At 44.4% G+C, this 131692-nt stretch overlaps 2 protein-coding genes across 8 annotated transcripts; one reads left to right on the forward strand and one right to left on the reverse strand.

Moving 5' to 3' along the window:
• Nucleotides 1–19575: 19575 nt before the first annotated feature.
• Nucleotides 19576–99807, forward strand: arhgap44a (Rho GTPase activating protein 44a). 7 transcript variants are annotated; one of them, XM_058049668.2, is made up of 23 exons: nt 19576–19926; nt 60657–60696; nt 60782–60901; nt 60982–61061; nt 68537–68648; nt 68742–68818; nt 69325–69439; nt 71215–71283; nt 71415–71496; nt 74531–74658; nt 75489–75600; nt 75828–75909; nt 76091–76171; nt 76253–76366; nt 76438–76529; nt 78154–78343; nt 85747–85764; nt 85869–86057; nt 86710–87219; nt 89174–89319; nt 89398–89805; nt 93157–93207; nt 95424–95564. In XM_058049668.2, the coding sequence occupies exons 1-22, from the start codon at nt 19874–19876 to the stop codon at nt 93162–93164; spliced, it is 2826 nt and encodes a 941-aa protein (XP_057905651.2). In that variant the 5' UTR covers nt 19576–19873; the 3' UTR covers nt 93165–93207; nt 95424–95564. The 7 variants fall into 7 exon arrangements, with proteins under 7 accessions (XP_057905651.2, XP_057905647.2, XP_057905648.2 ...); XM_058049664.2 differs by lacking the exon at nt 93157–93207 and having other exon boundaries at nt 95424–99807; XM_058049665.2 differs by lacking the exon at nt 93157–93207 and having other exon boundaries at nt 60985–61061; nt 95424–99807.
• Nucleotides 99808–126090: 26283 nt separating this feature from the next.
• Nucleotides 126091–128944, reverse strand: LOC131103406 (RING finger protein 222). Its single transcript, XM_058049686.2, has one exon. It carries the CDS (start codon nt 128874–128876, stop codon nt 128244–128246), a length of 633 nt encoding a protein of 210 aa, XP_057905669.1. The 5' UTR covers nt 128877–128944; the 3' UTR covers nt 126091–128243.
• Between the last annotated feature and the right edge of the window lie 2748 nt (nt 128945–131692).

Raw genomic sequence — 131692 nt, forward strand, 5'->3', positions numbered from 1 at the left:
ATCGGCTTTTTTTATTCCCATGCGCTGAACAAGCCATCGACAATGCTGCGTTGCCTGAACCCTTTGCTGTGAAGCAGCAGCAGCTCTATGTTTAGAGTCTGAAAGGCGTTTGTGATAACCATCATTTTGCTGCCATTTGATGTGTGTCAAAGCAGTCACTGTGTCGCCTAAGACCTGTAATATCTTGGCTCCTCAGAAGTCCTGTGGTTTCATTAGGCCTTGCCTCACTAGGTCTCATTATGTCCACAGATAAACCTTTAAAGACACACTGCAGAGTCTGGCCCAACACACAGAGCTTTTTACAATGACCCAGGCCAAGTGGAGCAGTGTCCTATCAAATGGTAGTTGGTGCTGTATTTCTGTTATTTCTTGCAGAATGATAATGATAAAGTGGTAATGGTTCATAATGATATTCTGCTGTGTGCATTAACTCTTGAAATATTTTTTCTTCTGTGTTGGTTTGTTGGCTAGTTTCAAATGCAACGGTAGTGGCATGTATGCCACGGTATGCCACGGAATGGAACATTGCCTAGTAAGTGGTTGAAAAAAACCCACAATCAATTCCGCAGACCACCAGTGGAACCAGTTTTTTTGTTATTAATCTGTTTCAAAAGGTAATGATTAGGGATGAGCCGGATACTCGTTATGAACGAGCCTCATTCACGTACACGGTGCAATTGGCAAGTTAAAAATGGCTTGTGTTGCGTTGGTCACACTACCTCCACTTTATTAGGTTTTCTTCCGTTCACCTCTAGTTCAGTTTGTATCTAAAGGTACTTGGTAAACTTGTCTTGTAATTTACGCGGTCTGTTATGCATCAGGGGTAGCATGACTGCTTTTTGTCTACAAAGTCATCATAAAACAGGCGTGCTACTTACAATATAAGAATTTAGTTAATTTTCAGTTGGCAGTACACAGACAGTGTTAACAAACGACTGACTGCCGCATTGACTGGCCACAACATTTGGTACACCTGCACTGTATCAAACACTGCCTCATGGCTATGGTCAAATAATACACTCTCAATACGTTGCAGTATGCACGTTGTAATCTTAAACTTGTTTCGTACGCGGTGCATTTCACAAGAATGCTGTATATGGCTCCTTGTGTCACTGCCATTTTTTTTCTTCCATGAAAGAAAAATATGAAAAAATATATGGCGATATGAAATCATTTGGGAAACTGTGCTTGAAATACTGAACGCTGTGATTTTTTTAATAGAAAAATGCAGTTTGCCATCATTTAATGTATCCATGAATTACCAACATCACACCGATAGTTAAAAAATGAAGTAAATAATAAAGTCTTACAAATCGGTCGCACGGTGACTCAGTGTTTAGCATGAAGGCCACACAGTCAGGAGATTAGGAAGATCTGGGTTCCATTCTCGGCTTGGACATCTCTGTGTGGACTTAATATATTCTCGACCATGAGTGCTTGGGTTTTCTCTCAAAATGCATATAAGGTTAATTGACCACTCCAAACTGTCCATAGGTATGAATGTGAGTGTGAATGGTTGTTTGTCTATATGTGCCCTGTGATTGCCTGGCGACCAGTCCAGGGTGTACCCTGCCTCTCTCCCGAAGACAGCTGGGATAGGCTCCAGCATACCCACGACCCTGTTGAGCATAAGCGGTAGAAAATGGATGGATGGAAGTCCTACAGATCACTTATTCACATTGACAATCTGTGTCAATTTCAGACTTATTGTAATGTAATGTGATGTCATGATAACAATGTAATGAAAGCGCCACCAATTTCCGGTTAAACCTGAAACTCCAAGTACAGATACGGATACAAATAATTTAGATCGGTGAACAGATACAGATAGTGGGCTACTGGCTCATCCCTAGTAATGATCATGGTAATGGTTTGGTTTATTTTGAATATTCAAAAAAAGGGGTTGTCTGTGTAGCATACAGGGAGCGCCATATCTGCATGCATGCACATTAAAAGCTCACCAATGTCTAGAGTTGCTAATAGCCTTTCCACCACGATCAGTGGGTCTACACAAGTTTTTTTGTAATGGGTAGTCCTGCAAATAACGTAAAATGACCACATTTCCATTACCAATGTTGTGCTAAGATTGTCTGCACTCAATAGACACTTACATCTTCATACACGTTAAGCCAGGGGTCCTCAACCAGTGGTTTGTGAGTTACCAGTAGCTCCTAACCACTTTTCAAGTAGCTCTCCAAAAGGGTTTGCGTGTGTACCTGTTCTATAGCAACACACTCAATACAAAGGGCCGAAAAATGAGCACAATAGGTCTCCTTTAAAAATGTAATGTGAATTAACTTACTATGTGGAACACATTTGTGTGGAAGTGTGGTTAAAGCATAAAAGTTTAGACATAAAAGTCTATTATTTATCATCAGAGCTACGGAAGGTTAGGATTAAAATCTATATTTTGCAATATTTTACAATATTTTTTATATGTTTAGCTTTTATACATAAATATATATATATATGTATTACTTAAATATTGTACATGATTAATATACAATGGAACCTTGGAATTATGTGTCTCACCTCAGTAACCCAAAATGGAGTTATGACTTCACGAGAGTCGCGAGGGTGCTGGAGCCTATCCTAGCTGTCTTCGGGGGAGAGGCGGGGTACACCTTGGACTGGTCGCTAGCCAATCACAGGACACATATAGACAAACAACCATTCACACTCACAATTAACCTGACATGTTTTTGGAATGTGGGACTGAGAAAACCCAGGCATGCACAGGGAGAACTTGTTGAATGAACATCTTTTTATTTAATGAGATCAGTATACAATATAACACAAAACAAAAAGTCTTAGTCTTCAGTCCAATCAATAATAAATAAATAGTGCAAAGCCCCTCAAGCAATAACAAATTTCTTTGAACGTAAAACGAAACGAAAAATAAATAACACCATTTGCTACATGGGTGCAATGAAAATTACATATGTGCAAGCTTGGAAAAATAAACAATCCCATACTCAACAGTAGACATTTCAGCCTGAGCATATAGAATTTCCAACACTCCAAGTACGTTAGAAAGTTACAAACCAAAAGTGCCCCAGTACACCGGGCACCATACTGTGTCACTTTTGTTGCGTGTTCCATCCTTAACTACTCCTACATCCTTAACTACTCCTACAATCCAAGGACATTCCAAACTTTAGATTTTTGTTTTGTGATTAATGTAATGATTTTCTATAAGTATCTCTTGTTTGTCACCAGATAACCGGCTCCATTGGTTTATAATTCATAATTTACCAGTTTGAAATGTAAATAAATGTAAATAAATCAATGAAGTACTGATGTGAGATAATGGTTCTGGGATCTTGAAGAACAGTTTTAATGGTTTCTGTGTCAATTCCATTAAAATCAGTTATTGGTTTTGATTTACATTTGTTCTGTGTATATGATCATTTGTTCAGTGTATATGATTTCCTTATCTCTAGCTTCTGTAAGAAACATCAAATTGAGGTTGATGTCTAGCAAAATCCAAATGTCCGACGAAAACCGAAACACACAAAAAGCCGAATACTTGTTTCCCATAAGAAATAATGTAAGCTTAATTAATTCATTCCAAAAATGTAACACATTTTAATGAGAATGATTATAGTTATATAGATATAGACACTAAATATAGTACATGCATACGTTTTGAACTTCCACTAATTACAGACCCTGGAGATAATTTGCTTCTGGTGAATACGCATCCAGTGACTTTTGGAGAATGATGTCAAATTGAATAGCAAGCATAGCATTAATTGGAATATTTACAGAATGCGTGTAACGGCACGAGATATTGTGTTCAGAAAAAACAGCACACTCACACCTCATTGTGGAACATGTCACACTTCTGCTTTAATGATAGACCGAAGGCTTGTCAGAACGCATCCCTTGCTCGCGCCCCTTGTCTGATGTAGGTAACGCGACGCTGCACATTTTGAGATAAAACGGCAGCATAACACATATTCTGTCCTCACGATGGTGTGACGTCTACCAAGGCTAGACAGATAGCGAACAACCAAAGAAATACTCCGTGGCCATGTATGTTCTTAAAGCTTTACTTGGCTTGCAGGCAGTAATCTCTTGTAACAAGTTGTAAAACTGTAATACACAAATAAAACAGTGTATCAGCAATGTGTACAGGCTTCATCAAAAATTAAAGAAAATGCAAAGTGAAAGTATAAAAAACTCAAAATGAAAAGGTTTAGCCTAGCTAACAGTCACATGTGCAAATCTAGCATAGCATTCACATTCAAATGTAGCTCAAAATGCTAGTTTACGTTTTATTAAACACTCATATTTGCAGAAACACATATAAAACTTCAAAACTTACGGACTAAGATACCCCAAGGCTGAAAACTGCAGATGAACCGTCACTGATGTGCACTGTGTGGTGGCTGTGTGCAGACTGAGTAGCTGGAACACGTTTGGGCAAAAACGAAAGCTATCTCAAGTTTGGCCACAAGGGGGCAGTGTGAGAGTGTGTGATTAACTAAGATTTGTCTTGAAAAATGATAACAGTACACTCCCCGTCTGGTATATTAAAAATATACCACTATTGTGATTTCAATTTTCAGCGCAAAGTAAGATTACATCTGTGATAGGCCTGGTATAAGTTTTAGCAGAACGTTGTTTTACGATTTTTACCTCCACCTTTCTAACTCTGTTATCGCGGCTAGGAATGGCCTTAACAACAGTACCAAGAGGCCATTCACTGCGTTTGACTTAATTGTCTTTTAACAAAACAATGTCACCCTCTTTCACATTAGGTTTCTCTCCCTTCCACTTGCGCCTAGTCTGCAGTGTAGCGAGGTACTCCTGCTTCCATCTTTTCCAGAAACAATCTGCGAGACCCTGAACTTGATGCCACTGGGCTCTGTATAAGTCTTTGAGTTCAAAGTTACCAGGGGGTGCTAACACTGGACTGGCCTTTTGAGTGAGAAGCATTCCAGGCGAGAGAACTTCAGGTGCTTCATGATCCGTTGATACAGGGACCAGTGGTCTGGTGTTCATTATGGCCATGACCTCAGCCATAAGAGTGACCAGTACCTCATGTGTGAGGCGAGTGGTTGGGCCTTTTAAAAGCAAGCCGTCAAGGATGTTACGAACAAGACCTATCATCCTCTCCCACACTCCTCCCATGTGAGAAGAGTGCGGAGCGTTGAAAGTCCAAGTGCAGCTTTGGTCCTGAAAGTATTCCTTTAACTCTGGATCATCCACATTGATTTGCAACTCATTGCAGGCGCCAATGAAATTACTACCTTGATCTGATCTCAGATTTTTAACTGGTCCTCTGATTGACAGGAAGCGGCGAAGAGCATTTATGAAGCTGGAGGTAGACATCGACTCGACAACTTCAATGTGAACAGCTCTTGTACAGAGACAAGTAAACATCACAGCCCACCTTTTGCTCTCAGCACTGTTTGCTCTTGTGCGACGTGACGTGACACTCCAAGGTCCGAAAACATCTAGACCTACGTGAGTAAATGGTGGGTCAACAGTAAGTCTATCAGAAGGAAGACTAGCCATTTTCTGTTCTTCAAAGCGGCCTCTTAACTTCCTACACAAGACACATTTGTGTATAAGGGTGGATATGAGTCTCTTAGCTCCTACAATCCACAGTCCTGCAGTGCGCAAGGCGCCTTCAGTGAACTGACGCCCCTGATGGGCTACCTCATTGTGATAATGTCTGACCAAGAGAACTGCTAAATGGTGAGAATTTGGTATTATCACAGGATGCTTTTCGATTTCGGAAAGATCTGCAGATTGCAAACGTCCCCCAACCCTTAGTAAGTCGTCCTCAAGCTTTCCGATGGGGCTGTGTGAGGGGAGTTCTTTCCCTTCTGACAGTATTTCAATCTCCTCTTGATAGATTTCTTGTTGCACACATTGGATTATGACAGCTTTCGTATGTGAATGTTTCACAACGTTTGCCTGAGATACTTTGGATTTTGACCTAACAACTTGTTGAAGAGTTTTTATTCCTCTGACCAAAGATTTCCATGTTGAAAAACGCTCAAATCTGTGAGAGCCAAGCTTGTTTTCGCTGACTTTTGTTGCAAGAGCTGTCACTTGGGGGCCTCCTCCATCCTTTCATGGATTCACAAGTGCAAACGTTTCTGTTTGTTCTGTCTCTGACCGTGCTAAGAACTGTGGACCAGTAAGCCAAGTAGTGTTTTGCAAGTGAGAAGCTTGAACTAGCCTGGTGCCATGGTCTGCTGGGTTTTGGTCTGTGGCTACATAATGCCACTGCTCAAGTTTGGTTGATTTACGAATCTGGGCAACTCGATTCGTCACATAGACATAAAATCTGCGAGTGCTGTTGTGAATATACCCAAGAACTATTCGACTGTCTGTGTAAAACTTAACTGCATCAAACTCTATGTCACATTCATCAACAATGATTTGAGCCAGTTCTACGGCAAGCACAGCCGCGCACAGTTCCAAGCGAGGAACTGTGTGAGCAGAAGACGGCGCTAGCTTTGACTTGCCCATGACAAAGCCAACATGACACTGTCCATCTCTGTCGGTCACTTTGAGATATGCAACAGCTGCTATTGCCATCGTCGAAGCATCTGAGAAGATGCAAAGCTCTCGTGTTTGTGTCTCAGATAATGAAATGGAAACAAAAGGTCTCTGAATCTGTAGACTTTCTAGTGCACTGAGTGATTCAGTCCATTTTGACCACTCTGCTTCTTTGTCTGTTGGTAGAGGGTCGTCCCAAGCTTGTTGCTCAAGTGTCAGCCCTCTGTACAATGCTTTGCCCTGAATTGTCACAGGTGCAACAAATCCGAGGGGATCATACAGGCTATTGGCAACTGAAAGTATGCCACGCCGGGTGAAAGGTTTAGTGTCTTTTGCAACTCGAAAGGTGAAACTGTCATTTTCTAGGTCCCAACTCACCCCAAGACTGCGCTGGAGAGGCAGAGGGTCCACATCCAAATCCAAATCTTTAAGATCTGTGGCTCTTTCCTCTGGAGGAAATGCATCCATGACATGACCAACATTAGACGCGATCTTGTGAAGCCTAATGTTTGACTCAGCCAGCATGTGTCTTGCATCCTCTAAAAGTTCAACGGCTTCGCTCTCCTTGGAGACAGAAGCGAGTCCATCATCCACATAGAAATTGCGGAAGACAAACTCTTTGGCCTTTGATCCATGCTCTTATTCTCCTAGCTCAGCTGCTCGTCTTAGACCATAGATAGCAATGGCTGGAGAAGGGCTGTTCCCAAAAACTGTGACTTTCATGCGAAACTCGGTGATGGCTTTGTTTGGATCATTGTCTTTGAACCAGAGAAACCTTAGATAGTTTCTGTGCGATTCTTTCACTCGAAAACAGTAAAACATCTGTTCTACATCGACAGTAACTGCAACTTGTTCTCTTCTGAAGCGCAGTAAAACACCAAGCAGCGTATTGTTCAAATCGGGCCCTCTGAGGAGAGTGTCATTTAGCGAGACACCGTCAAACTGGGCGCTTGAATCGAATACAACTCGGATTTTGCCCGGTTTCTGAGGATGATACACTCCAAATATTGGGAGGTACCAACACTCTTCACCTGGCGTTAAATCTGGAGCCACTTCAGCTTGGTCATTATCAAGGGTTCTCTGCATGAATTCAATGAACTGCTCTCTCATAGCTGTTTTTTTGTCTAAGGTCCGTTTCAAAACAGTGAGGCGTTTCAGAGCCTGCTCTCTGTTGTTGGGAAGGAGTGGGCGCGGGTCACGAAAGGGCAAAGGTGCTACCCAGTGGTTGTCATTGTCTATGTACATTTCTTTGTCCATTATTTCGATGAACTTTCTGTCTTCTATTGACAAACCTGGTTTGTCGTCATCAGCACTTCTTTGAAAGACATCGACACCCAGGGTATCAGTCTGTCTGAGTGGAGCAGTCTCGAAGTCACAGAAGGCATTAGTCTTTTGTCTTGACATGACAAATGTCTCTTTCACTTTAATTGTGTTTGTGCAAGGCTCAAGAAAAGAAGACCGGCCATTTGGTAAGATGTTTGTTTTGTACACGTTTACTTTTGTCTGTTGGTGTACTCCATTTAGACATATTTCGCCAACAATAACCCACCCCAAGTCTAAACGCTGGGCATAAGGTGTGTTGTGTGGGCCATTGTACTGTTCACGCACTTTATGTACACTCAAAACGTCTCGACCCAACAAAAGCAAAATAGGTGTGTCAGGCTCTAAAGGTGGTATCTTACCTGCAATGGGTGCGAGGTGCAGGAAGTACTGTACAATGTCAGGCGTGGGAATTTCACTGAGGTCATCTGGCATTGCATTGCACTCCAGCGGAGGTGGAAGAGTTACATTAAACAGCTCAAAAAACTCTGACTTTGCCAGAGACCGGTTGCTTTGGTCATCTAAGACAATGTACATTTTCTGAGATTGGTCAGGACGATCAGCAGGGTACACATTCACAAGTGAGATTTTAGAACATGACCTGAGTCCATGCACTTTGTCACAGATTTCAGTGCATTTTGAGGTCACTTCAGGGAAACTGTTTTCACACTCCCCGCCTTGCTCTTGCTCCGTTACTTGAGCCAAAGTTGACCAGGGAGCTGGACCGGGATGTAGCGCACTGATGTGCCTGTCGCTGCCACACTCTTTGCATTTCACAGCTATTTTACAGTCTTTGGCTACATGTTTTGTGGTGGCGCAACAGCGAAAACAGATTGAGTTTTCTTTTAGATAAGCTTTTCGGTTTGACCCTAAACCCACGACATTTTGATAAGGGGTGTGGCTTGTTATGTATTGGGCATTGATCTGCTGGCTCATCTATTTTCTTTTCTTTAACACTGTTACTTGTAGGTTTTGCTGTTACCTCTGTTTTTCTCACTGAAACTGTTTTGGGATTGTTATATTGTTTTGCATATCTTTCATGTTTTGTCTGAGTTACAGCGCAGTTCGATGAGAACGCAAAACTTGGATCGTTGCTTGCCTGGATATAAAACTTACAAAGTAAGTGAATGGTGGAAAGGAAACCCTGTGTTCTTCTTTGTACATAGACCCGAGTGATATCCAGCGTTCTTGCAGACCGTAGGGAAGCTTCTTGACAATAGGATTTACCCCCCTAGCTGTGTCAAGATAAGCTAGACCAGGCAGATATCCCTCTGACTTAGCTGCCTGAATCTCCAAAAGAATGTCCCCTAACTCTCTGAGACACTGATTATCTTTGTTCGAGATTTTAGGGAAGTTCTCTAGTTTTGACAAAAGAGCTTTCTCAATGACCTCTGGTGAGCCATATGTATCATCTAACCTCTCCCACACCAAAGCTACTCCTGCTGTAATGTTGTGAACATGTGCGGACCTGATACGCATAGCCTGTGTGGAAGACTCGGGGCCGAGCCACCTTAACAGTAAATCAAGCTCTTCTCTAGCTGTTAAATTAAGCCCTCTAATCACATCCTGGAAAGAGGTTTTCCAGGCCCAGTAGTTTTCTGGAAAGTCATCAAATTTCAAAAGTCCAGAGCTCACAAGTTCTCTTCTAACGAGATGTTTAGTAAGATCAGTCATTTGTGCTGGTTCACAAGGATAGTCTCTGAGGCTAGCTGTGTGAGACACTGGAGCAGGAGGACAATGTGAGGACCTATTTTGATTGTAATCAAACATAACCTCACCATTAACAAAGGTCTTGGGCTGGTTTGGGACGGTGCCGGGGAGCGGATACCACTGGACTGAAGATGGTGGTGCTGGTAATGATGCTTGTGGTGCTGGCGTGGATGTGGTGAGTGGCTGCTGTGGGACCGGAGCTGGCTGCTGAGCGTCGGGTGTCACGTGAGCCTTCACATACTCGCTGGTGCGTTGAGCGGTGTCCTCTGGAGGGATCTGTGCCAGGTCTTCGAGAGAGCTACCTTCCACTGCTGCTGCGCCTTCATAGACTGCTGCTTCAGCTGCGGCTGCCGTGGCACTTCTCTCGATCTTTAGCACATACAGACTGGCCTCCAGTTCTGCTTTGCGTTGTGCTGCTTCAGCCTCTATTTTAGCCTTTGCTTTCATCATTTCTGCTTCTCGGGCTGCATATTTCGCCTCCACCAGGGCTGCTTCGGCTCTAGCCCTTGCTTTGGTGGCTGCGGAGCTGGTTGAGGACCTGCTGGACCTTGAAGTCTTTGTTTTTGAGGCGACTGACCTGGTGTCGTAGAGCTTTTGCGGCTGGTGCGACTCGTTTTGCTGCTCCATCTTGTATCGTCTGGACACGTGCTTTAGTAACAGCAGATGGTGTTTTAGCCCGCTGTGTAACAGTCCTTTTACTATTCTGTCCTCACGATGGTGTGACGTCTACCAAGGCTAGACAGATAGCGAACAACCAAAGAAATACTCCGTGGCCATGTATGTTCTTAAAGCTTTACTTGGCTTGCAGGCAGTAATCTCTTGTAACAAGTTGTAAAACTGTAATACACAAATAAAACAGTGTATCAGCAATGTGTACAGGCTTCATCAAAAATGAAAGAAAATGCAAAGTGAAAGTATAAAAAACTCAAAATGAAAACGTTTAGCCTAGCTAACAGTCACATGTGCAAATCTAGCATAGCATTCACATTCAAATGTAGCTCAAAATGCTAGTTTACGTTTTATTAAACACTCATATTTGCAGAAACACATATAAAACTTCAAAACTTACGGACTAAAATACCCCAAGGCTGAAAACTGCAGATGAACCGTCACTGACGTGCACTGTGTGGTGGCTGTGTGCAGACTGAGTAGCTGGAACACGTTTGGGCAAAAACGAAAGCTATCTCAAGTTTGGCCACAAGGGGGCAGTGTGAGAGTGTGTGATTAACTAAGATTTGTCTTGAAAAATGCAAAAATAAATGTGATAACAGTACAACACACAATGGTCATTTCCCTCTGTTTAGCAGGTGGCTTTTAACCTGAGCTCATAACATGCCATTAAGGCACCTCGCCTCAACACCCTGCCTTTGTTTGTTTTATGGCAAATGAACGCTGCATCCTTTTGTTTGTAGCAAGGCCTGACAAGAAGAATGCACAGTGCCTCGCCTGCCATATCAGTGGCAACAATGGGACATCAGTTGGAGAGGTTATGACCTTTGAGGATCGGTGCAGGGATGAATCTGGATATTTTGTTGGCTGACAAGATGTGACAAAACGCCCAGCGCTGATTTATCAGAGTCCATTGACCATTCAGGAGTGTAGGAAGTGGGTTGTGGAAGACCTCTTGTGGTGCTTAAAGGGGTCAGGGTTTGTGTCTGACCAGCTAATGAAAGTAAATGATCTGACAGGGTCAAAAGGTGGAGCTCAAGGCTGAGGGATTCTCGCGGTTGATGAATGATGGCTGAAAAAAAAGCCATTTTGCTGTACTACTAACTCCCTGAGGCCTCTTCTTCATGGCAGTGGTGCATAGCCCACCTGTTGTTCCATTAAGAAGATGTGGAGCCGCAGGGTTTCCTGATTTGACTTGTGTTGCTCTCATATTGCATGCAAACACATTAACGTGACATTTTTGTACACTACTGCCTGTCATTAAAAGTGACAGTCCACAATCATTCCAAAAACACTTATATAATGTTGGCTGGTGATGTTGCTTCTGACCAGTATCTATAGTGTAACTAATAATGTGTTACTAATAGCAAGACTGCCCTCTTGTGGACACCTTTGTTCAACACCTTTCTATCATTTTTATGCCATGACATGACTGGAGGTCATCATAAGGAACATCCCCGAGTTGTTTTAATGTCATAATTCAACACAAGGCTTATAAATGAGAGAAGTGACTAAGATGAGCTCAACCAACTCATAATAGTGTATATAGGCTTGTAGTGGATATAGGCCATGTATACCAAGCCAGGATGAGTAGACTGATCAATCATGCCAGGGGAACCCCAGTCCTGAATCAGTGCGCATATGCGACTTCCTTAAATGGACCCCACCTCTTGATCACAGAGTCACCGATTCACCATAACAACTAGAGCGGCATACTTTTCCCCCAACAGAAGCAGAAATGCTCATAGACGCTTAGAGCCGGCAAAAGGGGAAAAAGGCGGAAAGACAACCCTAGCACAGGCATAAAATAGAAAGCATGGCAAAGATCTACAATACTGTAGCGTCGTTGCCGACGCTATGGAATGTGGTCAATAGCAAACTTTTTATTGCACAACAATAATGGCTACTGTCGGTTGTAACCACACCGCTAAAACCACAGCCAGCAACTCAACAGTGCTTCCTCAACAACAACACAACCCCACACCTGGTGCATTCCCAGTCACCCAGAACAGTCAGGCACTTAAGAGCACAACATGTCAACATGAACACGTCAGGGTCGCTACATTGCTCCCCTGTACAAAAACTCTCAAGGGGGTCACACAAAGTCCCTGAGGTGGCCCGGAGGCCTTCTCTCCCTCTGAGGCACCTGCAGTCTTGGGGAGACCTGCTGGGGGACAGGTGATAAGTCCCGGAATGGGGAAGAATGCAGGGAGCCCCCAGGGGAGTTTGGGCGTGGGGGTGTGGTTTCCTGGTGCTGCTGGGGAGGTGCCAGAGGCCTCTGGCGCTGCTGCGGGCCACCATTGCCCATGTACGAGGCCAACCTGTCCCTGTGGAGGACCACCCGTCTCCCCCTTGGTGGCAGTTGGACCCTATATACCACCTCCCCCAGCTTCTCCAAGGCCCCACCCAGTGGTTGTCCAATTTGGGGCACCTGCCCCTCTTCCTCTTTGGGCTGTACACCCAAACCAAGTCCCCGGCTTCAAAATCTTTGCCCATGACCCTCATGTCGTAATTCCTTTTCTGCCTTACACCCGCCTTTGCAGCTGGTCTCGAGTCCATCCTGTCCTACAGCCTCCTGGCATATTCAGGACCAGGCGGCACCCCCCGCGCATCAGGAGGCCTGCCAAAGACCATTTCTCCTGGCGTCCGCAGCTCACATCCCAGCATGAGCAAGGCAGGTGTGCATGATGTGGACTCCTGCACAGCTGATCTGTAGGCCCACAACACAAAAGGAAGGTGCGTGTCCCAGTCCCGCTGATGCTCTGCCGTGAGGATGGTGAGGACGGTTCTGTTGAACCGCTCAACCAGCCCATCACTCTGCGGGTGTAGGGGGGTGGTCTACGCCTTCTGAATTCCCATTCGCCTGCACATTGCTGAGAACAGAGCCCACTCAAAGTTCCTCCCTTGGTCGCTGTGCAGGACCTCCGCTGCGCCGAATCGTACGAACATGCCCTCCACCAGAGTGTCTGCAACAGTGCCTGCTTCCTGGTCCGGGATGGCATATGCCTCTGGTCACTTGGTGAAGTAGTCCATGGCGACCAGAACGTACCGTTGTCTGTGCGGGGGAACGAGTCCAGTATGTCCACCGCCACCCTCTCCATCGGGGCCCACACTGCCAGCTGCTAGAGTTGGGCACGTGACTGACCTGGGGGACCCTTGTGCGCCGTGCAGGGGTCACACTGTCGGCAGAAGTCCTCGACATCCCTTCTTAGCCATCCCCAGTAGAAACTTTGCCGGAGCCGACGAAGTGTCTTTGACACTTTGACTAAAGTGGTCTGCTCCAGTAGTCCCATGGGGGAAGTTCAGCACCTGTTGTGTCAGAGACCACCACCTGCTATCTTTCTTCTCCGGTGGCCGGCTCTTTCCAGGCCCTCTGGAGCACTCCATCCTTAATCCGAAGTGCTCAGAACTGTGCATACAGTCCTTTAGTGGTCAGGGAGTGCTGTGCCACCTCGTCCCATGACGGAGTCTGCCCTGACTCCACCCACTGCAGCACTGGAAGTATATCAGCATCCTTCTCCTGCTGCATCCTCCAATCAGGTGCGTCCACCATTTGTACCTCCCAACACGCAGTATCATCCCTGTCAAGCATGGGGCCTTGTTCCTCTCCACACAGTTCGTTCTCCCGGGCTTCTCTTTTTTCACAGTAACGGCAGCCAGCAGGAGCACAAGGGTGCTGTGACATGGCATTACCACGTAATTACCAGCGTTACGACGGCGAGGCCCAGCCCTGTACTCCACTTGGAAGTTCTTCAAGCCAACGTGCAGTCTGTCCTTCTGGCTCTTGAAAGGACGTGAGCGACTGGAGTGCAGCGTGGTCAGTTCGGACTACGAAGGGCTGCCCACACACGTAATATTTGCGTAATATTTGCAGCGCGTCGACGTGAGTAGGTGATGGGGTTGTGGAGGAGTTTATACTTGGAGGGTCTTGCCCCCGACAGGCCTCTACTGCCCTTGAGGTTGGGGGGTGTGGTCTTGGAGCCTGTGTGGGGTGCACCATTTCAACTGTGGGACCCCCTGGGAAGGTCCAACACACACCGGGCTGCCCGCAAGAAATCCAGTCCTAATATGCAGGGGTCTTGCACTGCTGCCACCCACACCCAAAAGTTCATCTTCAGTTCCCCCACCTGAACGGCTACCACTCCCCTTCCAAGCATAGGGGCATGCTCGCCAGTCACCGTTCTCAGCTTCACAGTGGTGGGCTCCAACAGCATCCCAGGTGGAACCACATCGGGTCTCATCAAAGTTGCTGTGGATCCGGTGTCGACAAGGGCTATGCATGGGCCTCACGCCAGGGGGGTGGGGACATGGCAAAAATTCCCCACATGGGTCCACCCTACCACTCTTGCCGACTCAATGCTGTCATCTGCTTCGGGGGGGAGTGGAGCCACGCTCTCCCGCCTGTGCAGCCGGACTCCGTCTTTGGGAAGCCAGGCTTCTGGACATAGGTGCAGAGGTCTGTGTCGTCCCCATTACCGGATGTGTTGTTTCCCACTCTGACAAACTGGGTTCTATTCATGAGGAAGTCAAACAACCAGTTGCACAGGGAGGTCTTGAGGCCCACCGTCGACCCACCGAGCCGTCATGCCGTTCGTTTTTTTTTTTTTTTTTACTTCTGACACCAATGTAGCATCGTTGCCGACGCTGTGGAAATGACACAACTGTGGTCGACAGCAAGCTTTTTATTGCACAACAATAATGGCTACTGTCGGCCGTGACCACGCCGCTAAAACCACAGCCAGCAACTCAACAACAACACGCCCCCCACACCTGGTGCATTCACAGTCACCTGGAACAGTCAGACACTCAAGAGCACAACATGTCAACATGAACACGTCAGGGTCGCTACAATACGTGCACAAATACACACTCAATGCTCCACTTAAACCATCACAATTAAAATCCAAATAGCTAGTTAATAATATGTTTGTTGTTTGTTTAGCAAATTAATACACTAATATCTATAAACTATTTGATTAATTAGCATATCACTATCAACGGAGCCACACATGGGAGGCGACAAGATATCCCGGCTTAATCCCTATTTTTGGCAATAGCCCCCTGAACTGTAGAAAAGATAGCCATCCCTAGCTTTATAAGTTGATGGTGTGTGTATGGTTAGACACCAAAATTAGTGGAACATTGGTCTGGAGCCCTGCAACGGCCTGCGTCACTGTTTGGCCTTACTATGACATAGTCTGTACACGAGGTGGCGACATTGTGTTTCAATAGTTAGTGTTTTCAAGTGCATTACTCTATTACAGAGGTAGGGAACCTATGGCTCAGGAGCCAGGTAGGGCTCTTTTGATGACTGTATCTGGCTCTCAAGCATTTCTTACCACAATAAAAATGTATTTTTGCTCACATTTTAAACATCACAGAAATGACTGTTAAAAATAATATTAAAAATCAACAACTTTTTTATGCATTTTAATTCGTCCATCTATTTTCTACTGCAATACGGCCGACCATATTTTCCAGGTCAAACACCAAAACTCGATTATTACTGGGTAATGCGGTAGTCTACCTCGGTCATTGAGATGTCAACATGTAAATATAAACTTTTCTCCTTTAGTCAAATAGTCACCTAGCTAAAGCTGCAGAACCAAGCCTTCTGGCAAAGATGGCCAAAAGAATGAAATATACTGAGTATGGTGCAAAACTATGCAGCAGCAGAAGTTGTATTAATGGCAACAAGTATTTGATTTATTATTAGACACTGCGCTGCTCACGAAAGTGTGCTGGCCACACCCCATTGGTGTGGAGTAGTGTGCCTGGTCTACGTAATTAGAGCCCATTATCTAAAATGTTGGTCTTACATAAAAATGCACACATTTTATTGCATTCAATGTTTAAAAAAATGTATATGACTCTCACAGATACACATTTTAAAATATCTGGCCTGCATGGCTCTCGTCGCCAAAAAGGTTCCCGACCCCTGCACTGAAAAACAATAAAATCTGCCTTGTATTTAAAATTTACCCTTTTTCAAATAAAACAATACTAATCACATTAGGTTATCACTGCTAACATTGTTTTTAATTCTTGCTATTTATGGTAATGGTAATGGTTTTAATTCATTTGAACATGCATCAGATTACAATTGAGTCCATCACATAATCAGTTCACAGTTCCACATGTCCAAAAGGAGTAGAAAAAAGCAAAGCAAAAAAAAAATTAACACTTCAAGCAGAAGGAGCAGGTGAAAGGCCAAGGCCGAGAGCTGAAGGGGACGGACTTCAGCGTGAACGACCAGTTTCCAAGGGAGATCCTCGACAGACGCTGTCGCCTGATCCCTGTCCAAAAAAAAGTTCATCAACGAGGGGTGCCGAGCTGTCATCACAGTGGATAAACTCTTTGTTAATGGACAGCTATATCACGACCGGGAAATTACACCATGGCTGTTTCGTGGTACCTTACCAAGCATTTTCACACTCTTAAAAATGCTGGGTTAAAAACTTGTTTCCCAACCCAACGCTGGTTAAATATTGGACCAACCTGGCGTTGGGTTATTTTTTTGACCCAATCGCTGGGTTGAGCCTGTTGGGTCATTTAATTGGGTAATTTTTATTGAATTGGGTATTCTGAGAACCCAATTCGCTGGGTTATCTCTGTTGGGTGCTGAGTTATTTGCTGCTGGGTTGTGATTTTCATTATATTGTGCTGGGTTATTTTGGACAACCCAAAGCGTTGGGTAGAATTTTGGACACGAGCAACAATGCCCCGCCCACAAACTTACTTCATTCGGACCGCACATTTCATCTGAGGAGACCAATTTCAGCACGGAGCAAGGTTTGTTACATTCCCACTATTGTTTTACCGTATAAATGACTTTATACATTATATATTTATATGATATTATTATATAACGCTTCATAAACGTGTTAAAATGTAAGTTCGTGAAGCACTGTTGAGTACTAGCTTCAGGAATCGATCGGTAACCTTAGCAAACTTCCATTCCCTCCAAAAGTGGCAAGCGAACACATTCGCTGGCGATCTATGTAGGAACCAAACTACGTATGTTGTTGAAGTTACAAGAGACATGCACTATGTGTGATAGTTATGAGGACAACGTCAGTTATCTCGTCAATTTGCAATTTTATGTGATATCAAGTTAAAGAATCTCATTAATTAATACGAGCGTGCTGATGAACCGGTGTTTTTTTTTAAGCTAGACTGCTGCATGCTAGCGGGCTTCCGTTAGCCACCAATAGTCCACTGTATACTTAGCAGTTTGAACTAGTTTGGGCGCGAATTCGACAACAGTTTTGTAAGTCGCATATAAATGTCGAGAATACGTTTGGACTACTGAATCTTATTTCATTTCATGGTATGTTTGTTCTTATGGACCCTCTTTGTGATGTTTCAGTTTGCTGAAAAGCATCTATGGATGAGTTTGTCAGTTCCAAATTGACTGAGTGGCAGCTACCGGGGCTGATTGAAAGGTAAGTCATCTTCATGCCTTCATTTTATGGGTATTGTTTTACAGTAGCTACTGTGCCTGCTATATGCTATAGACATAAGAAATGGCGGTGGGTCAGTCACTGTAGCTTGTACCAATACCCACATTTTTAACAGAGTGATCCATCATGTGATTCCAATATATATTGCTGTTATATCAGCCTGCGAGTCAAAAAGTTTGCTCACCACTGCTCTAGACAATGATGACAAACCCTCTATGGTACACATTATGATCCCAATTGGTAAAAAAAAATATGTTTGGGGTGTGTTTTTGTGTTTTAAAATAGACCAAGTAAACATAATTGAGCGTGGCGTCCTGCCGTGGTCTCGGTGACGCCGGAGGAGGAGGCGTGGCGTCCTGCCGTGGTCTCGGTGACGCCGGAGGAGGAGGCGTGGCGTCCTGCCGTGGTCTCGGTGACGCCGGAGGAGGAGGCGTGGCGTCCTGCCGTGGTCTCGGTGACGCCGGAGGAGGAGGCGTGGCGTCCTGCCGTGGTCTCGGTGACGCCGGAGGAGGAGGCGTGGCGTCCTGCCGTGGTCTCGGTGACGCCGGAGGAGGAGGGGCAGTCCCTCTGTCTTGGCTGGACTGTGGAACACAGGAAGAGTAATGTGAGTGCACCCAACTGTTCCCAATTAGCCCGTTCAGCTATGTGATGTTCCAAATAATAAGTGGTTGATGATCATTCCTCAACTTTCTGTGTTTTTGCCACTTTTGCTAGCTTTTTTTGAAACATGTTGTAGGCATCAAATTCCAAAGAAGCTAATATTTGCAAAAAATTACAAAGTTTACCTGTTTGAACATTAAGTAACTTGTCTTTGCAATGTATTCAATTGAATATAAATTGAACAGGATTTGCAAATCATTGTATTCTATTTTTATTTACGATTTACATAACATGCCAACTTCACTGGTTTTGTAGTAGAAATTAAATTAATAGATAGCAAATTATTGTCATGTATTTTTTTTATTGTACCTTTCTTAAAAGCAATTAATATATTTCTAGATCCAATCCCATATATCGTCTCAAGTATACGTATATATCGTGACACCCCTATTCATTACCATTCCAGTAATCCACTAATTACCACTCCAATATGTTGATTTTTTAAATCCTGGTTATTTCATGACTACGGGCTGTATAAACAACAGAAATCTGAATTAAAAGTTCTTCTATCAAATGGATAATTATCAATGGATAATTACACAATGTAAAAGTTACAGCGATATGAAAAGGTTTAACTCTTAACACTCATAATTACTGCACTTTCTGTAAATCCTATAAACTTCATTTCACTTCTCAAATATCGCTCTGTTTGTCTGCTATATGATATATTTAACTGAAATGGCTGATCCAACAACCAGTGATTTATAAAGGAAAATCTTATTTTACTATCCGGGGAGCCCAAACCACTGTATTTCATGAATGGCATTGATACACTAAATCATCATCATCATCACTGATTTGACATGAATTAAATTCCAAACAAAGCAGCTTGAAGATATCAAGTGTTGGCAATGTCCTGTTGATTTATAGCAATCAATGTTATAAATCCACAAAGTTTTTATGACAAACCGGGTCTTCTGGACAGTCTATGAGAGGAATTAATCGCTGAATATCTTAAGAATGCACTAGTTCTGGATTCTGCTTACCATCATGGCGACCAAACCGACGTAGGGCAAACGACGTCATGTAATGTGCCTTTGATTCACACAGTCCCCTTAATTATCCCACGGACATCGCAACGTCATGTTCTGACATCATGTCATATTTGCTAATAATATGAAATAGTATAAATATACGTAAGTTGTTTGTTTACGCCATACATCATTTGACTGTATTCCTTCTTCGGGCACGGACTCCATTTCCCACAATGCACTGCCGCAGAATCTCTTCTCGTGGTTTGTGTGTTAGATGTGAGGGTGTGTGCGAGTGGCGGAGTTGAGCATTTCCAGCATCCTTTCGCAGGCAGTGCGTATGTGTGTGTGTGTGTGTCTCATAGATACACTGGGTCCTTTTTGGAAAGATGTAACCGTGAAAATAAACGTTTTGGGCGTGAGCACGATGAGGCGATGAGGACAGGAAATGACTGCAGAGCTGGAGTTTGGGGCTCTCCTTTAGAGCATTTATTTAATTTCATTTTTAGTGAGATAATGCGGAATCCTTGTAGGCGTTAATTTTCAGCATTCAAGAAGATGAAGAAGCAGTTCAATCGGATGAGGCAGCTCGCCAACCAAACGGTGGGAAGGTAAGAAGGGGCTCATCTCTGTGTGCGCCATTCTGCAACCCCCAGTAAAGCCCCCCTTGCACTTCATTGCCTATTTAACCATTTCGTGCGGTGTTTATTAACACGATGGTGTTGTTATTAAATGCACGCCAGGATTAAATAAGCGCGTGTGCGTGGGGTCCATTGGTACAGGTTACCGCATTGGCAGCGTGTGGGAAGCGCACTGCCCCCACGCAGGCTCCCAGCCTGCCTGCCTGCCCACGGAAATGCGTACTATATGCACAAGAAGAGCAGGAACACATAAGATTGCTCTCCCATGCAAACAGAATGCATGCTTGTGGGGGGGTCATTTAGAGAGCACCAATGTAGAGCGGGCTGCGACATTAGAGCAAGTGCAGAGGAAAAGGCGCAATGTTTTCATTACGCAGTAATGTCAGCTGTTTGGAGGGGAACCACCCCCACTACCACCATGCGTGCAGCCTTGTCATAATTCCTAAAGGGCGTCTACTCCATCAAGCAATATTTTACTTCAATTTGGACTTTGCCTTTTTGCACATTATGACCTTTTTCCCACACCACTCACTTCTATTAAATATGTCGTCTCCTCAGTGTCACACCCAAAAGGTGCAGGTCAAAATTGATGGCAGTGTGTATGACTTGAGAATAAACACCTAGCATACATTTTGTGCTGTTTTTGAGTCATGCATGTGTGTGGGTGTGAATCTGACATGTGGTGATGAAGAGGCTTGTGAAAAAGAGGGAAAAAAGGGTGGGTCCTGGTTGTGTGTAGTGCCTGCAGCCTCCAGATTTATTTCAGGGTTCGGAGTCATAGCATGTTATAGAATACTATAGAATACTATGGAAGTGCATGTTCACAGGTCATAGTCTTCTGTTGCCTTTTGACCAATTAGGCCAGTAATTACCCCTAGTCCATTAGTGCGCTTTTAAGTATTGACTAAACATGAAGTACACTTGCACATTCCGTCTCTTTATGCTGCAGTGCACTTCTACACCAGTGCACATCACAGCAATAAATATTCATACAATAGCACTGGATATTCATGAGACATATTTACCATACATTAAATGTTTTGGATTGTAGCAGGTGTGTCTAAAGATATGTCTTCACCTCTGTTGACCTTGAGCTCCGCCCCTCCCTATGTCAGAAAGGGAAACATAAAATATTGTGAGATTTATTGAAACTGAGAGGATTGACAGTGAAAGGTTGACGTCCAAATGTCCTCTTGATGAGGGAGATAATGAATTTTCTCTGGGAATTCTAGTCTATTCTTAGGGAAGTGTTGATGATGTGAATGGCTTTTGCTGTTGTACACTGTAAAGGCGGACAGGGATACAGCATACAGTAGCTGTACAATCGCCACACACTAACTATACTTTCAGGCTAAGTGTCAAGTATACAAAAGCACTACAACTATTTCCTTTTTAAAAACTGTAATCATGTGTTTGGATGAACATTATTCAGAATATGTGTCTAAACATTAATGTAACAAAATAATTCAGTGTTTCATTTCATCTCACGCATCATTTAAGCACCTTTTTCCATTCGTCAGGGTGGGATGATGTCCCATGAAGACACTGTGAAACTATGATATCACAAGTCATTTGCTTCAGACTCGGCTATCGTCGTATTTTGTGTTAATAATAGTGCTTGTCTGTAAAATAAAACAAAAAAGCATTGACAAGTTTAAAGCAAACCTAATTGGATGTAGATAATGTCTTTCTGTGTTAGCCACACTTACTCTCTTGCTCAGCATTTTGAGAACTCAAAGTATCTTAAGTTCATCATGTTTTTAATTGCAAGTACGAAATCTTGATAATTTAAAAGGTTTTGCTATTGTACTCTTAATTATGATACCACCTCTGACCCGCTCCCAGCTAGATGAGCTCACGCTGTGTCTAAAAGGCTTTGCTACACATCTTAAAATAAAGCCTGGAGCTCTGCCAGCTAGAGACATGGGAGTTCCAATTTTGTTTTTCTTCAGTAAATAGGCTAACCCAGCATGATGTTGCTCTTAAAATGTGATTTGTAATGTTAGCAATGAAGCTCACCTAGCTCTGTTAGTGTTGCTAACATTTGTATCTTCCTGTCCCACTCCCTATTATGCTAATTTTTCCTGTATTGCGGTTCTACATGATAGCCAGCACACAAAGCCTTATGGTTCTTCCACAATATGCACTATTCAGCTGTATTTCTGAACGGTCTGTTTTAATGTATTCCACCCATGGCCCATTTCCAGACACGCCCACTCCGCTGTGTTTAGTCTAGCAAGTACGTAAAAGGAGTTCCGGTTTGTGCCGCTAGCTGCAAACGGTGTAGGAGTTAATAAACGGTGATTTATCTTATTAAAATTTCGGCTATTAACATACAGCCATATGTGTTGGATCCTGAATCCGATCTGAAAGTAGAGACTGGACAGTCCAAAGTTTCTCAAGAAAAGAGGTTGCATCAAGACGTTTCTCAATGGAAAGTGGCTTTAGCATTTTAGTATTTCCCTACAGCAGCGGTAACCAAATGTGGCCACTAATTGTGGTGGGAAATGGCTATTAGCAACATTCCTGTATACAAGCACATTTGCTTCATGACTTACACAAAATAAACAAAGTTGGGATAAATTGTTACTTAGGGCGTGCTCAGTCCACACAACCAAGTAACGTTGGAATGGCGTCGGCTAGTGCAGCTGCATACTGGTCCATGTTCACAAAACAGTCCAGAGTGAAATGCCATTGACAGACTAAAATCTATTCCTTCTGCTTCTGGAATCAGGAACCCCAACCACTTGTGCCTGACGGTGGTGTTGTTTGGAATTGTAAACAAATGTGTCTTTGCTAGCAAGTAAACAGAGTAGCAGAGCTTAGGGGGGGGTGGTGGAAGCAGAGCTTGGTGGAGGGCAGAGCGCTCATCTGCTTATAGGCACGCCCATATGAAGATGTCCACCCCTCTGTGACATCTCAAAAGGGGCAGTTTTATGACCGTTTTTGAAACCGAGTGTTTTGAGCAATCCCAAACTTCTTTCAGAGCTCACTTCCAAATGCGCAAACCTCATTATATGACACCTCATTATATGATCATTTAACACGAGAATACAACATTCTAACTACATTTATAGGTCAGAATAGTGGGAAAAAGCATAATAGGTCCCCCTTAATGTTATATATATATATATATATATATATATATATATATATATATATTTATGGCATATATACATATATATATAAACATATAAAAGTGCAGTTACAGTGTAACTAAGTATACAATAGAGCTTCTTGGAGCACACACAGGTGTGGACAAATACAGGTCATTAGCATTGAAGCTGCACACACAGATGGTGTACTTACTTAAAGCACTTTTCAATTCCAGTATAGAGCCTTGGACACCCATGCAAGACTGTGCATCCTGTGAGACATATAACGGCTTAGTCTGTTATGAGCCCTATGGATGCATTAGTACATTTTAAAGGGGAACTTTAATTTTGCCCATCATTCACACCTTTTCTGTCCATCCAAATGAGAGTGGACATGTTACGTGCTGTTGCTGTATATGTACGTATATTGTCACGAGCGGGCTTCACCCCCTCGTGACAGCTCTCTTAATTTCCTTCTTTGCCGCCGTTCTGGTTTCCATGCCCTTATTTTGTTAACCACTTCCTTTGGTGTTCTCTTCCGTTTTCCTTACCCCTGCGCTTTTCACACACCTGCTTCTAATTTCATTATCTCTATTTAGTTCAGGTGCGTGCTCTTTCTGTTGTGGTTTCATTGTGAATAGTCTTTGCTTTGTAGCGGTTGTTGTGTTTTCCTGCTGCTGCCATTTTCTGCATTAAATAACCTTTTATTTGCACTTTTGGTCTGGCTCTCTGCATCCTGGGGTCGTATCGCAACACCGTCAAGCGCAACCGTGACAGAATGAAACCACCAAACGACGACCTCGCGGAGAGCGACTTTTGGACCTGGCAGATCCTGAAGGCGATGGAAGAGGAGTGCACAAGGTTCACTCCGGAGGAACTGGAGGACATGGTGTGGGGGCCGGATGGCACGCTCGTACCCATGGCGTGGGTTCATCCGGGCCCCGTAGACGACACACCGGCCTGGCCGCGACACCGACGTACGTCTCGGCCGCCTCCAGCCAGGGCTCCACGGCGTCAAGAGGTGAAACCGCTCTCTTCCTCCTCGTCACGCCAAGCCAGGGCACAACCCTCAGCTCACGCCGACACTGAGTGCTGGCCCATCTCGCTGCTGCCGTTGACTCCCACGTCACGACTGCCCGCCGAGCCCCAGCTGCCCACCTCTTCGGCATCCCCGTTGCCTCCCATGCAACACGAAGAGGACCGCGGCGCACGTTCCCCTCCTGTGCCCAAGCCAAGCAGCCTCAAGGGTTCCCAAACCCCGGCTCCCGTGCCAAGCAGCGTGACAGCCCGGATTCCTCCTGTGCCCAAACCCCGCCTGAGGTCCCTTGTAGACCTGGTCCGGGCAGCTGAGCAGGCGGAACTAAAGACCCTCCTCCAGGTCCCCCTCCTCCCTTCCTCGGTTCCATGTCCAGCGGCATACGGCGTCTGGAATCCGCCTTCGGAAGGGAGGGCTAGTATGACCAGCAGTGCGTCGGAGGACGCACATCACTCCCTGTCCGAGAAGTGTGGGGATGATGCCCTCAGCTGGTCGCCTGAGGAGGAACAGCCCGCCAGACCGCCAGCGCAACTGTCCAGCCAAGACCGTGGGTCCGTTTCTTGTGTTCCGGTGCCCGCTATTCCACGGCGGGACGCCACGCCGCCGCCTCCTCCGGCGCCACCTCTTCCACGGCGGGACGCCACGCCGCCGCCTCCTCCGGCGCCACCTCTTCCACGGCGGGACGCCACGCCGCCGCCTCCTCCGGCGCCACCTCTTCCACAGCGGGACGCCACGCCGCCGCCTCCTCCGGCGCCACCTCTTCCACGGCAGGACGCCACGCCGCCGCCGCCTCCTCCGGCGCCACCTCTTCCACGGCGGGACGCCACGCCGTCGCCGCCTCCTCCGGCGCCACCTCTTCCACAGCGGGATGCCACGGCGCCGCCTCCTCCGGCGCCACCTCTTCCACGGCAGGACACCACGCCGCCGCCTCTTCCGGCGCCACCTCTTCCACGGCGGGACGCCACGCCGCCGCCTCTTCCGGCGCCACCTCTTCCACGGCAGGACGCCACGCCGCCGCCTCTTCCGGCGCCACCTCTTCCACGGCGGGCCTCCCCTGCCGGGTCCACCACCCTGGCCGACCTCCGGAGAGGTCCGGCCAGCAACCCACCTCCGGTCCCCCCGCCTCCCATCCCTCTTTGCCTGTGGAACTTTTGGGACGTCTGGGATCCGTCCTTGAGGGGGGGGTACTGTCACGAGCGGGCTTCACCCCCTCGTGACAGCTCTCTTAATTTCCTTCTTTGCCGCCGTTCTGGTTTCCATGCCCTTATTTTGTTAACCACTTCCTTTGGTGTTCTCTTCCGTTTTCCTTACCCCTGCACTTTTCACACACCTTCTAATTTCATTATCTCTATTTAGTTCAGGTGCGTGCTCTTTCTGTTGTGGTTTCATTGTGAATAGTCTTTGCTTTGTAGCGGTTGTTGTGTTTTCCTGCTGCTGCCATTTTCTGCATTAAATAACCTTTTATTTGCACTTTTGGTCTGGCTCTCTGCATCCTGGGGTCGTATCGCAACACCGTCAAGCGCAACAGTGACATATATGCTGCTGGTGTTGACGGAACTAGCATAAGTTCCATTAGTGTTTTAAATCATCAAAATAGGGCGAGATACTGCAACATTACATGTTATGACTGTACTTGTTAATGCATGATCACAGCATCTATATCAACTTATGCAAGGTTGTTAGTTTTTTTTAGAGGGCTTCGTAGCCGATATAGTAGGTGTGTTCCAATGACATGCATTGTTAGCTCCCTCATTAACTCATTTTCTCATGTTGTAATGCATAGAAAAGGAAATGTGTGTTCATGTTTCATGTTCCCTTTAAAGACCTCTAGTGTACTCATATTGCTGACAGTCCTGTGTCACTTAATATCAGTAAAAATATCAGTGCCCAAGTGATGCATGGCCTCACTCTTTTTATGAACTTTGTCTTTCCCTGGCAGAATTGACGGAGGTGATTTCCCAAGAATTCATTATATTGCTCCATTTTGTAATTACTGAAATTTAGGCTTGTGCTTATTCAAGCTTAAAACCAACATTTACAGGGCTCTACATTAAAAACAAAAATTACTTGCCCATGGGGAATCCTTAAGGTGAGAACTACTTGCCCGAACTTGCCCCATGTAAAATGAAAAGATTGCCATAATGATATCATCTAATTTTTGTGGCATCACATGAGAATCTCAAATAAAGATTAAATGATTATCATTTCTTGTGGTTGTTTTCCTACAAAGATCGTGACGCTGCATGGAAATCTGGATTGCCAAGAGACTTCGAGGCACTTTGCCTTGATAAATAAAAGTACATTCATGATTGAATAAACATTGTGCTTAAAAAAAAATGTGGAGATATATGTGAACATGGCATGCCATACTACCTTACACAGCGTAGTCCTAGTAAGCAGTGATAATTATAAGTTGTGCACCACAATGAAACATTATTGAATAGACACATTTGTGTACTAGTAAAGTGTTTTAATCCAGAAAAAAATGCTCAATGGTCAAACAATAATTTGTGAAGCAAAGGTGAGAAAAATACACAGAGAAATGGAAGCGCTAGATTTTGTAGCTTGTGCAAAATCAGCACTTGGTATTGGATCTAATCGGTGGTGTTTCATTGTGACCACTTCAAATTGTCACAGCAATGTGATTCACTCACCTGTGCCATCATTTGATTGGCTGCCGCTAATAAAATACTTGTTTAGGAGGCACATGATAGATGTTTTCGTAGTCAAAGGATCGCTGATTGGTTGATCGCGAACAAGAACGGGTGTGGGTAAAACGCGGACTGTGGATTACGGACCGCGGTCTAAATAAACGATTCCGATTGGTCCATTTCAAGATTTGCAAGGATTGGTTTGCAAAATATCACCGGAATTACGCAGTCCGTGTTTTACCAACACCCAACAAGAACCGCGTTTAAAAAAACTCTTCGCAGTATGGCATGCCAAAGTGCACTTGCCCGACAGGAATTTCACTGATTGGATTTACTTGCCCGAATTTTGTTTTAACTTGCCCCGGGCCATTGGTACATCGTTATTGTCGAGCCCTGATTTAGAGAGGGGGAGCTTTTAACCTTCTTGTTGCACCTATACTGTTGCAGCAGTTAAATTAGACAGATGTGTGTTTGGAGTGTTTTGTCATAGAATGATGGAGTTTTAAACCTTCCTGCTTCTTTTTGGCATGTAGCGTTGAGTAACTGCTATTTAGTCAGAGCTTGAAGGTCTTTTGGTATCAGGGGGTGTGTGTAAGAAGGGTATCAGGTGTGCTGTGTCAGCATCTCACCAGCCATCCAAGGCTACTGCTGCTGCTGCCTCCCAGGGTGACATCCATGTCATGTGATCACCCGTTTGACCAATGGCCTCTGTGGAGCAATGCTGAATGCCTGAGGATGTGCAGCCATGCATGCACTACAGCGTAAAGGAGATACATGAGGGTACAGTGGGAGAGGCAGTGCGCAAATTATTTCTGGCCTGCTTTTGTGCTCTCTACCCAACTGTAACTTTTTGAACACTTCCAATTTAGCTGAAGCAGGAGTTTGGAACCTTTTCTGTATTTTTTTTTACACTGAATACAGCTTAACGCATGCATTTTTAGATCATCAATCAATTTTCCTCTTCCAACATGACTATGCACCAGTGCACAAAGCAAGGTCCATAAAGACATGGATGACAGAGTCTGGTGTGGATGAACCTGACTGGCCTGCACAGAGTCCTGACCTGAACCCTATAGAACACCTTTGGGATGAATTAGAGCGGAGACTTAGCGCCAGGCCTTCTCCACCAACATCAATGTATGACTTCACCAATGTGTTTTTTGAAGAATGGTCAAAAATTCCGATAAATACACTCCTCAACCTTGTGGACAGCCTTCCCAGAAGAGTTGAAGCCAAAGCTGCAAAAGTTGAAGTTGAAAAAGGTGGGCCGACATCATATTGAACCCTATGGGTTAGGAATGGGATGGCACTTACGTAAGTTCATATGTGAGTCACAGCAGGTGAACAAATACTTTTGGTCATATAGTGTATGTCAATAGGGCCATATGGCAAGCCAAATAAAGAAAATGTTGTTCATTATCAACTCCTATAAAGTTAGCGGCACAAACTGTGTGACCAACCACAGCAGAGTATCCATGCTTGGTGGCGGGCTGTGGGTCGAATACATTAAAACAGACCGCTTTTGCAGGAACCACAAAATCCAAAGAAATACCACTGAATAGGTGCAGATTCTGGAAGAACTACAACGCTGTACTGGCTATCGTGTGTAGCTCCACAAATGCGATCTCTGGCTTTCCGCTCTTCACTATTGCTAAAAAAATGGCAAATCTGGCCATCCACAGAAATGCTGCTGATTAGCTTGAACTTTGGACAGTTGACATGCCGGTCTTCTTCCGGCTGTCCCTTGCTTGACATATAGATGCACTTGTAGCATGGCGTGTGTCAAAGTCCCGCTTAATATTTGACCATTTCATCGATGAAATGTTCTCACTGCATATTAGACACACCGCCAAACCTGCTCTCCCCATTCATGCTGAAATGTACAGTACTTTTCGCCATTCTGTTTGTCAGTCAGCTAGCTAATTCTGTAACGCAATTTTTGCGTTACTGACTGACTAAAGGCGGATGTTTACTTCTTGAGTCGTAGGCTACCGCATTATCGCAATTATAATGGTGTTTTGGCGTCTGACCAGGAAAAAGGATAGTTGGCATTGGCTATAGCCATACACATTGTGGTACAAAATGAATAAATGGATTTAAAATTAATTGTAATGTTTTATGTTTTGAACATTATGACCAAGTGGTTAGCGCGTTTGCCACACAGCTAGGAGACCCGGGTTCGTTCCCAGCTTGGGAATCTCTGTGTGGAGTTTGCATGCTATCACTGTGTGTGCGTGGGTCTTCTCCAGGGACTTCGGCTTCCTCCCACATTCCAAAAACATGTTAGGTTAATTGCTGACTCCAAATTGTCCATAGGTATGAACGTGAGTGTGAATGGTTGTTTGTCTATATGTGCACTGTGATTGGCTGGTGACCAGTCCAGGGTGTGCCCCGCCTCTCGCCCAAAGACAGCTGGGATAGGCTCCAGCAAGGCCGCAACCCTTGTGAGGATAAACGGTAGAAAATGAATGAATTGAATGAATTAGGGATCGACCCATATGTTTTTTTTTCGGGCCGATGCCGATACCGATTTTTTACCATCACCCTTAGCCGATGGCCGATTTTGCTTAGGCCGATATTTGTGGCCGATACTGCTTTCGCACCCTCAATTTACATGAAAAAATGATGAATATTATAGGTCTCAAGTTCAAACAAATATTTATTGAAATGTAAATCCTGAACACAGTAGGATTCAGCTTTCCGAAACATACATTTAAACGGCATCAACTTTAAAAGGAATAAATATTCAACCATGTGCAAAACATTTCTGTCATAGTTGAAGTTTTATCTAGCATCGATGTGATGACTGCTCCTCCGCCTCCACACACACAAACACATCACACTGACACAATTTAGTACGAGATATAAAACATTTCTCTCATCATTAAAGTTCGTGTTGTGCACGCTAAAGACCTCTGATAGCAGACACGGCTGCTCCAATTCGTTCTGTGTGTGTGTGTGCGTGCATGCTTGGAGAGAGCGCACACTCATAATGCGACACGCATTTAACTTCAGCCCGGCGTTCGCTGAATGAAACTCCTACACCATGGGACTGAATTGACAATGTTGACATTAAAACGGTGTTGGTAACAGCTGTACATATTAGCCTCCAACTACATCAACAGCTCCCTAATTACAACGGTAGGCACATTTAAAGACGAAGCATTCAGCTAGGGCTGGGTTAAACGATTATTACCATAATCGATTAATCTAGAAAATAGTTTTTGATAATAATTAATCCCTGAAAGTCCCTGATTAGTCCCAGAAAACATAAACCACAAACACATGCACAGGTTCATAAAAATATATACAGTAAAGTCTCGTTATATCGATATTCTCGGGAGTCGGAAAAAATACCGATATAACCGGACTATCCATATATCCGATCCTGCGCCGAACTGCATTAAAAGTGGGCAATACTATAGAACAATGTCGAGCAGCTTAAATCAATCTTTGCTTAAGGATTTCAATACCAAAAAAGAACACGGCGAATGGCTGCTTCCAGTCAACTTTATTCTTCACACCAGAGCACAGCACACACACCGATTCCCGCACTTCCTGGTTCACAGGTCATGCTCAACCCGCCCCACATAGCTGGCCAAACACATGCCTGCAACAGAAGAACCAACTGCGTTCGTGGTTTCTCTCGTGTGTATAGATTCTATACAGGCATGTGTTTGGCCAGCTATGTGGGGCGGGTTGAGCATGACCTGTGAACCAGGAAGTGCGGGAATCGGTGTGTGTGCTGCGCTCTGGTGGTGGAAGTGTGAAAAATAAAGTTGACTGGAAGCAGCCGTTCGCCGTGTTCTTTTTTGGTATTGAAATCCTTAAGCAAAGATTGATTTAAGCTGCTTTTGTATCGATATAAGCAGACCAAATTGGCTGGCGGGAGATGAAAAGGGCATCGTAGTAACCGGATTATCATAATAACCGGGTATCGTACTAACGGAACTAATTATATCATAAAAGACTAGAAATTTGCCGGGAAATGAAAATAGTATCGTAATAAGTAGTAAAAACCATTGACCAATTCTTAAACGTATCCGCTCCCCAAACATTATCCAAGTTGTACATTCTTTTGTCAAAGTGTGACAACACCGTTGGGGTTCCAGTCTCCAAATGGAACCTAGATTTATCTACAAGCTGTGACCCTGAGTTCTGGAAGCAAATATGCCTTAATTCGTCCCGTTTAATAAAAAATCCCAACCTACAGTTGGTTCAGTTCAAAACCATTCATAGAGTACACTACACAGGGCAGAGAATGTTTAAAATGGGTCTAACCGACTCTAACATCTGTGTACACTGCCCAGATCATGTAGTAGATGATTATTTACACTCCATGTGGGCATGTGCCCCCATTAGTAATTTCTGGCAAGCAGTGTGCGAGGACCTTTCTTTGGCACTTGGGACCTCTATTCCTTCCTCACCTGTATTATGCTTGTTGGGTGATCTTTCTACAGTCAACGTAGAAACAAATCACACACAACTCCTCATCACAGCGTTAAGCATTGCCAAAAAAACCATTCATACCAATTGGAAATCCAAAAAAAAACTGAACATAGCCTTTTACAAAAATCTTCTGTTAGATCATATAGCAATTGAGAGAATGTCTGCTGAATCCAAAGAACAACTGTCAGAATTTCAATCTATATGGGCTCCAATAATTAATCTCTTAAACTAATCTCTTAATCTAATTCTCGAAGGGCTGAGTGTGCCTGTCTCTGCCCCTGGCGGTCCCGTTCCTCTGGCTTGGGGCATGGTCTTGGTCGCCGGGTTGCCCTGGCGTCTGGGGGGTGGGCGGGTGGGTGCCGTGTATGTCTGTCCCTTCTTGCTGGGCTGACCCCCTGGAGGTTCTGGTGGGGGTTGGTGGGGGGCTGTCCGGATCTGGGGATGGGGCGTGGGTGGGGTGGTGGTGGTCGTCCCGGGGGTGGTGCAGGCCGTCCCTCGGGGTGGTGGGTAGACGGGGAGCCGCATCCTGTGGGTGGTGGGCGCCTGCTGCTGCTGGGGGGGGCCTGTGTGCGTCCGGTGGCGCTGGTTCCTCCACGGCCTCCCTCGCCCCTGGGGGTGGGCCGGGTTTGCCCTGGGTGCTCTGGCTTGGGTACTGTGTGGGACCGTGGGGTGTAGGCATGGGAGGCTTTGGCCCTGCCCTTGGTGTGGGCACGGGTGGTTATACCCTGCTGCCCTTGCAGAGCCTTCCCCCTTAGGTATGTATATGGCTATATATGTGTGTGTGTGTAGGTATGCATGTATATATTTATTATTATCATATCTAAAATAGCTAAAAGATCTAAATTATTAGAAAATATATAAAAATTATTATATATTAAGTATCAATAGTAGTATCATTATTATACATACATAACTATTATCAATAAATATTATTATTATTATTACTATTATTATTATTATTACCATTATTATTATTATTACTATTATTGTTATTATTATTATTACTATTATTATTATGATTACTATTATTATTATTATCAATTACTTTACTTTATTTTTATTTATTATTTTTATTCTCAATTTTTATTTTTGTGTATGGTAGGCATGTGTGAGTTATGGGGACTGTGTGCTATCGTCCCTCTGGCTGTGGCTGTTTCCCGGGTGGGGCGCCTGGTAAGCTCATACGGGAGAGGGGGTCTCGTTTGTGCAGCTTGGGCTCTGGGTGGGGAGGTGCGGTGCTGGGGTGGGGCATTACCTGCTTCTCTCCCTTTGGTAAGGGGGTGGCTGGGTTGTGGTGGATGTGGGGCGGGCAGGTGGGGGGGCTGGCTGGCTAGCGGTTGGGGTGGTGCCCTGCGCGGCGCGGGCCGGGATTAGTGGGGGGCTTGCTTGGGAGGCGGGGTGGAGGGCTCTGGGTTGTGGGGGGGCCTCGACCAAGGGTTGGGGGGTGGGACTGGCCGGTGGCTCACGGGCGGCCCCTGCTATTTGCCGGTGTCTGGTTGGCCCCTTCTGTCTCCGGTCTGGTGGCGGTCTTCCCGCCTCCGGGGTGTCCTACTCAGTGGGTCCGTGGGTGGATGGGAGATGTGGTGGAGACGGGTCGGCGCTGTGGCGGAGGGTGGGACTGGGGGGGGCATTCACTTTTTGCGGCTGTTGGGGTGTCATTTACCTGGTGGGCTCTGCTGCCTGGTGTGTGTGTCTCTGTCCCGCCCTGGCACTCTTGGCTCAAGTGCCCGGGGGGCGGGGTTGGGCTCTTCCCCATGCGGGTCCCGGTTCTCCTGCGGTCTCTGTGTCACTCCCTGGGCTGCCATGGTGACGGATGTGTTGCCGGGGCGCGGTTCCTGCTGTTCTGGTGGTTGTAGGAGTTGCCTCGGGGCGTGTGGTTTGTCCGCGGCTCCTGGTGGTCCGGGGGTGGCGTAGCTGGCACAATCTCTGGTGGGGCCCTCCGGGGGGGAGCTGGCAGGCCGGACTGGCTGCCACGATGGGCTGGGTGGGGCTCGTGGTTGGTCCTGTGGCCCAGGGCTTGCTCCGGGCGGCTGGCTTGCCCGGCTCGGTTGGTCGGTAGTGCGGGGTGGGCGTGTGTGGGGCCCCGGTCCTCCCTGCTGCACTGCACCACCTCACATACATGTAGGACTTTGGGGGGTGGCCTACAACTGGTTATGCCGGGGGCGAAGGGTTTCCTTGCGGATGCCCTTTTGTCCTCGGCATTCCTCTGGCTTGGTCACCCTTCAATTTTAACCGCACCTTAGACACTCAGTTCTGGGGGGGATCTGGGCAGGCATGGGACCCACCATTGCTCAGCTTCCCTCCACACACACACATACACATACACCACACACATAGGTCAGCCATATGGGGCAGGCCTATTTTTAATTGCACAATCTACACAATACCATCATCACACACACAGGTGTAGCGGGCTGGACCGGAGAGCCTTCTGCCTACCCCCGCGATTGGCCCGCTGGCTTGGCGGCTCGCTCGGGGTGCCTTGGGCTGCAGGATAGTTTGGTCTGGTCTGCCTGGCCTTCCCGGGGGCCCCGCTGGAACCAGCTGACGCCGGGGCTTGCCCTAGGGTCATGGTTGGCGCTACCTCCCTGGGTCTGTAGTGGGTCGCGGGCACAAACGTGCCCTTGGGGGGGCGTTCGCTGGCCTCCAGGCGGTGGGGTCCGCGCTGCTGGTGGCCTGAAGTCTACGGTGGTGGCCTGGGGTTTTTGCGCTGTGGTGGCTGCTGCGGGGACCGGGCTGTGTGTTGGGAGGGGGCCTGATCCTGCTCATGGGGACGGGGGCCTGGGTGGCGTGTGAGGATGGGGAGCATGCTCCTTGGAGTGGGGCCTGCTGGGCGTTTGGGTGTCTGCTGCCACTGGTCCTATGCTCTGCTGCATCGCTGTCCCTGTCTTTGGCCATCCCCAATCTTGCCTTAGGGCTCGTCGGGCATGGTTCTCCGGTACGTGGGTGGAGCGCTGCTGGTTCTGGGGGCGAGGGGCGGTTGGCCCTCCCGGTGGATGGTGGGGTCCGTCGGTGGCCTTGCGGCTACCTCCTCGGCTCTGGTGCCTGGCCTCCCCATGACTTGGAGCTATGGCTCTCCCTCACGGGGGTGAGCTGCCCGGCGGGTGTCGGCCGGCGCGGTGGAGCGCCTCACCACTCGCCTGCTCGCCCCCTCCGCTTGCTCATGTGCGGGCCTTCTCCCCTCGCCCGCTCCTTTGTCTGCCACACTGCCGTAGCCCTGATGCCGTGGTCGAGGGGAGTCTGGGGGTGCTGTGCTTGGCGGTCCGTACCTCCCTGGGCTCGGGGCCTGGTTGTGGGTCTGGGACCCCTGGGTCCCCCGCCCTGTGATGCCCCGGACGCCCCACCCGGGGACGTCCACAGTGTGTGCTTGCATGTGTGTGTATTGAGTGGATGGGGTGTGCGCGTGTGTCTGAGATTATTTTATGTATTTATTTTTTAAATACTTAGATAAATAATGATTAGTTTTATTATAATTATATATATATATATGTGTGTGTGTGTGTGTGTATAGGGCCATATAGATATACGGGGGGGGGCTCTGCGGGGGTCTTGTGCAGGGCGTTCCATCTATACCGCCCGGTCCTCCATGGGGCAGTGTGCCCGGGCCTCTCCTGTCCTGGCCGGGGCGGTCCTATGTCGGTGGTCAGGCCTGGGGTTACCTGGGGCGGGCCGGGTTCTGCTTCCTGGGGGTGTGTGGGGGGCGGTGCCTCCGGCCGTGGACGGGCTCCCTTCCGGCTGGCGGGGGCACTCCTGTGCCCACGGGTGTGTGGCCTTCGATGCCCTTCTGCCCTAGTGGGGTATGGTCTCCCGCTGGTCTCGGGGGTGCGGCTCTCCTCCGGCCTGCTGGCGCCCTGTTGCCGGTTGGGATTGCTCCTCTATGGCCTCTTGCTGGTCTCTTCGGGGAGTTGCTTTGGGGGCGGGTCTTGGGGAGTCGGCCCTGGCTTTGCCCACACCCACGGGGCCGGAGGATCTCTGGCGGTGGGGGCTTGGCCTGGCTGCACGGGGCGGGGCTTGCTGGGTGGTAGAAGGCAGTCTCTCTCCTTTTGTCATTCTCAGTGACAATTACACATTCACACACTCGCATTCACATACACAACACACCTCCATATGGACACTCACAGCACATGGGTGCTTCTCTGTACAATCTACCATTTTATCCCTGATGTTTATATGCTATTGGTATGCTATTATTACAGTAATAATGATGTCAAGCAGTGAGATTTTAATTACTGTAATCGTATGGCTGTAATTGTTTACTATCATGGTTCATGTCTTTATTGTTACTATTGCTACTGGTAAGTTGAACTGTTTCATTTCACTGATATCATCTCCATTATGACCCTTAGTCATCATTGACATTTAACTGTTCTGTTTGTCACTGGGAATTCTTGTTGCTGCTGTTTTTGTCTCTCCCTCTACTGCCCCCCCCACCCCACCTTTCTCTTCTTCTTTTCTGTTCTTCTTCTTGCTCCGGTCCAGTCGCTCCAAATGGCATAACAAAAACATCAAATAACGGCAAATAAAATTTCATGGTACAGGGAAGTTGTAGCCAACACCTTTCTGAACACAGGGCAAATCTGTCTAGCATGTAAGGGCATTTAGATCAACAATACTATATGCCCCAATAGCTGGACGGGACAAAAAAAAAAAATAAAATAAAAAAAAAAAAGTAGTCATTTGTTATAACCGATATCGATATAACGAGACTTTACTGTATTTCTAAATGATCTGCCCATATCAATAAAGTATAATAACATGAATAATACTAGTAACAATAATAATAATATAAATAAAACTATACCATGTATTTGAGGAGTGTGTGTCTGTGTCAGTTAAAAAAAGTGTCAGCAAGACGCCAGTGTGTGAGGAGTGTGTTTTTGTTTGGGCACATGCTCTGTGTGTGCGAGGCTGGAGCACAAGTTACGTGGTGCGGTTTGGATGAATGACGGGGTTAATCATTGCAAACAAGGAAATTAAAAAAAAGTTGAAAACGTACGGCATCTTCTCCTCACAAGCAGCTCCTGTGTGCTTCCTCAATAGGTGCTGGTGCATCGCCGTCGTGCTTTTGTGATATGCCATCTCAATTTTGCATAGGTCACAAACCATCACATCATTACCTTTTGGCGTGAAGTATTCCCATAGTTTGGATACTCTGGATACTCGATCTTTTCTTCTAGCCGGACTCACTGAAACTTGTTGCCGTGGCCGCCGCCATGTTTTGATTCTGAGTAGTGGTGTGGCGTTAGTGAACGAATGGGTCAAAAGAACTAGTTCTTTTTTGCGTACAAATGAACCGTCCATAAAATACCCGTTCAGTCTGCCGGCCGTTTTGTTCATGACCGACACAGCACTAGTTGGTGAGCTGTTGAGTCGGAAAGAACGTCAACATGAGTGAACGGACTGACTAGACACGACTGACCGGGGGAGATCACAGGCTAATGACCAACTGACCAATCTTTTTACTGAATGAAGCAGAATGATCCTGAAGCGGAATGTTCACTGAAATGAATGTTTTTTTCCACCACGAATTCTGAGTGAAGGCGCATCAACATGCAGTTCTTGTGTCAACGTATTTTTTGTGTCGATGTCATCGATGACCTAAGCATCAAAGCTGCCCGGCGGATGCCTGTCTGTAAATCATGCGGCGGAAAAAAACATCGGCGAACACACACGCGTATCGCCCGATACCGATTCAAGTAAAGAACGCAAATATCGGCCTGACCGATGTATCGGCCGATCCTTAGAATGAATGAATGCATTAGGGAACACTAATTCCATTCAATGTAAAGGTTTCTTCCTCTGCATGTTCAAACATTTTGTGGAGATATGTTCAGTAGTTTGTGCCAGATTTTGCCCGATTTTTTTTTCGACATGTGGTGTATGGCTTTGGTATGAGCTTCAGGCAAATTGATTAACTTTTGATTAGGTTCTGAATCCTGAACTCTGGGCCTGATCCCAAGTAAGTTGTGGTCTGCCAATAAGTGCCGTTCTAGTTGTCGTTTTGCCTTGCAGTGGTTGAGCTGTTGCCTTTGTGACTCAGCTTTTGTACTTTAGTAGATTTGCATTTTATTTTTTTGTCACTTTGAATTTTAGATGTATTTTTGCCCGCCCTCATTCAATACAGGAAGAGACAGCACGCTTTCACTTAACCTGTTTCTCCAGTCCCCAACTCACTGGCCTATATAGGTTCTCTGTGGCAACGCAACACATTCTTCCACATTCTTCCATTCTTTATGTGTTTTCACACATAAACCCCATCTGCCTGTGAGTATTCTCATTTATCCGGGTCATTATATACACAGGCATTCAATCGATGGCAACTGGACTGTTCAGGTTGTCTTAGAAGATATTTCACCTCTCATCCGAGCAGGCTTCATCAGTTCATGCTGAAAGACTAGGTGGGTGACTAGGTGACTAGGTGACTTGTGCATGTCCACCCACAAGAGGATAGGACAGCTGTGTCCAGACTAGTAGCTACACTAGAGTTCTATCTATCTAGTACATCTCTACACTAGAGCTGTCATGTATACTAGTAGCTAGACTTCAGTCGGTCTATCTAATGCATTGACTGATTGAATTGCCTTAAGAATGAACCCCTTTTTTTCTCCAACACCACATCTTCATGCACTCGCCTGTGTGACAACAGTGTATCGAAATAGCTTCCCCACCTTCCTCTTGCTTTTAGGATTACGCTCACCACCACTGAACAATGCTGTTATCAGAAAATGGCAGCCATTTGAGGGCTAGCTGTATAGTCGGAGATGCTTTTTTCTCTCGTGTTGGCTTTGCATGCATACAGTGCATCCGGAAAGTATTCACAGCGCTTCACTTTTTCTACATTTTGTCATGTTACAGCCTCATTCCAAACTGAATTAAATTAATCTCTTACCTCAAAATTCTACACAAAATACTCTATTATGACAATGTGAAAAATGTTTTTTTTGACATGTTTTGAATTTATTAAAAATAGAAAACAAAAAAATCACATTTACATAAGTATTCACAGCCTTTGCCATGAAGCTCAAAATTGAGCTCAGGTGCTTCTTTTTTCCACTGATCATCCTTGAGATCTTTCTACAGCTTAATTGGAGTCCACCTGCAGTAAATTCAGTTGATTGGACATGATTTGGAAATATAATAACTGTCTATATAAGGTCCCACAGTTGACTGTGCATGTCAGAGCACAAACACCAAGCATGAAGTCAAAAGAACTGTCTGTAGACCTGCGAGACAGGATTGTCTTGAGGCACAAATCTGGGGAAAGATACAGAAAAATTTCTGCTGCTTTGAAGGTCCCAATGAGCACAGTGGCCTCCATTATTCGTAAATGGAAGACGTTTGGAACCACCAGGACTCTTCCTAGAGCTGGCCGGCCTTCTAAACTGAGCGATCGGGGAAGAAGGGCCTTAGTCAGGGAGGTGACCAAGGCCCCGATGGTCACTCTGTCAGAGCTCCAGCGTTCCTCTGTGGAGAGAGGAGAGCCTTCCAGAAGGACAACCATCTCTGCAGCAATCCACCAATCAGGCCTGTATGGTAGAGTGGCCAGACGAAAGCCACTCCTTAGTAAAAGGAACATGGCAGCCCGTCTGGAATTTGCCAAAAAGCACCTGAATGACTCTCAGACCATGAGAAACAAAATTCTCTGGTCTGATGAGACAAAGATTGAACTCTTTGGTGTGAATGCCAGGCGCCATGTTTGGAGGAAACCAGGCACTGCTCATCACCAGGCCAATACCATCCCTACAGTGAAGCATGGTGGTGGCAGCATCATGCTGTGGGGATGTTTTTCAGCAGCAGGAACTGGCAGACTAGTCAGGATAGAAGGAAAATGAATGCAGCAATATATAGAGATATCCTGGATGAAAACCTGCTCCAGAGCGCTCTTGACCTCAGTAGACTGGTCATGTACCTTGACCATATAGACAGTAGACATTAGCACACAGCCAAGATCTCAAAAGATTGGCTTCAGAACCACTCCGTGAATGTCCTGGAGTGGCCCAGCCAGAGTCCAGACTTGAATCCGATCGAACATCTCTGGAGAGATCTGAAAATGGCTGTGCACAGACGTCTCCCATCCAACCTGATGGAGCTTGAGACTTATTGCAAAGAAGAATGGGCAAAACTGCCTAAAGGTAGGTGTGCTAAACTTGTGGGATCATATTCAAAAAGACTTAAGGCTGTAATTGCTGCCAAAGGTGGATCAACAAAGTATTAAGCAAAGGCTGTGAATACTCATGTAAATGTGATTTTTTTGTTTTCTATTTTTAATAAATTCAAAACATGTCAAAAAAACCTTTTTTCACATTGTCATAATGGAGTATTTTGTGTAATTTGAGGTAAGAGATTAATTTAATACAGTTTGGAATGAGGCTGTAACATGACAAAATGTAGAAAAAGTGAAGCGCTGTGAATACTTTCCGGATGCACTGTAAGTGCACTTGTAAGCAGTGTTTGGTCCACTTTGTTGAAACACTGCATGTGTGTACCCTTGGCTATTTTATTTGCATACATACACAATATGCTTTCATGTAAGCTGTCCTTGCCTGCCTTCCAATGTATTGCCATACAAGTGTGTCACACTCTCAAGGCGCATACGTCACCTGGCAGCTAGAATAAGCGTAGTTTGCCTTGCCGAGGTAGCAAATCAGGACACGTGCACACTTCTATAGTTTTCTTCAGTTTTGAGTCCACTGTCAGTGAGAAATTAAGCTGTTATTCTTAGTTTTATAACCATATCTGTGCCTTTCTGAGACAGCATGTTGCAGTAATGCATTAGCAATAAGGACCCTTTGTTAGGGCGCCATCAAGAGATGATGTAATATTGGACGCTTCCCTTTCCACACTTTCGAATCTCTTAAAGAGCCTGTGTTCCTGATTCTTTAAAAACTACAGCAAAGAAGAAGAGGCAATGTGGGAGGAACAGCATGACGCACAAATAAGCGGACATATGGCATCTCCATCACAGACTTTCATTCGCGCTATGATTTTGTCGAAAGCTGCCTGAAATTTGGCTAGAAGGAAAGCGAGTCCAATGCACATCACAGGTGTCGAGGTCGAGCTTTTAGCTGTGAGATCATTTGAACAGGAAGTGGCCTCAATGGCAGACAGAATAGATGCAAATTGTTAACAGGAAGTGGAAAGAAAGAATATCATATACTTCTCAAACACGTTGGCAATTGGGTGGTCAAAAATATATGTATATATGTGTTGGCTGATTGTTAAAGACAAGAACAGAGGCAAACAATGACTGTACTGTACGTATCTGTGTGAGCTAATTCTCCTACCCCTGAATCAGACCACACACAGGTTGGGCAAAACCTGACTGTGTATGTGGAAAATACACAGACAAAAATACACACACAATACATAACAAATATACATAACAAAATAGTCCAACATGACTAGTTCATAGGGGATCAGACACTATTGTGTTGCTATGTCTTTTACAGTGAAGAAAATAAGTATTTGAACACCCTGCTATTTTGCTATTTCTCCCACTTAGAAATCATGGAGGGGTCTGAAATTTTCATCGTAGGTGCATGTCCACTGTGAGAGAGATAAACTAAAAAGAAAAATCCAGAAATCACAATGCATGATTTTTTAACAATTTATTTGTGTGATACAGCTGCTAATAAGTATTTGAACACCTGAGAAAATGAATGTTAATATTTGGTACAGTAGCCTTTGTTTGCTATTACAGAGGTCAAACGTTTCCTGTAGTTTTTCACCAGGTTTGCACACACTGCAGGAGGGATCTTGGCCCACTCCTCCACACAGATCTTCTCTAGATCAGTCAGGTTTCTGGGCTGTCGCTGAGAAACACGGAGTTTGAGCTCCCTCCAAAGATTTTCGATTGGGTTCAGGTCTGGAGACTGGCTGGGCCATGCTAGAACCTCCAAACACGCTTATTGGAATTATGACCAAAAAGTTCTATTTTGGTCTCATCTGACCATAAAACTTTCTCCCATGACTCCTCTGTATCATCCAAATGGTCATATGCAAACTTAAGACGGGCCTTGACATGTGCTGGTTTAAGCAGGGGAACCTTTCGTGCCATGCATGATTTCACATCATGACGTCTTAGTGTATTACCTACAGTAACCTTGGAAACGGTGGTCCCAGCTCTTTTCAGGTCATTGACCAAGTCCTGTCGTGTAGTTCTGGGCTGATTCCTCACCTTTCTTAGAATCATTGAGACCCCACGAGGTGATATCTTGCATGGGGCTCCACTCCGATTGAGATTGACCGTCATGTTTAGCTTCTTCCATTTTCTAATGATAGCTCCAACAGTGGACCTTTTTTCACCAAGCTGCTTGGTAATTGCTCCGTAGCCCTTTCCAGCCTTGTGGAGGTGTACAATTTTGTCTCTGGTGTCTTTGGACAGCTCTTTGGTCTTCGCCATGTTACAAGTTAAAGTCTTACTGATTGTATGGGGTGGACAGGTGTCTTTATGCAGCTAACGACCTCAAACAGGTGCATCTGATTCAGGATGATACATGGAGTGCAGGTGGACTTCTAATGGGCAGACTAACAGGTCTTTCAGGGTCAGAATTCTAGATGATACACAGGTGTTCAAATACTTATTTGCAGCTGTATCACACAAATAAATTGTTAAAAAATCATGCATTGTGATTTCTGGATTTTTCTTTTTAGTTTATCTCTCTCACAGTGGACATGCACCTACGATTAAAATTTCAGACCCCTCCATGATTTCTAAGTGGGAGAAATAGCAAAATAGCAGGGTGTTCAAATACTTATTTTCTTCACTGTATATAAAGGGAAAAGAATTTTGGAAATATGGGGCATCATTTGGAAAAAAATACTAATTTACATTCAGGAAGCACATTTTTGTTTATCAGCATATTACCTCTTAAACTTGCTGACAAAGGTTTAGCAAATACTAAATGTGAGCGAGTGAGACCTCTCACACAAACATATTTTTTTGTTTACAGTGTCAGCTCAAAGTAAGATTTGTTTATTTATGATACTGGTTTTAAATTCTAAATGTTTGTGAGTATAAGCCGCAGGGTGGCTCTGTATTCATTTAGTGCTTTTAATTGATGTTGCCTGCCATAGTTTTACACGGCACATAATAAATAAGATGGATCAGATAATGTATGTATGTTTTACTGACGTGTTGAAAATCTTTCTAGCTAGTTTGATGCTGATCCTAGCACAACACTCGACACTGATTTGTGCTACGTTAAACTGACGTGGTCACCGATGTTCCGCTGCATTTTGGAGATGATGCAACGCATAACGACACTGCTGAAAAAAACAGCATAGACCAGCTACCAGCATGACCAGCATAGACCAACATACCAGCATATGTTGTGTTTTCGTGCTGATATGGTATTTCGTGCCAATCACCAAACGTAGGCACAGAAAGTTAAGTTAAAATGAATGATTCTGTGAGAATTGGAATGTCGATACCCAACACGACTCATAACACGTGTTGTTGTGGTATGTAAGTGCCGCCTTCCAACGGACACACGTCACCGTATTTAACTTGCTGTTTAGCAACATTTTGTGTCATTTTTGTTTTCCTTCTCTTTCTTGACACATTCTCCCACACCTTCAAACCTCCTCTTCCTTCTTTGTTGTCTGCATGGGTGAAGTAATTGCATTGGTGACGTAAGTGATTCCTCAAGGCAGAAAAAAATCCTTGGCTATTTTATGTAACCAAGGTATTCAAATTATTTTGACTAATCGTTGCACCCCCCGAATAACACAAAGTTTGCTAATATACATGTTTAGCCTCTTTACAATATGAAAATATATAAAAATATCAACATGGCCACCGCATCCTTTGATTTTTCAATGTGCAACCCCCAGTGAAAAACAACAATTCCAAAAAACAGGAAACTCTGATCTACTAGTCACAATTTACTTTCACTTACACACATGAGATTTTACAACCCTCTTTTTACACAACAGGCTTCACACTTTTTTGTTGCCTAGAAACTGGCATTCTGCCATTTCGTCTTATTTGTTTGATTCTTTCAGCTGGCTGTTATGGAAAAAATAGCGGACATGATGACAAGGACATGATTGCAGAAGGTGGTGATATGTGTTTCCTCTGTCTTCTTGTTGCAAACATCTTCTTTGCTTGAAGACTCAGAATAGATAGAGGCATATATTGAAGTGTAAGAACATACTGTACACTTAAAGGGGACCTGCACTTTTTGGGGAATTTTCCCCATCATTTACAATCCTTATGTGAAGCATGAACACATATGTATTTCCCTTTTCTATACATTATAACACAAGAAAACTAGTTAATATGAGGTAGCTAACAATGCACGTCATTAGGACACACTTATTTTGACGCTTAAGCCCTAAGAAAAATCTCCACAACTTTGTTCCATTTACATAACTGACCTAATAACTAACCTAACAACTAACCGAACGCCGTTGATATTGTTAATGTGGCAGCTAACACAAAGTATTATATTTCTGGCAGAGTAACACATGGCCTCACTATCGGCGTTGTGAGTGACAGAGTATACCAGCGCTCAACTGAGATCGACGACATTGCTACGGACACTCAGGAAGATGATTGTTTGTTCTGAGCATTTTTGTTGTAATGAAAAATAACCAACAATTATGTGAGCTTTAAACATGTCATTTAGTCAACATTTACAACAACAGTACAGCAAAGCACTCTGGGAAAAAGGAAGAGATCCCTTGCTGAGCATACTTCATCAACATCACAGCCCTGTTGTGTCAGGCGGGGCACGAGATGCCGACCTACCAACATGTACAAATTTATAGTACTCAAAAGGCAACATGACTCCTGAATACGTTTGTATGCTCTCCATTTTGTTGCATTTTCCTAGTTTCAGTTTCAAGTTCAGTCTGTACAGTACAGACAAATTAATAAATAGTATCACTTTCTCTAGTATTTCAAATCAGAGTGGCGCTAAAGAATTTTCGTCCTTTGGTAGGTCATGACAGAAAATAATTGAGAAACACGGCTCAATAAAAATGTGTGATTTTACACATCTGTATCGGTTGATATCGGAATTTGAGTTTGACAATATCGGCATGTCGGTTATTGGCAAAAAAGTCATTATCAAACATCCCTATTCAAATTCCCTTGTACCTAAAGCATACCATCAGTAGTCATGGTAAAATAGGGAAGAGTATTCCAGCTTTAGCTTCTCCTCGGCACTACATGAGCCATGACTCCCTTTAGCCTCGTGGCTGGCAACATTTACTTTCAAAAGAGCCATTTTGCCCCCTATTCCTCTAAACGAAAATAGTTGGGTGCCCACAAAACATAAAATAGCTTATAAACTTGTAAAATGTGTCATCTCTTTTCCATTTTACCTTTTACAACAACAGAATACACCAAACAGAAGTTCAGTGCGACTATCCATCCACCCTTTTTCTTCCTCTTATCTGTGTTCTGGTCGCAGGGGCAGCAGCCTAAGCAGGGAAAAACTCCATGTCCTCCCCGATTCCATCTCCTCTCCTACTTCACCTAGCTTCTCCTGGTGGATCATTAGGCGCTCCCAGACCAGTTGAGAGACAGTCTCTCCAACGTATCCTGGGACTTCCCCGAGGCCTCCTATGAGCCAGACATGCTCTGAACACCTCCCCAGGCAGGCGTCCAGGAGGCATTTATAGAAGCCTCATCTGGCTTCCCTCAATGCAGAAGAGCAGCAGTTTTACTCCGAGTCTACCTTGGATGACAGTACTTCCCACTTTCGTACTTCCCACCTTCTCCATAGGGTGGCTGGCCTATGGAGAAGAAAACTAAATTTGGCCACTTGTATCTGCCATCTTGTCCTTTTTTCATCACTGCAGATGCTGCAGCAATCTGCCAGTTGATCTTGCATTTCATCCTTCCGAAAAATACCCCAAAGTACTTTACAATTCCTGTAAAGTCCTCTTCTTGGGGCAGGATCTCATCCCAGACCCAGAGATGGCACTTCACCCTTTTCCATGCAAGAACCATGGAGGTAGTGGTGGAGGTGGACTTGGAGGTGCTAATTCTCATCCCAGCCACTTTACACTCAGCTGCGAGTTTGCAAGTGAGAGTTGAAGATCACGGTAGGGCTGGACTGCAAGGATGACCGCTGTTTCACATGTGATTCACATGTGTAGTCTTACTTTGAAATAAATGACGACATTTCAGAAAGTGCAGAGGGCGTTTTTTTTGCTTGTACATTTCTTGCCACATTCTGTAAAAGTTTCTAATTAGCCACCATTCTACTTGCATAGCTAACACAACTGTGACCTACTTTGCTGAACAAATACAGTAAGATGTTCTGTTTTAGAGGTCCACCCATCTTTGGGGAGGAATGAGAGATTGTCCTCTGCAAAAGTGAATTGAGGAATATTCTAGCATGAGTACTGCTTGTGTGTCTTTTTTGTGTGGATCGGCTCCAGGCCATGCAGACCCCTGCTGAGGCCCATGGCCATCATTCTGCTCCACTACCTCTCCACTCCCCTTCACAGGAACCAACAAAAACATGTTCAGACCTATGAACATCCCATGTTCTTCTTGACAATTTGGCTAGCTAGCCAGCAGATCCATGTGATTAAAAGGCTACGATTGTTGTTCTGCACACATGAGGACACGCGAGGAATGTATTATTTCTGCTTTCATAAAGCAGTGAGCAATGCTGCCTGCGGGGGCTGAGCATGTAAGCAGCTGACCAACAGTCATTTATAGAGACGCATTCCTTATATAAGACATGTTTGTTATGGCGTGTGCAGCTCAGATGGTCAGCTGGGCACATTTTTGCTGAATGCTATGTGGAATATCAGAATGTCTGCTGCCGTTGGAAAAATATGCCTATCAGTTTGAGACACCTCTGCTTCTTCACAACTTTCGTATTAATGCTGCAGCCAGTGGAGGAAAAGTCTGGCTACGCACGTCTTAAATTCATGAATTCATCAATTATGGGTTTGGCTTGACCCCTGAAAGTTAGCCAGACATTTTCTACCATTCGCAAAATTATTTCCGTGTTCTAATTTTGTGACATCTCATATACTTCAGAATAGGGCTGGGTAATATGACCTTAAGTCAATATCACGATAAATTTGGCAATTTACATAATAATGATAAATGCCCAACCACTGTATATCGTTGCCATCTGAAAATAATCTGGAAATGCAAATTAATTGCTATTTGTTGATTTTTTGACCAACTGGTACACATGACTTTCAATGAAATATAATGCATCTATTCTGCCTAGATATCCTTCTGAAAAAAACTCAAAAAAGCGCCAACAACGCTGCATTTATATAATGTGCATTGGGTGGTTACAACAGTTTTTATACTCACTTTGCATTTTGTGTTATTTTGCTCAACGTCATCATTGTGGTCCACAAATATAAATGTACCCTGTACATACCCTGGCGTACTACATCCTATACATGCATGTACTAAGATACACATATACAGTCACATAGCATGAGTGACATCACGTCGTATTCAATTACATTACTGTCAGACTTATCAAGAAGAACAGTGTTGATATCCCTCAACCATGTCAGGTAGTATTTTCCAATAATAATACAATTTTTTAAATATAGTGATGTTCTCATTTTTTTGACAATTCACACAGTCAAACTAGACAAATAATTTTGGTTTCTTTTTCATTTGCCGACATGGGCAAAATGTTGTAGTAAAACGCTAAACTTTCAGTTGATTGCCCAGGCCTACTTCAGAACTACTAATCATATTAAATATGTACGTATTTCACTAAATGCTATTGCAAAAAAAGTACATCATAATGGGAAAAACAACTTTTTACTAGATCTCACAAGGAACTTACCAGCTCCATAGAAATTGCGTGGAGGTTAGTATTCCACATTAGGGTGGGGCAATATTTTATACCGGTATAGATTCTTCCAATGATAAGAAAATTACTTAATTAAAAATAATAAAGGTAAACAAGCTGAGTTGATGACTGCACGCCTCTGGAGATATATAAGATGACTCAAATGCTGTCATCATGATGAGAAAGAACGTTCACGGGGGAAGTATTTACTCGGCGGACCGCCTTTCAACACGTTGAAATGGCAATAAACGCCAGTGGATGTTGGCTGAATGTCCTCTTGTGAATGGAAGCTAACAGGGGTTAGCTTAGGTTTTGCATGCTCTTGTGGTTGTATGTGTGCGACTCAGGTTGGATGAATATATTTTCACCAAGTTGTGTTTTTTGGCTTTAATGAAAAAGCAAGAATGTTTATTTTTGAACGCAGCCCGTCTTAGCCACAAATACACATTCTCCACACATGGAACACACTTTAGTGACCATCCTTCAAAATAAGAACCCTGTTTGCCCCATGTCTGCTGAAGCAAAATAAGAATGTCATAAAAAATATATCTACATATGCAGTTGGAGTTGCATGTGTGACTACATACTTCCTTAATCACAAGTACAGGCATTACGGTTTGTTGAAGATTTTGTAGCAGTATGTGAAGATGCTGACATCCCATTAGAAAAGTTAGCCAGCTTGTTAACAATAAACAATAATGTGTGTGTATGTATATACATGTATATGCATTTAGAGCCCTGATCAAAATCAGACCTCGAATTTACCTTTTGCACATTTGGATCTTAATGAGGTTTTAAGGAGAGCTATGATATGTAAAACAAGAAGGGTGTCATATCCTGGTGCCCTTGTTCTGTTCCCCAGTGTCCTCCCTGTTTTGTTTCTCTCCAGATCCTCTGTTCCTGGCTGGAGGTGGAGCTGCTGAACGCACCTGAGGCCAATTACTCCACGTGCACTTAAGCTGACTGCAGACAGCTGGGGAACGCCGGATTATTGCACTGCAAATGCTACTCTACACAAGCCGCTGCTCTGCCTCCTTGTACCTTTTGTTTTTGCGTTCAGCAGCGCTCGCCTCCAGCCAACTCCCTTTGTGTTTTTCCATGGTGATCCCTTCCGACACCATCGCCTTTTGTTGTTACCTTTTGGGCCTAATAAAGCCAAAGAAACTCACTCACCTGTCTCCAGTCTCCGTGTCCGGGACCCAGACCCTCTGGGAGCGTAACAGAATAATCCGGCCAAAAGAAAAGGTATGGAACCCGGTGACGCGGACCCGGTCGAGAAGTCCCTTCGCCTCCAAGCCATGCGCCTCTCCAAACAGGAGGAACAATTCGGCGCACTCGGCGCTGGCATGCAGAACCTGGCCGAGCGGCAAGATGCACGCATGTCCGCCCTTGAGACCCAGCTCAACGCCGTGCTCTCGGCCCTGCAGGCCCACCCGGCTCTCACCGCACCTCCGGCGGCGGATGTCCCTCCGGATCCTTCCCCTCTGCCGGTGGTGCCCAGCCCTGCAGCCGTGTGCCCCCAGCTCTCGAAACCGGAGCGCTTCTCCGGGGACTCAGGTGACGTGCGCACCTTTCTGACTTCGAGCTCCAAGCGGCCGCCTTCCCCACGGAACGCGCTCGAGTTTCCTTTGCCACCTCCCACCTCACGGGCAAGACGGGCGCCTGGGCCACGGCGGAATGGAGCCGTCGCTCGGCCATCTGTTCCTCCTTTCCCTCGTTTGCAAAGGCCTTGGAGCAAGTATTCCAACGGAATCTCCCCGGCCGCGAGGCAGCTTGGACCCTCCTGAGGCTTCGCCAAGACAAGCTCAGCGTTTCGGACTACGCGATCGAGTTCCGCGCGCTCGCAGCCATGAGCGACTGGAACCCCTCAGCTCTCCTGGATGTGTTCTCCGACGGGCTCGCGGAGCGAATCCGAGACCACATGATTCCCCTGGAGACGCCGGGCGATCTGGACGAGTTGATTGCCTTGGCACTCCGCATCGAGAAGCGCCTGAACTTCCGCGAGCAGGACCGGCTCCTCCGACGCGCCGCGCCGACCTTCGTTCGGAGATCTCGCGATGAGATCGCCCTCTACAACCGGCCGTCCACCTCCATGGGGGCACCACCTATGCTGGCACCGGAGGAACCGATGCAGCTCGGCGGACATCGTCTCACGCCGGCCGAAAGGAGGCGTCGCATCCAGCTACGTTTCTGCATCTTCTGTGGACAGCCCGACCACATCTCCTGCTGTCCCCTCCGCCCAGGCAGCCAACGCTCCCAAGCTACGGTCAAGCCCTCCCCTGGTTCGTCAGTGGTCTCACTGACCGCACCTCCTGCCTCAACCACGCCTGCTGCCAGCCGCTCGCAGTTGCCAGGTACACTCTCCTGGTCTGATATCAGTGTTGATATCAAGGCGTTTATCGACTCTGGCTCGGACGACTGCTTCCTTGACGAAGCGTTTGTGGTTAGCGCTTCTATCCCGGTGGTGCCGCTCTCGACGTCCAAAGTTGTACGCTCTTTGGATGAGCGCCACCTGGCTAATGTCACTCACCAGACATACTCTCTGTTGCTCCGCCTATCTGGCAACCACGTCGAGAACTTGACTTTTTTCGTCATCCTCTCGCGCTCCGCTCCCGTGGTATTAGGGCTAAATTGGCTAAGCAGACACAACCCTCACGTTGACTGGGCTAAGCCAGCCATTGCTAACTGGAGTATTTTCTGTCACACGCATTGCTTGAGGGGGGCGTGTCCCCATCTGCCGGCCGCTCGCGCCGTTACCCCCGAGCTCATAGATCTCTCCTCTGTTCCCTCTGCTTACCATGACCTACGCGACGTATTTAGTAAGAGCAGGGCCATGTCACTCCCCCCTCACCGTCCTTACGACTGCAGTATTAGTCTTCACCCCGGTGCCACACTCCCCACCTCACGCCTGTATAACGTGTCTAAGCCTGAGAGAGAGGCACTCGAGGAATATATTTCCTCCTCTCTTGCATCGGGCCTCATTCGCCCCTCCTCCTCTCCTTGAGCTGCCGGTTTCTTCTTTGTTGAAAAGAAGGACAAGTCTCTCTGTCCATGCGTGGACTACCGGGCCCTCAATAATATCACAGTCAAAAATAAATACCCTCTCCCCTTACTGGACTCCGCTTTCAATTCCCTCCACTCAGCTAAGTTCTTCACCAAACTTGACCTCCGCAACGCCTACCACCTTGTCCGCATCCAAGAGCCTCGTAAGAGTACCTCGTTATGCCTTTTGGCCTCACCAACGCGCCCGCCGTTTTTCAGTGTCTCATAAACGATGTCCTTCGCGATATGCAGGGTCGTTTTGTTGTCGTCTACCTCGATGACATTTTGATTTTTTCCGCCACTCTCGAGGAGCATATCCAGCAGGTGCGGCTGGTCTTACAGAGGCTCCTTGATAATAAGCTTTTTTTTAAAGCGGAGAAATGCACCTTCCATTCGTCGTCTGTCTCTTTTCTGGGGTTTGTGGTGGAGAAGGGGCAACTCCGAGCCAACCCTGCCAAGATCCAGGCTGTGTGGTTCCTTTTGTGTGGTCCCCAGACGCCAATTCCGCCTTTGAGAGACTTAAGTTGTGTTTTACCTCTGCACCTGTTCTCGTCCACCCTGACCCTCTGTCAATTCTTTGTCGAGGTGGATGCGTCTGACACCGGCGTGGGGGCTGTCCTCTCCCAGCGCTCCACCACCGATCAGAAGCTGCACCCCTGTGCCTTCTTCTCTTGCCGCCTGACCCCGGCGGAACGCAACTATGACATTTGCAACAGGGAGTTACTGGCCGTCGTCTTGGCCCTACAGGAGTGGAGGCACTGGCTGGAGGGTTCGGCGGTCCCCTTCGTCGTTCTTACAGACCACAAGAACTTGGCTTACCTCTTCAGTGGGACGTGGAAAAGCAAGTGATGGACGCCTTGAAGGACTCTTCTCCTCCGGGGGGCTGCCCGGCCGGACGCCTGTTTGTTGTCCCAGGCCTACGCCCAGAGGTTCTAAGCTTGCATGCCATCCCGGAGTTTCGCGCACCACCTTCCTCCTGGCGCAGAGGTTTTGGTGGCCTTCCCTGCGCTCGGACGTCGCTGAGTTTGTGGCCGCGTGCACTACATGTTCCCGTAACAAGTCCTCCCATCAGGCCCCAGCAGGCCTTCTTTGCCCCCTGTCCATCCCTTCCCGGCCATGGTCCCACGTGGCGTTGGATTTTGACACCGGCCTTCCCCCATCCAACGGTAACACTGTCATCCTCACCATAGTGGACCGCTTTTCCAAGATGGCCCACTCCCCAAGCTCCCTTCAGCCCTCGAGACCGCCCAGCTTCTGGTCCTCCATGTTTTCCGGCTCCACGGCATCCCCATCGACGTGGTCTCCGACAGGGGTCCTCAATTCTCCTTGGCCGTATGGAAGGCGTTTTGCAAGGCTCTGGGGGCGACCGCCAGCCTGTCCTCGGGCTACCACCCTCAAACTAACGGCCAGTCCGAGCGAGCAAACCAGGACCTGGAGGCCGCCATCCGCTGCGTGTGCCACCAGCAGCCTGCCTCCTGGGCCATCAACTTGCCCTGTATTGAGTATGCCCGCAACTCCCTGGTTAGTTCTGCCACGGGTCTCTCTCCCTTCCATGGGGCTTATGGGTACCAACCCCCAGCCTTCCCTTCTTAGGAGGCAGAGTCATCTGTCCCCTCGGTGTCCGCCCACCTGCGCCGCGCTCGCCTGGCTTGGCGCAACACCCGGATGGCCCTGGCACGCACAGCGGAGCGCAACCAGCGCCTGGCCAACCGCCACCGTGTGGCAGCACCGGAGTAAAAGCTGGGACAGAGGGTTTGGCTGTCCACACGAGACCTGCCCCTCCACACCTATTCCAAGAAGCTCCAACCAAGGTTCATCGGCCCTTATCCCATTGAACGGGTCCTCAGCCCCTCCTCTGTGTTGCTCAGTCTCCCGGACTCTCTTGGTATCCATCCCACGTTTCACGTCTCCCTCCTCAAACCAGTCAAGGTCAGTGACCTCAGCCCTCCAGAGGTGCCTCCTCCTCCTCCCAGGCTTATAGACGCCACCCCGCATTCTCAGTCAAGGCCATTTTGGACGTGAGAAGAAGGGGCAGGGGTTTCCAGTACCTGGTCGACTGGGAGGGGTACAGCCCCGAGGACCGCTCGTGGGTCTCTCGTGCGCTTATCCTCGACCCTGACTTACTTTCGGACTTTTACCGTCGCTTCCCCGAGAAGCCAGGTAGGCCGCCAGGTGGTGCCCATCGTTAAGGGGGGGTACTGTCATATCCTGGTGCCCTTGTTCTGTTCCCCAGTCTCCTCCCTGTTTTGTTTCTCTCCAGATCCTCTGTTCCTGGCTGGAGGTGGAGCTGCTGAACGCACTTGAGGCCAATTACGTGCACTTAAGCTGACTGCAGACAGCTGGGTAACGCCGGATTATTGCACTGCAAATGCTACTCTACACATGCCGCTGCTCTGCCTCCTTGTACCTTTTTGTTTTTGCGTTCAGCAGCGCTCGCCTCCAGCCAACTCCCTTTGTGTTTTTCCATGGTGATCCCTTCCGACACCATCGCCTTTTGTTGTTACCTTTTGGGCCTAATAAAGCCAAAGAAACTCACTCACCTGTCTCCAGTCTCCGTGTCCGGGACCCAGACCCTCCGGGAGCGTAACAAAGGGGCAAAAAACAATGACAAAAAACTCTCCAAACCAGAACAAAAAAATGTCTCAGTAGGACGCATGCTTGGGCATGGTTTGGGCATGCTTGATGCGAGTGTTTCCAGGAGGCTTTTGGGAACATTGCTCCAGGTGGTGAAGCTGGCTTCATGTTTTCAACTGTCTGGAACTGATGGCCATTTTTATGAACTTCCCTTCCCATCCATCCCCAAATGTTCACTATGGGATTTACGTAAATCAGGAGAACATGCAGGGTGGTCTAAAAGAGTGATGTTATTCTCCCTGAAGAAGTCCTTGGGAAGTCATTGTGAACTGCAGCATTGTCCCTTTGAAAAACCCAGTTGTTACCACACAGACGAGGGCCCGCGGTCATTAGGGTTGCCCGCTGCAACATCTGCACGTAACCACCTGCCGTTTGACGACCCCGCACCACCTAAAGCTCCATCATGATCCAGGTTGTTTTTTCATTAAGTGGAAACTTAACACTGTGCCGGGTAGAAAACATCTCAGGTGGGATCTCCTTGTCACAGTAACATTGGAAGCCGTCTGGACCAACAAGGTAAATTTTTTTCTCATCAGAGAATAAAACTTTTTTCCACCTTTCACTGGCCCATATTTGATGCTCCCTGACAAAGTCGAAACAGGCAGTTTTGTGACGTTGAAGGAGACAAGGTCTTTGAATTCCCTTTTTGTTTTTTAAACCGGTTTCCCGCAGATGCTGTCTGATGGTTATTGCTGCAGTCCCACCAGTAATAGTCTCATGATCTATGATGTCGCTCTGCTGCCGCCTGCTGCCTCTTCTCTTCTAGTGCACCCCGATTGGCAGCAGGTGGTCTCCTCCTGTACACACCTGAGCCCAATTAGCCCTGGGACTACTTAAGCCCCACGTTTGTACCTGAAAACCGCCAGATTGTCCCTCAAGCTACCTCAGGCTTCCCTTGTGACTGCCTGCTGCACACCCACGTGCACAAACTCTCAGACCCCTCACTTTCTGGCTTTTAACCCATGTGTGTGAGTTGTGAGTACTTGCCTCCTGGTTTCTGCCTTGAACTTTACCTGTTACCTCTGCCTTGTCTTTGCCCACTGACCTTCTGTCAGCTGTGTTTTTGTTCCCAGTGTCTTGTGCCCCGTTTTGCCTATACCTTTTGTTACAGTATTTTTGGTTTTGTACTATTTCTATATACTATTTGTACTATATAGTACTATGTACTATTAGCTTGGACTGCTCCCTTGGTTGTAGTCTTGGTTTTCCTTTTTGGTATTTTGTTTTTACTGTACCCTTTGTGGACACCCTTGTGTAACAAAACATTTTTGGGCAACACCTTTTGCCTCTGCAAATCTTGTTCCGGTCCACTAGTTCCTGACAAACTGCCTTCATTTGGGTCGAGGACAGCCAATTGGACCCTCCGGCTCAGAGCAGGTGTCATTTTTGGGGGTTTACTGCTTGACCTTTTTGTTCCATTATGCTCAGGATCTTTCAAAAAATGTAGAATGACTGTCTTACTGTGTCGAACCTCAGCAGCAATGGCACGCTGCCAGAAGCCTTGCTTATGCAGCTCGACAATCCAATGTTGTTCAAGAAGAGAACACGTCTTAGCTTTAGCCATCAGGAGGGTGTGAATGCCCAACAGAAAATGAGACTTTTGAGCAGATTTGGGCTTTTGTAGCCTGTGGTCTAAAACATTTGATCAGGTGAAATACATGTTTCAGTTTTCCACTGTACCAGCGGTGCCTATGTTACCACTTTCAGTTCATACACGGTAAGTCAGGGGTTTCCGAACAGTAGCTCATGAGCTACAAGTAGCTTTTCATTCCCTGCATGCATTTTCAAACCCGCAGACAGCATGTAAAGCCCATGTAGTGCCTGACCATGTAGTGCCTTATAAGAAAGGAGGATAATTTTAAACTTAATTCTACAAAAAAATTGTGAAAATTATCAGGGGTGCCCAAACAAATGCAAATTGTTCAACAATGGAGATCCACTGTACTGTGGGTGTCACCTGGAACAAGTGATTAATTCCAGTGTTTTTAACTTGTGTGTTTGGGTGTTTGCATGAGTGTGCCTCTGTTGCGTCATCAGCAGCCTCAGGTAGAGGAATGCCGGCAATGTGGCAGATGGCTGGGATTAATGAGCGGTGTGCCCCCATGGCTGCCACGTCTCCCACAGTTTACTTTGCTCCCAGGACACATACTGTATGTAGAGAATAATCATTTCTACTCACCCCCCCAGTGTAGTCATGTAGTAGTATGCTTATATGCTTGCTCTAGCTGTGACTGTCCTAAGAGAGGCAGGGGTTACTGTTGGAGCCCATCTGTCTAGGTCACAATCATCAATGCGGATGCTCAAATTTGTGTTTTAGATTCCACAGATATAGTACATTAAATAGACAGATGACTAAATGAACATCTTGATATTATGTACAGTATCTTCATATTATTATTCTTTACTTGTATCCGCTTATCCGGGTCCGGGTCGCAGGGGGAGCAGTCCAGACTCCCGGTCCCCATCCACCTCTTCCAATTCCACCGGCAGGGACAACAAGGCGTTCCCATTCCAGGCATATTCCCTTCAGCATGTCCTTGGTCCGTCAAGGGGCCTTCTTCCCCGGCCGGGCATGCCCAGAATACCTCACCAGCGAAGTGTCCGGAAGTCATCCAGACTAGATGCCGGAGCCACCTTAACCGAGTCCCTCACCTAACCTCACATAACCCATGTCAGCCGCTTGTGTCTGTGATCTTGTTCTTTTGGTCATGACCCAATGCTCATGACCAAGGGTTCAGTTCAGTTCAGTTCAGTTCAATTTATTTGTCTCCCTTGGGATAAATTTGGTTTAGAGGCAGGGTACAGCTGATTACTACCAACAGAGACATACAGTACATGACAGACATAGTAAAACCATATACAACAAGCATAAACGAGAAAATAAAAGAAACAGAGCATAAAAACACCAGAACCATACTGGTTCCCAGAGGGATCAATGGTAAGTTAAAGTGCACAGTATTTAAAATGCTAATTCAAAGTGCTAGTTCACACATAGACCAGATTTCACATTTGCTCGTTTATGAGGTTGACTGAGAGAGGGACAAATGAGTGTTTGTAACGGTTGTGTTTACATAGCGGAACCCTGTACCTTCTCCCTGAGTGCATTAATATGTATTCATTGAATAGAATGTGAGAACTGTCATGGAGGATGTTTTTTGCTTGGGTGATGGCGGCCTGATTGAACAGCTGAGGGTTGAGTGGGGGGGTTGCCCATAATCTTTCCTGCTGCTCTGACCAGGTTGAGAATCTGGGATTTTGATTTGACATTTAGATTCCCAAACTAACTGGTGATCCCGTACCGTAAGATGGACTCGATTGTTGCTCTGTAAAAAATTTGCATAATGTTTTTGCTGACACCGAACAACCGTAGTCTCCGCAGGAAGTGAAGGCGCTGATGTATTTTAGCACAGACAGTGGCGGCTTGTGTATGCCTGCTCAGGTCACTGTCTATGTGAATGCCCGGGTACTTGTATGATGTCACCTGTTTTATATTGTTACCATGTATGGTCACAGGGCTTTGATGACCAGTTGATTTGGGGTCAAACAGCATTTCCACAGTTTTACAGGTGTTAATGTGAAGTTTGTGGTCCTCACACCAGCGCACAAATCTATCCACACCCCCTTTGTGGATGGATGCGTTGGAATTCTTGGTTAGCAGACTAAGGATAGCAGTGTCATCAGAAAACTTCACCACATATTGATTTGGCTCAGAACTAACACAGTCATTGGTGTACAGAATAAACAAGAATGGTGAACTGACACACCCCTGGGGGGTGTCACTGCTGCTTACTGCTGTCGAGTTAAATTTGACCTGCTGAGGCCTCTGAGTCAGGAAGGAGTGATACCATCTGCTTAAAAAGGGGTTTACATTCAGCTGACAAAGTTTCCTGAGGAGAATGTGAGGTTGGATGGAGTTAAAAGCAGAGCTAAAATCAATAAGGAGCAATCCGGCATATGCACCTGGAGTCTCAAGGTGTTTCAGTGTAAAGTGCATTATGGTGGAAATAGCATCACTTGTGCTGCGCTTGTTTGTATAAGCAAACTGGTATTCATCCAACTTCGACTGAACCTCTGCCCAAAGAACATTTAGCATGAGCCTTTCCAAAGATTTAAAAACATTTGAGGTGAGTGCAACAGGCCTGTAATCATTCTTCTCCGAAGGACATGCCATTTTCGGGACTGGGACTATAATGGACTTTTTCCAGATCTCCGGTACGACTTGTGTGTCGATGGAGAGCTGAAATAGCTGATGCCATGCAGGCGTCAGTTCCTCAGCAAATGTTTTTAAAAGAAAAGTGGACATGTTATCAGGCCCTGTCGCTTTTCTCAAGTGAATGGATCTAAAAACCTTGGTGACAGCGTGTGGATCTATATGAATCCTCTCTTTCACATCACAAGTTACATTTTCTAAAACAACGCTGCAGTCTCTGATATTGTCGATTTCAAAACGCATGAAAAAATTGTTCAGTGCATTTGCCTTAGAGGTTTCATCCTGTGCAAAGAGAGGTTTCCTTTTTGCCTCCATGTTTGTCATTCCCCTGATTGAGTCCCACAGTCTCTTGGAGTTATGCCTGGACAGATCCTGTTCTGCCCGCTCCTTGTACTGCAGCCTAGCCGCTCTCATCTGTTGGTTGAGACCTCGTTGAGCTGTTCTGATTTTTTTCCTTTTAATACACTCCTTGATGCCACTTGTGATGTAGGGTTTGTTGTTTGGATATAGTATCTTAACAGTCTTTTGTGGTATGATTGAGTCTACACAAAAGGAGATATAGTCAGTTATGGATTCTGTAGTGGTGTCAATGTCAGCGTCCTTGAAGAAGATCTCCCAGTCTGTACATAGGAAGCATCCTTTCAGTTCCTCGACTTTATCATTTGACCACACCTTTACAGTTTGGATTTCTGGTTTGCGAGACTTGAAAACTGTCCTATATGTGGGTAGCAGGTGGACTGGTCAGAATTGCTGAGAGGAGGTTTGGCTCTGGCTGTATAGGCGTCCTTGACATTGCCATAGCACTTATCGAGGATGTTATTGTTTCTTGTGTTACATTTCACATACTGGTAGAAGCCAGGTAGAGTTTTGGTTAGGCTGCAGTGATTAAAATCCCCAAGTATCAGCATAGGAGCATCAGGTTTGTTCTGTCGGTGACGATGGACACAGTCAGCAATTTGACTTGCTGCTCTGGTGGCATTCCCGCTTGGTGGGATATAAACAGCACATACAAATATGTTGGTGAATTCCCTTGGCAGGTAGTGTGGCCGCAAAGTTATACACAACAGCTCCAAGTCCGAATTGCATAAGGTATCTCTTATTGCAAAGTTTGAACACCAACTGTCATTAATATAAATGCATACTCCTCCTCCGCCTGATTTGCCCGAGTTTTCATCTCTGTCCAAACATACATGGGAAAACCTGTCAATCTGTATAAGGGTATCTGGTACATCGCTGCTAAACCAAGTCTCTGTGAAAACCATTAAGGCAGACTCACGGTATTCATAGCAGCATCTGGTCTGTACACGCAGTTCATCCACCTTGTTTCTCAGGGAGCGAGAGTTGCAAAGCACCATTTGCGGTAGCGGTAGCTTGGTAGCCCTCCGGAGCCGCTGCCTCACGCCGCCTCTCCGGCCTCTTTTCCTCGCCTTCCTGCCCCGTCGATAGCCTGCTCCATGATGCTGCCACAGCTCCCTGGGCACGTCATTTAGCAGGCTCGGCGATGGTGGAACTCCACTGCCCCGTAGTGCCAGCAGCTCGGTCCCGGTGTAAGTTAGCTGGCCGATGCTAGTGGTCCCCACAGCACAGCATTGAATGAGGAGGCTCGACTGGACAGCTCACTCTTCACCACGACGGTCTTGTACAGCAACCACATTACTGTAAACTCTGTGCCGATCCACCTATCTACTTCGCGCTCCAATCTTCACTCATTCGTGGACAAGACCTTAAGATAGGAGAACTCCTCCACCCGGGGCAGAATTTCATTCCTAACCCAGGGGGGTGCAATCCACCCTTTTCTGACTCTGAGCCATGGCCTCTGATTTGGAGGTGCTGAGCTTCACATTTAGCTGCAAACCGCCCCAGTAAATGCTGACGTCCTGATGCGGCCATCAGGACCACATTGTCTGAAAATATCAGAGAAGAGATCCTAAGCTCAACGAACTGGATGGCCTCGATGCCTTGGTTGCGACTAGAAATTCTGTCACCCCTCTTAATGGAGCATTTTGACTACCCAAGATACCTCAGCCACAGTAATGGAACTGTCTGCGTTCGTGTCGTTAGACTGTGCTTCCTCCATGGAAGGTATGTCAGGCATTGAAAGGGCCTCTAAGTATTTCTAACACCATGCGACTACTTTAATTTCTGGTTTGTTTTTTCAAATTTGGAGGGAATACCAGATTTGTACTTATATAACCCGCACCGGTATATAAGCCCAACAAGTGCACGTCATTCATTCATTCATTCATTCATTCATTTTCTACCACTTATCTTTACGAAGGTCGCGGGGGTGCTGGAGCCTATTCCAGCTGTCTTTGGGTGAGAGGTGGGGTACACCCTGGACTGGTCGCCAGCCAATCACAGGGCACTTATAGACAAAAAACTATTCACACTCACATTCATACCTATGGACTACGGTCAGCAATTAACCTAGCATGTTTTTGGAATGTGGAAGGAAACCGGAGAAAACCCATGCATGCACGGGTAGAACATGCAAACGCCACACAGAGATGGCCGAGGGTGGAATCAAATTCAGGTCTTCTAGATGTGTGGCCTGCGCGCTAACTACTCGTCCAAGTGCACGTTTTGTTTGTGATTGCAGACACTCTATTTCACACTAATTTGTGATTCAGTATGGTCTTGTAGCTCCTTCTTCTCCTTCCGCAAGGCTTGATTTCTATCTCTGTCATCCTTCTCACCCTGATTGACCTTATTTCTGATTTTGAGTCTGTAGTTCCAGGGCCTGTGTCATTTTGCTTTGTATTTTACATTGTTGCGAGGCAACCACTTTGGATTTCAGCAGTTTTAGCTTGACTTGCTAGCAGCTATCAACACTTTTTATAAACACAGTTTATTTCAAGGAACCTGTACCTCTCTCCTATTCAACTTTAGGCTGGGGGTGTCAGCAGTGCTGATCGTAAAGTGTCGTCAGGAAAGCACCAAAATGATTCAAATTTCCAGTATCTTTAACAGAGCTCCTGACATGTACATCCTTTCCTTCCCAGTAAGGGAAAGAATGGCTGCAAGCTTACCCAAATATTATGAAACAGTTCTTATGATCATCACACAGACACAGTTTTTCAATAAATACGCTTAACTTACAAACATTATTCCTTGGTAACGAACAAAAAAACAAACAATAAACTCCAACAAAAACCTAAAAAATAATTCTACTGTACACAGAAGGGGCTGCTCAGCATCTGCACACTATGATACTTGACAAAGCAGCCCAAGAATGGCACGTGTTGGCAATAACGCCATTCCCCATGAGAACTGTGCCAAATTTTCCTGTGTTATTTTTGTCCCCCCCTTTTGTCACATAATCAGCAATCTGTGATTAAATTTTTCACACTTTTCCATTTCTTTTTTTTTACTCGACTAGTGCCCTAAGTGCCTCTCATCGTTCTGTTTATTTTTGACTTTTTCATGTGATGTTATCTTGCTAAAATTCAGATTTTGTGATTAAAAATTGAAACAACGTTCTACGTAACTGTTGCAGCTCTATTATTTTTGATTGACAATAAACCAGTCTTCTATTCTCTTACCAAACAAAAGCCAGCTTTTAAATGCATAATTCACGAAGGCCGCTATTGACAAAGGCCTATAAGCATGGTGGTCCAGGCACAATTGTAGGAAGTGGTTACACACGCAGGCAGAAGTACAGTGGAAGTATTTGCTATTAGTATATAGTATATATGATTACTTGGGTGTTTCTGAAAGTCAGATATTGACCCCATTTAAGAGACCAAGGTGTCATTCTAATACTCAAAATACCATTTTCTGTTTTAGGGCCGAAAAAACAGAGGTGTTAAGCGAGGACCTCCTACAGGTGAGCTGTATATGTTTGCTGTTGTGCTTCTTTAATTAGTCAGCAATTAGCCATATTAAATACTGTTTATGTGCATATGTTACAGGTGGAGAAGCGCCTGGACCTCGTCAAACAAGTGACACACAGCACTCACAAGAAGCTGACTGCTTGCCTGCAGGGTCAGCAGGGGGCTGACGTGGAGAAGAAATCTATCAAGTCACCCTCTGTGAGTCTAGCATGCAATAATCAGCTTGTCTGTGATACACAGGGAAACTGATGACTAAAATCCGTCTCTCTCTGTTCTGGCAGAAAAAACTACCACTTACTATCTTGGCACAATGTATGGTGGAAGGAGCTGCAGTTTTGGGGGATGACTCCCTTCTGGGGTATGCCACGCAAAGCCTCACACATGATCGGTATCTTCAGCACTCCCTGGGTGCACTAGTCCAGTATTGAACCTTTTGACTTTACAGACAGACAGACCGACTGACAGACTTTCTTTGTCATTGCACAATAAAACGGCAGTGAAATTGCCAACGAAATGTTGTTGCCTGGCTCCCATATAATACCAGAGACAAAAGAAGATAATAATAATAATAAAAAATAATAATAATAATTAAAAAAATAAAAATAATAATAATGTGGAGAATAAATAGATGCCCATGTTGCCAAGAAAGTTAAAAAAAACACAACACAATGATGGAAGATGGTGCAATGTCAGCAGACATTGCGTGTGAATTTATATACATGATGAATGCATAAGTACATTTGGGTTGGGAAGGACATACTTTTATCAACCAATCCATGCAATCATTGCTGAATCCGCTAAGTAATTCAGTAATGGAAAATTTTAAGTGACTTTTCACTAGCAGAGAACGCCATTTGAATTGCCCTTTAATTTTAATGGGACAGTTTTCACTGACAAAAATGAGGCGGAATAAGAAAAAGTAGGAAGAAGAGGAAGAGGAATAAATAGATGAAAATGGCTGTCAACAACAACAACAAAAATAACATTTGTTGGAATGCTTTCAGCAGTTGTTGTGAAGTTGTGATTTTCAAATGAGTTGTCTGAACCGCCGCTATCCTGGCTGTGATGTCACATCATGGACGCACAACTACAGAAATTGAAATACAGTGAAGTGAATTTCTTTGAAGTTGGAATCCCTCTTTAGAAATGAAATATTTTTGCAAATACAAACATTGTGCATAAAGACACACATGCACACACATGCTTGTACTGTACATCTGACACATAATCCTACATCACTGCCACTTACACACACGCATATCTCACACATGCATAGTACACCAATATTACACCTTCACTAGTTAGATCAAGAGGACTACATTATAATATGCCTCTGTGCAATTTAAGCATATATTTAAATGTATATGCTTACATTACCTACAGGTACATATACTTCACACTTGCACATCTATACACACACATCACCATAGTCTAGGATGTCCTCACTACAATTTGTCACTTGGAATGTCAGGGGAGTCGGGTCTCGAGAAAATAGACAAAAAATGTTTAACCATCTGAAGAATATCCAAGCAGACATTGTCTTATTGCAAGAGACTCATATCTCCAAAACAGCTGCCCTTACATTTCACTCACCACAGTTTCCACATAAATAGTTAGCAAATTACAACTCCAAACAGAGGGACTGCCATTTTAATTGGCTTGGTCACCTTTCAATTTTAACCACACCTTAGACACTCGGTTCTGGGGGATCTGGGCAGGCATGGGACCCACCATTGCCATTTTAATTTTTAATAATTTGCAGGAGGGTCCATTTTACACTGCACAACAATATTACAGATATAGAAGGTAGATATATAATAATTAACATATCTGTTGACAATGTAAAATGTTGCATTGCAAACATATATGACCCTAATGTTGATGACCCCTCTTTCTTTCACACCTTTTTTTCTTCTCTCTCTGCACACCTGGATTCAAGCTTGATCTTGGGAGGGGACTTCAATTTAGTATTTAATCCAGATATAGACAGGTCTAGTCCCGCTGGGGGACATCGTGAGTCTCAATCAACAGCGACACTAAAGAAATATATGATGCTCTTATCACCCTACTCACAGAGAATATACTTATTTCTCTCCAGTGCACCACACTTACTCTCGAATTGACTACTTCTTAACAAGCTCAATCTTACCAGACATATCAAATATTCACATACACGCTATCATTATTAGTGATCACGCACCAGTCTCTCTCTTTCTCACTAACCAAAGCACAAGTGCACCTACTAAGTGCTGGAGATTTAATTAATCATTGCTTAAAGACCCAGACTTTCTAAACGACTTTGAAAGAGAGTGGACAATGTTTTTAAATTTTAATGACCAACCGGAAACCGCAGCTTGTGTTCTCTGGGAGACAGCAAAAGTAGTAATGCGCGGAAAAAAATATCTCCTATATATATTGGAATTGGAGAAAAAATCAAACTCCTTGAAACCGCTGACGCAGATTCACGAGATGAGAATAGATGAGATGAGAATACTCTGAATAACCTTAGAAAATTGAAATTAGATTTAAAAGAAATTACTGATGAGAAAATTCAGTTCCAATTACAAAGACTACATTTGGGGAAGTTCGAACATGCCAATAAATCTGGAAAATACTTAGCTAACCAACTAAAATTTAATAAAGAAAAAAGCTCTATCTCTTCCATTAGAAACTCAGAAGGTAACCTCACTCACCTTCCGTAGGAAATTAATTCAGTTTTTAGGGACTTTTATAAAAAAACTATGCACACCTCAGATTAACCCTTCTGTTCCAGACATTGAAACATTTCTTAGCACCATAGAATTACCAAAATTGGAAAAAGATCAGGTGACAACCCTGGACTTACCCATTTCACTAACAGATCTTTATGATGCGCTACCGCAAATGCCAAATAACAAAGAACCAGGACCAGACGGGTTCCCTGCCGAATTTTATAAAGCATTCTGGTACTAGTAGCACCAGTATTTTTTAAAATGGTTCAGGAAATAAAAGAAAATGCACGCCTACCCCCATATATGAACTCTGCTGCAATCAGTCTCCTGCTAAGAAAAGGACCCAACATTACCTTTCAGTTATCGTCCAATTTCACTTGTTAATGTAGATCTTAAAATAATATGCAAAGTATTAGTTAGAAGACTGGAAAAAGTCACTCCTCATATAATACATCCCGATCAATCAGGATTTATCAAGGGGAGTCAGTTAGCAATGTACGCCGCTTAACCAATCTGATTGATCACTCTATCATCCATAATTTGGAAACCACAATCATTTCATTAGACGCTGAAAAAGATTTGACAGAGTTAACTGGAAATTTCTCTTTGCAACCCTACAGAAATGTGGCTTTGGAGACTCATTTAGAACATGGATCAAAATATTATATAGCACCCCGAAGGCCTCCATTCGGACCAATAATCTGATCTCTCCAGAATTCACTTTCACAAAGAGGTACTAGGCAAGGTTGTCCACTCTCTCCCTCATTGTTTTCTATCTTCATTGAACCTCTTGCAGCTGCAGTTCGACAACATTCATTCATTCATTCATTCATTTTCTACCGCTTTTTCCTCACGAGGGTCGCGGGGGTTGCTGGAGCCTATCCCAGCTGTCTTCGGGCGAGAGGCGGGGTACACCCTGGACTGGTCGCCAGCCAATCACAGGGCACATATAGACAAACAACCATTCACACTCACATTCATACCTATGGACAATTTGGAGTCGCCAATTAACCTAGCATGTTTTTGGAATGTGGGAGGAAACCGGAGTACCCGGAGAACATGTAAACATTAAAGAAATGTTCATCATAAGATAAACCTTTATGCTGATGATGTGTTACTTTTCCTAAAAAACTCACACTCCTCACTTCACCAATCTATCACATTCATCAACAACTTTAGCACCTTTTCGGACTACTCTATTAACTGGTCTAAATCCACAGAGCACCCCCTCTATACCACTGCACTCAGGGAATATCACGTATTTGGGTATCAACATTTCCTCCAATCTGTCAGACCTGATCAGCTTGAATTATACCCCACTGTTGAAAATCACTTGAACTTTGCCGATCTCTCTTATGGGAGAGTATCCACTGTGAAAATTATTATAACACCAAGGATTAATTATCTGTTCTCTATGATCCCAACCAAACCATCTATTACTTGATTTAAGTCATTAGATTCATATATAAATAAATGTATTTAGAAAAATAAGCCAGCATGAATAAGCCTAAAAACATACCAAAAATCTAAGGGGCCATCCATAATTTGTACAGAGTACAGAGAGTACTCTTTTGAGCAACCCCCCCCCCCCCCCCCCCCCCCCCCAAAAAGAGTACAATCCCAAATGAAAAATGTTGATAGGTCCATGACCAACTGACCCAATACAGCCAGGAAATTCGAACATATCTAATCCAATAGTGTTCTCTGGCTGTATTTTGGGACTCTGGTCAATCAGTCACTGCCCATCAACATTGTATTGAACATGAACAAGATTATATTAAATGCCTTTTTTTGTACAGTAAACCTCGGATATGTCGGACTCGGATATATCGGAAATTCGCTCACAACGGACAGATAAAAAAGAACAATTTTTCTGTAATGCATTTCCAATAAAAATTTATTGCATATATCAGATTTTTTATAACGGATTTTGCCTATTTCGGACAAAATCTCCAGTCCCGTTCCAATTTCCCTCGCATATATCGGATGGCCGCATCGTGGCCTTTGATCCATCTTTGATCCATGTTCACAGCCAAATCTGAAGATTATAATATCTTTGTATGAATTACAGACATGTACATGAGCATGTACAACGAAATAATTTTTTTTTTCTCAAATCTGTAGAAATGCCTTCTTGTTGCTATTAGCGAGGTTTAGAAACTAAACGATAAACGTAAGTGCAAACGATAATGACGTCACATGCTATTGAAATGTATGGAAACTTGTATTACAAATTTGGTCTTTTTGTATTGTTCTTTCTATCAAATGATACATGTAGAAAAGTCCTGATGCAACAACTGTTTTCCACAGGATTTTTTAATCAAGGGAATACTTCTTGTATACACACATGATTACTCAAGGAGCAGAAGAGTTGCCCCTGGTTTCCAAAAGCCTGAGGAGATAAAATCTTCTTTGAAATGATGGACACAACCCTTGAACTCAACTCTATGCGAAGTATGCAATAAAGATGCCACAACTGTTTTGAAAAGGCTTAACAATCACACCTATAGTCTAGTCAGTGTATCACAGGAAGTGAAAATCACATTGATTGTTACCGCACTGTCCACAAAGTCAAATTCAGCACCACAACCAGGTTCATGCCCAAATATAGAAAATAAAGACAGAGCTGGGGAATAGATTCAGGATGGTCGGTTTAGTTTTGATCTTCTCCATTTTCGCAACGGCACTTCGGAACAAATCCGCCCTGCTCGATTCCTTCGATTTGGAACCTTTCCAAGCCGCCTGGCCAGCCGCGACAGCGTCCTTCCGCTTTCTTTCCGGACGCACAAAGCAGTAAACATTGATGTATTGTTCGTATGCATTGCTCGGTGAGCGATGAATGGCAGTAATTCTCTTTTTGGTGAACGAAAATAGGTAATCAAAATCACCGGGGTCGGCCATTGTCTGATTGTTGTGTTGGAATGCGAAGCACGCAGAGCTGCGTGGAGTATCGCGTGGACTGGTACGCTCTCGCGCTAGCATACGACGACAGGGGACCAGTCTATTTGCGCTAAAATTTGACTGCGTCCCGCGGTCATACAGACATACAGATATCGACATTTTCTGGTTTTCAAAAAAGTGTACGTTGATGTCTTAACCCCCTCCCCCCCTTGTACGGTTTGCACGCTCGTGAAAATGTTGAAAATTATAGATGGCCCCTAAAGAATGTGGGAGCTTAGAACTTTCTCAAATTACTTCCTGGCAAGGAAGTATATTACAGTATATCTTAAAATGGATAAAGCCTAACCCCTTGGTTCAGTTATGGCTAGACATCATTTAGCCAAGAAATCCCCATCTTTAACTTACTTTTCATAAGCCAAATCCGTCGGAAAAATTATTGTTTTAAAAGCCCTTGCGGAGCCTTCTCCCTTAGGTATGTATATGGCTATATTTGTATATATGTGTGTGTATGTATGTATGTATGTATGTATTTATTATCATGTCTAAAATAGCTAAAAAATCTATATTATTAAAAATTATTATTGTATATAAATTATTATTAAATATTAAGTATTAATAGTAGTATTATTATTATACATACATAACTACATACATAATCATCAATTTATCATTATTATTATTATTATTATCAATTACTTTAGCCATTTTATTATTTTTTTTAATTCTCTACTTTTGGCTCACGTGCCTTGGGGGCGTGGTTTGTCCGCAGTTCCTGGTGGTTTAGCTGGCACAATCTCTGGTTGGGCCTCCTGCGTGGGGTGGCCGGAGACAATCGCTGGGGGGGTTGGCGGGCCGGACTGGTTCCCACGATGGGCTGGGTGGCGCCTGTGGCCGGTCCTGCAGCCTACGGCTTGCTCCGGGCGGTGCTGTGCTGGCTTGCCCCGCTCGGTTGGTCGGTAGTGCGGGGTGGGCGTGTGTGGGCCCCGGTCCTCCCTGCTGCACTGCACCACCTCACATATGTACATGTAGGACGTTGGGGGGTGTTCTGCAATTGTGTGTGCCGGGGGTGAGGGGTTTCTTTGTGGATGCTTCTTTGTCCTCGGCATTCCTCTGGCTTGGTCACCTTTCAATTTTAACTGCACCTTAGACACTCAGTTCTGGGGGGATCTGGGCAGGCATGGGACCCACCATTGCTCAGCTTCCCTCCATTTTTAATTACTCCATACATACACCACACACAGGTCCTCCCAGTGGATGGTGAGGTTCGGTGGTGGCCTAGTGCTGGTCTTGACTCCTCGGCTCTGGTGCTTGGCCTCCCCGTGGCTTGGAGCTGTGGCACTTCCTCTCTGGAGGTGAGCTGCCCAGCGGGTGTCGGCCGGCGCGATGGGGTTGCTTGTTCATGTGCGGGCCTCTGCCCCTCGCCTGCTCCTTTGTCTGCCTCACTGCTGTGGCCCCGACGCCATCTGGGGTGCTAGCCCTGGGCGGTCCGTGACTCCCTGGGCTCAGGCCTGGATGTGGATCTGGGACCCCTGGGTTGTTGCTGCTGTCTTTGTCTCTCTCTCTCTACTGTCTCCCTCCAACCCCAGTTTATCTTCTTCTTCTTTACTGTGTTTCTTTTTGCTCCGGTTCTGCCGCTCCAAATGCACATAACAAAAACATCAAATAACGGCAAATAAAATTTCATAGTACAGGGAAGTTGTAGCTTACACCTTTCCTGACACAGAGCAAATCTGGTCAGCATGTAAGGGCATTTAGATCAACAATACGATATGCCCCAATGGCTGGACGGGACACACAAAAAAAAAGAAAAAAGAAATGAAATATTTTTGCAGTTATTGTGTAGAAAACCTGTTCACGACTTTCTAAATATAATTTTTTAACATTATTAGAGCCTTCAAGACGTTAAATAACATGCATATGGTCATCTTTGGATTTGTATTACTCCACCCATCCATTCTTTGCCATTTGTCCGCATTAGGGTTGTACGTCTACAGCTCAATAGATTTGCCAAAATAACACTTAATAGTGATGAAAGATGGAAACATCAGATGAACAAAATTGTTTTTGGTGTTTTCGTGCTAAATGGGAGTTTTGGATACCAACATTTGGTGGGGCACTATTCCACTTGCCCTCCTTATGTCAAATCTCCTCTGTACTGGGATAGCTTTAATTGCTAATTCAGCCATTCACAATTTTAACTTTATTGGATTACCCCAATCAGGAAGATGCTGAAACTATGTGGCGAGACGGAAGAGAAGTTGGCCCAGGAGCTCATTGACTTTGAATTCCAGATAGAGAGAGATGTGGTTGAGCCTCTCTATGTTCTCGCTGAGGTTAGTGGACTTTGCTTTATAACAACACAATAATAACACTTGTTTTCCAGACAGAACGCTTATGCATAGCACCATGTTATGTTTGTGTCTTAGGTGGACATTCCCAACATACAGAAACAAAGAAAGCACTTAGCTAAGCTTGTCTTGGACATGGACTCCGCACGGGCAAGGTGAAGGACATCTTCTACTTCTACTACTGCTGGTATTGTTTATCGTGGGTAGCTCATACTGCTGAATGAGAAAGTCTGAACAATTTGTTTTTTTTTCCCATGATCATGTGGCACCTCACATTTGCCGCCCAAAATGTGTTCTCATTTGAATTTAATGGAATATTTTACAAATTCACATGACTATCAATGACAGTTGTGGTCCTTTTATGTGTTGTGGTCATCGTCAAGCTAGCAGCATGTAATAAACATATACTCATGAGACTTATGACCATAAGACTTATGGTCAATAAGTTGCTAAATTCAGCCATATCCCTGCAAATACACTTTGTTGGACGCCATGTTTTTCAACCGATCTCGGTTGTTTGAATTTGGTACTCAATCAAATTTCAGTCTTAAATAATTTCAGTATTTCATGTTGAAGGTTCAGTTCATGCATCTTAGTGCAAACTCTCGCTGGATCCATTTAAACCCAACAGAATTGATGTTTGCTGACTTCCTGCTTGCAGATACCAGCAGTCATCCAAGTCGTCCAGCCACCCCAGCAATCTGCAGCCCGGCACCAAGACAGAGTCACTCAGAGAGGAGATGGAGGAGGCAGCCACTCGGATGGAGATTTGCAGGGTCAGACTCACAATTACATAAAATGGTGTGAAAAATTTTTGCCCTTTTCTGTTGTTTTATTTTTTGCATGTTTTTCACACTATTTCAGAGCATCAAACTAATTTAAATATTAGTCAATGACAACACAACTCAATACAAAATGCAATTTTTACATTCAACTTTTTATTTTTAGGGGAGAAAAAAATCCAAACCTACATGGCCCTATGTGAGGAAATGACCCCCATAAAACGGAACTGAGATTAATTGAAATCTATCAGCCTGGAAAAGGTTATAAATCCATTTTTAAAGCTTTGGGACTCCTGCAAAACCACAGTGAGAGCCATTATCCACAAATAACATGGAACAGTCAGTACCTGATCTCACTACCTTCAGGGCAAAGAAGAGTTTGTTCATTTCTTTTTTCCTGAATACGGAGTCGCCACAGCACTTTATATTCCGGATGCCCTTTCTGATGAATACCGATGATGCTACAGAATAGTTAAATTCAGAAGGGCCAGTCTTGGGAAAAGCCTAATCCCTGCAGCCATAGCTTGCCCTGAATAACAGGCCCTGCTGATCTGTCTGCCCGACCTGTTACTGTACTGTTGCTGTTGTTGTTACTTGTAATGTTGATTGTATGTTGTTATTGTTGTAGTACGGGATGTGCTTTGTCTTGGTCTTTGTCATGTTGTTCCTGTAACGTACAGTCAATGAACACGGATTTCCAAAGACCAATAAATCTAATTTAATGTAATCAGTGATGAACTTTCCCAGGAGTGGTCGACCAACCAAAATTACCCCAACAGCTCAGGGACAATTCATTCAAGAGTTCACAAATGGTACCACAATAGCATTCATAGAGCTGCAGGCCTCAACTGCCTCAGTTAAGATCAGTGTTCATGACTCCACCATAAGAAAGGTACTGGGCAAAAACGACCTGCATGGCAGAGTTGCAGGACAAAAACCACTGCTGAACAAAAATAACATAACGGCTCATCTCAATTTTGCCACAAAACGTCTTGATGATCCCCAAGACCTTTGGGAAAATACTCTGGTCTGATGAGACAAAGTAACTTTTTGGATTTCCTGTGTCTCATTACATCTGCCTTAAAAAAATGGCGCATTTCAGAAAAAGAACATCATACAGTAAAATATGGTGGTGGCAGTATGATGGTTGTAGGCTATTTTGCTGTTATTTTATCTGTGATAAATATAACAAAAAATTCTGCTGTCTGGCAAAAAATCCTGAAGGAGAATGTCCAACCATCTGTTTATGACCTCAAGCTGAAGCCAACTTGGGTTGTGCAATAGGACAATGATCCAAAAAACAGTCCACCTCTGAATGGCTTACACAAAAAAAAAGAAGACTTTAGAGTGGCCTACTCAAAGTCTGGACCTGAATCCAACTGAAATGCTGAAATGTCATGAACTTAAAAAGGCGCTTGGAAAACCCTCTAATGTGGCTAATTACAACAATTCTGCAAAGATGAGTGGGACCAAATTCCTCCACAGTGCTGTAAAAAACGTGTTGCAAGTTATCTTGAAGGGTGGCTCAATGAGATATAGGTTTAGGGGGCAATTTCTTTTTCACACATCCATGTAGGGTTTGATTTTTTTTTTTGTTAATAATAAAAAGGTTCATTTAAAAACTGCATCATGTGTTCATCTGAATCATGTAAGTGTGACAAACGTGCACGAAAATAAGAAATCAGGAAGGGGGCATCCACTTGTTCACGCCCCTGTACTGTTTTAACATAAACATGAACATTTCAATAAGTTTGAGGCTTTTGTTTCAGGATCAGTTGTCTGCAGACATGTACAGCTTCATGGCCAAAGAAATAGACTATGCAAATTATTTCCAGACAGTAAGTACTGCAGTAGTGTACTGTATATTCACAGCTGTGATCCCTGTGGCAAAATAACTCTGCATACTTTAGGTGCATGTTCTTTCTGCATGTAGACAATTGTTCATAGTCTCCCCTTCTCCCATCCACAGCTAATAGAGACACAGGCGGAATACCACAGGAAGTCACTAGAGATTCTTCACAGCATTCTGCCCCAAATTAAAGCGCACCAAGGTCAGGCATACACTGTATGTATGTGTGTGTGCTACAGTATGTGTGTCATTATCTGCCCTGATAATGCACCAGCAGGATTGATTGGATTGATGGCTAATTGACAAAATAATGGAATTTGCAGCACCATATTTGTTGTCCAACGGTCTCATGAAGATTATATTTGTGTCCTGCAGCTTAATTAGTTGCACAAAGAGCGATCAGGCGCTGGTTTAAATATCCAAATTAAAAGCACTTAGTATGCTTCTTATGCAATATTAAGTAATATTTTATCAGCCCACCGATCAGTATCAGATTTTTTTCCGACAATTTATATATTTTTAAAATGCTGTTTTGATGGACATTTTAATGTTGACATGGCCAGGATGAGACCTCAGTTTGTTCACATACAGTGCCAACCCACATCCTTTGTGCTTTCCACAGGCTCTTGTGTTCCTGGCTGCTCTGACTGTGCTGAAATAGGCTAGCTCTTTATGTTAGCCTCTGGGACGCTAGCTCTTAGCCATTCAGTGAAGTACAAATTTGAAGGTCTGAACGTTCTTGCCAACTCATCAATCTTTCTCGGTAGTGAATCCACGGCACCAACTCTGCACTTCCTTGCTGGCCCTTCATCTTAGCCGCAGCGCTTTCAACTTGATATCAATGGGTAGGCCCGGAATCATACTGATGCCACATACGACAGCTTCCAAAATTAAGTCCAACTTTAAGCCCTTCAAACTCATGGTTTGGGTTTCAGGACAACATAGTAAAGGATGTGTGGAATATAAATTCACATTAATATTTATCTGTAGATTATTTATTTTTATTTTTATATACTGCTATGGAGTGTCCCGATATTAAGAAAATAACTTAAACTGGTATAAATGATAAACATAAGCAAGCCAAGCTGATAAGATGAATCAAATGCCGTTATTCTGAGGAAAAGGAACATTGGTGTGAGGAAGTATTTACTCAGTGGACCGCCCGACCCAAACAGATTGAAATTACAATAAACGCTGGCGAAAGTTGTCTGAATCTCTTTTTACAGAGCGTAAATTGAAAGGAGCAGGAGTTAGCTTAGTTTAGCATGTTAAGTGGCTGTGTGGGTGCGCAACTCGGGCTGGATGAGTATATTTTCACCTCGTTGTATTTCGTCATATTGTGTGATACAGCTCAAAAATATTGTGATATATGCTTAGGTCCATATCACCCAAGCCTACTGTAGATGAAATGTTATTTAAATCTGGTGGTGCGAAATATGTTCATTTTGTTTCAGAATTACTGTGTACATGCAATTTGTAGTGTGACGTAGAAACCAACAAAAAGTGCTGCTGCTGTGGTAGAGCGACAGTACGCGGTGGCCAGTAAGTTGATACCTGGGTGGTCACAGACACCCCTGTGCCCACCCCAGGTATCAACTTATCGCCACCCCTATGTGACTAATGTTCTCAATGAAAGATTTATGGCTTCGCCACTTGTGCTGCACAACACACGTGAAACCGATATGTGTTAATTACACCACAGGAGATATGTCAGTTTACACATTGGTATCGGTCTTAGGTGATATCGGTATCGGAAATCGGACAATATCGGCATATTGGTTATTGGGAAAAAAGCCAATGTCGGACATCCCTAGTTATATTATATCATGTTATACTGCATTACAGCGGTCTCAAACTCAATTTACCTGGGGGCCACTAGGGTCTAGGGCAGAGGTAGGGAACCTATGGCTCGGGAGCCAGGTAGGGCTCTTTTGATGACTGTATCTGGCTCTCAAGCATTTCTTACCACAATAAAAATTTATTTTTGCTAACATTTTAAAGTAAACCATCACAGAAATGACTGTTAAAAATAATATTCAAAATCAACAACTTTCTTATGCATTTTAATTGGTCCATCTATATTCTGCTGCAATACGGCCAACCATATCTATCTTTCCTGATGATATTTTCCAGGTCAAACACCAAAACTTGATTATTACTGGGTAATGCTGTAGTCTACCTCGGTCATTGAGATGTCAAAAAAACATGTAAATGTAAACTTTCCTCCTTTAGTCAAATAGCTAAAGCTGCAGAACCAAGCCTTCTGACGAAGATGGCCAAAAGAATGAAATACGTCTACGGAGTACAGTGCAAAACTATGCAGCAGCAGAAGTTGTATTAATGGCAACAAGTATTTGATTTATTATTAGACACTGCGCTGCTCACGAAAGTGTGCTGGCCACACCCCATTGGCGTGGGGTAGTGTGCCTGGTCTACGTAATTAGAGCCCATTATCTAAAACTGTTGGTCTTACATAAAAATGCACACATTTTATTGCATTCAATGTTTAAAAAAATGTATATGGCTCTCACAGATACACATTTTAAAATATCTGGCCTTCATGGCTCTCTTCGCCAAAAAGGTTCCCGACCCCTGGTCTAGGGTCTGGGTGAAGCTCGGCCACATCAGTTTTTTTAAAGAAAAACAGCATTTATTAAAAACAGAAAAAATAAATAAATAAAAAACTGTCTTCAATGTTTTTGCTTCTGCTATACCCTACACTTTTTCAGTGTTTTGGTTCCGGTTTTTCACAAGAAAAGCTCTGATAAAACATTCCACGGCTCTCAAATATCTTTTTTTTTTCAACACAAAGATGAAAAATATATAAACAAATCAAGAATAAAGAAAATCAATCCATCAGTAATAAATAAATAAAATAATAATAAAACAGCAAATGAGAAAAACTTAAAAAACCACATATAGTTGGTGGGTAGAGACATTTTTTTTCAGATTCAAATTAACAGTATCAACAGTTATTGTAACCTTTAACATGGACATTAATGAAACTTAATAATTTCACACAATTTGCAAGTTAGCATCGTACTCCGTTCCATCTGGGAGCAGCGTCGTAACTTTAACCACATGTTTGATGAGCTGCTTTATCTTGTGACCAGTGTTGGGCATGTTACTTTAAAAAAGTAATTAGTTATAGTTACTAGTTACTTCTCCAAAAGAGTAACTGAGTTACTAACTGCTGTGGTTCTGTGTGTGACTGTGGTTGCGGTTCTGCATTGCAGAGGCATGGGTGGAGAAGCCGTCGTTCGGCAAGTCTCTGGAGGAGCACCTGAATATTAGTGGGAGAGAGATCGCCTTCCCCATCGAAGCATGTGTCACCATGCTGCTGGAATGCGGCATGCAAGAGGAGGTAGGCAATAACAATATTTATGTTTTTCCAAGGTAACATTTGTGTGTTTTTGTGAAGTTGTTTGATGAGTGTGGGTTAAGGTTAACTTATTTATTTTTTAAATAAGTTTCATAGTTCCCACAGAAGTGTGTTAGAAGTGTGTTAGCCAAAATCTAGACTTACTATCTAACTCTACACTTGTCCTACATAATAGATGCCATATATCACATACAAAAACGTAACATTAAGGAGTGGGAGGATACAGGAGGATACAAAACTTAACAACGCACAGCTATGTGAGCTACAGTACTTACATTAACGTTACATTTTAACAGCAACATCATTCAACTATTCAATGAAGAATGAAGAAAGGGTCTGATACATTTTTCTCACATTTAGTGCTCATAAAGAGGCTCTAAGGACACATATTGCTGTTACAATCGCATTTAAAATTAATGATGCTTCTTTAAAATGGTACATTATGTTATCAGGTGGCGCACGGTGGATGGCATGGAGGCCACAGGAGGAGTTTGCATGTTCTCCCCATGCATGGGTTTTTTCCGAGTACTGTGGTTTCTTACCACATCCCAAAAACATGCATGCTTAATGCATGCATGGTTAATTGGAGACTCCAAATTGTCCATAGGTATGAATGTGAGTGTGATTGATTGTTTGTTTATTTGTGTCCTGTGATTGGCTGGGGACCAGTCCAGGGTGGCACCCTGTGTCTTGCCTGAAGACAGCTGGGATAGGCTCCAGCATACTGTGACCCTACTGAAGATAAGCGGCATAGAAAATGGATGGATCAGGGAAGTTTTAGCTTTTTTAATAATGATGTGTTTGGATGACAGGGCCTCTTCCGTGTGGCTCCATCAGCCTCCAAGCTGAAGAAGCTCAAAGCCTCCCTGGACTGCGGCGTTCTAGATGTGCAGGAGTATTCCTCTGACCCGCACGCCATCGCAGGTGAGCTCCACCCACACTGATGTTCACATATTATCACTGTAACAACAACACCATCACCACTTGCACTCTTGTCTTTAAAATAGTATTGCTCTTTATACAAGCAATGAAGTGATGTCATTTGTCCATGTCACGCATGAACGAGAACCAAATGTGTGTTGGAGGAAATGGAGAAAATGTAATTGCTGCACTAGCTGCACAAGAGCTTTTACGCCTTCTGTCACCCTCAGGTGCTCTCAAATCATACCTCCGTGAACTCCCTGAGCCATTGATGACCACTGAACTTTATGATGAATGGATTCAGGCCTCCAAGTGAGTCACTGATTCCTGTAATTTAAGAAACTCTTAAGACACTTCATTAGGTACATGTGCTCCACCTAACTTACACCTCAAAAGCAGTTTCAAAAAGCTGCAGATAAAAATGCTCAATTTTGATTATAATGAAGTGTTGACATTTGTATTGAAGAAGTATAATTCTCTTCTCTTTTCACAGCATTCCGGACATGGACAAGAGACTCCAAGCATTAATGGCAGCATGTGAGAAACTGCCCACAGATAACTTGAACAACTTCAGGTCAGTCAGTCACCATCTCATTTATGTTGTGCTTATCCTGCTGTAACATCTTTCAAATACCCACTTCTTCTCATGCAACAGATATCTCATCAAATTCTTAGCCAAGTTGAGTGAGTATCAGGATGCCAACAAGATGACACCTGGTAACATGGCCATCGTCCTTGGCCCGAATTTACTCTGGACGCACACAGAGCCGTATGTATCCTTCCTGGCAAATAAATGCATAATGTCTCATGTAACTGGTCAGGTTTGGTTCCTCTTTGCAGGGACATGACAGAGATGATGACCACCCTGTCTCTGCAGATTGTAGGCATAATCGAGCCCATCATCCAACATGCTGACTGGTTCTTCCCTGGAGGTGAGGAATCCAATGCTTTGCATATATGTGTAAAGGATGCCAGTCAGTGTGGCTTTGCAAGTGTACGTTGGTAAACCTCACTCCCTGAACCTTAGGAGCTGTGCTGAGCATCAACTTGCATACAACAGTAAAAAGTCAAATATTTTGGGGGATGTGCACATAACAGGTCAGTTTTAGCAGTAGTAATGTTGTTTCTATTTATTTATTTATTTACTTATTATTATAATTGAGAGCGCAACATTGGCCAAAAGCAGTGTAGTCTTCTTCTTCAATTAAGTATTACATTCATTGGTGATACTGATTTACCACATGTTTCCACTAGGCAGAGCCCTAATTGTAAATGAATCAACTTGTTGTAACCTGGTATGTCCGATATTGGCTTTTTTGCCAATAACTGATACACTAACTCTCAACTTCTGATTCTGATATCAGCCAATACAGATACCAATATGTGTAACATCACATATATTTTTCTTGTGTAAAATTGTTGTAAAGCAACAATACTCATCAACAAATACTTATTAATAAGTACAGTTGTTTTGTTGGCTACTCCACCCATCTCCGAGTAGGTCATTCATGTATTACATATTTTATATAAGAATACATTTGTGTTTCTTGTCCTTTGATTTATGTTATTTTTGGAAAGATTTAATTTATTTTTAGTTAAAGACACAGGTTTGTGCTCTATAGCTGATTTAATGAGAATTACTTCTGTGTGGGTTCTTATGTTAGCCATCTGAGAAGGACAAATACATGTATATTTATAATACAAGTATACTACTACGTGTGTGAATGTATAAACGAGATGGGCATGGGCATGACCCAAGTTCCTTTGTAGAAATGCGCTCGATGAAAGTAAGCGCCTTTACTTGTATTCACTTAAACCGCAGCCTTGCCACATCCAATATGGCGGCGACATTACATATGTACACCTAGTGCTTTATGCAGGGTCAGTATGCTATACTTACGCAACGCAATCAGTGTCCTGGTGCCAAGTGCACTAATGGACATCCCTATATTCGAACATGGAGTTAGTTATGGACAAGCTATGGTTCACACAGAAGTCCAATATCACACCGCACAGGTTCAGATTGGGGAGGATGTTCCTCCCAATCCTGCCCCTACAGGTCACACTGCCATTGCCCACATGGACGTTGAAGTCTCCCAGTAGAACGATGGAGTCACCAGCTGGGGTGTTCTCCAGGACACCTCTGATGGACTCCAAGAAGGCTGGCTACTCTGAACTGCTGTTTATTAATGCTATGCCCGGTCTATTGGAATGTGGCTGTCCCGAACTAACCCAAACAATATTCTTAATTTGGATTTCGGCGTCCCCAACGCAGCTAACCAAGGTTGTGTTGTGAAAACAACTTCTCCCAAGAAATTGCTGCAGCGTGACGCTCTGACCCTTCATTATTTCTTCACGGACACCTGTTGTTTCTCTTCTCTGGGCCCACCATGGACTTCTCCATGGCAACTGCTATGTATCGCAATGACACCCTGCGAACTGAGCTCCAGGTTCGGGCACCTGACGGGGAAAGCGTCGCAGACCACGCACTCATGCATCCAAAGACACACATATGTATTGCAATCACCCTCCCCATGTCTGCTCCATGCGCTACAGAGATTGAATTCAACCTGACTGGCAGCTACGGCAGCCCCATCCACACCAACCACAACTCCAACTACAGCTCCATGCCCTCCCCCGACATGGAGCAGTCTGACCGCAAGCAGCAACACCACCACGACCAGAACCGGCGCCCACTCAGCGTTGCCACGGACAACATGATGCTGGAGTTTTACAAGAAGGATGGGTAATGACATCAAGTGCATTTGACGCCTACTTCTCACTCTCTTGCCATTTTCCAGCCTCCCACGCCTCCTCTCACCTCTTCTGAAATTATCTAACACTTACATTAAAAAGCATCACTTTGAGGTCACCTGTCACACAAACACCCCTGCCCCTTTTCATCAGACCCATCTTTCCAACAAGTCAAGGAAATACATGAGTCACAAATGCTTGAATGAAACTATCTCCATGGTGACGGAGCCTGTTGAGGCGGCTGCTTGTTGTCGCTTTTGCTCATTAAATATTTCTCCCCATCCTCCCACAGACAGCTCCGCCTTTACAGTCTGGCTGTATATGACACTTCCCAGGGCTAGAGTCATTAATGCAGCTGATGGAAAATCACTAGCAAAATTAGAAACCAATGTCCTCATGCCAAAAATATGCTGCTATCTGAGGCAGTTATCTAAATGTGCGCAGACCATTACAATGGAGGCTGTGGTTTGTTCCTGACTTAATGACTAAGGTGCCATCCTGGAACACTCAATCTCCTGTGGTGTGTCCTTTACTGTTGGCAGTGGCTTCTTCAGTGGATTGAACATGTTGAATCGGCGTCAGAGGTTGAATTGAATGCAGGCTCATCAGTGGTATTACTAAGCAGGGTGTGCAAGATGAGCAATCGTTTGTGATGTGTTTGGAGGGGACATCAGCTGTACTAATATGGCCTGTGTTAGTATGCCTCTTTCACTTAAGTGAGCAAAAGACCAAAAAGTCCCAATGCAGATTGCAGTTATATACTATATATATAACTTTTAGCTAAACTTTCCTACCAAGGATGTGACTACTAGTTTGTATTTGTGTAAGTGTTCTACTCCTGAAACTCCTGAAAATGCTAAAAATGTGTCAATAGATGTTCCTTTACTGTGTTGCTTGGAACATCAGGGTGTTTAGCCAAATCAACACAAAATTTGGTGCCCATCTTTTGGGGACAGATAAACATGTGTGTACAATTTCACCAAGGTTGGTTGAAAAACAGGCCGCATGGTGGACGAGTGTTTAGCATGTAGGCTAGGGGTTTGAATCTCAGTGTGGAGTTTGCATGTTCTCCCCTATGTGTGGGTTTTCTCCAGGTACTCCAAAAAATATGCATATGTTAGGTTAATTGTCGACCCCAAATTGTCTATAGGTATGAATGTGAGTGTGAATGGTTGTCTATATGTGCCCTGCGATTGGCTGGCGACCAGTCCAGTCAATCCCTGGCCTCCTCTCGCCCAAAGTCAGCTGGGGTAGGCTCCAGCATACCCGCGATCCCAGTGGGGATAAGCGGCATAGAAAATGAATGGATGGTTGGAAAAACATGGCCGCCATCAATCAATCAATCAATCAATCAATCAAACTTTATTTGTAGAGCACTTTTCATACATAAAATGTAGCACAAAGTGCTTTACATGTTAAAACAAAAAAAGAAAAACAACAACAAGGCACACATACACACACACAGACACACACACATACACACAAGATGTTTGTTTGCCTCAGTATAGAGGAACCAGGTCAGGAAGCGCTGCCATCTGCGCTGGGGGCTGCCCACGGCCCAGGCCAGAATGCCGCAACTCAGGGGCCCACCAAACAACAGGTAGGCAGGGGCACCGCCACAGAGCTCCCACCCACCCCAGCCGGTGAGCCCCCTGAGAAGGGATGCCCCAGCCCCCAACCGAGAACAGCCCCCAGTGCAGAGGGCCCCCACTGAAGAAAAACTCGATATATGGGATAAAAAATATAAAAACATATGAAATAACAATATAGAAAGTATATATAGAGATAACAACATAAAAAGTACAGAACATTAATAAAAAACTAAAATAAGCATGTGTAAACATATAAAGACATTTGGTTAAGAGCCAAAACAAAAGGTATAAGGTATAAAATAACCATTAGATAAAAGTCAAGTTCAAAGGGTTAAAAAAGAGTATATTAAGAGCATGAGTTAAAAGCCAAATTAAATAGGTGGGTCTTGAGCCTATTTTTAAAAATATCAACGTTCTCGATGGCCCTCAGGTCCTCCGGCAGGCTGTTCCACAAACGGGGGCCATAAAACTGGAAAGATGCCTCACCGTGTGTTTGTGTTTTAACTCTGGGAATACATAACAGGCCAGTGTCGGAGGACCTGAGGGTCTGCGAGGGTTCATAACGTAAAAGCAATTCAGAAAGATAAGAAGGCCCACAACCCCTAAAACCCCTAAAAACTATTAGGAGAACCTTAAAATCGACCCTGAAACATACAGGGAGCCAATACAGTGATTCTGTGGTCCTCGTCAGCACACATGCAGCTGAGTTCTATAAGAGTTGTAGACTTGGGACTTGTGATGTTTCTTTTAGGAAGACCAGAAAGCAGGGCATTGCAATAGTCAATATGAATAATCTCTGTATTTGCCCGAGAGAGAAACGGGCAAATATTCTTTAAATGATGAAATCCTGTTTTTGCAACATTTTTAATGTGTGGAATAAAATTGAGTTCAGAGTCAAAAATGACGCCCAGATTTTTTACGTAATTGGATGGGTTTAAATACAGTGTTTGTAATTCTGGGAAAAGTTTCATTCTCTGGGCCTCAGGACCGATGATTAAAACTTCAGTTTTATCCTGGTTGAGCTGCAGGAAGTTTTCTGCCATCCAAGATTCGATGTCTGAAATACAGTTAAAAAGGGTATCAAGTGGACCTGTGTCACCAGTAGACATGGAAATATGCAGCTGTGTGTCATCGGCATAACAGTGCAATTGATCACGTCTCCTGGTGACACTGCCAAGTGGGAGCATATACAGTGCATCCGGAAAGTATTCACAGCGCTTCACTTTTTCTATATTTTGTCATGTTGCAGCCTCATTCCAAACTGAATTAAATTAATCTCTTACCTCAAAATTCTACACAAAATACTCCATTATGACAATGTGAAAAAAGTTTTTTTTGACATGTTTTGAATTTATTAAAAATAGAAAACAAATAAAATCACATTTACATAAGTATTCACAGCCTTTGCCATGAAGCTCAAAATTGAGCTCAGGTGCATCTTTTTTCCACTGATCATCCTTGAGATCTTAATTGAGCTTAATTGTCTTAAATGAGCTTAATTGGAGTCCACCTGCAGTAAATTCAGTTGATTGGACATGATTTGGAAAGGCACACACCTGTCTATATAAGGTCCCACAGTTGACTGTGCATGTCAGAGCACAAACACCAAGCATGAAGTCAAACGAACTGTCTGTAGACCTGCGAGACAGGATTGTCTTAAGGCACAAATCTGGGGAAGGATACAGAAACATTTCTGCTGCTTTGAAGGTCCCAATGAGCACAGTGGCCTCCAAATTTCGTAAATGGAAGACGTTTGGAACCACCAGGACTCTTCCTAGAGCTGGCCGGCCTTCTAAGAAGGGCCTTAGTCAGGGAGGTGACCAAGGCCCCGATGGTCACTCTGTCAGAGCTCCAGCGTTCCTCTGTGGAGAGAGGAGAGCCTTCCAGAAGGACAACCATCTCTGCAGCAATCCACCAATCAGGCCTGTATGGTAGAGTGGCCAGACGAAAGCCACTCCTTAGTAAAAGGAACATGGCAGCCCGTCTGGAATTTGCCAAAAAGCACCTGAATGACTCTCAGACCATGAGAAACAAAATTCTCTTGTCTGATGAGACAAAGATTGAACTCTTTGGTGTGAATGCCAGGCGCCATGTTTGGAGGAAGCCAGGCACTGCTCATCACCAGGCCAATACCATCCCTACAGTGAAGCATGGTGGTGGCAGCATCATGCTGTGGGGATGTTTTTCAGCAGCAGGAACTGGCAGACTAGTCAGAATAGAAGGAAAAATGAATGCAGCAATATATAGAGATATCCTGGATGAAAACCTGCTCCAGAGCGCTCTTGACCTCAGTAGACTGGTCATGTACCTTGACCATAAAGACAGTAGACATTAGCACACAGCCAAGATCTCAAAAGATTGGCTTCAGAACCACTCCGTGAATGTCCTGGAGTGGCCCAGCCAGAGTCCAGACTTGAATCCGATCGAACATCTCTGGAGAGATCTGAAAATGGCTGTGCACAGACGTCTCCCATCCAACCTGATGGAGCTTGGACTTATTGCAAAGAAGAATGGGCAAAACTGCCTAAAGATAGGTGTGCTAAACTTGTGGGATCATATTCAAAAAGACTTGAGGCTGTAATTGCTGCCAAAGGTGGATCAACAAAGTATTAAGCAAAGGCTGTGAATACTTATGTAAATGTGATTTTTTTTCGTTTTCTATTTTTAATAAATTCAAAACATGTCAAAAAACCTTTTTTCACATTGTCATAATGGAGTATTTTGTGTAGAATTTTGAGGTAAGAGATTAATTTAATTCAGTTTGGAATGAGGCTGTAACATGACAAAATGTAGAAAAAGTGAAGCGCTGTAAATACTTTCCGGATGCACTGTATGATTTAAAAAGAATGGGGCCTAAAATTGATCCTTTGGGCACACCACATTTTATCTAATGTATCCAAGTTTACCATGAATTATCTTGCTGTGACATAGGAAGTGAACCACTTAAGAACAGTGCCAGAGAGCCCAACCAGGTGTCTGAGTCTACTTAAAAGAATAGCGTGATCTACTGTATCGAAAGCAGCGCTTAGATCCAGTAGCACAACGACCTGAAAGCTCATGTGTGTCCAAATTGCACCTGAGGTCATTAACAATTTTCAACAGTGCATTTTCTGTACTTTGATTCAACCTAAAACCAGACTTAAACTTGTCAAAGAAACTTGAATGGAAAAAAAAAAAAAAAGAAAATTGAATTAAAAAAATATTCAGCTGAGTAAAAACAATTTTTTCTAAAATTTTACTTAAAAATGGTAAGTTGGATACAGGTCTGTAATTATTAAGAATGTTGGGATCCAAGTTTTTCTTCTACAGAAGGGGCCTCACTACAGCTGTTTTAAAAGCTGCAGGGAAGACGCCTATCTGAAGAGACAATGTTTAAAAGCTCAACTTCAAAGAATCCATACAATGTTTTAAAAAGAGATGTTGGGATCGGGTCTAAAAGGCAGGTTGTTGGTTTAACTAGGGAACTTACTCTACCAAGCATGTCAGCATCAACCAGGACAAAACTCCAGTAAAACTGTCTAGTAAAACAGACGTTCAACTGAATTAAAATTAGTATTTTGATTACCTAAAATTGTGGATCTGATTGAATCAATTTTACCTCTGAAGTGGACTGCAATGTACTCGCAAAGAGAGTTTGTTGGAATGGCTGTCTTTAATTTACTGTAAAAATCATCAACAATAAAATCACAGGGTGCAGGTAAAGAAACTGGAGGATGTTTGTCTAAAATGTCAATACAATTTGCAGCCACTTCAGAGGTGATATAGCGCAACCGGTGGTATTAAAAAACACGTAGTAGTGGTCGGACACAGCCAAGTCAACAACAGAGGATACACCAGCTGAGAGGCCATGGCTAATGACCAGATCCAGGGTGCATCCCCTGTTGTGAGTTGGCCGTGTGATGTGTAAAATCCATGCAGCTGAGGAGGTTTAAAAACTCTTTGGACATGTGATCTGATGGATTGTCTATGTGTAAATTAAAATCACCAGATATAATGATAAAATTGTAAGTGGCATGGATTATTGATGAAAATTCTGAGAAATCACTGATAAAAGCAGCATCAAATTTGGTGGTCTGTAGATTGTGATGCAGAGAATGGAGGGGCTGCTAAAAACAAAAGGGAGCGAACATTAGAAAGAGCCATGTTGATGGTGACAGGTGGCTTATTGCTGGTGTTTTGGGAGAGGTCTTAGATTATTGCAGTTCACAGAGGGAACATGGTGGTGTCTGGTGTGTTGACGTAGTGTTATGATAACGGGAATGGGTGAAATGTTGGTGTTAGTTGGTCCATGTCTGGTATTGTGTGTCAGATGGGTAGTGGTGGAACATGATGCGTAGGACCACGGACCTGGGGGACATCCGTCAGTGACGGACGGATCAGTTATCGCAGGTTTGGGGAGATTGGCATGCTGTATGTCAGGTTGGTGACACCCGTCTGCCCCAAACAGATGCCGTCTCTCCCAAAAAACATCGGATTTCTCTATAAAACCCACATGGTGAGTGTTACAGGTAGAGGAGAGCCAAGTGTTGAGGCTAAGCAGCCTTCTGAAGCTGCCCATTCCTCTGCCACAGGTAGGGGTGGGGCCGGAGATAAAAACACTCACCGCTGGAACTGTGACAAGGTTTTAAGAAGGTGGGTGAAGTCCCGCTTTAAAAGTTCAGACTGCTGCCTGACGATGCCATTAGCTCCTGCGTGGATAATAATCCTTTTCGCGTAGGGATGCGCACTGAGGATGTCCGGGATTTTCCTTGTGATGTCCATGACGGTCGCGCCGGGAACGACAAGGTGAGCGCCCCTCTCCTGCGGACATGCCTCACGAAAGAGTCCCAGGTGACGATAGTTGTGGGAGCATCCGCTCGATCTCCAGGGGGGTATGTTCGCTCAGCCGCCATGACACCCACACCAGGACCCCGGGTGTGATCCCTTGCCTGGTGGGGAAAACGGGAAGAGTGCCAGCGCACCACGTCCTTAACCAGCCGCTTGCGCTGGGATGATGGACACCCATCCGATGCTGGGGGGCAGCTAGCCTTGAGCGGATGGAAGGCTGTGGTGTCCGTCAACGGGGCCATGATGTCTGGGGCCGTAGGCCATGATGTCTGGGGCCGTAGAAACAGGCGCAGTTTCCTAGTACGGGTCCCTGGCCGCCGGCTTCTCGCTCACAGACAAAGCCGCATACTTATTCAAGAGCGACAGGCTCTTGAATAGCGACGATGTTCTGTGGTGCGGGGTCACCGGTTACTGAGGACTCTAGCCAGTTGGATAGTGTTGGGAGACGAGACCTGATGGTGGTCAGCAGGAATCTTTTCTCTGCAGCTCGCCCGACATTCTTTCAATGTCCTCGAGAAGGTCAGCAATCCTTTTGTTTCCCCTTTTTAATAATAGTTCCACTTCTCCAGGCGAGTCAGAGTTCAATGTTGGCATGGCGAGTGTAGCTTGCCTAGCCTCCAGGCAACGTCAGCGGTCCAAGGTAGCACTTGGAGAGATTTGCTAGCTGGCTTGCGAACACAGAGCTGGCTAGCTAACACATCAATCAAAATGACTTTACAGGGACACATGTGGGACTTTGCAACCAACTGGCCTTGAGTCATTGACCACAACCCACAATGAGCGCCGCAAATGTCATTACTGTAGTAGATAAATCAGTCATGATAGATTTGTCCAATAAGTAAAGAAAGTACACACGTGTATGTCATGAGTATGCATCCAAAGTTCTTCAATCTGTTTCACTGTATAAATTAATCAAGTGTTTTTTATTTCTGATGTCTTACGCCCTTTTTCCCTGCTATTTGCTTTATTAATGCAGCATTAGGAAAATCCAAAGGTACTGTATCATGGCATTTTCCCCACATCTCTCCGGCATCCTCATCCATCCATCTATCACAGCCTACAGTTTTCATCATCACTAATGACTGTGCGTGTCTCCAGCATGGGTGTCCGGGTCATGGATACTTCCTGGGTGTCACGTAAGGGCTCAGCCACACTGGCACGCAAGACCTGCTCCACCCCTCCAGGCATGCAAGGCCCCTGCTCCCCGGCGGACTCACTCATCTCCGAGCAGGCCGGAGAGTTCGTAATCTCTCCATCTGCCACGCCTCCTCCTGGAGAACGAATCCGGTAATACCGCTGCCTCTATTTGCTCTTCTTCCTCACTGTTATCTGTCATCACCATCAAGCTTTGTGCGATCTCTTGAGGTCCCATCACTTTCACTTTTGGTTTATGGTATGTCAATAAATACATTGTTTCATGCATGCTGACATACAATAATCCATCAACATGGCTACCCTTTTTCTGTCACCATGTCAAGCGTGACCACCAAGATAACACATATGGCTTTCTTGTGGCCCTTTCAGCCAGTGAAAGGGTGTGTGTCTGTTGCTCTCTGCCGGTGGACTTTATAGGACCTTTTGGATCAGGGCCCTAATTGTATCAATCTCGATATTGTATATATCTCAGATATTCACAGCTCCAAGCAGCGTGCAGACACAAGACAATATAGGTTCTCACCTGACAACAGTGCCACTTTTTTTCTTTCTTTGCAGTTCCTTTGCGCTTGTCTATGTATTTGCATTAAGATGACTGTGTTGCGAAGCTTAATGCCCACCACCCACCTAAAAGGCTATTTCTTTTCTCTTTTTTCTTCTTATTTTGGATCGACTAACCCCTCTGATCATCCAAGCAGCTTCTCCTCCTTTCGCTCTAGTACATCTCCCTGTTCAGTCATTAGAGCTGTGTCTTTTGTGCTGTTTGTTCTGTTAATATCTACAGCTCAGACGTGTCGCCCAATCGGCCGGACACCATTCATGCCCACCCACCCCCGGGGGAGGACCGGCCGCCCCCTCCTTACCCCTCCTCCTCTTGCCACACTGCCCACCACCACTTCTACCCCAAGCCACCTCCCTGCGCTCGCCCCGTGGCCCCGGGTCCGGAGTCGCAACCCCCGGCCTCACCTCCGCCCCCTCAGCGTTGGTCCGGTTTCACTCCCCCTGCTCCCCTGCCATCCTCCTCGTCTTCCTCCTCCTCCTCCTCACTTGACATCAATTCCAACCCCAAGCCCAGCTGTCTGCACTTCCCCAAGCACAGCCCTCCCGGTGACATGACGCATGCCCCCCCACCCGACATTAATGCATCACCGCTCTACATTAAAACCCCCCTGGTGCTAACCCGCCACGAGCAGTCCCTCGGCAACCCCCCTAGCCTCCCTTCCTCTGCACCCCCGCCCCCACCGTGGGCTGCCTGTCCATGTGCCAGAGAGAGAGGACTCCCCAGGCTGACTAGGTAAATATGACACACCCAATAGCGAGTGGCGCCCTTTGTCAGTCCTCTTGCTCACTGCATTTTCTTTTCCTTCTTTCTTTTTTCCCCACCCCTTTAAATAACGCACCTCTGACTGCATAACATTCGCAGGATTTCCTTTCACTTGGGTTGCTTAGCAACTGAGGATGTTGAATTTATGCTGACATACAATAAATACATGTACATATGGCTCTTAAATAGCTTATGGATGTATTTATTACACAGTATGCAGTAAGCTTTTAAAAACCTGCAAGAACATTTGTGTTATAATAGAAATAATGTTTTTTAAGGTTGATAAGGCATGTTTACACCTACACAAAATGTCATGAAATAAAAATATCACAGCTTTGAACAGTTGTGTAGACCTGCACTTCATCATCCTGAGATCTGAGGAATTGTGAACGGTATTATAAGAAGACTTCTGAATGTAATTCTGCACCACAATTATAAACAAACTGTTCAGTGAATACCTCTCAGACAGTCTCAATACAAACTGAACAGTGTTATTTTTGTAAAGGCACAATATTTAATGCACTCTGATATGTTCTCTCATTAGAGAGTGTCTGCTGAATACAGCAGTGCTCCAACTATATGTCGCGTGTGACAGTGGCAGTTATTATTTGCGGGTGTTTTTTGTTGGGAGACAGAACTCAAATGATGGCACAGTTAATTTGAAGTTGATGATGAGTCATTTTAGGCTGTATGGTATTTATCCAATAGCACCTTTGCACAGATGTATTCATGCATTTTGCGTCTACATTCTACCTGCTCTACTCTGTTCTTTCTACTGTAAATACAGGATATATTCAATTTACCGGGTATGTTATGTATGTAATTGATGATGCCACTTTCAATTTGTTGCTGGGCCGGAATGTCTACATGTTTTGTTGTGTTCACACTGTTGCTGAAAACTGGGTATACCTCACAATCTAATAAATTTATATCAAACATTATGTCTTTACAGGATAATAATGCTCAGTTTTGGTAATAATTTACATGGCAATATGTTAAAAAGGCAGAACTTTTGATAAAACTGTTGTATTGGACCTTCTTAGATGTAATATTCAGTGTCTTGTTAGAAGTGCATATGTACCTGATATTGTGTGATGTAGTCTTCTAATTCTAATGTGCCTGGTGTATCTGGTGTGTAAGCATGTATTGAATCCATTTACTGTTTTACTGATGTTTTTTGACTTATCATTATCTCAGTAGACATGTTTGTCCATGTCATTGTAACTACCTTTGGTGATGTTTAATTAAGCCTGAGTCACGCCATTGTGAGCTCATCTTTAAGGGAATGCTTAGTCAAGGTCTGCATGGGGTTACATATTCATTGGTACTTTGCATTCACGGTAAATGCTATAGTTATAGTTTGGAAAGTCAGTTGAAAGGAATTGATATTTGGAGAGAGGCTTTTATTTTCAACATTTCTAAACTCTTTTTGTAACTAATAATGCATGAGAAGTGGAAAGGACAAATTTAGCTCTTTGACCACATGTTCAACTATTGTGCAGCACAGCATAAAAAGAGCCTATGTTATTAACAGTGGTTAGGATCAACGTGGTCAGCCAGCATTAATACTGCTGATATAGACAAGAGTACAAGTGTAAGCAAGAGAAGCACAACCGACTTTTTAAAGTGCATGCAGAGGTAGATGACACAACTGGATGCTAACCACTAGTTCAAATGCAGCTACTGCCATCTTGTGGAGTTAAAACTATCTAAGGAGGTTGCTTACAGTGATTGCTGTTAGTGGAAATGTTTTTTCATTTGTAGTTGCTGTTGACTACAACGGATAATAATTGGAGTTTTTACAGTAATATCATTTAACAGGATGTGATGGTGATGGTGTCTCTTATGGTACTGAAGCAACACAAGGTGTTCACCATTAGCTTTGATGCATGGACTGATATTAAGGTGTGTTTGCCTTTCTTAGTTCGTTGAAGAGTAAAGAGCACTCCCCTGTCATTGGACACAAAGCCATCCAAGTGGCAAGTCCAACAGTGCCCCCCAGCTGCAGTCCCCAGAGCAGTAGTCAGTGTCCCCATTCCACAGAGCACAGCCCACACACCCTACGCAAAGGTCAGCTTTACTTGCCTTTATTGTGTAACTCCAATTTCCAATTAACAGGAAGTAACATAATGTGATATGTGTACCCAGGTTCCAAAAAGTTGGCCCCCGTGCCTCCCAAGGTCCCCTATTGCCAATCTGGTGTGATGTCAGAGCAGTCGACAGGCCAGCCCTCACCGGTCAGTCTGTCCCCCACCCCTCCGAGCACTCCTTCCCCTTACGGACTGGTGTGCAGTCCAGGGCAAGTACCCTCATCGTTCCCTGGGCAGACCCCATTGGGGGCACCTCACTCCCTTTCATCCCCACCCTCCTTAACGGGTACACTCACCAAGACACGACCTGCTCCTAAGCCAAGGCAGAGACCCAGCCTCCCCCCTCCGCAGCCGCCTACAGTCCCCACCGGGTTTGCCCCCCCACCCCCGGTCCCAGCTCCAGTTCCCCAGCCTCTGGAACAGGGCCTCCTGGATGGACTGTCTCCTGGAGAGAGCATGTCTACAGGTAAACAGCAACCACAACCCCCACAGATGGAGCTGCAGCAGCCCTCGCTCAGACTCGCTGTGGCTCTATCCAGTGGAGACAGTGAACGAGTGTAGGACACTGTAGGACTTTAGACACAGACATTATTTTATTTTACCTTTCCCAAGTCTGACTGACTTGCCTTTCTAGACACAAAAGGCCAATAAAGACAAGAATGTGGGTACACTACATGGACAAAAGTATTTATAAATTGGATTTATTGTTGTTGGGCCATTGCATACTTGAGATCTCAACATTGCCTCAAATTATACATTTTGGTTGTCTTCTATCTTTGTTAGCTACTTTTCATTCATATTATTTATTATGTTTTGCTAATCCACCATCTAGCAGGGTTGGTACGCAAGTAGAATTTGATTTCCAGGTCTGAAAAAGTATGGCAAATGGAAATTCAAGTATGGAAAAGTATTCACTTTTCCAACAGTGTACCCACTGTTGATAATGATGATGATGATGTCGCCCTTTATTCTTGTCACTTATACAGAAGTAGGAGCGAAATGGTGCAAATCATCCGTCCATACATATACAACATACTATGCAGTGAGACAAGGGGTGACAGGACAAGATGATTGGGCGATGAAGGGGGGGAAGAAGGGGGACAACACTAGGAGAGGGGAGGAAAAAAACAACAACTCCAAACTAGATCCTTAAATGAAGGAGCACAGTGTGGGACTGTTAAAAAAACTTTGGCATACAAATTGGCATACAAGTAAAAACATTGTTCACACACATAGACACAAGACCAGCGCCACAAAGGGAAAATAGCCGATACGAACAGCGGCCACTACCACTACCGCTACCACGACCTGGCTACCTGCAACCGTGGCCCCCGTCATGCTCGCACCGGGGGCATATAGCGGGGCGGAGTGGAGTGAGTGCCTGCGACGCTTCCCCCCGCCCACCTGGAGCTCAGTTCGCAGGGTGTCATTGCGATACATAGCAGTTGCCATGGAGAAGTCTGTGGTGGGCCAAGAGAAGAGAAACAACAGGTGTCTGTGAAGAAGGAGGGTCGGAGCGTCCCGCTCTTGGGAGAAGTTGTTTTCACAACACTGACGCCGAAATCAAGATTAAGAATATTGTTTGGGTTAGTTTGGGCAGCCACATTCTAATAGACCGGACCACCCTATTGTCCATTCTGGCCTCCCAATTGATCCAACTGCTTTTGCAAAGCCGAAATCTTCACCAAGATGGCATCCTTGTTGTGATTGGCAGTCACAGTCAGAGTGTGAACGGCTTTGCCCACCAAATCATTCATGATGGGCAGCTGTGAGCCAACTTGATCCGGTGCTTTCATCATACGAATTCTGCGATACACCAGGAAAGTCCCAATCCAATCAGCAACAGACCTGTTATCATGGTTCCGAATAGGTAGATGTCTTTGATGTCCTCCACAGAAAGAATCGCCAGGCACATGACCTTCCTTCTTCCCAACTGTTCTGTTTTTTAAAAGATGAAATGACTGAAAGACAAGAAATGGATTGATCTGTTTTTCTAAGGCACTTGCCTTAGAAAATGTTTAGCTAAAATGTTTGTGTGAGAGTGCACAGTAGGTGACGCATCCCGGAAAACATTTGGGAAGTTTGACACATTGAACGGCCAAACCTCTGCTCTTATCAAATGATTAATTCCATAATTTATTTACATGATACTAGGGCTGCTTGATTAACACATTTAATTAACCAGTTAGGCTTTAGACGGATCAAATCAACATGAATTAAACACAGTTAGTGGTTTGGTCCGTAACATATGATATATAACATATCAGGAAACAGGCACTGTTTTACAAAGTCAAAGCTGATGTGCGTGACTATCCTGTTTTATCTAAAATGCAAAGTCTGCTTTAATGGGTGACTATGTAAAAAAAAATCACATTTGAGAGGCTGAAATCAGGGCATTTTAAAATTAAAAAACATTGATCGAATATCAATATAATTGATTAATTGGCTAATCAGTTAATCATCGATACATTACATTACGACATACGAAGAAGGTCCCTTCCGGTGATGGACTCTCAGGCAGTGGAGGCTGTGCCCGAGGAAGAACCCCAGACAACCACTCTATGACCTATGATCCCAGTTAACAGTGCCCCCAAGTGGCTCTTCCAGTTTTCACCACCAAGGCCTGAAGGGAATCATCAATAACCGCCCCTACCCCTCAAAACAACCCCAAAAACTCCATCCTCACATGTGCTCCAAACTGCAAAAACACGTCTCTCTTACCATCGTTCACAAGAACTTGCAAACACCCCACCAAAATGCCACCATAAGAGGAGGAACTGATGCCTTTTGGACGAAAGACTGGATTAATATTTAAGATTAATTTATGGAATTTATCTTTTTTATCCTGCTTTTGCTTTGTTCACTGGTCTTGCTGTTGTGTGTGAGTTTTAATTTAGTTTGCTTTAAGTCAAATATAATTAATTTTGAGGAGAAACTGAACCTGATGTTGATATGTTTGCTCACAGGGTATCTTCATGCTTTGTGCACACGAGGCCTAGCCTGAGTGACAGGATTTGCATGCAGGGGAAATTTACTAAGCCGTTTACCGTATTTCCTCATATAGCTTTTATACACAACTGCATAGAGTACCAGGGGTTTACAAGAGGGTAGGGCATTGTTATAATATTCATAGTTTTTGTAATTTTACCATGCATAAATAAGATCATGTATTCCATGACAATGTGTCTTAAATGAAGTATATATTATTATTGTTGTATTATGGCCATTGTCAGTCACTTAAGGGGAGATGTCGATACATTGGTCAGTTGTTGCATCTCAAACGCTACATATCTATTTACTGAGTCTGGAAAAAGTAAGGTACATTGGTTAAATTGCAGTCATCTACCAACATGCATTTCAATCAGAGATTATCTTGAGACACAAACTATGACTCAGCACTAAATCCCTGTAGAAACACTTCAAAATTTTGCATAAATACTCCCTAGGAACTCCATATCAAGTACTTTTGTCCACTGTTTGTATTAGCATTTGCTTCACAAGTTGGCAATGAGGGTTCTCTGCCTTTGTATTCATCGCTTGTGTTATGTGATGATGTTTCCTGTTTACTGCGCGGAAACATCCAACAAAGCATAGCTCGTCCTGCTTGTACGAAGTTGCCATTAGAATCATCATGTGCTCTCTCTGTATATATCTGTTACCCCGCAGCGCTTGTCCAGTTGAGTGAAACCTCAAGATACAGTGTAATGTTCTGATGATGAGGTGTTCTGTCAATATATACCACTCATCTTGTTTTCTATATTTTGTATATATTTATCGTTCTCTTGTTCCCCCCTTGCTACTATTTTGTACTTTGCAGCTGTGTGAGGCCAGGGCTTCAGTGTGAGCTAAGTGTGAGGGGGACATTAGGGTAAGCCAGACCGCCCACGCCCCATGCGCTCCCATCTTCACTGCCTGGCCTGGTGTGGTTGTGCTGCCTCTGGGCTCTCCTGCAGCCTGCCTCAAAACATGCCAGCTCCCCGATCGATCAAGTCATAGCTGACCCCCCTGTAATTCATTCTTAGCGGGTGGACACCATCTCATGTCTCTTTGCATGACAGTGCATGGCTCAAGGACTTCCCAGAGTGCATCACAGCACGCTCACATTGCAGATGCTTACATAGGTTCATTTGATAGTCCTTTTCTTTACAGTGGAACCTCTAAGGACCAACACAATCTATTACGGGAGGCCAATCATCAGTTCCAGGGTTAACCTGTTGCCATCATGACAACTTTAATATTCATATCTTCTGCATCACGGCACGCTCACATTGGTGACACTCAGGTGTCACCATTAGTTTGGGTGACACTGCCACTGATGAAAACTTACAAAATGTATGAACTTATATAAACAGCTCAGATCGGTCGACTCAGGCTATGAATACCGCCCCATTCGGACTCAATATCCTTGTCCTGTCCCGGGATGCAGGCAAAGCATTGCTGGATGGAAGAATTGAAGACTGCAAACAGGGACTGCCAAACAACATGACAGCAACCACTATTTAATGTAATCATCTGTACCAGCATGTACATTTTTGTATTAATTGCCACACAACTAGGAGACGCGGGTTCAATTCCCCGCTCTGGCATCTCTGTGTGGAGTTTGCGTGTTATCCCCATACGTGCGTGTGTTTTCTCTGGGTACTCCCGTTTCCTCCCACATTCCAAATCAGCTAACATGCAGCGTGGACTTTGTGAAAACAGTGACCCAACAACTAAAACAATAATTAATATAAGAAGATTAATCTAAGGGTGGTTGTTAAAATCTGACTGTAGGATATATTTTTTAATGTTCATTTTTTTCCTCAAGGAGGATTAAAAGGAGATACCGCAAATATACCAACAAAGTTTCACTCCTATTTGGCCAGGAAGAGCAGGAATTCTCTTGGAAAACAAGCAAGGATTAGCCTGCTGCTGTGTTTAATGTAACTGTGAGGAACAGATGACGTGTCCCACGAGGTGGCGTACGTGGTGAATGATGCACATTGTGGCCTCTGATGCGCAGTCCAGTCCTGTGCATCGAAAGGCAATGAGAGGTGTTCATTTGATTGGTTAGGATTACACTCGGCTGTGTTCCCTCATGCCTTCTCTCCTCCCTCTTTGCCACTTCCACTGGTGGGAGGGACGGAGGCGTAGGTGTGCGGCGCTGCGCCGGACTGTGCTGCTCCCGAAAATTGCAAAGTGCGCCAGCCACACCCCGTTGGTGCCTGGTCTATGAAATGAGTGACCAATTATCCTTGCATGCCTAAACTTTTACGTAAAAAAAACTGAATAACAAATGCTAATATTTTCATACAATTGTTCCAAGTATAAAGAGAAGGTAACCACTGTTAAGATTAAAAAAACAAAAACATTGAAACACCCACTTTTAGCTGAACTGAGGACCATTGAACAGTGACGTCCATGCCATTGCACTTTAGAGGTTCCACTGTATGTACACATTCTTAGCGTTATGCTAGCTAACATCGCCCAATAAACTAGCGCCAATTAATATAACAGGTGGGCGGTGGCCCTAAGTAACTCCCACTTTGGCAGGTTCATTGTTTTTTTTCTTATTTTTTTTTAAATAACCTCTGCTCCCTTTCTTTAACGACACTTTCCACGCTCCATCTCATTCCTACACAGGAGTAGCCATCAGTCTCTGCAGTCCCTGCTTGGACCCTGAAAACAATTCAGCACACAGAAGCTGAGCAGTACTTTAAGACTTAGTGGTGTTTAGCAGGCCACATGGTCCTCATGAGTGTCCATCTAGGCCTATTTGGAGCCACACACACACATGCACACGCATACATACATACACATCTTGTTGCCTCTGTGTTGGTTCACCTGGCCTTTGTTGTCAAAAGTGTAGTGTCATTGTGTGATCATTTTAAGTTGAAAGGATATGGTATTGGCCACAAAATGCTGCTTCAGGGGGGACTAGCTGCAAGCTAATCAATCCTGTGGAGTGTGATTTCATATACGTACCTCCCCTCAAAAAAATAATACCTCTGCTCTTTTTCACTTTTTTACACCTCATTTTCCATGTTCTCCCTTTTCTTCCTCCTACTCCTCACCGTCACCATTCCACATACCCACCACTATTAGATATCTTCAATTACGAAATCCCCAGCATCAATGTCAATCTGGACAGCCTCATCGATGAGTTCAGCGGTGGCCCCTGCAGAAGGTCCCTTCCGGTGATGGACTCTCAGGCAGTGGAGGCTGTGCCCGAGGAAGAACCCCAGACAACCACTCTATGACCTATGATCCCAGTTAACAGTGCCCCCAAGTGGCTCTTCCAGTTTTCACCACCAAGGCCTGAAGGGAATCATCAATAACCGCCCCTACCCCTCAAAACAACCCCAAAAACTCCATCCTCACATGTGCTCCAAACTGCAAAAACACGTCTCTCTTACCATCGTTCACAAGAACTTGCAAACACCCCACCAAAATGCCACCATAAGAGGAGGAACTGATGCCTTTTGGACGAAAGACTGGATTAATATTTAAGATTAATTTATGGAATTTATCTTTTTTATCCTGCTTTTGCTTTGTTCACTGGTCTTGCTGTTGTGTGTGAGTTTTAATTTAGTTTGCTTTAAGTCAAATATAATTAATTTTGAGGAGAAACTGAACCTGATGTTGATATGTTTGCTCACAGGGTATCTTCATGCTTTGTGCACACGAGGCCTAGCCTGAGTAACAGGATTTGCATGCAGGTGAAATTTACTAAGCCGTTTACCGTATTTCCTCATATAGCTTTTATACACAACTGCATAGAGTACCAGGGGTTTACAAGAGGGTAGGGCATTGTTATAATATTCATAGTTTTTGTAATTTTACCATGCATAAATAAGATCATGTATTCCATGACAATGTGTCTTAAATTAAGTATATATTATTATTGTTGTATTATGGCCATTGTCAGTCACTTAAGGGGAGATGTCATATTTTTTGCTGGACACACTCAATTGCGTCTTTTCTTTTGTCAACTTTTTCTTGTTTACCTTTTAAATTTCACCTCCTAACTTCAGCTTTAGTCACAACCTCTGCAGGGGGTGGTCCTGACTTATCAGTCAACAGACTTATCAGTATCAGTCACAGAAAAGGTCATGAAAATGCTGCAAAAACTGGTTAGATTAAATCAATTAAATATTTGATTGATTAAATATATGTAATTGAAAAAACGTAAAAACAAATATTTATTTTAAATAATATAGAAAAAATAATTTTTGGCAATCAATTTGTGTTTTCTTTCAATGTTACACCAATTTGCTTATCTTAAGTCTGTGATGTGCGACATGGTCACCAAGTTGTTAGCATGTTGGCCTCACAGTCAGGAAGAGGGATTGAATCCCCTTTTGGAATCTCTAAGGAGTTTGCATGTTCTCCCCATGGTTTTTCACTGGGTACTCCGCCTTCCTCCCACATCCTAAAAACATGTTAGGTTAATTGGTGACTCCAAATTGTCCATAGGTATGAATGTGAGTGTGAATGGTGTGTGAATGTTTGTTTGTCTATAAACAAACATTCATGATTCATGATTCATGATTCGTGATTGACTCACCCGTCATTGTATGCCCAGTATTTCTAAAATCATCTCTGGTGTCCCTGAGTACCATGAGGTAGAGTCCTCGTACCACCTTGTACTTGGGGCATAATTTAAAAATAAATTTTCCAAAATTACTAAAAATAAGCAAAATAATCTACCAACAGAACAAGAACAATTACTTGAATGGCTTGAAACAAATGAAATGACTTATTTTAGGAAGCATATTCTCCATGTCCATGTTACACACATTAAGCAAACTGGTGCCTGGTAAGAATAAAAAATGTTTAGTTCAAAAGAAGTAATGTCAGATATTGATTTTAGATATTTAGTTTTGCTTAGGGTTTAGTTTTTGATTTTTTTTTTCTTGGGGGGGAGAAGGGAGGCATTAATTTGAGGTGCAGAGTTTATCTGATTATTCGGGGTACAGCATCTATTTGAGGGAATATGGTAATTATGAGCCTGTCTGCTAGTTTGGACCCCAAATACAAAGACTCACATTTGGTTTGTACCAGCACAATAATAGAAGAATGTTTAAAGCCAGGATAAATAAATTGCTTCCTATTGAGGACCCCAGAATGACAGAGGGTGATGAGTTTACTGTAAAGTTTGATATTGGTTTAATGGAAAACTCTACACTGCCTTTTGCTTTTTTGTTGACATTATTTTCTGTACTGTATATAATTCAATGTATATAAAGCTGAGAGGAAAGGTGTGTGTATAAAATATAAATACAGTGGTATGAAATAGATCTCCCTTTATAAATCACTGGTGGTTTGGATCAGTCAACAAAGACGATGATGATGTTTGAGAAAATTAAGTTTATAGGATTTACAGAAAGTGTGCAATAATTATTTAAATAAATGTATGCAGGTGCATAAATTTGGGCACCCTTGTTGTTTTATTGATTTGAATACTTTGCCTGCTTACTTTTGTTTAAATAATTATTGCACACTTTCTGTAAATCCTATAAACGTCATTTCCCTTCTCATCTATCACTGTGTTTGTATGCTATATGACATATTTAACTGGAATGGCTGATCCCAACAACCAGTGATTTATAAAAGAAAATCTTGAAAATGATCAGTGGTGCCCTAACTTTTTCATACCCCTGTATATATTATACACACACATACACACACACACACACACACATACACACACACACACACATACACACACACACACACACACACATGTGGGTATTTTTGTCTCCAGCACACAATTGTGAACGGTTTTATTGTATTATGTCACACATTTAACCAAACAGGTTTTTGGTTTTTTTTTATACACTTATTTAGGTAGACTCTATTGCGGTCTTTTGGAATAATATTGCGGATGACAATGCAGGATTTCCCCAACTTCCCAAAATCTCAAGACCCAAATTTTCTCAAATATTTTAATCACATGTACTGTGAATGATTAGAGAAGACATGGCTTTATTGCTCAAACCACCACTTCAAAAATACTTAAGAAGTACCGCCACTTTTACTACCTCTGCTTACCATCACGGTTTGGCTTCCAATATGTACTCGCTTGGTAATTGGCTTTATTGGCTTTTGTTTTATTTTTTATCTCGGGTGTTCTTTCGTACACTTGCTGGAGTACCGCCAGTGGTACTTGTAGCACAAATTGACTTATAGTATTTTACATACTTACAGTATAGTATACTATACTATACTTATAGTATTTTATTTTACATACTTACGTAAATTTGTTTTAATTGTAGTTCCATAGTTACTAAAAGTGTGCACTCTTGCATCCTCTGTAAAGGTCTTTTTTCAAACGGCTCTTCATCAATATGCTCTACTTCACAGTCAATTGGAACAAAAATATAACCTGTCACTTATGTCACTCCACAAATGTGGAGGTACATGCCTTTTATTGGACACTGAGGATATTTTATTTATAACCCATACCTTTTTGTTATTATAGTCAAACTGGATTACGTGAATTTACAGTTTTTCAGCCCACATCTCTGTCTGTTTTAATTTTGTGTCCTTTTGCATAAGAAGAACACACTTCAGAAGTTATGTATGGTACAGTATGCATCATGTGTGCATCGTGTGTGTGTGTGTTTATGAAGATTTTGGTGGTCATGATATAGGTTTTTGTGATGACTATATGCCAACATTGCAAGTGCCCTCATATACATAGACCTTTGATGTTTTTGGAACTATAGGCATAATCAATGTGGACTAGAGATTTTTATTTTCCATGCTTGGATCTGTACATTTTTACAAGGAGGCCGATTGAATGTGGTACACTTCAAACAGCGTTATTATTATTAATGTCAGATGCCTGATTTTGTAATGAGGGTGGCATGTGTTATCAATGAGCGGAAGAATGGAGATTACAGCACATGTGCCAAAATGCATGCATTCACGGTCATATGGAAGAGGCTACTCTTACAACACGAGGAAGTTCAGGAGCTTTTTCCCAACATGGGATGTTCATAAGATCCACTTTTTGTAACGGATGGGTTTCACTGAACATTTTAACATTTTGTAACTCACCACCCGGGGCTATATCATGTTTTCATGGTTGAAATTAGTTCATAAAACGAATGGAAATTCTGAAAAAGCATGCACCTATCGATAGTCTTGATGTCCATCACTGTCTTTTTTAGGGAGAAAGAGGGGTGCAGATCACACACACAAAAAGGAAGAAATAAATCAAATGTGTGTGGGAGCAATATGAGGTGGGGGGGGGCAGATGATGTTGCCCATGGATGTCCTGCCTCCCTCTGCTTGTATAGACAAACAGAAACCACAGTGATACCCCCCAACCTAACCCCCTCCTCTTGTGCTTAGCGTATCAAGTGGAACACAGTGTGTACTGTGAAGCCTTTCTGCAATCCTGATCAGAATGTCAGACATAAATAGATCTCTATATATTAAAGTCTACGTTTTTAATAATTGCTTTCGTGTTTTTTTATGTTGGGGTTAAAATGTACATTTTAATGACATTTTTGTTATTAGTTGTAATTATTTTTATTTTATTTTCTAATCTACCTACAGTGAAGAAAATAAGTATTTGAACACCCTGCTATTTTGCTATTTCTCCCACTTAGAAATCATGGAGGGGTCTGAAATTTTCATCGTAGGTGCATGTCCACTGTGAGAGAGATAAACTAAAAAGAAAAATCCAGAAATCACAATGCATGATTTTTTAACAATTTATTTGTGTGATACAGCTGCAAATAAGTATTTGAACACCTGAGAAAATGAATGTTAATATTTGGTACAGTAGCCTTTGTTTGCTATTACAGAGGTCAAACGTTTCCTGTAGTTTTTCACCAGGTTTGCACACACTGTAGGAGGGATCTTGGCCCACTCCTCCACACAGATCTTCTCTAGATCAGTCAGGTTTCTGGGCTGTCGCTGAGAAACACGGAGTTTGAGCTCCCTCCAAAGATTTTCGATTGGGTTCAGGTCTGGAGACTGGCTGGGCCATGCTAGAACCTTGATATGCTTCTTACGGAGCCACTCCTTGGTTTTCCTGGCTGTGTGCTTCGGGTCGTTGTCGTGTTGGAAGACCCAGCCACGACCAATCTTCAATGCTCTGACAGAGGGAAGGAGGTTGTTCCCCAAAATCTCACAATACACGGCCCCAGTCATCCTCTCTTTAATGCAGTGCACTCGTCCTGTCCCATGTGCAGAAAAACACCCCCAAAGCATGATGCTACCACCCCCATGCTTCACAGTAGGGATGGTGTTCTTCGGATTGTACTCTTCATTCTTCTTCCTCCAAACACGCTTATTGGAATTATGACCAAAAAGTTCTATTTTGGTCTCATCTGACCATAAAACTTTCTCCCATGACTCCTCTGTATCATCCAAATGGTCATATGCAAACTTAAGACGGGCCTTGACATGTGCTGGTTTAAGCAGGGGAACCTTTCGTGCCATGCATGATTTCACATCATGACGTCTTAGTGTATTACCTACAGTAACCTTGGAAACGGTGGTCCCAGCTCTTTTCAGGTCATTGACCAAGTCCTGTCGTGTAGTTCTGGGCTGATTCCTCACCTTTCTTAGAATCATTGAGACCCCACGAGGTGATATCTTGCATGGGGCTCCACTCCGATTGAGATTGACCGTCATGTTTAGCTTCTTCCATTTTCTAATGATAGCTCCAACAGTGGACCTTTTTTCACCAAGCTGCTTGGTAATTGCTCCGTAGCCCTTTCCAGCCTTGTGGAGGTGTACAATTTTGTCTCTGGTGTCTTTGGACAGCTCTTTGGTCTTCGCCATGTTACAAGTTAAAGTCTTACTGATTGTATGGGGTGGACAGGTGTCTTTATGCAGCTAACGACCTCAAACAGGTGCATCTGATTCAGGATGATACATGGAGTGCAGGTGGACTTCTAATTGGCAGACTAACAGGTCTTTCAGGGTCAGAATTCTAGATGATACACAGGTGTTCAAATACTTATTTGCAGCTGTATCACACAAATAAATTGTTAAAAAATCATGCATTGTGATTTCTGGATTTTTCTTTTTAGTTTATCTCTCTCACAGTGGACATGCACCTACGATGAAAATTTCAGACCCCTCCATGATTTCTAAGTGGGAGAAATAGCAAAATAGCAGGGTGTTCAAATACTTATTTTCTTCACTGTATCTACCTACCTACCTATCTATCTATCTATACACAAAGTCAGGCAAAATGATCTGACACATTTGTAGGTTAAATAAAAGTCAAATAAAGTAAAGAAACAAAAAAATATTTTCGAAAAGTACATATAATGGCATTCTGTTTCATTATGTTTTAAAAATTTAATCAGTCAAATGAGATCCATTATTGTCCACACACTGATTTTCGTTTCAATGCTGATCTAGTAACTCTGAAGTTGGTAACCCATAACAGGATGGTGTTTCGAGCTGGTACAGGATCATGTCTACCAAGATTGAACTGCAAATGGAACGCTCACTGTGTGCAGTTACAGATTCGTTTGTTTTGGAAAAACGCTTCCACAATGACAGCACGATTCTCACCAGTCCAATTCTTGGCAGCAACTGAAAAAGAAACAAATAACAATGACATTATAAACTAGAAAATTCCCGCGGAAATTTTGATGGACTGGCCACCTGTGCTGTGAACCTCGGGCCCGGTGTGCCAACGGCTACCACGGTAGCACCCAGCAAGAAAGCCTCAAGTACGGAAAAGGTTGATGCAGTCCCATAGTGTCCCCACATCATGCCAAGTGTGTATTTGCCTTTAAACTTGAGTAAATTAGCTAAAATGCTAACATGATAACGGCTACCGTGCTAACACGTAGCAAAACAGCCTCAGGTCCTGAAAAGTTTGGGGCAGTCTTACAGTGTCCCCACATCATGCCATGTGTGTATTTGCCTTTAGACATGAGTAATTTAGCTTAAATGCTAACATGCTAACAGTCACAATGCTAGCACCTAGCAAGAGAGCCTCAAGTTTAGAAAGTGCCAAGGTTGTCCTATAACCTCCCTACATCATGCCATGTGTGTATTTGCCTTTAGACATGACTGAATTAGCTTAAATGCTAACATGCTAACGGCTACCATGCTAGCACCTAGCAAGAGGGTTTCAAGTTAAGAAAGTGCCAAGGTTGACCTATAACCTCCCTATATCATGCCATGTGTGTATTTGCCTTTAAACGTGAGTAAATTAGCTTAAATGCTAACATGCTAACAGTTATCATGCTAGCACCTAGCAAGAGAGCCTCAAGATTAGAAAGTGCCAAGGTTGTCCTATAACCTCCCGACATCATGCCATGTGTGTATTTGCCGTTAGACATGACTAAATTAGCTTAAATGCTAACATGCTAATGGCTACAATGCTCGCACCTAGCAAGAGGGCCTCAAGTTTAGAAACTGCCAAGGTTGTCCTATAACCTCCCTGCATCATGCCATGAGAGTATTTGCCTTTAAACATGAGTAAATTAGCTTAAATGCTAACATGCTAACAGTCGTCATGCTAGCACCTAGCAAGAGGGCCTCAAGGTTAGAAAGTGCCAAGGTTGTCCTATAACCTCCCTACATAATGCCATGTATGTATTTGCCTTTAGACTTGAGTAAATTAGCTTGAATGCTAACATGCTAACAGTCATCATGCTAGCACCTAGCAAGAGAGCCTCAAGTTTAGAAAGTGCCAAGGTTGTCTTATAACATCCCTACATCATGCCATGTGTGTATTTGCCTTTAGACATGAGTAAATTACCTTAAATGCTAACATGCTAACGGCTGCCATGCTAGCACCTAGCAAGAGGGTTTCAAGTTTAGAAAGTGCCAAGGTTGTCCTATAACCTCCCGACATCATGCCATGTGTGTATTTGCCTTTAGACATGAGTAAATTAGCTTAAATGCTAACATGCTAACGGCTAACATGCTAGCACCTAGCAAGACGGCCTCAAGTTTAGAAAGTGCCAAGGTTGTCCTATAACCTCCCTACATCATGTCATGTGTGTATTTGCCTTTAGACATGAGTAAATTAGCTTAAATGCTAACATGCTAACAGTCATCATGCTAGCACCTAGCAAGAGAGTCCCAAGTTTAGAAAGTGCCAAGGTTGTCCTATAACCTCCCGACATCATGCCATAGCTTAAACGCTAACATGCTAACAGTCATTATACTAGCACCTAGCAAGAAAGCCTCTAGTTTAGAAAGTGCCAAGGTTGTCCTATAACCTCCCTACATCATGCCATGTGTGTATTTGCCTTTAGACATGAGTAAATTAGCTTAAATGCTAACATGCTAACAGTCATCATGCTAGCACCTAGCAAGAGAGCCTGAAGTTTAGAAAGTGCCAAGGTTGTCCTATAACCTCCCCACATCATGTCATGTGTGTATTTGCCTTTAGACATGAGTAAATTAGCTTAATTGTTAACATGCTAACATGCTAGCAATTAGCATTTAGCCACACAGAGAGTTCAGAAGTTTATCTAAAAAATTAGCCATCAATCACGTTTCTGCGCGGCCGTATGGCTGAGCTACAAGGCTGTGAAATGTCTGTAAATTCTCAGTTTTTCTCTGCCATGTGCTGTTCTAAAAATAGAAAGGGTATACCTAATCTAGTGGCCCATTTTTTAACGTTTCGGTTAATAGCGTCGCCATGGTTACACAAAATGTTCCAAAAACTAAATACCGCTGTAGTCCCGAGCGCCACGATTCCGGCGGTGTAACATGTGTGGGGGTCCTTCTTGCGGTTTTGGCCGCATTACGCGCGCAAAAAAGGGAAGATTAAGATATACGGAATAACTAGAAAATTCCCGCGGAAATTTTGATGGACTGGCCACCTGTGCTGTGAACCTCAGGCCCGCCGTAGCAGCTAGCAAGAAAGCCTCAAGTACGGAAAAGGTTGATGCAGTCCCATAGTGTCCCCACATCATGCCAAGTGTGTATTTGCCTTTAAACTTGAGTAAATTAGCTAAAATGCTAACATGATAACGGCTACCGTGCTAACACGTAGCAAAACAGCCTCAGGTCCTGAAAAGTTTGGGGCAGTCCTACAGTGTCCCCACATCATGCCATGTGTGTATTTTCCTTTAGACATGAGTAAATTAGGTAAAATGCTAACAGTCATCATGCTAGCACCTAGCAAGAGGGCCTTAAGTTTAGAAAGTACCAAGGTTGTCCTATAACCTCCCCACAACATGCCATGTGTGTATTATCCTTTAGACATGAGTAAATTAGCTTAAATGCTAACATGCTAACGGGTACCATGCTAGCACCTAGCAAGAGTGCCTCAACTTTAGAAAGTGCCAAGGTTGTCCTATAACCTCCCCGCAACATGCCATGTGTGTATTATCCTTTAGACATGAGTAAATTAGCTTAAATGCTAACATGCTAACGGGTTCCATGCTAGCACCTAGCAAGAGAGCCTCAACTTTAGAAAGTGCCAAGGTTGTCCTATAACCTCCCTGCATCATGCCATGGGTGTATTTGCCTTTAAACGTGAGTAAATTAGCTTAAATGCTAACATGCTAACAGTCGTCATGCTAGCACCTAGCAAGAGAGCCTCAAGTTTCGAAAGTGCCAAGGTTGTCCTATAACCTCCCTACATCATGCCATGTGTGTATTTGCCTTTAGACATGAGTAAATTAGCTTAAATGCTAACATGCTAACGGCTACCATGCTAGCACCTAGCAAGACAGCTTCAAGTTTAGAAACTGCCAAAGTTGTCCTATAACGTCCCTGCATCATGCATGTGTGTATTTGCCTTTAAACATAAGCAAATTAGCTTAAATGCTAACATGCTAACAATCATTATGCTAGCACCTAGCAAGAGGGCCTCAAGTTTAGAAAGTACCAAGGTTGTCCTATAACCTCCCCACAACATGCCATGTGTGTATTATCCTTTAGACATGAGTAAATTAGCTTAAATGCTAACATGCTAACGGGTACCATGCTAGCACCTAGCAAGAGTACCTCAACTTTAGAAAATGCCAAGGTTGTCCTATAACCTCCCCGCAACATGCCATGTGTGTATTATCCTTTAGACATGAGTAAATTAGCTTAAATGCTAACATGCTAACGGGTTCCATGCTAGCACCTAGCAAGAGAGCCTCAACTTTAGAAAGTGCCAAGGTTGTCCTATAACCTCCCTGCATCATGCCATGGGTGTATTTGCCTTTAAACGTGAGTAAATTAGCTTAAATGCTAACATGCTAACAGTCGTCATGCTAGCACCTAGCAAGAGAGCCTCAAGTTTGGAAAGTGCCAAGGTTGTCCTATAACCTCCCTACATCATGCCATGTGTGTATTTGCCTTTAGACATGAGTAAATTAGCTTAAATGCTAACATGCTAACGGCTACCATGCTAGCACCTAGCAAGAAGGCCTCAAGTTTAGAAAGTGCCAAGGATGTCCTATAACCTCCCTACATCATGCCATGTGTGTATTTGCCTTGAAATCTGAGTAAATTAGCTTAAATGCTAACATGCTAACAGTTGTCATGCTAGCACCTAGCAAGAGAGCCTCAAGTTTAGAAAGTGCCAAGGTTGTCCTATAACCTCCCTACATCATGCCATGTGTGTATTTGCCTTTAGACATGAGTAAATTAGCTTAAATGCTAACATGCTAACGGCTACCATGCTAGCACCTAGCAAGAGGGCCGAGCAACATAGCATCAAGTCTTGAAAGTTGCCAAGCACTGCTGTGGTGTCTGTACATGTCATGTGATGTTTTCCAATTGAAAGCAGCACTTGCATTGCCATGGAGGACTAAAGAGCAGAGAGTGCCTGACATGCGGGTCGATACTGAACTATCGATTCCTGACATGATGATAACACAGCTCATTGCTGTATCATGGATTCTATAAAAATGTTGATATTTTGATACTTTGGTCTTTGAGGTGCCTGGAGTCACTGTGCTTAATTAGAAAAATCTAACTTTTAAAATCTACATAATAAATGAGCTGTATGGTATCAGCTGGGAAGGGAATCATTGTAATCCACATGTCAAGAGAAGGGGGTTTTTGAAGGGAGGGGCTGTGAGGAGGAGGAGGAGGTGGTGGCCATGGCAGTGAATGAGCACAGAGGGCTGAATCGCTCATGTCGAACAGAAGCTTCTTACGGCCAAACGATTCGAGATATGGACACCACGAGACGACCGTGAGCGGCCCGAGGGTCGGGGCTTTGCATAGATCTGCTCGTTTTGCATATCGGTTGAGAAATGACCGCAGGATGACGAGTTGAAAACACAGAAAATTAAAGATTTGGAGAAAGAAAAGACGGCGTCTTTAACATGGGAGTGAATGGGAGACATGCCGGCGCTCTTCTCGCTTCTGAGGGCCCAGAAGGCAATCCGTACATCTCTCAGACATAAGAGTGACATTTTTGGAAAGGGGACAAGATTTCCTACGTTTTCACCAAATTAAATCGAGCTGGCTAAAACGGTGTGGCCAGGAAGAGGAGTTGTTTGCAAAGCCAAAAAGTTTTCTTTTCGTCTCCCCTGCCACAGTGGAGTCAGAGTGGGAGACGCTGGCAAAGCGCACACCTCCTTCTGACGAAGATAGAGCGAAAACTAAACATCCTACGATAAAACTAATTAGCCACAGAGAGAGTAGAGAAGTTTATCTCAAAAATGAGCCGTTAATCACGTTTCTACGTGGCAGTATGGCTGAGCTACAAGGCTGTGAAAAATGTGTAGATTCTCGTTTTTTTCTCTGCCTTGTGCTGTTCTAAAAATAGAACAGGTGAAAACCTAATCTAGTGGCCCATTTTTGAACGTTTTGGTTAATAGCGTCGCCATGGTTACACAAAACGTTCCAAAAACTAAATACCGCTGTAGTCCCGAGCGCCACGTTTCCGGCGGTGTAACATGTTTGGGGGTCCTTCTTGCGGTTTTGGCCGCATTACGCGCACAAAAAGTGGAAGATTAAGATATAAGAAGAAAGAGAAAAATAATAACTAAACAGCAATAACAATATGGGCTAGTAGCCAGCCCATAGACTACTACTGAGCCAGTCCATAACTAGAAAATTCCCGCGGAAATTTTGATGGACTGGCCACCTGCGCTGTGAACCTCGGGCCCGGTGTGCCAACGGCTACCGCGCTAGCACCTAGCAAGAAAGCCTCAAGTACGGAAAAGGCTGATGCAGTCCCATAGTGTCCCCGCATCATGCCAAGTGTGTATTTGCCTTTAAACTTGAGCAAATTAGCTAAAATGCTAAAATGCTAACATGCTAACGACTACCATGCTAGCACCTAGCAAGAGAGCCTCAAGTTGAGAAAGTGCCAAGGTTGTCCTATAACCTCCCTACATCATGCCGTGTGTGTATTTGCCTTTAGAATTGAGTAAATTAGCTTAAATGCTAACATGCTAACAGTCATCATGCTAGCACCTAGCAAGAGGGCCTCAAGTTTAGAAAGTGCCAAGGTTGTCCTATAAACTTCCTACATCATGCCATGTGTGTATTTGCCTTTACACATGAGTAAATTAGCTTAAATGCTAACATGCTAACAGTCATCATGCTAGCACCTAGCAAGTCAGCCTCAAGTTTAGAAAGTGCCAAGGTTGTCCTATAACCTCCCTACATCATGCCATGTGTGAATTTGCCTGTAGACATAAGAAAATTAGCTTAAATGCTAACATGGTAACAGTCATCATGCTAGCACCTAGCAAGAGAGTCCCAAGTTTAGAAAGGGTCAAGGTTGTCCTATAACCCCCCTACATCATGTCATTTGTGTATTTGCCTTTAAACGTGAGTAAATTAGCTTAAATGCTAACATGCTAACGGCTAACATGCTAGCACCTAGCGAGACAGCCTCAAGTTTAGAAACTGCCAAGGTTGTCCTATAACGTCCCTGCATCATGCCATGTGTGTATTTGCCTTTAAACATAAGCAAATTAGCTTAAATGCTAACATGCTAACAGTCATCATGCTAGCACCTAGCAAGAGGGCCTCAAGTTTGGAAAGTGCCAAGGGTGTCCTATAACCTCCCTACATCATGCCATGTGTGTATTTGCCTTTAAACGTGAGTAAATTAGCTTAAATGCTAACATGCTAACGGCTAACATGCTAGCACCTAGCGAGACAGCCTCAAGTTTAGAAACTGCCAAGGTTGTCCTATAACGTCCCTGCATCATGCCATGTGTGTATTTGCCTTTAAACATAAGCAAAATAGCTTAAATGCTAACATGCTAACAGTCATCATGCTAGCACCTAGCAAGAGGGCCTCAAGTTTGGAAAGTGCCAAGGGTGTCCTATAACCTCCCTACATCATGCCATGTGTGTATTTGCCTTTAGATGTGAGTAAATTAGCTTAAATGCTAACATGCTAACATGCTAGCAATTAGCATTTCGCCACAGAGAGAGTTCAGAAGTTTATCTAAAAAACGAGCCATCAATCACGTTTCTACGTGGCCGTATGGCTGAGCTACAAGGCTGTGAAAAGTCTGTAAATTCTCGTTTTCTCTGGAATGCGGCTGTTCTAAAAATAGAATTCTGTACCTAATCAACTGGCCCATTTTTGAACGTTTTGTTTAATAGCGTCGCCATGGTTACATGAAACGTTCCAAAAAATAAATACCGCTGTAGTCCCGAGCGTCACGATTCCGACGGTGTAACATATGTGGGGGTCCTTCTTGCGGTTTTGGCCGCATTACGCGCGCAAAAAGCTACTACAAGTAGCAGTCTATGGGCTGGCTACTGAGCCAGTCCATAATAAGAAAAACTAGAAAATTCCCGCGGAAATTTTGATGGACTGGCCACCTGTGCTGTGAACCTCGGGCCCGGTGTGCCAACGGCTACCGCGCTAGCACCTAGCAAGAAAGCCTCAAGTACGGAAAAGGTTGTTGCAGTCCCATAGTGTCCCCACGTCATGCCAAGTGTGTATTTGCCTTTAAACTTGAGTAAATTAGCTAAAATGCTAACATGCTAACGGCTACCGTGCTAACACGTAGCAAAACAGCCTCAAGTCCTGAAAAGTTTGGGGCAGTCCTACAGTGTCCCCACATCATGCCATGTGTGTATTTTCCTTTAGACATGAGTAAATTAGGTAAAATGCTAACATGCTAACAGTCATCATGCTAGCACCTAGCAAGAGGGCCTCAAGTTTAGAAAGTACCAAGGTTGTCCTATAACCTCCCCACATCATGACATGTGCTTAGTAGCCTTTAGGCATGAGTAAATTAGCTTAAATGCTAACATGCTAACGGGTACCATGCTAGAACCTAGCAAGAGAGTCCCAAGTTTAGAAAGTGCCAAGGTTGTCCTATAACCTCCCTGCATCATGCCATGTGTGTATTTGCCTTTAAATGTGAGTAAATTAGCTTAAATGCTAATATGCTAACAGTCGTCATGCTAGCACCTAGCAAGAGAGCCTCAAGTTTGAAAAGTGCCAAGGTTGTCCTATAACCTCCCTACATCATGCCATGTGTGTATTTGCCTTTATACATGAGTAAATTAGCTTAAATGCTAACATGCTAACGGCTACCATGCTAGCACCTAGCAAGAGAGCCTCAAGTTTAGAAAGTGCCAAGTATAACCTCCCTACATCATGCCATGTGTGTATTTGCCTTTAGACATGAGTAAATTAGCTTAAATGCTAACACGCTAACGTGTACCATGCTAGCACCTAGCAAGAGAGTCCCAAGTTTAGAAAGTGCCAAGGTTGTCCTATAAACTCCCTACATAATGCCATGTGTGTATTTGCCTTTAGACATGAGTACATTAGCTTAAATGCTAACATGCTAACGGCTAACATGCTAGCACCTAGCAAGACAGCCTCAAGTTTAGAAACTGCCAAGGATGTCCTATAACGTCCCTGCATCATGCATGTGTGTATTTGCCTTTAAACATGAGCAAATTAGCTTAAATGCTAACATGCTAACAGTCATCATGCTAGCACTTAGCAAGAGAGCCTTACATTAAAAAATGCCTGGGTTGTCCTGTAACCTCCCTAAATCATGCCATGTGTGTATTATCCTTTAGACATGAGTAAATTAGCTTAAATGCTAACATGTTAACGGCTACACTGCTAGCACCTAGCAAGATGGCTTCAAGTTTAGAAACTACAAAGGTTGTCCTATAACCTCCCTATATCATGCCATGTGTGTATTTGCCTTTAAATGTGAGTAAATTACCTTAAATGCTAACATGCTAACAGTTATCATGCTAGCACCTAGTAAGAGAGCCTCAAGTTTAGAAAGTGCCAAGGTTGTCCTATAACCTCCCGACATCATGCCATGTGTGTATTTTCATTTAGACATGAGTAAATTAGGTAAAATGCTAACAGTCATCATGCTAGCACCTAGCAAGAGGGCCTTAAGTTTAGAAAGTACCAAGGTTGTCCTATAACCTCCCCACAACATGCCATGTGTGTATTATCCTTTAGACATGAGTAAATTAACTTAAATGCTAACATGCTAACGGCTACCATGCTAGCACCTAGCAAGAGAGCCTCAAGTTTAGAAAGTGCCAAGGTTGTCCTATAACCTCCCGACATCATGCCATGTGTGTATTTGCCTTTAAACGTGAGTAAATTAGCTTAAATGCTAACATGCTAACAGTCGTCATGCTAGCACCTAGCAAGAGGGCCTCAAGTTTGGAAAGTGCCAAGGTTGTCCTATAACCTCCCTACATCATGCCATGTGTGTATTTGCCTTTAGACATGAGTAAATTAGCTAAAATGCTGACATGCTAACGGCTAACATGCTAGCACCTAGCAAGAAATTCCCAAGTTTAGAAAGTGCCATGGTTGTCCTATAACCTCCCTGCATCATGCCATGGGTGTATTTGCCTTTAAACATGAGTAATTTAGCTTAAATGCTAACATGCTAACAGTCATCATGCTAGCACCTAGCAAGAGGGCCTCAAGTTTAGAACGTACCATGGTTGTCCTATAACCTCCCTACATCATACAATGTGTGCATTTGGCTTTAGACATGAGTAAATTAGCTTAAATGCTAACATGCTAACAGTCATGCTAGCTCCTAGCAAGAGAGCCTCGAGGTTAGAAAGTGCCAAGGTTGTCCTATAACCTCCCTACACCATGCCATGTGTGTATTATCCTTTAGACATGAGTAAATTAGCTTAAATGCTAACATGCTAACGGCTACCATGCTAGCACCTAGCAAGAGGGCTTCAAGTTCAGAAACTGCCGAGGTTGTCCTATAACCTTCCTGCATCATGCCATGTGTGTATTTGCCTTTAGACATGAGTAAATTAGCTTAAACGCTAACATGCTAACAGTCATTATACTAGCACCTAGCAAGAAAGCCTCTAGTTTAGAAAGTGCCAAGGTTGTCCTATAACCTCCCAACATCATGCCATGTGTGTATTTGCCTTCAGACATGAGTAAATTAGCTTAAATGCTAACATGCTAACAGTCATCATGCTAGCACCTAGCAAGAGAGCCTCAAGTTTAGAAAGTGCCAAGGTTGTCCTATAACCTCCCCACATCATGTCATGTGTGTATTTGCCTTTAGACATGAGTAAATTAGCTTAATTGTTAACATGCTAACATGCTAGCAATTAGCATTTAGCCACACAGAGAGTTCAGAAGTTTATCTAAAAAATTAGCCATCAATCACGTTTCTGCGCGGCCGTATGGCTGAGCTACAAGGCTGTGAAATGTCTGTAAATTCTCAGTTTTTCTCTGCCATGTGCTGTTCTAAAAATAGAAAGGGTATACCTAATCTAGTGGCCCATTTTTTAACGTTTCGGTTAATAGCGTCGCCATGGTTACACAAAATGTTCCAAAAACTAAATACCGCTGTAGTCCCGAGCGCCACGATTCCGGCGGTGTAACATGTGTGGGGGTCCTTCTTGCGGTTTTGGCCGCATTACGCGCGCAAAAAAGGGAAGATTAAGATATACGGAATAATAATAACTAAACAGCAATAACAATATGGGCCAGTCCATAATAATAACTAAACAGCAATAACAATATGGGCTGGCTCAGTAGCCAGCCCATAGACTGCTACTGCAAGTAGCAGTCTATGGGCTGGCAAGTAGCAGTCTATGGGCTGGCTACTGGGCCAGTCCATAACTAGAAAATTCCTGCGGAAATTTTGATGGACTGGCCACCTGTGCTGTGAACCTCGGGCCCGCCGTAGCACCTAGCAAGAAAGCCTCAAGTACGGAAAAGGTTGATGCAGTCCCATAGTGTCCCCGCATCATGCCAAGTGTGTATTTGCTTTTAAACTTGAGTAAATTAGCTAAAATGCTAAAATGCTAACATGATAACGGCTACCATGCTAACACGTAGCAAAACGGCCTCAGGTCCTGAAAAGTTTGGGGCAGTCTAACAGTGTCCCCACATCATGCCATGTGTGTATTTTCTTTTAGACATGAGTAAATTAGGTAAAATGCTAACATGCTAACAGTCATCATGCTAGCACCTAGCAAGAGGGCCTTAAGTTTAGAAAGTACCAAGGTTGTCCTATAACCTCCCCACATCATGCCATGGGTGTATTTGCCTTTACACATGAGTAAATTAGCTTAAATGCTAACATGCTAACAGTCATCATGCTAGCACCTAGCAAGAGGGCCTCAAGTTTAGAAACTGGCAAGGTTGTCCTATAACCTCCCTACATCATGCCATATGTGTATTTGCCTTTAAATTTGAGTAAATTAGCTTAAATGCTAACATGCTAACAGTCATCATGCTAGCACCTAGCAAGAGAACCTCAAGTTTGGAAAGTGCCAAGGTTGTCCTATAACCTCCCTACATCATACCATGTGTGTATTTGCCTTTAGACATGAGTAAATTAGCTTAAATGCTAACATGCTAACGGCTACCATGCTAGCACCTAGCAAGAGGGCCTCAAGTTTAGAAAGTGCCAAGGATGTCCTATAACCTCCCTACATCATGCCATGTGTGTATTTGCCTTTAAATGTGAGTAAATTAGCCTAAATGCTAACATGCTAACAGTCGTCATGCTAGCACCTAGCAAGAGAGCCTCAAGTTTAGAAAGTGCCAAGGTTGTCCTATAACCTCCCTACATCATGCCATGTGTGTATTTGCCTTTAGACATGAGTAAATTAGCTTAAATGCTAACATGCTAACGGCTACCATGCTAGCACCTAGCAAGAGAGCCTCAGGTTTAGAAAGTCCCATGGTTGTCCTATAACCTCCCTGCATCATGCCATGTGTGTATTTGCCTTTAGACATGAGTAAATTAGCTTAAATGCTAACATGCTAACGGCTACCATGCTAGCACCTAGCAAGAGAGCCTCAAGTTTAGAAAGTGCCAAGGTTGTCCTATAACCTCCCTGCATTATGCCATGTGTGTATTTGCCCTTAAACATGAGTAAATAGCATGAATGCTAACATGCTAGCAATTAGCATGCTCGCACCTAGCAAGAGGGCCTCAAGTTTACAAAGTACCAAGGTTGTCCTATAACCTCCCTACATCATGCCATGTGTGTATTTGCCTTTAGACATAAGTAAATTAGCTTAAATGCTAACATGCTAACGGCTACCATGCTAGCACCTAGCAAGAGGCCCTCAAGTTCAGAAACTGCCATGGTTGTCCTATAACCTTCCTGCATCATGCCATGTGTGTATTTGCCTTTACACATGAGTAAATTAGCTTAAATGCTAACATGCTAACAGTCATCATGCTAGCACCTAGCAAGTCAGCCTCAAGTTTAGAAAGTGCCAAGGTTGTCCTATAACCTCCCTACATCATGTCATGTGTGTATTTGCCTTTAATTGTGAGTAAATTAGCTGAAATGCTAACATGCTAACAATCATTTTGCTAGCACCTAGCAAGAGAGCCTCAAGTTTAGAAAGTGCCAAGGTTGTCCTATAACCTCCCTACATCATGCCATGTGTGTATTTGCCTTTAAATGTGAGTAAATTAGCGTAAATGCTAACATGCTAACAATCATCATGCTAGAACCTAGCAAGAGAGCTTCAACTTTAGAAAGTGCCAAGGTTGTCCTATAACCTCCCTGCATCATGCCATGTGTGTATTTGTCTCTAAACATGAGTGAATTAGCTTAAATGCTAACATGCTAACAGTCATCATGCTAGCACCTAGCAAGAGGCCCTCAAGTTTAGAACGTACCATGGTTGTCCTATAACCTCCCTACATCATACAATGTGTGGATTTGGCTTTAGACATGAGTAAATTAGCTTAAATGCTAACAGGCTAACGGCTACCATGCTAGCACCTACCAAGAGGGTTTCAAGTTTAGAAACTGCCAAGGTTGTCCTATAACCTCCCTACATCATGCCATATGTGTATTTGCCTTTAAACGTGAGTAAATTAGCTTAAATGCTAACATGCTAACAGTCATCATGCTAGCACCTAACAAGAGAGTCCCAAGTTTAGAAAGTGCCAAGGTTGTCCTATAACCGCCCTACATCATGCCATGTGTGTATTTGCCTTTAGACATGAGCAAATTAGCTTAAATGCTAACATGCTAACGGCTAACATGCTAGCACCTAGCAAGACAGCCTCAAGTTTAGAAACTGCCAAGGTTGCCCTATAACGTCCCTGCATCATGCATGTGTATTTGCCTTTAAACATAAGCAAAGTAGCTTAAATGCTAACATGCTAACAGTCATCATGCTAGCACCTAACAAGAGAGTCCCAAGTTTAGAAAGTGCCAAGGTTGTCCTATAACCTCCCTACATCATGCCATGTGTGTATTTGCCTTTAGACATGAGTAAATTAGCTTAAATGCTAACATGCTAACGGCTAACATGCTAGCACCTAGCAAGACAGCTTCAAGTTTAGAAACTGCCAAAGTTGTCCTATAACGTCCCTGCATCATGCATGTGTGTATTTGCCTTTAAACATAAGCAAATTAGCTTAAATGCTAACATGCTAACAATCATTATGCTAGCACCTAGCAAGAGGGCCTCAAGTTTAGAAACTGCCAAGGGTGTCCTATAACCTCCCTACATCATGCCATGTGTGTATTTGCCTTTAGATGTGAGTAAATTAGCTTAAATGTTAACATGCTAACATGCTAGCAATTAGCATTTCGCCACAGAGAGAGTTCAGAAGTTTATCTAAAAAACGAGCCATCAATCACGTTTCTACGTGGCCGTATGGCTGAGCTACAAGGCTGAAAAAAGTCTGTAAATTCTCGTTTTCTCTGGAATGCGGCTGTTCTAAAAATAGAATTCTGTACCTAATCTACTGGCCCATTTTTGAACGTTTCGGTTAATAGCGTCGCCATGGTTACACGAAACGTTCCAAAAAATAAATACCGCTGTAGTCCCGAGCGTCACGATTCCGGCGGTGTAACATGTGTGGGGGTCCTTCTTGCGGTTTTGGATATAAGATATAATAATAACTAAACGCACATAGCATAACAATATGGGCTGGCTCAGTAGCCAGCCCATAGACTGCTACTGCAAGTAGCAGTCTATGGGCTGGCTACTGAGCCAGTCCATAAAAATAACTAAACACCACAAGGAATAACAATATGGACTGGCTCAGTAGCCAGCCCATGCTACTTGCAGTAGCAGTCTATGGGCTGGCTACTGAGCCAGTCCATAACTAAACAGCAATAACAATATGGGCTGGCTCAGTAGCCAGCCCAGAGACTGCTACTGCAGTCCATAATAAAACAAAGCAAAATGGCACTATATGATAAAAAATGGCATTATATGTACTTTTTGGAAATAAAACACTTTTTTGTTTCTTTACTTTATTTGCCTTTTATTTAATCTACAAATGTGTCATATAATTTTGCCTGACCCTCAACCAATATACATCCAGAACTGTGCTGCCAGAATCCTGATGAGGGTGTGAAACTTTGACCACATCACCCCCAACCTCAAATCCCTCCACTGGCTCCCTGTTAAATACAGGATTGAGTTTAAGGTCTCCCTCCTGACCGACAAGTACCTCTATGGCATTGCCCCCCCAACTCCTCCAGCCTCCAAGGACCAAGCTCAAAACTACGAGCGACCGCGACTTTTTGCGCAGCTGCCCCAAGCCTGTGGAAGGGACTCCCCGATCATCTGAGGGCGCCACAGGCATTAGACCGTTTCAAGTTAAAAACATATCTTTTTAGAAAAGCTTTTACATACCTTGCCTATTTTAATACATATTTAACATTTTCGGTTCACTGTGTTGTGTTAGTTTGGCTTTGGTAATTTCCACCTCCACTGCTCTACTTATTTTGGTTGTTCTTATTGTGTTATTGTGACACTTGCAGTTAACTTTTATTCTTTTATTGTGCACTTTGAGATCATTCATTTCATGTAACATGCGTTTTAAATTACATTTATTTTTATTATTATTATACACTCAACAAAAATGTAATGCAACACTGTTTTTGCTCCCATTTTTCATGAGATGGACTCAAAGATCTAAATTTCATTCCAGATAAACAATATTGCCATTTCTTTGAAATGTTGTTCACAAATCTGTCTAAATGTTTGATAGTGAGCACTTCTGCTTTGCTGAGATAATCCATCCCACCTCATTGGTATGCCACATTAAGATGCTGATCTGACATTATGATTAGTGCACGGGTGTACCTTATCCTGCCCACAATAAAAGGCCACTCTGAAATGTCCAGTTTTGTCTCACAGTAAAATGCCACAGATGTTGCAAGCATTGAGGGAGACTGCAATTGGCATACTGACAGCAGGATCTGTTGCTTGTGCATTGAATGTTCATTTCCCCACCATAAGCCGTCTCCAAAGGTGTTTTAAAGAATATGGCAGTACATCCAACCAGCCTCACAACCGCAGACCATGTGTAACCACACCAGCTCAGGACCTCCACTTCCAGCATGTTCACCTCCAAGACAGCTGCTGAAACAATTGGTGCATAACCAAATAATTTCTGCACAAACTGTCAGAAAACGTCTCAGGGAACCTCAACTGCATGCTCGTCATCCTCATCGGGGTCTTAACCTGACTCCAGATCATTGCCATAACAGATTTGAGTGGGCAAATGCTCACATTTGATGGTGTCTGGCACGTTGGAGAAGTGTTCTCTTCACGGAATCTGTTTACATTGTTCAGGGCCGATGGCAGACAGCGTGTATGGTGTCGTGCGGGTGAGTGCTTTGGTGGGGTTATGGTATGGGCAGGCATCTGTTATGGACTAAGAACACAGGTGCATTTTATTGATGGCATTTTGAATACACAGAGATACCGTGATCTGTGCACAATTCTTGGAAGCTGAAAACGGCCCAATTCTTGAATGGCCAGCATACTCACCGGACATATCACCCATTGAGCATGTTTGGGATGTGCTTGACAGGCGTATATGACAGCATGTAGTTTCCACTGATAGCCAGCAACTTTGCACAGCCGTTGAAGAGGAGTGGACCAACATTTCACAGGCCACAATTGACAATCTGATAAACTCGAAGACGTGTTGCACTGCGTGAGACAAATTGTGTTCAAAAGGGAAACCAAAGCCCAAACGGGGAACATAAACAAACTGTCACGCACAAACCCGCACAGGGCGTGACAGTACACCCCCCTCAAGGACGGATCCCAGACGTCCAAAACGATTCTCAGTCAAAGAGGGATGGGTGGTGGGGGGGGCGGAGGTGGGTCGCCGACGGGACCCTTCAGGGGGCCGGCTGGGGCGGCAGGCCCGGCGGAGCCAGCAAGACCCCTCCACGTGACGGAGGGAATGGTTGGGTCGGTAAACAACCTCCGGGGGGCGCCCTCGACCAAGAGCGAGGTAGGCATCCTCAGGGGGGCGCCCTGGGTGTAGAACCTGGGCTCCGGCAGGAAGTCGCGAAGCAGCAGGCGTCCGGCCCTGACGCGGAGACGGCGAAGCAGCAGGCGTCCGGCCCTGACGCGGAGACGGCGAAGCAGCAGGCGTCCGGCCCTGACGCGGAGATGGCGAAGCAGCAGGCGTCCGGCCCTGACGCGGAGACGGCAAAGCAGCAGGCGTCCGGCCCTGACGCGGAGACGGCAAAGCAGCAGGCGTCCGGCCCTGACGCGGAGACGGCAAAGCAGCAGGCGTCCGGCCCTGACGCGGAGACGGCAAAGCAGCAGGCGTCCGGCCCTGACGCGGAGACGGCAAAGCAGCAGGCGTCCGGCCCTGACGCGGAGACGGCAAAGCAGCAGGCGTCCGGCCCTGACGCGGAGACGGCAAAGCAGCAGGCGTCCGGCCCTGACGCGGAGACGGCAAAGCAGCAGGCGTCCGGCCCTGACGCGGAGACGGCAAAGCAGCAGGCGTCCGGCCCTGACGCGGCGACGGCGAAGCAGCAGGCGTCCGGCCCTGACGCGGCGACGGCGAAGCAGCAGGCGCCCGGCCCTGATGCGGCGACGGCGAAGCAGCAGGCGCCCGGCCCTGATGCGGAGACGGCGAAGCAGCAGGCGCCCAGCCCTGACGCGGAGATGGCAAAGCAGCAGGCGTCGTCCATGCCAGAGCCTCTCCAGCTACTCCAGCAAGCCCTGCTCCTCGTCTTACAGGTGGAGTGGGCTGTGCCTCCTCACTCCCCCCGCAGGTGGCGCCATCCTCCCCTTCCATCAGCGGGCTGGGCTGTGCTTCCTGCATACCCCAGCAGGAGGTACTAGCCCCCCTCTCGAAGGCGGATCCCAGACGCCGTCATCAGAGGGAGCCGAAACCAGGGAAGGGAGGAGGGAGGCTTGGAGGAGGGTCACTGGCTCCTCCAGGTCAGCAGTCCCGGCCGCAGCCACTTGTTTTGGGCTTGAAGCTGCGCGGCTTGGGCACGGGCGGGATCAGGGATGCCACGCAGCTTGGCACGGGAGCCGGGTCTTGGGAACCCCTGGGGCTGCGCGGCTTGGGCACAGGCGGAATCCGGGATGCCACGCAGCTTGGCACGGGAGCCGGGTCTTGGGAACCCCAGGGGCTGCGCGGCTTGGGCACAGGCGGAATCCGGGATGCCACGCAGCTTGGCACGGGAGCCGGGTCTTGGAAACACCTGGGGCTGCGTGGCTTAGGGACAGGAGGAATCTGTGGAGTCACGCAGCTTGGTGCGAGAGCCGGGGTTTGAGGAACCTTGAAGCTGCGTGGCTTGGGGACTGGAGGAATCTGTGAGGCCACGCAGCTTGGCACGGGAGCCGGGTCTTGAGAACACCTGGGGCTGCGTGGCTTGGGCACTGGAGGAATCTGAGAGGCCACGCAGCTTGGCACGGGAGCCGGGTCTTGGAAACACTTGAAGCTGCGTGGCTTGGGGACTGGAGGAATCTGTGATGCCACGCAGCTTGGCACGGGAGCCGGGTCTTGGAAACCCCTGGGGCTGCGTGGCTTGGGAACTGGAGGAATCTGAGAGGCCACGCAGCTTGGCACGGGAGCCGGGTCTTGGAAACACCTAGGGCTGCGTGGCTTGGGCACTGGAGGAATCCGGGGCGCCTCGCCACTTGGCACGGGAGCCGTCGGGGAATGCACGACGGGCTGCGACTCGGCAACAGCGAGAGGGTTGAGCTGTGCCGTGGCGTGACATGGCAAGGCGGAAGAGGGCGGCCACACCTCTTGGCGACGTGCCGTGCGCTGGCGACGCCGCCGGGTCGGAGGGTGTGCAGCGGGTACTGGGAACACCGAAGTCATGGGCACTAACGTGCAGTCCGGCGCCCATAACATAGTCTCCAGCTCCTCCGGCGTGTACATCGCACACGCCTGCTCCAACGCCTTGAAAAACTGCCGGGTCCACTCGTCGAACTCGAGATCACCGTCAGGCTCGTCGAAGCTGGCAGGGCAGGAGGGCGGGTGCACCTTGGCTTTGCATGGAGGAGAGAACGAGCGTGGCTTCGCCTTCCGGATCCGCGGCTTGCGTCGGCGTCGCGGCCGGTCTGGAGTGTCGTCGGTGGGTCCGGGATAAAACCACGCCATTGAAGCGAGCGTGTCGCCCGGCCCGCGCACCATTTCCTCCAGTTCCCATGGCGGTCTCGCCATCTCCTCCTCTTCCAAGGTTTTGAGAAGCTGCCAGGTCCGAAAATCACTCTCCGCGAGGTCGTCGTCATATGGTGGGATCATTCTGTCACGGTTCGGCATGTCTGTGTTGCGGTGCGACCCCAGGATGCAGAGAGCAGGACCAAATGCAGGTAAATTATATTTATTTAATGCAATAATTGCAGCAGCAGCGAAAACACAACTCGACTTGCTGACGGACAAACCAACAATGATCCCACAAAGGGAGAAGCGCACACCTGAACTAAATAAGCAGACAAATTAGGGACAGGTGTGGGTAACCCTGGCAACAAAGGCAGACGAGGCAAAAGAGGAAATCAGTGTTCAAAAGGGAAACCAAAGCCCAAACGGGGAACATAAACAAACTGTCACGCACAAACCCGCACAGGGCGTGACACACAGGCTGGAACAAATATTGAGCAGATTGGAGAAAGAAAAGAGTAGTTGGGATCAAAGTTATTAGTGTCTACTGTCGCTGTGTTTGAATTATCAAGGATTACATGGCCTGCCAGAGATTGGAGCAGTGCAGGTATTGTTTTTATTGTCATATACAGGCATAAGTGTCCTAACTAGCCAGTGTGTTTTTTTACATTTTTACATCTCTCTGCTGGTTGCACGGTGAGAGTGGGTAATGTGCAGGCCACACAGTCAGGAGACCCGAGTCTGATTCCACTCTCGGGCATCATATTCTCCCTGTGTATGCGTGGGTTTTCTCCGGGTACTCCGGTTCCCTCCCACATTCCAAAAACATGCTAGGTTAACTCCAAATTGTCCATAGGTATGAATATGAGTGTGAATGGTTGTTTGTCTATACACCCTGTGATTGGCTGGCAACCAGTCCAGGGTGTACCCTGCCTCTCCCCGGAAGACAGCTGAGATAGGCTCCAGCACGCCTGTGATGCTCGTGAGGATAAGCGTTAGAAAATTAATGAATGAACATCTCTGCTGATTTTTGCATCAACAGCCAGCTGGAATTGGAGTTCTAGCTGCTATTGAAGTAGTTGGTAGTTGCACATCGAATCGTTTTAGAGGTTTTATTTCCTAAATGGACATCGTGCATAGTGTAAGTGGTGGTTATTTTTAGTACTATTTACCCAGGGGGTGCAAGACCCTCGTTCCCCTCATGTTAAAGAAGCAGGCGCACCTCCCTGCCTGACTACTCCGCTTAAAGGGTTATGGTCTCTCCATTAGAGGGAAGGAAACCTCTAAGTCAGGTGCGAGAGAAACTCACCCAGGTATTAACAGCCGTGGTAGTGCAGAAGGCGGACCCTCTGCATCCGAGCCTACGCATGACCAGAGTAACCCCAGGTTGGTTGTACGCGACACCGGGCCCTCTGAATCAGATAGTTGGGTTATTTACCTATCTGCTAGCGATCAGAGGGACCTGTCACAAAAAGGTTACCCGAACAACCTCAAAGGAATTCTTATGTAACACACTGCCTACTCTTGTACATCACAGAAGTAGGTACGGGAGACAACTCTTAGTACAAGAGTGAAAGGTTTTATTAGAAAAGTTGGCAAGGGCATCTCAGCAGGTATAAGATGAACTATACGGGTATTATACTTAAAGGACTAGCTGCAATGAGCTCCACTCACATTTACCTAGACAAGAAGAAGCGTAAGGCTGCCGGCCAGCGCCTCAATCCTACCCCGATAATGAAGCCAGATGTGAAGATGAAAAGTCTGGTAAGATAAAATTCTGCTGCGTGACAATTCAGGTATTGAGCTGGTTGGAAGTCGGGTGATCAGGTCGACATCCTTCCCTTGTGCTACTGGTGGCTCTAGGTTGCACTCAAGAGCAGGTTGGGGACAGCTGCCACGGTGGCTGGCTCTGTGCTCACACAGCCTTGACTCTACTCTAGATAGCACTCAAGTATAAGTATCTTTAACCACATTTGGGAGCTCACTTTGGCAGGCTTATGACTACTTTAGTTTCACTTCTGTCATGGTTGTGCATCGTTGGCTTTGTGTAGCGACCCCAGGATGCAGAGACGAGGACCAAATGCAGGTAAAAAGATTTATTTTCTGTAGCAGGATAAAGCACACAGGTAGGCAGACGGACAAATGATAATGATCCCACGCAGGGAGAAGCACACACCCGAACTAAATACAAACAGGAGAAATTAGGACAGGTGTGGGTGATGAGGATAACGGAAGACGAGGCAAAGCAGGAAGTAACATACAAAGTGGAGTGTCCAAACAGAAACTAAAGCCCAAGAAGGTGACATAAACCAAACTGTCACGCGGGAGCCTGCACAGGGCGTGGTAACTTCTCCATAGTTATTTTGACATTCCAGTCATAATCAACATTTGAACATTGTCATCTTTTACATATACAGCTGTTTAGACATCCAATAGTTGTTCCATTCAGACATCAAGTTGACCATAGGACAGCTGCTATAAATCAAGTTACTGAATAATACTGATTAATATGTTACGGAGTACAAGTGCTTAGCGTTGTGATAATTTATGCAAGAGTCCCTACTGTGGTGTAGTGTGAGGGTGTGTGTGCTTTTTCTCTATAATTGCACATGTTCACTAACATGAGGTACCAGCTGACTTATGTGTTGTATGGTTACCTAAAAGTGCTAGATATACCGAGCATGCTAGACCGTGTTATGTTTCATGACTGTTGCAACTTTAATCTGATTTCTGATTTCTACTTTAATATTGCAGGACCCATTTCCTCACCGTCTCATCGATCTGGTCCAGCTTTGCATCCGACTTCAGGATCACAAAGAGCTGCTCACTCTCACCTCCTTTCACCGCGTGGTAGGGCTCCTACATAGCTGGAGGTGCCCACATCTGACTTCATAAGATGCCAAAGCAGGGTCAAAGCCTGGCCTTGCTTTAGTTTTTCCCGGGCAGCTGCGATGAAAGTATCTTCATCATGCTCCTTGGCGATGACACATCTTTCATAGACCTCTTGAGCGGTCTCCTCTCGACTCACTTCTTCTGTGGTGACAAACTGCAGCCAGTTCTTTTTGGTTCTGTTCAGCTCTAAACAAGCCTCCACATTTTTCGGAGGTAGGCTTCAACTGACTCCCCAGATTTCATGGGTCTTATCAGGTTCTTAAGGGTTTTCAATCCTTCATAACCTCCCCTTGCTGATCCGTCGTCTCATCGTTGGGGAACCGGAGCGACCTTAGACATGGTGCCTGGGTCTGGAGCTTACTGGGCAATGTCATGACAGTTGCCCTGTCCTCTTGGTCCACAACATCGCAGATGGTTAGATCTCTCTTGGTTAGGCTTGTCTGCGTCAGTCGTCTTAGCAATGTGTCATATATAGTACTGCCACAAAGCCTTTTCTGAATTTCTTGGTTAGGTTTCGATAGTTCACCAGGGTATGGTAGGATGGTGTCATAAGACAGTTGGCCATCTCGCCCCAAGTCATGCAAACCTCAAATTCGGTTTCTTGGTCCATCTTATGTTGCCATGCTGGTGTTATAGTATAGTTTGTTTGTCCTGCTTCTGGTATGTCGGCCTTTCTTCCATCTCGGGTTTCCACATATCCCCATTGCATGTCTCGGGACAGTCTCTCTGATGCTCGGTAGATGTCAAGGACCTGCACTACACTCTCCTATCCCTTGTAGAACCCTGACTTCAATGCTTGCTGTGGGGGTTCCGTGTGTTCAGCTTCAGAGTGCTGGCTTTGGTTTCCCTGGTCTCCATCATCCTCATCAGCTGGGTCAGTGGGATCTGGTCTTGGCTCTCCTCTCTTCTTCAGCCTGTTGTTGTGCAGCCAGAGCACATCGCTCTGCTCTTCTTGGCTGAGGTTCAAATACTGGATCCCGTTCCTCTTCCACCAAGATGAGGCTGTGTGCGGCCACACTCCCTTGGCGTGAGGCTGGATGTTCTCTCCGAGCTGCTGCTCCACTTGGACCTGGTGTCACGTCTCTGGGCCGATGGCGCGGGGGTGATGGACACCTACTGAGATCCCTTCCTCGATCCCTGGTCCCTTTTTGTGAGGTGTTACTCACAGGGACTCTCTCTCGGATCCTTCCTGGGCAAGGCTTTGGGGTTGATACAGCTGCTTCAGCAGATGGCCACTGGAGTAAAGGGACAGAGTCTTGCTTCTGAGGAGTAGTCTAGGTTGAACCAGCCAGGGCAGCAGCATACCTCTCCTCATTTTGCTTTGGAGAGGACGCTACTATTGTTATTATTATTATACTACTATTAAATGGCTTAGTTTGAGGCACACTTGGCCTGCCACTTCAGCAGCTAGTCGGTCTTCAAGCCATGTAAGGGTATGAAAACATAATCCAGGGGGATCACTAGGTTCTGGAGATGCACAGGATATGAATGAATGTAGTATACATTAGGAAATCCATAAAAAAAATAACGAACAAGAACCGAGATATAACTTGCCCACTTTTGGACAGATTTAGTAGAGATACTCAATTGTTTTAGACCATTAAATTAACACAAGTACACACAATCTACACTGCAAAACCGCTGCTCAAGCTCTGCAACCATTCTGTCCAGTGAACAGTGATCAGTTATATAATAGTCATTATTATATTATTAATTAGCCTATTATTATTACTATATATATATATATATATATATATATATAGTAATATATATATTCTTCTTCTGTTGATTATTACTACTACTAGTCAAGTAGTATTATTATCATTATTATTATCATCCACTGTTACACCCGCAATAACGTAATAACTGCCCACAAACGTAATAAACCACAAATGTAATACAAATCTGCAGCTTTGAATGTAATAATCTCGCAAATGTAATAAATTTCCCGCAAACATAATACTGAATCTCCTGCAAATGTAATAACTATTACATTTGTAGGAAATTCCGTATACTGAATACTACATAATACTGAATAATACAGAATATTCATGATGGATTAAATTCTACATTTTAGGTGAAATGGCACATATTCAGCGCTGGATGGTCAGCCTTGAGGGACACATGATATGTGAGGGGATTCAGGCCACGTTCTTGATGGGGCTTGCTGCCTTACTATTTTCCACCTTCTACATCTTTAATCTCCAGTACCAAAAAGAGGCTCCATGCACCCTCAAGTTCATCCAGAGGTTAGATACATTAATTAAATAGAACTTTAATTTTTCTCATGTTTTGATCCTACATCTATACATTTTCTACCTTTTATTGTGTTATTAATCTGATTGAGTTCAACAACTTGATCTTTATAAACTGAATAATCACAATCATTTTTCAGGCGTTTCGCTGGAATAAACCCGCAGAGAGGCACCAAGATGTATGAGGCAAATTTGTATCCAAGAAAACGGGCAAAGTCACAACCAAAAAGAGTACAACAGTCAACCCACATGCAACACCACTCAGCTAAAGAGACTAGATTTTGAATGGGACTTAATTTGAGATGGGGAGATTACTCAATCTCATTAATATGTTTGTCAAAACACCAGTTTGTCTCAATCTTCTAATTCTCTCTTCCTCTCAATGTTACTTATGTGAACTTATTTCCTTCATCTCTCTCCCTTACATAGTAGTCTTAAACCCTCTTTTCTTCTTGCTCTCTAATAATTTTTTTATTCTCAGTCATTCTTTTACTCATGACATCTCTTTTTCTTACACCTTGTATTCATTCTACTATTTTCTCTGTTATTGTGTTCTGTTTCTGAAACTACATACTATAAACTGTTTCAAATGTTTCAGCCTCTCCATCCCCTTCATTGCAGAGTCTTTTAACCTTATATTTTGTAAAAAAGGAGTTTATTTTGATACCGCGGTGACACTCCTACTAGTATGCTGCTGAATTTGTGCATAAACACATAAAAAATATTTTGCGTCACATCAAAACACAACATGTGTCAGACACACATGACGCCAGCTGGTGTGAATTGCCAGATGGATTTTTAAAAAAGCAAACAAATGAAGCGCTGCTACGCCCGCACGATGTGACGCCCCTGGTGTGAATTTGAATTTACATGCTTTATTTTAAGTCACTAGTACTATGGTCACATAGGCTACAACAACATGTGAAATTCTGATTTATCCAGTTTCTAAAACCAACATGGCACACATATAGGCAAATCCCACATTTAACATAGGCCAAACGGTGGACGAGTGGTTAGCATGTTGGCCACAGGAGATCCGGAGATAGGAGATAGTGGTCCAACCTATCTATCTTTTTTGATTTTGGAATTGTTGGACGTCTGGGATCCATCCTTGAAAGTGTGTACTGTCAGGTTCTGTGAGTGAGTCAACGTGATCGTTTATGTTTCCTTTTTCTGCCTTAGTTCCAGTTTTGATTATATGATTTTGTTTACTTCTCACCAATTTACTTCCTAATTTGCCTTGTTCTGTGTTTTCCTGCTTTGCATGTATCACTTGCACCTGTTTCTAATTTTAGTTCCACTTCCTTTGTTTAACATTGTCATATGATCCTGGGCTCACACTGAATCCGTCACAGCTCCATTGCGTTCATTCATTCATTTTCTACCGCTTTTTCCTCACGAGGGTCGTGGGTGGTGCTGGAGCGAGAGGCGGGGTATACCCTGGACTGGTCGCCAACCAATCACAGGGCACATATAGACAAACAACCATTCACACTCACATTCATACCTATGGACAATTTGGAGTCGCCAATTAACCTAGCATGTTTTTGGAATGTGGGAGGAAACCGGAGTACCCGGAGAAAACCCACGCATGCACGGGGAGAACATGCAAACTCCACACAGAGATGGCCGAGGGTGGAATTGAACCCTTGTCTCCTAGCTGTGAGGTCTGCGTGCTAACCACTCGACTGCCGTGCCGCCCCCATTGCGTTCAGAGAGATTGAAATCCCCATTATAGGTTGATACTAGCTCCGTGCGTCACAGCTCCGGCAGATGTACAGCCAAACACCACAGAAGCCGGTCACGCTGGTCAAGCAGGGGGTTTCCACAGCCAGAGCGAGGCTCGTTGTTGCATCGACCGGAGTCAGTGTGGCACTTTGCCGCAACGGATTCAGGTGCAGCCTGGGGTGACTGCTTATTGTTGCTATCGCTACTTGCAGCATTACGATTAAAATAAAAAAATGTACCTGCAATTAGGTTTCTTGCATGCTGTGGTCACCGACACGGCAACATCAGACACAAAGCAAATAGTTATTTGTGTAATATAATAATATATTTGTGTCCGATCTAATTATATATCTTAGATCTTTGCTGCGATACAGAACATTATTGTTATGAAATGGATCTCCACTTCAGAATCCCTGATCTAAAAGAAGTCTAAAGTGGCATTAACTTAATATCATTTGTAAACATTTGCTAACATAAATACGCTTACTGAACACTTCACAGCACTTATCACTTTCAACAATACCAACTCAAGCTCACTAACAGTTGTATCGCTCTGCAAATAGTAGCTTCACTATATTCCACAGTTCCTTTCCACTTGTGATTGACAGAGAATGTGATTTTTACTATTCATTTAATGAATTGCAACAAGTTTGTTAACTGTAAGCTTGTGAACAGTGAAAGCTATTATTTTCAACCTGCCCCTTCTCTACATGCAGAGATGGCAGGTATGTTGGGTTCAGTTTGTAACAAGTAAGACTGGCCAGACGGGATGCATGCTTCTTAGACACACAAGGAAACGTTTGTGTCTGAATCTCAGTGTTGTGTAATGCAAGTCAGAGCTTTAAAGAGCCACAATAATGTTCTGTATAGCAGCAAAGATCAAATTATCTGTTGGGGGTAATTCAATGCTACACTATTGTTAGGTGGGGTGTATCGCCTTGCAGCATCTCCTTCAGATGAAGGTGCATCATCAATTATTTAAACACTTGAGCTGCACACAAAGTTAAAATAGGAGCTTTATAATCTCCTGAGATGATAAAACATGATGCTGGCACATTTTCCTGTTGCTTGGAAACATGTATCCAACAACATTGGGAGTCGGCACAACTTTTCTTGCATTGTATTGTAGTATTTTCAAGGTTGCACTTCATTACTTACAGTACAGTATGGATAGGACAGGCAATGAATGCAACATAAGAAAACAGCAGGTGCTCTTTGGAATGTTGCCCCACCCAAGACGATATTCATATATTTTGTAAATGGCACCTTGTTCTTCATTCTCAGGCCAATAGGATCCATGGCAATATTGCAGCCACCAGTGCGAGCATTGTAAATGCGGACAGCAGCACCAGCAAACACCGGGCAGTGGTGCACAGTCTGTACCTATGCCTACGATGCGGATGCACCACAGTCATTACCATGCTGAAGGCGTCCTCCTCAGTCATGGGTCTCCCTTGGGTGCTTATGATGAAGATCTGGGAGGCGCTGTGACATGGCCCGATGAGTCTCTGCCGACGGAAGCGTTCTGAAACCCCATGAAAACAGTTTCTAATCCACCTGACTCCTGTGGGTGAAGCTGGTGTCTCCTGAACCTGGACCAGTGGTGGTGGTAGAGTCATCATGGGAACCTCCAGGGTCTGTCGTCCTCCTCCATCCTCTGGGTCCCCATTCGTCTCTGTCAAGGTGAGCAGCTCATCTTTTTGCTTCCTGATGAAGGTGAGGTGTCTGCAGATTGGACACACGATGGTGTCCCTGATGTTTCCATCAGTGTGGATGCTCACCAGTGTTTTGACCAGGCAGTCGTGACAGAACACATGTCCACAGCTGAGAGTCCTTTCAGTACCACACAGACTCTCATAGCAAACTGGACATTCGCTCACGTCCTCCTGAGCATCATCCTTGTAAAACGCCATTAAAGAAAAATGTTAGCGATGATAGCAAAGGCAGAGCTGTAGCTTGTCTGTCTTCCCCCTCTGCGTTCCTGACTTCAGTGGGTGGAGGCAAGGCTGCAGCATGCATAAACCCTTGCCAAACTGGGCCTGCCACCTGTGTACTTGCTGCACACTAACTCACTTTGCTCACAATGCTCACCTAGGAGGACAATTGTGTGTGATACCTGGCATATCCTTCACATTACACAAGTTGCTTTTCTAATTTTTTCCCCCATTTTGTTGGACTTAATAAATATTATGGTATCATTTTATGGAAAGATATTTATGCATTCAATGTTCTATTCCGTGGTCATGTCATGTTGATATAGATATTTAGGCTGGGCCTGGGCCACTCTTGCTCCGGGAATTTGCTACCCGGCGGCTGTCGGCTGGCGCCCACCCACTTGCTCATGTGCTGGCTTTTGTCAGCCTCATTGTTGTTATCCTGACGATGGGATCGGAGGACCTGGGTTTTCTTGTCCCTCTTCTTCTTGTCCCTTGCTCTCTGCGGCTCTGGGTCTGGATTGATTGTGGATGTGGGATCACTGGGTCCCCTGCCCACACTACCAAAAAAAAAGAATTGTCCATAGGTATGAATGGGAGTGTTTAGAATGTGGCTGCAAGGCGGTCGAATTGTTACACAGGCCACAGGCCACACAGCAAGGAAACCAGAGTTCAAGTCCATCCTCGGCCATCTCTGTGTGGAGTTTGCATGTTCTACCCGTGCATTCGTGGGTTTTCTCCGGGGGCTCCGGTTTCCTCCCATATTGCAAAAACATGCTAGGTTAATTGGTGACTCCAAATTGTCCATAGGTATGAATGGGAGTGTGAATGGTTGTTTGTCTATATGTGCCCCGTGATTGGCTGGCGACCAGTGCAGGGTGTACGCCGCCTCTCGCCCGAAGACAGCTGGGATAGGCTCCAGCACCTCCGCGACCCTCTTGAGGATAAGCGGTAGAAAATGAATGAATGAATACTTGCAACTGAATTGTACTGTTATGCTGGCATTTTAATACAGTATTAGCTATCTAATAATGACTAATGTAATGCATATTTATATATATATGATAACATAACAAACTTATGTTATGCCTGTTCATATATATATACAGTGCATCCGGAAAGTATTCACAGCGCTTCACTTTTTCCACATTTTGTCATGTAACAGCCTCATTCCAAATTGTATTAATTTAATCTCTTACCTCAAAATTCTACACAGAATACTCCATTATGACAGTGTGAAAAAGTTTTTTTTTTTTAACTTTTTTTAAATTTATTAAAAATAGAAAACTAAGAAATCAGATTTACATAAGTATTCACAGCCTTTGCCATTAAGCTCAAAATTGAGCTCAGGTGCATCTTTTTTCCACTGATCATCCTTGAGATCTTTCTACAGCTTAATTGGAGTCCACCTGCAGTAAATTCAGTTGATTGGACATGATTTGGAAATAACTGTCTATATAAGGTCCCACAGTTGACTGTGCATGTCAGAGCACAAACACCAAGCATGAAGTCAAAAGAACTGTCTGTAGAGTTGCGAGACAGGATTGTCTTGAGGCACAAATCTGGGGAAGGATACAGAAACATTTTTGCTGCTTTGAAGGTCCCAATGAGCACAGTGGCCTCCATTATTCGTAAATGGAAGACGTTTGGAACCACCAGGACTCTTCCTAGAGCTGGCCGGCCTTCTAAACTGAGCGATCAGGGAAGAAGGGCCTTAGTCAGAGAGGTGACCAAGGCCCCGATGGTCACTCTGTCAGAGCTCCAGCGTTCCTCTGTGGAGAGAGGAGAGCCTTCCAGAAGAACAACCATCTCTGCAGCAATCCACCAATCAGGCCTGTATGGTAGAGTGGCCAGACGAAAGCCACTCCTTAGTAAAAGGAACATGGCAGCCCGTCTGGAATTTGCCAAAAAACACCTGAATGACTCTCAGACCATGAGAAACAAAATTCTCTTGTCTGATGAGACAAAGATTGAACTTTTTGGTGTGAATGCCAGGCGCCATGTTTGGAGGAAACCAGGCACTGCTCATCACCAGGCCAATACCATCCCTACAGTGAAGCATGGTGGTGGCAGCATCATGCTGTGGGGATGTTTTTCAGCAGCAGGAACTCGCAGACTAGTCAGGATAGAAGGAAAAATGAATGCAGCAATATATAGAGATATCCTGGATGAAAACCTGCTCCAGAGCACTCTTGTCCTGCTGAAAAATGAACCTTCAACCCAGCCTGAGGTCAACGACCCGAAGCACACAGCCAAGATCTCAAAAGATTGGCTTCAGAACCACTCCGTGAATGTCCTGGAGTGGCTCAGCCAGAGTCCAGACTTGAATCCGATCGAACATCTCTGGAGAGATCTGAAAATGGCTGTGCACAGACGTCTCCCATCCAACCTGATGGAGCTTGAGACTTATTGCAAAGAAGAATGGGCAAAACTGCCTAAAGATATGTGTGCTAAACTTGTGGGATCATATTCAAAAAGACTTGAGGCTGTAATTGCTGCCAAAGGTGGATCAACAAAGTATTGAGCAAAGGCTGTGAATACTTATGTAAATGTGATTTTTTTCGTTTTCTATTTTTAATAAATTCAAAACATGTCAAAAAAAACTTTTTTCACATTGTCATAATGGAGTATTTTGTGTAGAATTTTGAGGTAAGAGATTAATTTAATACAGTTTGGAATGAGGCTGTAACATGACAAAATGTAGAAAAAGTGAAGCGCTGTGAATACTTTCCGGATGCACTGTATATATATATATATATATATATATACGTATATATATATATATATATATATAT

The sequence above is a fragment of the Doryrhamphus excisus genome, linkage group LG16 (assembly GCF_037039965.1).
Source record: "Doryrhamphus excisus strain RoL-2023G ecotype Guam linkage group LG16, RoL_Dexc_Guam_v1.1, whole genome shotgun sequence".
Classification (NCBI taxonomy): domain Eukaryota; kingdom Metazoa; phylum Chordata; class Actinopteri; order Syngnathiformes; family Syngnathidae; genus Doryrhamphus; species Doryrhamphus excisus.

Excerpts from the sequence above, each read along its gene's own strand:
- LOC131103406 (XM_058049686.2), bottom strand. The coding sequence starts at position 128,876 with ATGGCGTTTTACAAGGATGATGCTCAGGAGGACGTGAGCGAATGTCCA.
- arhgap44a (XM_058049664.2), top strand. The coding sequence starts at position 19,874 with ATGAAGAAGCAGTTCAATCGGATGAGGCAGCTCGCCAACCAAACGGTG. Across the intron at positions 71,497-74,530 it reads CCAAATTAAAGCGCACCAAG|AGGCATGGGTGGAGAAGCCG; the intron begins GTCAGGCATACA and ends TCTGCATTGCAG. Across the intron at positions 76,367-76,437 it reads CTCTGGACGCACACAGAGCC|GGACATGACAGAGATGATGA; the intron begins GTATGTATCCTT and ends TCCTCTTTGCAG.